Source organism: Oryzias latipes, chromosome 15 (assembly GCF_002234675.1).
Source record: "Oryzias latipes chromosome 15, ASM223467v1".
In the NCBI taxonomy this organism is placed as follows: domain Eukaryota; kingdom Metazoa; phylum Chordata; class Actinopteri; order Beloniformes; family Adrianichthyidae; genus Oryzias; species Oryzias latipes.
The window spans coordinates 10,856,350-10,995,663 of NC_019873.2; the positions used below are offsets into that span (position 1 = coordinate 10,856,350).

At 40.1% G+C, this 139,314-nt stretch overlaps 6 protein-coding genes across 21 annotated transcripts; 5 read left to right on the forward strand and 1 right to left on the reverse strand.

Annotated features, from left to right (window-relative positions):
* Nucleotides 1-3,029: 3,029 nt before the first annotated feature.
* sult6b1 (sulfotransferase family 6B member 1) lies at nt 3,030-11,029 on the forward strand. The gene is made up of 7 exons (XM_023963416.1): nt 3,030-3,365; nt 6,255-6,367; nt 7,299-7,388; nt 7,658-7,781; nt 9,207-9,301; nt 10,187-10,343; nt 10,523-11,029. Exons 1-7 carry the CDS (start codon nt 3,170-3,172, stop codon nt 10,648-10,650), a joined length of 903 nt encoding a protein of 300 aa, XP_023819184.1. The 5' UTR covers nt 3,030-3,169; the 3' UTR covers nt 10,651-11,029.
* Nucleotides 11,030-15,053: 4,024 nt separating this feature from the next.
* thumpd2 (THUMP domain containing 2) lies at nt 15,054-22,384 on the forward strand. Of its 2 annotated transcripts, none has more exons than XM_004077223.4 (11): nt 15,054-15,269; nt 15,617-15,755; nt 16,775-17,122; nt 17,194-17,252; nt 17,339-17,416; nt 17,529-17,581; nt 18,700-18,787; nt 18,962-19,033; nt 20,287-20,401; nt 21,566-21,686; nt 21,763-22,384. In XM_004077223.4, the coding sequence occupies exons 1-11, from the start codon at nt 15,159-15,161 to the stop codon at nt 22,070-22,072; spliced, it is 1,494 nt and encodes a 497-aa protein (XP_004077271.1). In that variant the 5' UTR covers nt 15,054-15,158; the 3' UTR covers nt 22,073-22,384. The 2 variants fall into 2 exon arrangements, with proteins under 2 accessions (XP_004077271.1, XP_011482470.1); XM_011484168.3 differs by having other exon boundaries at nt 16,778-17,122.
* Nucleotides 22,385-24,519: 2,135 nt separating this feature from the next.
* Nucleotides 24,520-79,600, forward strand: map4k3 (mitogen-activated protein kinase kinase kinase kinase 3). Of its 11 annotated transcripts, none has more exons than XM_023962944.1 (36): nt 24,520-24,775; nt 43,512-43,569; nt 43,737-43,827; nt 43,980-44,044; nt 44,124-44,179; nt 46,827-46,874; nt 47,054-47,096; nt 47,185-47,257; nt 47,527-47,658; nt 47,800-47,862; nt 47,981-48,062; nt 49,024-49,140; nt 49,407-49,481; nt 51,249-51,327; nt 51,406-51,464; nt 53,159-53,221; nt 59,762-59,814; nt 60,407-60,445; nt 65,809-65,880; nt 68,452-68,503; nt 68,580-68,940; nt 70,213-70,319; nt 70,628-70,669; nt 71,411-71,495; nt 71,572-71,651; nt 71,745-71,805; nt 72,743-72,860; nt 72,988-73,046; nt 73,598-73,701; nt 74,001-74,172; nt 74,259-74,327; nt 74,429-74,521; nt 74,618-74,688; nt 75,286-75,341; nt 75,491-75,544; nt 76,457-79,600. In XM_023962944.1, exons 1-36 carry the CDS (start codon nt 24,677-24,679, stop codon nt 76,542-76,544), a joined length of 3,039 nt encoding a protein of 1,012 aa, XP_023818712.1. In that variant the 5' UTR covers nt 24,520-24,676; the 3' UTR covers nt 76,545-79,600. The 11 variants fall into 11 exon arrangements, with proteins under 11 accessions (XP_023818712.1, XP_023818713.1, XP_023818715.1 ...); XM_023962945.1 differs by having other exon boundaries at nt 70,631-70,669; XM_023962952.1 differs by having other exon boundaries at nt 24,521-24,775; nt 68,580-68,775.
* Nucleotides 79,601-83,021: 3,421 nt separating this feature from the next.
* On the reverse strand, nt 83,022-105,432 carry arhgef33 (Rho guanine nucleotide exchange factor 33). 4 transcript variants are annotated; one of them, XM_011484172.3, is made up of 17 exons: nt 105,007-105,429; nt 98,316-98,359; nt 93,408-93,539; nt 92,633-92,745; nt 92,416-92,558; nt 92,231-92,347; nt 91,038-91,164; nt 90,301-90,433; nt 89,626-89,733; nt 89,410-89,502; nt 88,468-88,616; nt 88,302-88,391; nt 88,050-88,225; nt 86,955-87,406; nt 86,678-86,872; nt 86,472-86,602; nt 83,022-83,699 (listed from the first exon to the last, which is right to left on the reverse strand). In XM_011484172.3, the coding sequence occupies exons 1-17, from the start codon at nt 105,056-105,058 to the stop codon at nt 83,573-83,575; spliced, it is 2,382 nt and encodes a 793-aa protein (XP_011482474.1). In that variant the 5' UTR covers nt 105,059-105,429; the 3' UTR covers nt 83,022-83,572. The 4 variants fall into 4 exon arrangements, with proteins under 4 accessions (XP_011482474.1, XP_011482472.1, XP_011482473.1 ...); XM_011484170.3 differs by having other exon boundaries at nt 92,416-92,561; nt 105,007-105,426; XM_011484171.3 differs by having other exon boundaries at nt 83,022-83,696; nt 92,416-92,561; nt 105,007-105,423.
* A 5,340-nt stretch (nt 105,433-110,772) lies between these two features.
* Nucleotides 110,773-123,770, forward strand: slc17a5 (solute carrier family 17 member 5). Its single transcript, XM_004076987.4, has 11 exons — nt 110,773-110,943; nt 113,359-113,549; nt 113,787-114,020; nt 115,133-115,220; nt 116,759-116,845; nt 117,089-117,207; nt 119,846-120,007; nt 120,085-120,217; nt 120,291-120,438; nt 120,520-120,610; nt 122,959-123,770. Exons 1-11 carry the CDS (start codon nt 110,856-110,858, stop codon nt 123,094-123,096), a joined length of 1,479 nt encoding a protein of 492 aa, XP_004077035.1. The 5' UTR covers nt 110,773-110,855; the 3' UTR covers nt 123,097-123,770.
* A 2,414-nt stretch (nt 123,771-126,184) lies between these two features.
* LOC101166076 (elongation factor 1-alpha 1) lies at nt 126,185-138,647 on the forward strand. 2 transcript variants are annotated; one of them, XM_004076988.3, is made up of 8 exons: nt 126,185-126,317; nt 127,102-127,279; nt 127,394-127,573; nt 128,442-128,738; nt 136,334-136,484; nt 136,577-136,833; nt 137,584-137,818; nt 137,891-138,647. In XM_004076988.3, exons 2-8 carry the CDS (start codon nt 127,136-127,138, stop codon nt 138,013-138,015), a joined length of 1,389 nt encoding a protein of 462 aa, XP_004077036.1. In that variant the 5' UTR covers nt 126,185-126,317; nt 127,102-127,135; the 3' UTR covers nt 138,016-138,647. The 2 variants fall into 2 exon arrangements, with proteins under 2 accessions (XP_004077036.1, XP_011482477.1); XM_011484175.3 differs by lacking the exon at nt 126,185-126,317 and adding an exon at nt 126,481-126,644.
* The last annotated feature ends 667 nt before the right edge of the window (nt 138,648-139,314 follow it).

Below are 139,314 nucleotides of genomic sequence, written 5' to 3' on the forward strand. Positions count from 1 at the left end.
GTTGCAGGTCATCATAAATAAATTAGACTTTGCTGCAATACTTTCTCACAGCAATCAATGCTGGCAATTGCTTTTAGGCAGTTAACTACAGATATGGTTGACTTATAATATTAAAACAGAAAAAGTTGGATATAAGTTAAATACTAAATTATAATCACTGCACGGTGACGCTTTTACCTCACAATAAGAAGGCCCCTGGTTCAAGTGCCGGCTGGGGGACCCGAAACAGAACACCAATGGGTGACCTTTCTGTGTGGAGTTTGCATGTTCTTCCCGTGTTTGCCTGGGTTTTCTCTGGGAATTCCGGCTTCCTCCCCCCATCCAAAAACATTCTTCATGAATGAATGAATGAATAATTTAAATAAATGCATTGAAAACACTCAATCCAATTGTTTAGAAGCTGTTTCAAGATGGTAAAGGTTAATATATAACCACCATGACATAATTTATTATGGTAGCCCATATCTCAGAATAGGAAAATTAATAAGAACACAATCAATCAAAAATATAAAATAAAGGTTTAAAATTTCCTAATAACATCTAAAATCAGAAAATTTGCTGTTTCTTTTTGTCTCTTGAGTAATTCATTATTCTATGCTGAAGAAGCTAAGAGGTTTAGATGTTTCACATGTTTTGTGAATACTTAACACGATACTTTCCTGTCTTCTTTTTTTATTTTTACTACGGTATATAGAAAATAGAGTTGTTCTAATCCTGAAGCACAACACGATTACCTAACAACAAAAAAGTCCAAACGAATGAGCTTTTAGAGGTGACCCAATGATGTAATCAAAAGGCAGAAAAAATGTGTTAAATGTGCAGAACTCACATTTTTATTTTCCATTGTCATTTTTTCTTATGGAGACTAAATGTGACCTTCCAGAATTCTATCCACCATCATCAAAGTTAGTAAGATCCTCGGCGTGTGTAAAGGGGCTATGTCTGTGGACATGTCGTGAGCTGAATGGAGAGCACCCTTCACCCCCACCCTTTTCTGAGCTGAATGGGGCCCTGGGTAACTGTCATTAAAATGTGCAGGGATGGAGGGAGTGAGGCCACGTCAAAACAGGAGAGGAGGAAAAAAAGGTTCTGATCCTGATAATCGTTCCAATCCCAAAAAAGAGTTGATAGCTGAATCCAGGAGTGTACTCACACCTGGAAATTCTGGTTCTTCTCTGCTCAGATGGAGTTAGGGATGTAAATGACACAGATATGTTTCGAAAAATCCAGACACCATGGTAATAGCAGAATTGGCTGCCAGCCACAGACACAAACAAGATTAGTAAAAAGGCATCAAAGGCAAATCAATAGGGAACTGAATCGTCTTTTGGTCAACTTTGTTGGTTTCTCTTCCTGTTGTGTCTCTACCGTCTTTGCCTTTTTATGTACACGTGATGCAAACAACAAGACGTCCAATCACAAACTCGCATCTACCAAATCGATTCAATTCCAAAAGGCTGAAGGTGAACCAAAGGGAGGAATGTGTGTTTTGTTCACTAAACGTTCAAAACCTGCAAACAAAACTTGATTTTTTTTACCACAAAAAACAAAACAGTCTAAAAGACCCAAGATGAAGGTTTCATGTTTGAAGCTGTATGTTTTAATTAATGTAAATAAAAAGTGCTGGTAAGGAAATAAAATGTTTAAAGGCATTTTTAGTTATATTTTTAAATGCCAAATCATTAAAAGATATTGTACATATTGTATCCATTTAGGTAAAAGAATTTAACTCAAGCTTATTCCCACAAAGTTAGATTAATCTTTCATGAATGGATTCTTGTACCACTAATTGAGGTGCGCATGAAATCATGTGAGAGGAAAAGACAATAACCCTAGTGTGGACTTTGGTCTTTCTATGCGTGAATGAATCAAATTTACCACCCTGGGGTTGTTTTTTGTGAGGAATGAACATTATAATACGCTTAAAAGGTCAAAAAATTGATTTTGCAAATTTGTAAATAACGAGTATATGTAACAATTGCTGCACCCACTGCCCAGGAACAACAAGGGAAAAGCTGCACTAGTTTCAGGAATAATAACTATTGTCTAGTTACAGTTTCAAGTTTCTGATAATAATATTGAATTTCAAGAAGGGTTGCTTTTAAAATCTGCTTTAAAAGGCTCTGCGTGCTGTTTTTAACAGCCAAGGTGAGCTGCTAGACAGTCTCAGGTGATGAGGCGTGCTCTGTGCACACCAACTCCCACTAACACTCCTTAATGCCTGGCTGTGGAGGATTCTCAGCTCCAAAAGGGAGGATGACATTCAGAGTTTTTAGGCTTAAACGTTGCTTTGTTTCATTCACATTTACACCTTAAGCAAACTGTAGTGAAGTCCATTTGCAAGACCAAGCCCACTTTTTCAGACGAGTCCCCATCTGCAGTATAGCAGCCTCTGTGGCTTCAAAGGAAAGTCTTTGAAATTCTGAAATGAAATCTTGTTGTTTTTTGTTTTTTTTACCAGCCCTCGTTTTTGTCATGAGGTGGAAAAATATGGAGTTTTCTTGAAAACATTTAGGAGACATTTAACTTTTTGATGCATATTGACGCAAATATGCATCAAACCACTTCACCCTCCAAATTTTCTCAATTTAGAACGTGCATGAAGCAAAAACAAAACAGTTTGAACGATATCCGATCAGGTTCTCTTCCATCTGTGATGCACAAACCAAAATACGATTTTGAATAAGTCCCTTAGTTGCATTCATGTCTCTGATAATCATATGTAAATTTTTTTTAGTTATATTAAAATCCTTATATTATACTTTTATATAATTTATTTGTTATGAACAAATTAGAGATCACATTCCAGGTTGCATTTTGACCAAGGATGGGAGTTGTGTTTCATAACAGAGTTGGAGGAATCATGTAGAAGACAATGAAAGTTTTTTTCTCTTAACTGCCTTTTGAGGAAGTCTAGATTTGGAGTTTCCTGTGAGGTTTTCCGGAGTCCATACTGCATGTGTTTGCGTGCCGAGAGGAGGGGCCCTCCCCGCCTCCTCCTCTTGCTCCTCCTCTTCCTTCTCCCCCTAAACTTTGTCTGTCTTTCCAGGCACTCCCTGTTTGCTCTCAGTCCAGCTACAGTTCTGCACCTCTTACTCCAACAACTTTCTCCAAAGCCGTTCTTGACCTTTTGCCATTCTTTTGTGTGCAGCTTCACTCCCTCATCAGGATGAGCACCGATCCAGTCTTCAACAAGATGCAAGGCAAAATCCAGATGGCAAAGGAAATGAGTGAAGACAAAAAGTTGTACCGATACAAGGGGGTGCTATACCCGACCCTTATGTGTCCTGAGGAGCACATGACGGCTCTGGACAACCTGAAGGCCAGGGAGGATGACTTAATGCTGGTGGCTTATCCCAAGTGTGGTGAGTAACAGAGATCTGCAATCAAACTGGAAAGACTTTTTGAATCCAAATAGTTTTGTTTTTAAATCCCACAAAACATTCATATTCAGATATATTCAGACATCCCATTAGTCACCACATTTCCTAATTAGAAAGCTGCAAACACAGACAATTCTTTCAAGATTCTTGTGAGATTCTGCAGCTGAGATTATTGGATGGGTTCAGCTGGAAATGCAGTTGTATTATGTCACAATGATCCGCTACTGTGATTCTGCATCCTTCGTGACAGCAGAATTAGGGCTGAAGTTAAATGATGGATATCTTTCGCCCGGAACCTGCACCTCTGGTTCTGCGTGTTTGTTGAAGGTGAGGGTATGCACTTTCTCCTACTTGATGCTTGGCAGACCTCAGTCTTCAATTGCATTTTAACAAAGAACATTGTGAGGACAAAAAAACTGTTTTCCCTGCACCTTCACACCTGTGTCTACAAACACAGAGCGACACCCTTCATCCATCAGCTGCTGATGAAAGAAGAATCGACCAGCCGTTTACTCAGAACAAAAGGTGACAGAAAAAACACAAAAAAAAATGTTCACAACCAGCTTAGTCAGCTCACACAGCTCCCTTTGTTCCAGTAACACCCAAGAGAGGCAGATTCGTTCGTGTACTTTGTTTATTTGAGTAAATTCCACACAACTGAACCAAGAAAGACAGCTGTTCCTAATTAACTTGAGTGCTTTTATGTCACATATTCCCAACACTGGCTTTATAGGTTCAGGTCGTAGTTGTCAATGAAGACTTGATTCCTAGTTGACATAACTTGAAATAGAGATAAATATTATATAACACTTTATTACCAGCCTTTGCCCATCAGTGGCTGGGTAAGGCTTCGACAACCCCGTGACCCTAATGGATAAAACAGGTTCAGACCATGGACGACTGCACTTTATTACCATTAAACTGCTGAAAATTTTGTTTTTGTATGTTTTTAACATTTTTAATGTGATATTTTTCTGATGATGGAGGACATGTATAGAAAAATTACCTCAAAAAAGCATTTCTGAGTAGTTATTCATTCAAATTGTTGTGAATCAAGAGGAGACAAAAAAAGCCATTTAAAAAAAATTGTAATTTGTGACGTAGAAAACACGCTGGGCAGGGCACAAGCTCCCTGCTCTGCTCCATTCTGATACATACCTCCAATGTTGTTCGCCATTTTTGTTGCACCGGTTATGTTAGCTTGAGAGTGTGAGGGGTGAAGGGACGGGGGGGGGGGGGGGGGGGGGGGGGACGGGGGGGGGGATTGCTCCACACCAACAGTCCCACCCCCACAACTCAGAGGCAAATTTCTACATACGATCTGCAGAAACTATGTCCAATATTAAGACTTTCATGATTTTTGATTTGGGCTAAAAACAATATAATCAAAAATTAAAAAATCACTAGCAACGCGTTCACAAGAGATCAAAAGAAATGGGTCTTTAAACTGTTTTTTTTATGTACTGACCCATAAAAAGATGTTACAACAAATTTGATGCAAAGTTTGTGGCTGTTGTTATAGTCCTTTACAGAAATGTAACAATTTTCTGTGAGAAATGTTTACTTTTGAAAACTCCTTCAAGCACAGAGGTTCATTCACATCAAGATGAGACAAATTCCATTGAGGGGGTTATTTTCTTTTACATTCACTAATGTCATCTCTATCTCATCTCTATGAAATCTGCATTAGTGTGCTGGCAAACACATGTAATCTGTGAGTTTATGAATGTTCATACTTGCAGTTTTGTTGGCGAAGTGACCTGTTTGCAGTATGGGATCGATTACAGGAGGCTAGTATGCCTTAGTAATAATGGCAATAGATTAAAAGGCCCTGCTGCTGTGGTAGTGTATGAAGGAGATAAAGAATCAACCCGACCTTTGCCCTAGTATTGCCAGAGAACATTCTGTGATGTTTACTGATGCAGGAAACAAGATAGAAATGACAACTGAGGAAATAATCAAGATGCATAAAACCAGATACAAGAACAAGAATTCTAACCAAATATGCACAAAGAAAACCTCAGATTTTAAAGCATCAATGATAAAATAAAATGCAGCAGCTGGATGGTGTACAAATGGCGCATGGGCAAACAGGTTTTGATTCCCAGGGGAAGCGATAAGCTTTATCCACTGTGGGTCTTTGGTTAACTACTGCCTAACTATGTAGTTAAAGTTAATGTACCATTATCTGTCACACACCTAGGTGTGTGAAATTTGTTCTCTGCATTTGACCCATTCCCTGGGGGAGCTGCAGGCACAGCCATTAACCCCCCCAATACAAACCCCTTAATGCTGAGTGTCTAGCAGGTGGGTCCCATTATTGGAGTCTTTTGTATGACTCGGCCTAGATTTGAACTCACAATACTCCAGTCACAGGGCGTACACTCTTCCACAACAACACTAAATAAATAAAATGGAAAGTAATTAGCAAAATCTTAAAAAGACAATAAATGTTTTCTATGAAAAAATGACTCAAACCCCTGAGCTTTGACCTGCTCTCAGGAGATCTGCAAAGTCACCAATAAAAAGTTTTTGTAGGTCTGAAGCCTTTTTAGTGAGGTGTGCACACATGCTTAAGGGAAGCAAAATGATCAGAGACCTCTAAATGACCTGAAGTGATTTTTCATTTTCCACTGAGGGTCTCATAATTTAACAAACAAACCTGAAAGACCACAATAATGCTTGTGACGCTAAAAAGCAACAAAAATGTGTTAAATTAAAGAAAAACTGAGAAATAGAGAGAATGTAGGGCATCAACACAACTTTGCATTCCCCTTTGGGCTCAGTGTTGTACATTTTACACTGTTTGACACACTCTTGCTTTAAAATATTTTTACGTATTTGTGGTGTTTGTGTGTGGTTTTTGTGCAGGTTTCAACTGGATGGTCGGAGTTTTAAAAAAGATTATTGCTGAGGCCACAGGGGAGAAAAATGAAAGGAAAACACCACCACTCATTGAGTTTTTTGGACCTGAAGTTGTAAAGGTACTGAATGTGCGTGTGTGTGTGTGTAGGTGTGTGTGTGTGTGTGTGTGTGTGACAAACTGCACGTCAAAATGCAAAACCAACTAACGCCTTCGGATTCTTATCGCAGACCCTCAAATTGCCCCTCAAACCTGAGCCGTTAACTGCCTTGTTTGGGGTCATCCCCAATATGACAAACTGGCCAACACTACAATCTGATTTTGGGGCACTTCTCACTTTTTTGGCAAGACGCAGGATTTTGTTGTGTTGGAAGTCTCCCTGTCCTCCTACGCTAGAAATCTGGATCAAGGAAGTTTTGCACTATAGTAAACTTGAAAAGATTAAGTTTACTCTACGTGGCGCCACGGGCAAGTTCTTTAAAATTTGGCAACCCTTTTTTGGACATGTTAACACCTTACAATCACGTAACATTCCCACCTAGCTAGCTCTTATTTTCCTAAAAAATATACTTTTAGGTATTTCGATTATTTCGTTTGCGCTCACTCATTGTTACTTTAAAATATCACTGACCTGAACTATTTGTTCTCTATTTATGAAGACCTTTTTTATGTTTTGTCTTTGTTTTTTTTTTGTTTTTTTGTGTGTGTTCTAATGCTTTACACATCTCCTATTCGTGATCCCTGGAGAGTTTCTTTTGATATGTCACATATGTTGTGCTGCCATTTTATTTTCTTAATTTTAATGATTCATTACTATTATTGTAAGTTTTTGGTGTATATTAGGCTTAGTGATGGGATGTGTATCGCCTTTCTGTTAAGGTTTTGTTTTTTGTTTTTTTGTTTTTTTGTTCTAGGTTTCAATGGGGGGGAGGAAAAAAAAGTGTAATCATTGTTGTTATCATGTGTTTACTATTGCTCCTCTAAAATCCAATAAAAACAATTTTGAAAAAAAAAATGCAAAACCAAAATGTCTCTGTATTGTTTGCACTCAGGTGATGGAGGAGTCGCCCTCTCCGAGGTTTTTAGGGACTCACCTTTACCCCGACAACATCCCCCCCTCCTTCTATGAAAAGAAAACAAAGGTAAGTTTAAATGTTCAGGTCTACAACTCAACTATCAAACGACAGGATTTCATCATGTACATCATTTCATATAATTGCATGATAACTCATTGTAATTTAAGTACTCGAGCTTTAATTTGTAAGAAAAAAACAACAAATGTTTCAAAAACAGTTCACTGAAGGAGAAATCATTTACCTTACAGATTCAGAATAAAACCTGTCTAATTAGCTTCTAATTATTAACAGGTTTTCTTCACTTTTTCTTGATTTGTCTTTTCTTCAATGCAAAGATAATGGTGATCTTTAGAAACCCCAAGGACACCCTTGTTTCCTATTATCATTTCTGCAACAACAACCCAGTCCTTCCAACTGTGTCCTGGGATTCTTTCTTCTCCCAGTTCATGAAGGGAGAAGGTGAGTGAAGATTACAAATTTAAGATTCTTTTTTTTTTCCAGAACATTTTGACAAAACATTTGAACAACCGTTTCTGCTAACATTTAAAAGAAAAATAGACATGACATAAAATGATAACGACTTTAAATAAAGTATTTTTCAATGAAAAGTTAATATTTTTGGACTTTTATTATTATGGAGGTTTCAGGAAAGAGATGCCTAATTGAAATTAAATAGACGATTATTTTATTAAACCAGTCACAAACAATATTTGATTTTTTCAAATGTTCTTTTCCTATAAGAATAAAAAAAACAAATTATGTTCTGAACCTTTTTAAGGTATATGAAGAATTGTAATCAAATTTCCGGTCGAGTTTAGCTACTCGGGTTGTTGCTCCATTATTGCTTAAGTAATTTTATCATCTTAATCCTGAGGAATAACATTCAATTTGTCTGTGTGCTTGTTAAACTTCCTAGCTTTTGTTCTTCGTTCCTGCATTCTGAGGTTAATAAAGTTGAGCTTTGCAGTGTTTATGGTCTAATAGCCACTAATAAACACTTAATAGCTGACTAGGGAGAGTAAAAAAATCTGGCTCTACTACCGGTATATGAAAAGTTAAAGATAAAAACAACATTGAGGTTAAACTGGAGTTTTTTCTGGTTGACTCACGAATCAACAATTTAAGAATAATGCATGGAATTTTAGAAAGAATCCACAACACTAGCAGTTGAATTTAGACCCACTCCAATGAACAGGGTGTTTTTTGATGTTTTTAACATGTTCTTATGGCATTTTTCTCATGATGAAGAACATATATAAGGAAAATTCAGCCTACAAGGTCATTTCTTATTATTTCTTTATTTAAATTGTTGTGAATCAAGGTTAGCTGAAAAAAAATGCTGTTTTTAAAAAGTTTTGAGTTGTTGCATAGAAACTACAAGCTGGCAGGACAAAGAAGACAGGACAAAGGCATGATGGGAAATAAGTGCAGACTTACTTCCTGCCACAGTCCCACCAACAACTGAGAGATGAAATTCTAATGAACTCCTGCCGCTCTGAAGAAATTATGTCCTAGAAATAGACACAAGAACTCTTTTACAGTAGATCAAAACATAATTGGAGTGGGACTTTAGGTTAAATAAAGAAAACAAATAAAGCAAGGAGTACTTTTTTGATCCTCAAAGTTTTTAGATTTTTTTTTCTCGGATTACCCACCAAACCTACACCCCCTAAATACAGATTAAGACTCGCAAACAGCATGTTTAGACATTTCTGCAAGTATTTATGTCGTTTTTTAAGGCGTGGTCCTTTGTGCTGACTATCACTAAATACTGTAAAAACATTTTGACAGTTCTACTCACATTTGCTATTTAGCTGACCAGTGCTTTCAGCTTGTTGTTTCAGTTTGGACTCTGAGGATTGTTGGTTCTGTGCATTTCTGCAGTTGCCTGGGGGTCATACTTCGATCACGCTTTGGCCTGGGACAAAAAAATTGACGATCCTAATGTAATGATTGTCACCTATGAAGACTTAAAACAGGTAAAAAGCTTTTTTTTTTTTAACATTTGTCATGTTTTAGCACATTCCCTTTCTTAAAAAAAGGGAAAACTAATTTTCCATATTAGTATGGGGCTTTTTTATTTCTTCATCAACCAAACAAGTTCATCTCAGCAGAGATGCTGTTTTCCCACAGGCATGGTGGGTAAATTCTTGAGTTTGGGGGCCCACTTCAAACCACAATAAATGAATATACTTTGTTACTGTGTGTGTTTTTTTGTATAGTTTCAAATCAATTGGTATTTTTACTCAACTTTTTTTGTAATTTTGACACCTTTGGACAAATGTCTGTTATGCTTAGGGAAGCACTACAATTTATGGAGCCGATAACGATTTTGGTTGTTTTTTGATTTGTTCTTTTTAGTTCTTTTATTTAAACTTCCGAATGGTCATCTCTCTTTGAACGGTTCGAATTTTTAGCTTTAAAAATGTTGTTCTACTTTTTTTTAGTGTCAAGGTACTTTTCAAGAATAATTAATGTTGATTTAAAGGGGGGGGGGGGTCATTTTTCCCAAATCTCCAAAGAATTTTGCAGCAGCCCTGCATCCCACTATATTTGTGCTTGTGTCAATTATTTACAGTTAAAGTCAGTCGCTTTGTTTGAAAGTAAAAAGACCCCTTTTCAAGAAAATATGTCTTATTTTCTGTCTTGTAAGAAAAATAAGTTTTTAAATGGCAAAATGATCTTAGTTTGAGAAAACATGTCTTAGTGACTAGACCTTTTTCCTTAAAATCAGTGTTTTTCTTACTTCATTGGCAGATTTTTTGCTTATTTAAAGGAAATTTAAAAAAAAATTTGACTGATTTTCAAGAGATCTGTTTCTGCACTGTGCAGGCTGAACTTGTTGGTTTTTACTTGTCCTGCAGGATCTGAAGGCAGGTGTCCATCAAATCTCAAACTTCTTTGGCTTCACCCTGACAGAGGCTCAGGTCCAACAAATCGCAGAGAAGAGCACTTTCAACGCCATGAAAGAAAACTCCGGCCAATCTCATGGCAACATAGGAAACGTCTTCTTTAGAAAAGGTGATTACACACTGAATCTGATGCTTTTTGATAAGAAATTTGTATCTTCCAGGTTAAATGACATTTGGAACTGATTATTTCAGGTTTAAATTAACCAACCTAAAACCCCTATGGACTCTCCGGAACACAGCCAAAGTTTAGATTCAGTTATTGTTAATCATTTTTCCATGTCTGTGCAGGTGAGGTTGGGGACTGGAAAAACCATTTTACCCCAGAACAGAGCCGAGAAATGGATGAGGCCTTCAACAAACATGTGGCAGGAACCAAGTTGGGAGCCAAACTGGACTACCAGAAGCACTGCCTGTAGAGAAACAGAAGATGTTCCTCTCAGAGATGAGTCTGCCAGGCGTCCCCGCCGATCCTGTTAGATTTAGAAATCATTTGAATAATAACTAGAAAGCGTTTTAATCTGAGGTTTGTTAAGATGGTTGTTTAAGAAAGATTGCTGCACAGATGCTTCAGTTCTGCTTTGGGAAAGGATGACATGGGGGGAAACAAAATAAAATAACTTCTTAATGTTCCACAGGAAAAAAATGTCCGAACGTTCTTTAAACTGTTAAAGTGCTCTTCTTATGGAGCATACATGCTTCCATATTTGCTTTGACTTTAAAGCCGGTTTTTGTGCTGTTTACAAAGTCTTGTGACAGAAACAGAAGCAACGACATCAGACACCAGAAAAAAAAAAATTCTTCACAATCAGTCTCCAAGTAAATAATGGAAAGTTTTTTTTTTAACTCAGCTTGTTTCAAATTTGTTCTACTTTCTACGCTGGCCCTGAAGTCTAAATCACATCACATTATTATAAGGTACACTGTCAATCAAATGTATGTCATATTTAAGGCGCACTGAACTATGTAGTGCATTAAGTGAGACAAAAGAGTCAGAGATAAGTCAGTCAGTCAGACTTTATTAACTGCATTCCAAGTAACTCTAGAACCTGTTTGTAACACGTTAGCAACGTTAGCATTTTTCCAATACCTGTAACTCCCAACGTTGTTAGTGACACCACAGCCACAGCAAACGTTTGGTGATTGCTCCATCAATCCTTTACTACAGTTCTGTCAAAATATCCTTCTGCTTTCCCTCTTTTTCCAACCTCAAACATCATCCAATCAATGATGTCCCATAACACCTATACCTTTTCTGGTTTCTTATTTTGTTTCATTTTTTGCTTTTGCTTTTTTTTTTAACATTTAATTTGGATTTCTGGATATGCCTTTTTTTTCCAAAAAGTTTTTTTTTTCTGTTTTGGTTTACGGAATTTTTTTAATGTAACTAGTGTTTCTTCCTTTTTTCTTTTTTAATTGTCATTGTGATCTCTAACGTGTCTTTGCGTTGAGTGATTTGTTGATGTGTTTTGGACTTCAGGGCCACCGTCTCACTTGGCAGCTACATAAAACACTTATCTGGAAACTTCACTCGAGTTTATAATGGGAGCCATAAAATACTGTCACAGACAAAGGTGGTTAGTAATGACTTACTCAGTTACATTTACTTAAGTAACTTTTAGTTAAATGTACTTTTCAAAGTTCTGCACCATACTTTTTACTTTTACTTGAGTAGATTCATGATGATAAAGCAGTACTCTTATTTGGTTATAAATGGTTGTAACTGTTGAGTTTCTTTTGTTTGAAACTTTTGTACCATTTGTTTTAGGGATACACAATAAAATCAAAATGCGTCTTTGACAGAACATTTCATTATCACTCATCACATCTGAAAGTACCAATGGAAAAGGAAAACCACTTTAACTTTACAAACACGCTGAACACAACAGTACAACTTGAACTTTGTAGGAACGGGGAGAATGTTGAAATCTCCAAAAAACAAGTGTTGTAGTAAAGCAGCAGTGATGTGATGAGGTTTTGCTTCAAGAGCAGAAAACAAAGGCTTTCTTTTTCAACATCAGTAATAATCCAAGATTTGTTTTTAGTACGTTAAAAAATGTCAATAAGACTGTAAGGGAGAGGAAGTTCCTTTTCATTCAGCTACTTCACATCTTTTTTCATCAACATCTGCAAACAAAGTTCAAGATGATCAACAATTCCTTTTGTCCTCTTACTCTTACTATTTGGATGCCCACTTTTAGACTCTTATACTAGAGTGAAATTTTTTTAAGTAACATTACTTTTACTTGAGTATCATTCTTGGATCCTCTACCTGCCTCTGCTCACAGATACATTAAAATGCCCATTTCCTGTATGAACCGAAAAATATATGACTGCACTTTACTGTGATAAATAAAGCTATCTCTTCACGTTAGTTGATGCTAAAATTCTTTAAATCACATCGACGGATTGGATCCCCGTGCTTGTGTGTGTCTGAGTTTGACATCTTTATCCTCACTTTGACTGATAGAATGCAAACAATAGATTTGAGTCTTATTCAATCCCCACCAGATTGCTTTGAAAGCTGTTAAAACTCACCTGAACACTAGTTCACAATGGATTGGATTTATCTGCGCTTTTCCAGACACTCAAAGCACTTACAGAGTGTCCATTATTCATTCATGGTTGGTGATGGTAGCTACTGTTGTATCCACAGCTGCCCTGGGGCAGACTGACAGAGGCGTGGCTGCCAGTTCGTGCCTATGGACCCTCTGACCATCACTGGGACATTCATGCACATTCAAACACTAGTGGAGCCACACTGGAGGAAAGGAGGGTCAAGTGTCTTGCCCAAGGACACAATGACAGTTGGCTGGGTGGAGCGGGATCGAACCGCCGTCCCTTCGATCACTGGACGACCTGATGAACCGCCTGAGCCACTGCGGCCCTTTATACCAAACAAGAGAACTCTGGTCCAGTTGGCGGTTTTGGTGCCCTAGGTGAACGGCGACACATATTTGTGTTGTATTGATCATTTTAAAAAATACTTACTTGGTTAAAACGTCCATCAAATAACTTCTTCACTGGTCTGCTTTTAGACAACATTAATGTCAGAAATCCAAAGGTTTTGAAAAGCATTTCAAAACTTAAATCACATTTAAATTTAAAGGAGTATATTATGTTTGTTTTTGTTTTTTTATGGAAAAATATTGAGCATGCGCTACTTTGTTACCCACTCACTTTTAAATAGCAGCAAATGACTCTCTACCTTTTCCTTAATTTGTCATTTTTTCTAAAGAACTCAAAACAAGACACAAACATACTTAAAAGATGGAACAAGACATTACTGCATGAAGTGGTGTAAAAATAAAAGAAAAAGTTGTCAAAATGACTATTTGCTGCTCCTCCCTTGCTTCACCTCTTCTTTCTCGTTCTTGTTTCTCCTTATATTCTTTAGAAAATTCATTCAAATATGTTCCTTTTTTTCCTGTTGTCACACTTCCTGCACTGTTGTAAGTGTGTCAACAAAGTTCTTGCTTTATTTTTGCCCCTTTTCCCTTTTTTCACACATGCTTGGATAACTACGCTATATCTAACCACTTTATTTTCTTTTTAAATCTCTTTGAAGAGTTGACAGACTAGTCCATTGCTACATAGAGATGGGGAGAACAAAAACATTTCAGATGAGCATTCTTTTGCCATTTCAGTGGTTGTGGTTTAACAAATACTGGATGTGTCAATCATTTTAGACATTTTATTACGTTTTCTAATGGTAAGTCTGCCCCTGCTATAAAGATCAAGCTTTTTTTTGCTGACTTGCAGATGAATCCAGGTGTGGTTCACTTCAGTGCAAATGCACACAGACTTTCTGCAAACCAATATGAGTTGATGACAAAACCTCTGTGTGAGGAGGAGGAAATAACACTATAAGTCTGAAGATGAGTAGATAATGAAAACATCTAGAAATAGCTTTAAACCAAAAGGTTTCTAATTATGGTTTTCATAGGACTAACATGAGATGGTTTTTTTCCTAGCGTTTTTTTTTTTAAACTGCTTGATTCAGGCATCAGTATCTAAAATGTAGGAACTGCCTGATTCTTCCAGGCAGTTCAATCGGCTTTGGTATGTGGCTCTCTCCTGAGAACGCCTCATGATGGCCTTAATGGGAAGAACACATTTTACCCACTCAAGAGTGTGACCACTTTCAGCCAATATCCTTTATCAAAAAATGAAGTAGAAAAAGGGCAAAGCAGCTTTGTTTGAACAGAAGTGATTCCAAATGCTTTACAGACACAAATAGCTTTGGCAGCCTTGAGAACTATTAAAGACAGACACACTAAGAAAAAATAAGCAGCAATTATATAATTAAGAGTCCAGGAATCACAGCAAGTTAAAAAAAAAAGGTAGTGGAAAAGAGTAGTTCTCATTTAAGCTTAAAAGCAGATAAAACGCCTAAAAAGGCTGGGTTTGTGTAAACTTCTCATTCTCACAATCGTTTTTCTTACTTTATTAAAAATATTGCACATACAAAATACCAATGACAAAACTCCACACTATGTGCAAAATACAGTGTTCACGTTCGCCAGAGATTGAACAAAAATTCCAAAAAAAACACAATAATGACAATCATTAGGCCACAATCGTTCCAACAATTTTTAATTCTTAAGGTTTTTGAACGAGAGAGCCCCCTGCTGAAAACTGAGGAGATGACAACCTGAATATTTGGAGACATGCCCTCCCTCCCAAAAATAAAATATTTATTTTTTAAAACAAAAATTTTATAATTGGCTTAGATGGAACACTATACTTTTGTTTTTTGTTTGTGTTTTAGATTTACCGGAAACTGTTCGTGCATAAAGCGGAAGTAAAAACACCATATCCGGTGTCAAGAGAAAAATCAAATATGGCGCCATTGATAGTCTATTAACAGTCAAGGTTTTACTTTATTTTTTTAAATTGACAGAATATTTTTAAGACTAAAATTATCATGGTGGAACCGGGCTGCAGTGGAAGTTCTGTTCGGTTCTTCTGCACCGCCGGGAATGGAATGGAGACTTTTCTGACGGAGGAAGTGAAGAAGAAGCTCTTAGCTGAAGACGTGAGTTTGTTTGTTTTGAAAGAAAAAGAAATCTAAAAAAAGAATTAGAAGGGAAAAAAGTACAAGTGTATTCCAAGCAAATGTTTTTAGTAGCTTAATTTAACAGCGGAAGCAGTCCCAGGTAAAATGTCAAAGAGAAAAGACTTTTATAGAAAATCTTAACATTCGTTTTTGTTTTTTAGGTTCATTATAATCATGTCAGTCATCATTTCAATATAGAAACAGGATTCTAAGGATCTTTACTTGGATCCCCTATTATGAGAAGAACGCCTGGTTATTTAAAAAATAAAGGAAAATAACTGCTTTTATGGAAAATAAGGTACAGAATTTCCCTTTTTTTAATCCAGGTGTGTCAGATTCCTGGAAAAGTGTTGTTCAGCTCTTCTGCAGCGATCCACAGAGTAACAAGCCTGAAAGCAGCAGAACGGCTCTTCCTTTTGTTAAAGAAGGACTCGCCTCTCAGGATGCCAACCCGCTGCAGCCGAGGTACCGGCCCGACTCACATGCTAACATACAGAAACTCCAAAGATTTAGTACGGATGTACGGCATTCAGCTGAAGCACACAATGGATACGTAGGAATAGGTAGCAATAACTAGAATAACAAAGAATAACTAGGATAACTAGGAATAACTAGGATAACTGGGAATGCAACGACACTCGGTTTGAAACCGAACCCCTTGTTACACCCATTGAATGAGATTGTGGAAAAAGGGAATTGCTGCATTCCTTCTGCAGTATGTTTACGTTGGAAGTGTAAAACATGTGTGTTAAATTTAAAGACCCCTTCCCATGAAAATTGTGTTTTTGGTGTTTTTCAAGAAATTTTAACATGTTTTTGAGACATTTTCAAAATGACCCTTGTGTCATGTTTTTAATAATAGAGGACAAATAAAAAGTAAACTAAGAATAAATTGCATTTTGGAGTATTTTTGTCATTTGAAATTTTGTGAATCAGGAGCAGACAAAATGTCTTTTGAAAAACATTGTATTTGTCACATCGAAAATAAACTGGACGGACCACAAGCTCCATTCTGCTCCATTCTGATGGATCCATTTATAAACGTTGTTTTTCTCGTCCGAGCTGGAATCTGCTCCAACATTGCTCGCCATTTTTGTTGCATAGGTAATGTTAGGGTGGGGATGTGGGGGGCTGTAAGCTAGCAGGAGAGAGTGAAAACAGAGAGCTCTCAGCAACAAGGACGGGTAGGGGGGTAGGGTTGTTCTGCACCTACAGTCCCACTAATAAACTTCTGTTGCTCTGCTAAATCTGCTAAAGATAGATTTATAACTTATTGTTTTACTACATTATACAAGGCTTGGTGTAGGCCAGCTAAAATATTTTTTGTTACTTTATTACTACTTTGTACATTTTTTAGTTTTTTGTTGTTGTTTTTTGAAACACAAATCATATATAGAACCAAAACCAAACCGTGACCCAAAACTTGAGGTAGGAACAGAATCATGGCGAAAGTGAATTGTTGGATTTCTGTGTAATGTTCCCAGCAGAGGCCGCCTCTTTGCTGCAGTCCAGGCTGTTGGCAAACCGGGATCAGTGGATCGGCGCTGCAGTGACATGGAGCCGCCTGCAGAGGGAGCTTTTAGCCAGCAAAGGCCTGGGAGGAACAGCACGGAGTCAGAGGGGGGGAGGGACTGAAGACTTTGCAGCGTCAAAAAAACACAGATCTGAGCTCAGAGAGCCACAGAGGGAAGAACAACATGTAGAAAAGCCACCAGAGAAGAAAAGGATGAAGGAGGATGGTGCAGAAGCGGAGATAAAGATGGAGTCCAACAGCTTCTGCAGCAAAATCTGTCTCACAGGAGATGATGAGGCTTCAGAGAGTGTGGAAAATGGTGAAGAACGTCTCGTTCTGTACACAGATTTTCTAAAGTAGCAAATCCTAATCTGAATTTTTATCTCGCAGTATCCTTTAGGATCAGCTGCAAATGCAGCGGATCTGTCTCCAGGAGCTTCAGCTCACAGGTGCTGAACTCTGCCACCTGACAGTAGTGTGTGGTCCCAGCTTTGGACTTTCAAAACAGGTCATATTTGTCTTGTTTGTGGTGCAGGAGGTGAGCAGAATGATGGGAGCTGCTGTGAGCAGACTGCTGGGCTGGAAGGCTGACCTGAAGAATCCTCTGCTGGAGGTCACTCCATCTTTTCTGACACATTATTTACGTTTTCAACGTGCGGTTGGTTCTGCTTTTCCCTCATCCTGTCAGACCACATGTCATCGTGGGCTTTGGTTTCTCTCTGCAGGTCAGTCTCCACCTGAGCGACGATTACTGTCTGCTTGGAATTCCACTGACCAGGTTTCATCTGCATTTCAGACTTTGGGGAGCAATATTTAGATTTTGAATTGTGAGAACCATGTTTGAAGTATATTGTCTACATTTTATTTGGGACAAACACAGATTTTATACAAATGAAGAAATACTTTCAAATATGACAAACAAAAGAGAATTCCTATAAAAAAACATCTTAATATAATAGGTGCAGCTAAATAAATAAAAGTCATACATACATTCATGTGCCAGAAATCTGTTACTAAATAATTCCATTCATCATCTTCTATAATCTTTGTTTGTTTTCCTATCAATGTTTGACTTAATATCTATAATGGGTCTGTGTTTCGTAATTTTGTATTAAATTGTTCTATTATTTTTTAAAAAAATTCTTTATTCAAATGTTTAATGAAATAAACCAATCAATCAATCAAAATTCATGTTTGAGAGCTGACTGTTGAAATTTGCTCAACCACTAAAGACAATATTTAGCTGCTGAAATATAATTTAGCATGGTTTTAAAAAGTTGAAAAGCGTCAAAAATCTGATGTAAAAGTACAAAAACCTGAACCTAGTGCTTTAATAAATTCTGAGTATGCTTAAAAAATCAGCTTAGTTAGTTGAAAGAAGCAGACAAATGGTTTAAAAGGACCAAATACCTTAGTTACTGGGGTTAAAAGCCCAAAATCTGGTTGGAATGATCTTCTAAGAGGAAAGTTTTTGAAGAATTTGAAGCTTTTCCCATGTGAAAATGATCCGTTTATGAATGAAAATACCATAATTGTAAGAAAAATCTAAAGTTTAAGCGGTTTTATCTTCAAAGAACTGAAAGTTTTGATACCAGAATTGTTGAAAAAGTGAGAACATTTTTAAAGACTTGGTGGAAAACACACAGAAGTATCTAGAACCGAAGCTTGACTTTTCTACATTTGCATTTACTCAAGAAGGGATCTTTTTAATATGTTAACAAGCTGATTGCTGCCCAAATCTTAACTGGAAGACAAGCTAAACTAGTCGGTTCCTAGAAAAGAAAACTGGTTCTTTGGAGGCAAAAAAAGGAATGAACTGGTGCCGTACACTTTTTCACAGAACTGCAAACTCATAAATGCTAAAAAGTGATGGGTGCTGTGTCCCCTCCCATGCAGGTTACCTTTGGCGAACCGCAGCTACATCAAAACAACCGGACTGAGGTCCACTGTGGCCTGGGCCATGGCATCACTGGCTGACATACAGGTAGAACACAGCCAGAGGCCCGGAGGATGGAGTGAAGGTTGTTGGTGTGCGTGAGGACAATGCAGAGGAGAGACTTAGACTGATGCGGATGATTTGTTGTGGAGATCCCCTAAAGGGGGCAGCTGAAAGACAAAGAAGAGCTGAGCGTGACGTGTAGCACCTTCTGTTTTACAGCCGGGGTTCTCTGTGGTTGATCCGATGTGCGGTGTGGGAACCATCCTGATTGAAGCAGCGCAGGAACATCAGGTCAGAGTCCAGATCTGCTTCCTTAACCCTTGTGCTATCTTGTGGGGTCAAAATGACCCCACCCTTACATTGATGTGTTATTCCTACCATGATAAAGGTGAAGAGGATTTCATGTAATCCATGGACACCAGTGAAGATCACAAATCATTGAAGAAAAACGGTTCAGAGCACTGTCTAGTGGGTCTAGATGACCCAACTCCCAATGTTAAAGTGCCTAGGATAGCACAAGGGTTAAAGTTTAGTAGAGTTCACTTTGCCCTGTGATAATTTGAATTTGAATAATGTAAGGCCTGCAAAATAAATCCCAAATTTATCGTTATTGCGAAATCAAACGGTGCAAAATGCATATCCCAAAAGACGGCAAAAATCACGATTAATGGTTACCTTAAATGTGTAAAAACAATCTTATGGCAGCTTAAAGTATTTAACAAATCAAATAAATTCATTTATTTATTTGACCAATCAGATGGAGCCCTTCATGTTGTTGACCAATCGGATGGAGCTCTTTTATTTATTTTGGAGCTCTTTTATGTTCGATATTTGCCTCCTGTGTAAACGAGGGTCATTTGGAGTCTAATTTAAGTTATGTTGACTCTTATTTAAATGAAATGAGCTAATTTAGCATGAGACGGTTAATTGAACAAGCTTGCATTTCAGTGTAGACTTTAGCAGCGATCACTGTTTGTTTGCTCTCTAATCCATCCGTAGAAGAAAGGAAAGTCTTCAGGCCTAAAATATTCTAGATTTTACGTTTTAAAACATATAAAAAGGGATTCTGTTTGAGAAATGTGTTTGATATGTGAACATGCAGGACTGTCAGCATGACGGACTCTGTAGTTGTGTCCGAATCCCTCACTACTCACTAACTATTTAGTACATTATATAAACTATTTCTCCAAAATCAAGAGTCCTGGAAATTTCCCCAAAGTCTCTGCGAAAAACTAGAGTACATCGATGCTCACTCATTTAGCAAATATAGACCACAATGCATTACGTTTCAACAATTTGTGATTTTAACATTATTTTTTCTGTTAATTATCCAAGTTTCATTTTCAGAACATCGATATTCTTTGTAAAATGTTCAGATTTCTAAGGTTTTTACTTCAGCAAATAGTTTGTCATATTCTGCCTTTAAAAAACGAAATTGTTTCCGAATTGCGTTAAAATCCAGAGCACTGGATATTCCTGCACTATAAAGTCTTTTAGAAGTTCAGAAATCATCTGTGAATTCAGACAAAGCCTGTGATCTTCAGGATGCCTGTTTTGTGGGTGTGGACATCGATGACGGACAGCTGCAGAGGGCCAATCACAACGTATTATTTGCACATCTGGGGAAGAGTATACAGCTGCTGAAAGCCTCATCTATGGGTAAGAAACTGTTTTTCAAAATAACCAACAGGGGATCCCCTTTCACTAGAAAACATTTGACTCTAAACCTTTACTCTGCAGACAAAAACAGATTTGGATTTGCCGTTTGGGAATATCTGAAATGTTTTAAGTCTTGTTAGATATTAGATTGTTTTGTAGGAAGCCATTTATCTGAACCTCATGTCCAGCAAGTTCTTAACAAAAAGACCATGCCTTTGCTTTGTTATCCTTAGAGTCTAGAGTAGTTGTTCATTCAGACCTGAGCCTCTAGAATTAAGGCAAATAACCAAATTGTGACAGTAAGACAATTTCTCTTCTATATATGGCATTTCATCTATATTTCTCCAAAAACCTTTTGCAACTCGTTTGTCCCATATGGTAAATTAGAGCTTTAGACATGAATCTAAAAATAAAACGTCTATTCTTGGAGATGATAAAACATCAAGTTGAATCAGTGGCTGACATGCTTCAGTTGTCGTCATGGTGACTGCTTTTAGTTTGAACAAATCAAATGTTAGGTTTTTTTTATCATAACAAGAATTACCTAACTTTTTTACTTTATGAAAACTTGGAAAAACGGTTCTTCCGTATAAAGTTTTGTGGATTTGAAGAGCGCCATCATCAGTCAAATGTTGAAGTCACACAGGAGGCAATGGAAACCTTTGGAAACTCACCACACTCGCCTTTCTCTACAAATGTGTCCAAATTCTCAAGCCAGGCCCCATTAAAGTAAATAAAATAAAAAACTCCCTTTTCTATAATTACTTCCTATTTTCTGGAAACAATTTTTTTTAAACTGGAAACCAGAAAACCTAAAAATCAAAACCTGCGATTCTGCACTCGCTTTAATTTTTATGGAAAGAGCTGCAGACTAGGAAGGGCCGTCCCAAATGTTTTAGTCTCCATGGAGATCACCATTTTGAATCAAAGTGTCCCTTCAGAACATCAGACAGAGGGATAAGGACTTAGTCACATGCACCTGTGCGGGTTTTTGGGTTTAAGACACGTGACAGGAGAGACTTTTTAAGCTGTCCATCAAAAGGTTTCACTGGTTTTCCTTCAAGGATTGGATGGTAGGATGGACGGATGGCGCTTTTATTATTGCATAATACAATGAGAAAAGCATAGAAGAATGAATGTTGCTTAGCCCGTGTGTTTGCTTAGGGCTGCCTCTGCTCAGCGGCACTGTGGACGCCGTGGTCTGTGATCTGCCGTTTGGGAGGAAGTTTGGCAGCAACACCAATATGGCTGCTGACCTGCCGCTCATCCTTTGGGAAATGGAAAGGTACAAGAAAATCCTCACATTTCTCATTTGTGACCCAAAACAAATTTAAAAGGAATGCTTGTTCTTTGTTTTTTAGAATCCTTTGTCCTGGAGGGACTCTCGTTGTCCTCCTGAGTCCTCAGTTGTCGTGTCTCCTAAAGAAGCTCCTGACACAAGAACCCGCTGAGCCAGCATTGGAGCAGAAAGCAGAGCCTCAAGCCGTGGCAGCGAGCTGCCTGTCGTCCAGCTCTCCGCCCGACCAGCAGCTCCACAGTCAAGACAGACGTCCAGCTGCTGGTCTTCAGCAACGCCAGCCCCCCCGCCGGTCTTCTCTGAAGCACCAGGCCACGTTCAGGGTCAGCTTAGGGGCCATCGACGGACTGATTCAGAAATATGTCAAAACGTGATCGCTGTTGGTAAACGTGCTCATCATGATGATCATGAGCATGTTTGCTGTGTGGAGAAAACTGACTGAATCAACACATTACAGCCCAAAACGGAGAAGAGGAGCTTTTGAATTAAATTACATTTGTTGTCTACAAATCTGGTAGAAGTTCAGATGTGTTGTATAATGCAGTGAGAAACTATATATTTTTTTTAGTTTTTTTCCACCACTAATAAAAAGTAGATGGAGCTTCACCTCACACTAGAGACTGCAATGTTTAGCTTTTTTTTGATACTGGTAAAGAATTTAAATACATTTTTACTGTATATGTGAATCCTGAGATGCCTTCTTCTGCCTCTTTCTTTTGTTTTTAATACTTTTAAACTCTGTGTTTTTCTTTTAATGTTGTGATTTAAATAATGATTGATTTTGAAATTTTTGGCTGCTTTATGCCAGTTAAAAAAATTAATAAGGAAAAAAAAATGGGCCTCTGCTTTATCAGCTAGACTCAGGGTCTGCAACCTGAGGGCTTGGAGCCACATGTGACTCTTTTACCCTCCTTTATGGCTCTCTGGTTAAAGAAACATTAAAATATTTTTCATTTTAACCCCGTAAAGCTCACTACATCAAATAATTGACAGAAAATTGAATTTGAGGGGAATTGAGATCATTTTTAAACCCATCAGGAAAAGCTCTTCTGCTGCCTCTAGTGGAATTATAATGAACTACAAGGAAAAAAACATGGACAGTTGGATACAATGGGTTCTACGGAAAGTTTGGACCATGCTAATGACTAAAAGCCTCAAATATCCTGTGGAAAGTTGAAAAAGTGAAAAATGAAAAGCAAATGATTAAAATATTAAAGCTTAAAAAAATACAATGTAAAGTAAAACTAAGCATGAAAATACAAAGGAAAATAAACAGTAGCTTAAAAAGTAGCTTAAAAATACTACATAAAGTAAAAAATCGCATAATCCATCCAAAGTAAAAATCTAATTACTTAAAAATGCTATGTAAAGTAAAAAATGTATGTTTAACTGACAGAAATCTTTAAACTAGTAAGTAAAGTTAAAAAAATCTACAAACCCTATGTAAAGTAATAAAAAACACTAAGTAAAGTAAAAAAGCAAACAACTTAATAATTCAATGTAAAAAGAATAAACTACAATGTTAAGTAAAAAAATCTAAGAATAATATGTAAAGTAAAACATGACCTAAAAATACTATGTGAACTAAAAAAAACTTAAAAATTGTATGTTTACTTGACAAAAACTTTAAATAATTATTAAGTAGTAGTAAGTAAAAAAAAAGATAAATCTAAAACCCTTTGTAAAGGAATAAAAAGCAACATCACAAAGTAAAGTAAAAAGCAAAACAACTAAAAATATATATAAAGTTTGGAAAAAGAGAAATGTTATGTAAAGTTTAAAAAAATTAAAAAATACTTTCTGAAGTAAAAAAAAATCTTGATGCTGTGGTTTAGCAATGAATGCTTAAACTTTGGCTCAGACTAATTTGATTTTGTTCTTAAAAACAAACGTTTGAAATATTTTATTGTTATTTCCTACTTCATCCCATCAGAATATCGTGCACTGCTGCAATTTTTAATCTCAAATTCTGGAAATTTCTTGTCCTTTAAAGCTTTGAGTTTAGTAACCATAAAGAAGATAAAATAATCATGAAATCATACGATAAAATGTTACAGTTGAGTTATTCTTGTATAAACTGCATTTGCAGTCTCAAGGCCTGTTCACACCGGGACGAATTTCGCCGGCGATTTTCGCCGACGTTTAACGCCTCGTGACTAAACAAAGGGCACCAACGAGAGTGTGCACACCGACGCGAAAAAACGCCACGCGTTAAAGCGTCAAAAAAAAAAAACGCCTCGGGTTCGTTTTTTTTTTCGACGCGTCGCGTCGAAATCTACTCGACCAATGAGAATGGCGCTTTTGCTCACGTGTCTGGAGCTTCTGAAGTTAGAGTAAAACACAACTTGGGGGCGCTCAAACACAAAACTGCCTTGCTGAGCACACATACCAGCGAAGAAGATAGACGCCAAGTAGCGTCTACACTGCCGCGAAGCAATAATGACGTACATTCTAAAATATCCCCGAACCAAGCACCAGTTGGAGCTACTGGTGCTTGAAATATTCATGTTTTCTTTGTTTGATTCTGACAAGCGTGTAAATACTTGCTCTCTTCTTCTGAGTGAAAAGCGACTTTAAGAAGCGTAAAGTTGCGCAGCGCCACCTTGTGTACAGGAGTATTTCTGTTTTACATTAAGCGCCATCTAATGTCAGGGAATGAAATTGCATGTTCACTCCACTCATCGTCAGCGAAAATCGCCTGGGTGTGAACACAAAAAACGTGGCGAAAAACGCTGGCGAATAACGCCTGGCGAATATTCGTCCCGGTGTGTACGGGCCTTCAAACGCACCATCCCTGGAAAACAACTTTTATCCCCCGCGCATGCTCAGTGAGTCCGCGCAGGAAGCCATGTTGGATCTTCACACTGGATTCAGGCAGAGATTTTTTGACACCGTATGTTTTTCCTAAAATATCCGTTCACCGTCTTCGTCGGGGGTGCATCCACCGCGCGCGATCGGTGCCGTAGTTGGCAGAGGACATGATGAACTCCAGCATGGACCTGTCCCGGCGGAACCCGCAGGAGGATTTCGAGCTGATCCAGAGGATAGGAAGTGGGACCTACGGAGATGTGTACAAGGTAACGCTGCAGAGAGAGGGGAGCTTCCAAGGGGTTCCATTTTCGGACACCTAGCTCAAAACAGTAATTCATAGTATTCCGTTCTTAATTTTTGGGGAAACATTAAATATTTTAAAAATATTTAAATTTTCCTTTTTTGTTGTAGCACAACTTTGAACTTATTTAATGGCTAACTGATGTTTTCGTGGATAACTCCGATGTGCGTTGCATTGACAGAGCTGAATTGTGCTTATGGCTGCTCCACTTTATGCTGCTCCATTCGCATTATTCCCGCAACCCTTCCTGTTGATATGTTTTTATTAAGTTGATACAGTATACGTGAATGTTATAGCTGCAAATATAAGGGCTCATCGGGAAACTAAAACCATCAATGTTTTTGTGTTTTGGCTAACTTCAAGCTGTCCGAAAATGGGTACAGGGGTCCTAGCATAAAACAGCTAGCTTCTCAGATTCTTGTGAATTTTAGTACCATCAGGCAGGGATTTGCTTAATGGAAGACACTGAAAACGGTCAATATTTTCTCTGAAAAGGCAAATATTACACCAGTTTAATCAAATATACCAGTAGTATGTCCTCTCTGCCCTGTCTGGGCTGACAGCTGATTCGGCTAAGGCGTTAAGCCACAACAACAACAACAATAACGACAACAGCGGTCAGATGATCGCCTCCAGTCGGTGTTTAACGTCTTCTGCTGTCCGCAGTGACTTTTAGAAGTTCCTAAGAGCCCTGATTCGGCCCTGCCGTGTCTGTGGTGAAGTTTGGAGGCTCCTGCTGTCAGTTTAGCAAGGCCCCACGGCTTCAGGTCAGACCTCAGACTGCAGAAAAGAGTGGGACAATCAGTTTAGAGGAAAAACGTGCAGAAACATGGCGAGATTTGACCCATTTTACCTCAGGCAAAAGTTTTACCCATCAGGCAAAGGTTTTACCCATCAGGCAACAGGTTTACCCATCATGGCAATGGTGTAACCATCATGCAAATGTTTAACCCATAAGGCAAAGGTTTTAGAAGAAAGAGAAGTAGAAGCCCCTCCTTGCTTTTCCAGTGTGAACACTATGGGCTAAATGTGTTTAAGATAGGGGTGTGTATTGACCAGAGTCTGGCGATATGATTGATTGTGATATTTTACCTGAACATATTTTATTTATTTAAAAAAAAATATGACTTTGAAAAAACTCTACCTGAATTTTAATGTCTTCCACTGTTATAAAATGGTCAAATTCAGTTTAGTTAATGATCACAATGTTAAGCACTGCAACTCAGTGACGTGCGGTGAGGTTAATGGCTGGTAAGGCACTGACGTCAGTCAGATTTACAAACATATGAACCATACTGAGTAACTTATTCACCATTTGATTGACAACAGTTAACGTGTTTTGTTTAAAATATCATTTCAACATGTTTTTTTTTTCATATGCAAACTGCAGCATAGAAAAAAACACAAACGTTATTATCGTCTTACCTTTACTTGTAAATAAAGTCCATACGCCGCTCCTTCTGAAGAAAATGACTTGCCGCTTGGTATCACTTCTTCTATTGTTTTTTAGCGTCATAATCTCAGGGCTCACCGGCGCCCCCTAACATGAGGCACGAGAATGTCTGGCCTCACCCAGCGGCTTTTTTGCCGGCGTTTAGCGCTCAGCACAAGAAACACGTCCCTCACATACAGTTATTTATAAAAACAAACACTGTACATCATATACATCTGCTAAATTATGTAAACTCAGCTCATATAGTACAAGTGATTGAACCGACATACAGAGACAGCAGTTCCGTCTGACTGCATAGGTATTGCGCAATCCAAGGTGAGGCTCAGCGGGCTGGTGCCTCATCGCACGTCACTTCTTATTATCTGAACGGCAAATGCGGAAATTCAGCGATTTTGAAAAGAAAAAAAACCCAAAAATGGTCCATTTAAATGGAAAATGACTGCAAAGCACAAATTACTGATTAAATATAATAATTGAATTTATTTTTTCTCTTTTCTTCCCATAATGACAGGTGAGGCACAGCCTCACCTGCCTCTCCTGACTGCACGTCACTGCTGCAACTGTATCTCATATACAAGTTGCGTTTACCAAAGCAAATTCATAGTGCTTTTATTTTGGTAAGTTGAAAGTATAGAAAGGAAACGGTCAACATTGTCTGATTTCCACAACAAAATATTTTTCAGTATAAGAAAAAACAAAGAATGAGAAAATAAAATGCGGTTCATTTTCAACATGTAGCTTCTCCAGTACTTTTAAACAGTTCAGGAGCCTGAATGGTGCTTTAAAAATAAAAGGGGGGGCACACACGGATTCTTTCCAGAAACAATAAAGTGATGATGATGAGTCAGCATAACAGAACGAAGGTAAATTGCTTTAATGTGACAAAGGTGCTTTGTTACATATCAGTCTGCTCTGCTGAACCTTTGCAGACACGCTTCTCACACGCGCAACACTCCTCCCCACGATGTCGGCCTTTTTTTCAGAGCGTTGTACACATCCCTCTGATCCATCAGGTCGTTAAACTAGAATCTATTGATGGGAGGTTCTGCAGAACTTTAGCCCGCTTTGCCAATAGCATTTTAGCCGATGCTAAGCCTATTAGCTGCTGCACTGCTTATTTATTGAGCGGCTAAAAAGCACAGCAATCCACGTTTTTATATGTTACTAGCAGCAACATGGAACAGAGTTTCTGTTTGGTATCCATCCTAAGTAAAAACAAAGTAGTTCATGTCTCAGAACAACAGAACAAGCTGCCTCTAGCTGAAGTCTTCCTGTTGTCTTGTGTGGTGTGGTGCTGCTCAAAGAGGCTCTGTGTGCTCTGCTGCCAACTAGCGGTCGGAGGGTGAAGTGGAAACAAAGTCAGACACTAAAGCTCAGAAATAAGTAAAACAAATATCGTCCTGGCAGCATTTTGAATCAATAGAAGTTTCGCCAAGTGAATTATCGCGATTTTTTTAACGAATCGATTTTTTTCTTACACCCCTAGTTTAAGAACGGTTCAAATGAGCGTCACATGGCCCATGTGTCAGACTCCATAGCTGTTGGCAAAGATTTTACCCACCTGGATAAAACAAAAAAATAGATAACAAGAATCATGGCTGCAGAATCAGACAAAGGATGTTAACTTCCAGCTTTGTTCTAGACCACATGTGTCAAACTCAAGGCCCGTGGGCCAAATGTGGCCCGCCATGTCATTTTATGTGGCCCGCGAGAGCATAAAAGTTTTTCATTTCTTAAAAGAAAAATGGTGTGTATTTCTTCATATCTAGGGGGAATTGGACTTGAAATATCGAATTGGGCAGCTATACATTAGGACTTTAACACTGTCCATATAACCTAACCTGAAAGGAATCAAATTTAAAAGGATTTATGTAAGGGTTAATGGCCGACGAAGTGTGCGGTTACTACTTTTTAACGCACGCCGTGGAAGCCTGAACCGTCCGACGCGAAGCGGAGGACGGTTGCTTCCGCGAAGTGCGTTAAAAAGTAGTAACCGCACACTTCGAAGGCCATTAACCCGCTTATACCATGGTCACTTACAAAAGCAATACATATTAACCAGGTTTTAGTCCTTAATTCTTGTTTTTTTCCCCGATTTGGATCACTTTTCTCATAAACAGCGTACTATGTTACGTGATGCGGCGCATCGCGCCGCATCACGTAACATATAGTCCGCGTCGCGTAGCACCACCGCTGCAGTCAAGATTCGGCGATATATATAGGCTCATCGTCCCGATGGGTTGAATAAAGCATCAATTCAGAGGGAAAGTTAATCGCTTACCGCTTGTTTTTGCCCAGATGATGAAGCAAAAGGTTGTTTTACAGAAGCCGGCGCAGTGATACAAATCATTTAAGCTAGCCGACCGGAACTTCTTTTTTCACCGTGCGGTTATCAGGTTTTAACGCATACCCAGCAGCCAATCAGAATCGAGTATTCAACCGGACCATGGTATAAGCTAGAATAACAAGCAAACATATGTTTTCTATGCAACTGTTATTGTCACTTTAAAAAGTTAGAATAAATAAATAAATTAGTTATTTAACATTAAGGAGTAGTTGCATTTATCTGTCAGTACATTTAGTTGCATGTATAAGTTATATCTGGCCCTTTGAGGACAGCCACTATGCTGATGTGGCCCTCAGTGAAAGTGAGTTTGACACCCCTGATCTAGGCCTTGAATATGGCTGCTGTGGAGGTTAGTCACAAAGTACCGGTACTTTCTTTCATATCTTTACCAACATTTTTAAAGATTATCTCTGTTAAAGTCATGTTCAAGCTGGAGTGAGCATAAGACGAAAAAATCTCATTCTGGTCATTAAAAACCTGCTACAGAAGCTCAGAAGCCCTCTATAAACCTTCGATCAGTTTCCTGACTCCTTCCATAAACTGATGGTCTCTAAGTGTCTCTGTTCTGAGGATTTTAACTCTGTAAACTTATCCAAACTTTGCTGGAAGACCTGGAAGTGAGTCTGGATCAATACGATTCATTTCTTCACCAAAACATCCTTTTCGTCTTTAAAATTGTTAGAACGTTGTGTAATTACCTTTGCCAATGGTGCTTTTCAGGCTGAGAGGAACACTTTTTTCAAATATCTTTATTAGCGACATACGTTTCTGACGGCGCCGCTGCTTAAAAACATAATGGATCGTTGACAGAGTTGGAATTTTCCTGTTTAGATATCCTTTGGATTTTCAGAATAAAGTTTCACTTGTGTAGTGGGTAACACTTCGACCTCAAAGCGAGAAGGCGCTGGTTCAAATCTCAGCAGGGTCCCTTTCGTGTGCAGTTTGCATGTTCTCCTCATGCATCCGTGTTTTTTTTCTTGTTTCCTCCCACAGTCCAAAAACGTGTTTCATAGATTCAAATTAAATATTCTAAATTGCCTCTAGGTGCGCATTTGTGTCTTTGGGTGATTGTGTGGCCCCACAACCGACTGGCAACTTGTTCAGGGTGCACCCCACCTTCACCAAACAGGGGGTGGGATAGGCTCCAGCAACCTCGTGACTCTGAAGGTGATTCAGCAAGTTCAGAAGACTGATTTAGAGAATCATCATAGGCAGGATTGACCAATTTCCCATCTGAACTTTTTTTTTCTTTAAAGTAGTGTTTCTTAATTTTACTGGAAGGCAAGCACTTGTCCTCATTACACCAGTTCTTTTTTTTACACCTTAGTTTCTATTTCAATTCATTTTTGTCAGTCTGACAAAGCTTTCAGCATGCTTGCTTCTATTTGAGTTTGCAAAGCGCTTCACATTTGGTTTAAAATAAAAATAAAAACTGGATGGAGATGGAAACAATAAGCAACATTTCTCACATTCTAGTTTGTTTTGGAATCAAAGTGTAACGACAGGTCTGTATTTTGCTGATCTGTTGTGAACAACCAAGCCAAAAGGTGATCAGAGTGGGTCTTTAATGTGCTGTTGATAGAACTAGAAATGATGATGTTTTTGTGTGAATCTGGGCTTCATGACGGCTGTGAAAAGATGCTGAAAAAAACGTTAAAATCAACATTAACGTCCACAGTTGAGTCTAAAAAAATGAACTGAATCCTAGTTCATGAAATTCATCGATCTTTTCTGAAATTTGGGGTTTGGTGCACAAATGTACCAGAAATCTGCTTTGCTGTTTGTGTCTAATCAAAGGGTCAACAGTTTTAAAAAAAAATTATTGTAACAACAGTTTCTCGTTACAAGTTAAGGTAAATAAAAACGAAATGGCACAATTTTTTTATTTAAGATTGATTTATTATTGAATTGTGAATGAAATTGAATCTAAAATCTGAATTGAAGTGATTCACAAATGTGTTCTTTATTCCTCTGAAGTGGAATAATAAATTCACCAGAAATGATCATTTATTTCTACTCTAAAGGTGATTTTCTTTGGTGAGCCATCATGAACATCCACACTCTCCTGCACTCTTGCTTTCCCTCTGTGATGGAATTTCATTTAAGTCTCGGGGGAGAGGGAGGGTGGCGAGACCCGTGGGAGGTACTGAATGTTGTTTGGTTAAACTCCCGGCTCGCTGAGGTTGCTGGCATGAAGCATCAAAGTCCCACTCGGATCATCTTTGGAGCTAATTTAAACTCGTTTCCAGCGGTCTTTTAATTAACATTGTGCCGCTTTTAGCTAAAATAAAAAAAAAACTGAGTCGTTTTCTAGGACATAGTTACTGCAGAGCATCAGGAGTTCATTAGAAATTTTTCTCTGAGTTGTGGGTGTGTTGTAGCAACCCCACCTTCCCCTCCCCTTTGCTGAGAGCTCTCTGTTTACACGCTCAGGATTTTTTCGTCTTCTCCTCATTCACAGCGAAATACGGAAGTGCATTTTTAAGCTTCATTTTATTAATATATGTCCTCCATCATCAGAAAAAAGTTACAAGAAAATGTTAAAAAAAACCCTGCTCTCATCAGAGTGGCTTTTTAAAACTCCACTCAGGAGTTGTTTCTATCAGCTTAGTCTGTGTTTTCTTGGATGGCGGTGCCGTTTGCCTCTCTGGCTGCTGCAGCCGATGTGTTTCTAATTCGGGCTCAGCCCGTATCGCTCCTCGCCGTAAAGCCCCGTCGGGTTATCTTCAGCGGCTGATGGTCCTTCAGCTGGAACCACGCTCCAGCCCTTCGCCACAGGAACGACATTTGTGCTCTCGGATGTGGTCGGTTGAGGAGAACGTGTGGGGCGCACGCTCCCACTCATCTCCCCAACAACGGGGTTTGCAGAAATCTCAGGATTAAAAGGACGTGCTGAAAAATCACCGGGGGATGCCTATATTTGGTGCTACCGCCGTGTGAAAAAGTGTGGCTTAGAGAGGAATGTTGGCGGAGGAAACCGAGCATGAACTGTGCGTCTGAGGAGCCTAAGACGAGGGGGGCGGGGAGTGACTGGCTGACGTGGGGACGGGCCCTTCAACCGCCATGGAAGCAGTCGCCTGTAGGGTAGCTATTCAGTCTCTGAGCTGGCTCTGTAAATGTCAGTCGGGAAAACTGCAGGAAAATCCTGCAAACTGCAGCATTGAGGGTCCATCGGTGCAAGTTCCTGTCCACCCCCCCCAACCCCCCCATTCAGAATTCCTGCCTTTTGGCTCCATCCGCGTGCTTCTGTGCGAAGGCGGCCTGAATGTCTGACACTTTAGGAGCAGAGGAAAGCAGTTTGAGCCGCTGTGACGTCTCCGCTTCACACACAGATGTCTTTTCTTTGTGCATCCGAACATTTGCCCCACGCTATAAGACTGGCTGCGTTTCTGGGGGTGTGCTCAGACGAAGGCAGCTGAGGATGAGGAGGGCCGGGTTATTCAGATCCTCTGCTGTCAAACATTGCTGCTTAACCTGCAGCTCGTGAAGGACGGCGTCTTCATGTGATTTGAACTAAAGAAAGATTTCAAGAACTCAAGAACACATTCAGATTTAATTGGAAGTCCTTTGATTTGTTTTTTCCTAATTTTCAAAAAAGCAGTTTTTTTCTCCACTTATTCTATTTTTATTAACAGCATTTTTACCTTTTTTAACTTTAACTTCTCAATGTTTTTTCTCAGCTAATTTAGCCTTTTTTTGCTTCATTTGGCCTACTTTAGACACATTTATATACTTATTAACTGTCAGTTATGTATCATTTTTACTTTGCACGTTGTTATTTTATTGCAACTTGGTGAAATTGGTTGTTGTTTTTTTACCTCTGTGGACATTTTGACGTTTGGGTGCTTTCATGGAGAAACAAAAGAGTTTTACAAATTGGACTGAAGTGGGGTTTTTTAAAAATCTTTTTAAAAAAAATAATTTTTTTTAGAGTTTATTTTTAAGCTGCAGACAAGATGGCGACCGACATCATCGCCCAGAAGTGTAAACTATACAATTACCCTAACTCAAAAGTGTTCAGAATTCTAAAACTTTTTCTTTTATTAAAGCTTAAAATGAGAAAAAAATGTAACCGTTGTTGCCAGTTAAAATAAAGTTGTTTTTTTTTCGAGTAGAAGAAGGGGAACTTCCAGTTCTGGCCTTTGATGTCTGTGACCAGGTGCTCTTGTTAGTTTAGCTGTCTTAGGCTATGCCCACACCGGGCATTTGACGTGCGATTAGGAATGCACTAAACACGCGTTCTTGACCGAGCGTTTAGCCTGTGGTGTTTGCGCTGGACAAACAGGGAGGAGCTTCTCCTTAATTTTCTACTGTTCACTAGCAAATGTGCGCCACCTACAGTTGGAAGAGGCTTGCTGTGAAATGTCAAAGATGGAAATTTGGTGAATCTTGCTCCAAACTTTTTCTTTTACATCTCTATTCCGATATATGAAAGAGTTGGTCTCATAGAATTCCGGCTGGATGGAAACTGTTAGCATTTTCATGAATTCAAATAGAGGCCATCCATACATTACTACCAAATCTGAGTCCCTGATTGGTCAAAGTTCAACCTGCTTTAGCTTTCAAGGCGCGTTTAAAGGCCATAGTTTTGTACGCAAAGCCTGAAAACGGCCGTTGAAACTTGCATAGCTACACGAGAACGCCAGAAGTTTGAAGCCCAAAAGCGTGCATGTACGTGCGCTTTCATAGACTTTTCATTACAATTGGTCACTTGAGCACGCGTTGCGCATTACACTTCTTTCAGCCCATAAAATGTTTTACTGCTACTAACTTTCCTGATCTTTCATCTTGTACAGTGTAAATGTTTTCTTTATTCCAAACAATTTTCCTGATTGAAAAGTTCCATCTGTGTTGATTTTCTTCGTATTTGCAGCAGATTCGCTTTTCGATGAGCAGCTTCATTGTTTCCGAAGCAGTGAAGCCATCATGAGGCTGTTGTTTTCAAATAAATCCTTTCTTCTGCAAATGTCCGTTTTTTCTGACGGTCCTCCCAGACGGTCCTGTTCGGCCACTGCTGCTCCTCCTGTTTGCTCTGGGAGGTGGAGGAGCAGACATGGGGCTGCTGGGAACAAAAGCAGCAAAGGTTCCTCAGGACCTGTTTGGCTTCGGTTTAGTCTACGTCCTGGCAGCAGTGTGTCTGTCGGAAACACAACCATTCCAGAAAGCCAGGAGGATGCACGACAGTTCAGGCTTAAGCCTCATGATGTTAAAGTTTTTTTTTTAAAGAGGCAGACAATGATTCTGGAAAAAAAAAAAACCCAAGAGGTTGAAATGTTATTTCTAACCCTTGAAGAATAGATGCTCTTGCATTTTAGCTTGAGTTCAAATTTCCTCCAGACTTTTTACCATTTTTAGCTCCTTCAGGACAGGAGTTCCTATTTCTTTTTTTGACTGATGTTACTTTGCTGCTGCTATTGGGCTCATTGAAAATCCTGAGTAAGTTTCAAACCAACCACTCCGACTCCCACTCTGTCCCACTCCCACTCATTTTGTAGTTTTATGTAAAAGCGTTCCCAGTCATCTTTTATTTATGATTAAACCCTTGTGTCGTTTTCCAGGACATAGTTTCTGCAGAGCTGCAGGAGTTCAGTAGAAATTCACCTCTGAGTTGTGGGCGAGAGCGTTGGCACAGAGCAACCCCGCCCCCTTTCCTCTCCCCATTGCTGAGAGCTCTCTGTTCATGTGAAGCAGAGAGCTAAATGTATTCTCTACGTCACAAAAACAGTATTTTCTCATCTGCTTCTGATTCCCAATCATTTAAATAGAGAAATACTCAGAAGATAAATTTTAAGTTTAATTATCTTTCTGTATGTCCTCCACCATGCGTAGAAATGCCACAAGAACATGTTTAAAACACCATTTTCATTGGAGTGGGTTTGCAAAAATGTGAGATTTTCTTTTCTTTATCCACATGCCACCAGATGCTTTGCTAAAACATCTGCAAGTCTTGGAGAATGTGTTATTATATCCAAAAATAAACCAAAACTTGGATAAATGTTTTACCTTGTAACATTTGAAACGAGTCTGCTTTTTTCTGACACTTGATTACTTTCATAGTTGCTGTAATTTGGGGTAAAGTTGAGCTAATGAGCAGCACTGTAGGCCTTTTGCAGGGCTGTTCTAAATACCTGAGTGGCTTATAAAGCAGTTTGTCATATTTTGACATAAATGTGTTGGATTTTGTAGACTGTTGTTCACTGTTTGCTCAAAGTAGCCTCACAGGTTTTTGATCCTTCTGCTGTTTCTGTCTGTGGGAGCTGAGATGAAGGACAGATTTGCTGAGTTAACACACTTTACTGATTGGTCCGTGCTAGTTTCTTTACATCATCATAAGGCATTTACACAGGTTATATCAGTTGCTGGTTTTGTTTAAGCTCAAAGGATAACATTTTTCAAATCCCTTAAGTTATGCGAATGAAATGATAAAATGTTGATTTTTCTTTTGGGAGGTCTTGTTTGAATTTTTTTTTAAATCAATGTTAGGATTTAGGCTTTTTATAGTAAATAGGAGCTCAAGTTTTGGATTTAGGTTTTGATTTCAATATTCCTTCATTGGATTTTGTTCCTCCAGGTTTTCCAAATTAAACTAACTTTTCTGCAGTTTAAAAAAAATATTTTATTGATGCCAATGGGAATGTAAGAATCTGCTTTTTGGAGTCCAGTTTTAAAAAAAAAAACATTTGTGTGCTGCCCCCCCCCCCCCTTTTGTTGTTGTTGTTGTTGTTGTAGTTGTTTTTGTTGTTGTTGTTGTTGTTGTGGGGGGGTTGAAGAGATTTGTGCCATGAACAATCCCCCACTTTTAGTTCTCAAATTTGACCCAGGAAGTACTAACGGTTGCAGTTCCTCAAATGACCACAGGAGGCTGGTGGTAGAAGGGAGCAACTTCTCACTAACTTAGTTGTTAAAAAGTTTAATTTTTCACCAAACTAAATTATTGAAAACATTGTGTGTGTGTGTGTGTGTGTGTGTGTGTGTGTGTGTGTGTGTGTGTGTGTGTGTGTGTGTGTGTGTGTGTGTGTGTGTGTGTGTGTGTGTGTGTGTGTGTGTGTGTGTGTGTGTGTGTGTGTGTGTGTGTGTGTGTGTGTGTGTGTGTGTGTGTGTGTGTGTGTGTGTGTGTGTGTGTGTGTGTGTGTGTGTGTGTGTGTGTGTGTGTGTTTTATCAGAGCTGAAATGTTACAAGTAGAATAGTTTTTTGATTGACAGATACACAAATTAAATACATTTCTCACTTTGTCCCTTAAAACTCCCTATTTTTGGAAAATTGTTAAGGTGGGTGGACTAAACTCTTGTCATTCAGTCACTCTGACTTCAGGTTACATTGTCATCATTCAGAATACTATGGGTAATGACAAATATCCATCCTATGTTCAAAATTTGCATTCTGGAGACATTTTGATTAGTAAATGAAGTGTCTGATTAGTAGGTCTTAGTGTTTTAGATTGTTTATACAGGAATCTGTACAGAACAGCAGACCTAAATCATTAGTTGATTGAGTGAAATTTTGCCATAATTGAAATATTTTTGTTAACTCTGTTCCAGACAAAGTGGAATAAAACTAGAGTGGTTTTTCTGTTGATTCTGTATTTGCCGTCATTTGCTGCAGAGAGTTTCAACCCATCATCACATCAGCGCTCTGGAGAACGTCTACGAAAAGTCCTGACTGCAGTGAACAGAAAACCTAATGTGACCTTCTACCCTGTTTAAGTTGCAGTCCTGCCTGCCAGGCGTCAACCTCTCCAGACTTCTGTCTCAGGATTAACTGTAAATAGTCATGTCACGTTTGGTCAGAGCTGTTAAAGAAACACGTAACTTTCATTTGCTCAGGTGATGGGAGTGTCTGCTCTTGGGGTTAAGCAACTGTAGTCAGGAGAATGAAACGTGACTCACGTTTTGAGCTTTCCTTTTGCCTGTTTAAAATTCTCTTGGTTCAATCAATGATTCAAATGATGGATGATTTGGCTCATTCAAAGTCTAGAGTTTGAAGTTTTGCTGCTTTAGGATCTTTATGCTGCTTTGACGAATTAACTTTTTTCTTTCTGATTGTGACATCTTCTACAACTTCCAGTCTGGCTTTTAGTAAATAGCCCATCTGCAGTGACATCAAAGTATTTAATGGATTCTATGTAATCTGTTTGCAATAGGCAATATTAATCTGTCCAAAGCCTTTTTTCCTGTTGAGTTCTATTGTTCTGAAACACCAGCTAACTAGCAGGTTTTTACCCAGTGTCTGCACCGAGTATGTGATGCTGTCATGCATTGGCTTGTTTGAGGTAGAACTGAAACCAGTGTTTTCTGGTTTGTAGTTGTCTTGAAAGGATAATGCGTCACTGAACTTTCTTGGATGGACAAACGGGCTGGTCAAGCAAATTTGAAACTCATCGTAACCCACCCAATGAGAGAGCTGGTTCCACTGTTGGATACGGATAAATTGATGACTGACCAATACAATTTTTTGGGAAGAAGATCATAATTGATCACCATTTGATGCAATTCATGTTTGGATTAGACCGAATATAGGATTTGATCCAACAAAACATTTTAGTTGATTCTAAAAACTCTTTTTGTAATTTTATTGAACAAAGCTGTAGCGCTTGTTGATAAAATAACAAGTTCATGCATGTACGGTAACTCTAACACTGAGTTGTCGTTGGTCACACCTAAATAACACACTCTCTTTGATCAGCAGTAACCCATTTATGTGATTAACATAAGTCCAACAGATTCTGTTAGAATCAACTAATCGACGCAGGCCAAGGCGCTCTTCTCGGTCATGTGATAGGTTACCGCTACAATAAAACCCATGAGCTAGCAAAATAAGTAATAAAACAAACGTCTTTGGAAAGCTTCTTTGCCAATGGGAAAACGCCCAGCCAGGAGACAGAAGAAGAGCCTTCGACTTCGAAAAAAAGAAAGCTACATTTAAGATTACTTCTTTTTTGCACCATGAGTGTGGGAAGGGGAGAGGATAATGACACCTGTGCAATGTCTAATGTTATGCATGTCAAAATAAAAGCTCAAGGTTCGTTTTGTCACGTCTTTGTTCCTACTTCATCGTAGTATTGCTACAATAATCATCCGCCAATATTTGAAAGACCGGTCCGTGGAAGTCTTGTGTGACGTGATACCAGTCTGTGGCGTTAAAAAGGTTGGAGACCACTGGGCTAGAGCACACTTATAACTAACCCAAATTCTTCCTTTTCAGTTCTCACATTCCCCATAATGATCTCAGCGTGGATGCCAATGTTTTAAACCCAAACAGTGAGCAGCAGTGTGGAATCTTGTTGTTTACTATGCACTAAAAATGTAAAGAAGAAAGGCTTTCAGTCACACTAAAGAAAGAACTCATATAAAACTGAAGCTGTGTTTTATATTTTCTACCATTGTTTATATTGTAAAGCACACTGTTCTTTGTGGTTTGATTAAAATTGTGGTTGTAGATCAAGCTATATTTCATTGACTTACAGGAGGTGTATGTAATTGGCATCATAGCTTTGAATCGTCCTGTAGTGCATTAAGCTTTCACACCTGATCTGAACTGTGCTATGCCAGTCATAACATAGCAGCAAAAAAAACGGACATTAGGGTCAAACTTATTCTAAATATGTATTGCTTTGTCATAGCATTGTGTCCCTTTATATTTATATTATACAATGTGAATTTTCACTATCTGTATTGTTAAACTTTAAAGTTCGGATGTTCGTTTTTATGCAGATGACAGTGTTGTTTTATGGCTTATGCAGTTGTATCCAGCTTGGATCTCTTGCTGTTTTTAGTCCAAGGCTATTTCTTATTAGATGATACTAATTTTAGGGATACATCCCTTCTGTTATAGCCTCTACAGGAGTGTCTTACAGCCACTTCCTTGATTGGATTTCACTCCATAAATGCATCGTTGCTGACTTTACATACTACGGGCTTGAAGCTTTGAAACTGATTACAAACCTGGACTCACACACAGATTTCTAACATTCTGTGGTGTCCACAGACTAAAACACTGATAACTGGTTTATCTTTGGGCTGTTTCCGACTTTTTTTTATAAGAAAAAAATCAAAGCAGGTAGCTATAGACTTTTCTTTCAGTAATGTGTTTTCCTGTCTGCACCAAACTAAACTGTGAAAATTAGGGCGCCTTCGTGAGCTTTGAGTAGATCACAGACTAAGCAGTCATTTTGAGCCGCTCTGTTTGAAGGTTTTTATGTCCTCTTGCAGGAGCACAGGCAGAGACTTTCAGCTGCTAATGCTTTGGGTTTCTGCTGAGGCAGAGTTTTCTTGTCTGACTGTGCATTCTTTATCAGTATGTGTGTATGTCAGTGTAAGAACTGAAACACACACTTCATACAATCAATAAATATTTAAAAACACATTCAGTCATAATTGTTTTAAGATTTGAACTTGAATCTGAACGAATTTTGAAGCATTTATGCTGGCGTTAGGATATCCCTGTGGTCACATGACTCATCGTTGTGCTTTGGTATTGGTATACTACGTCATTTATTTTTTGTTGAGGAAATGTGACCTTTTTAGAGTAAAGCAGACAACTAGACTGCCTCCTCTCAGGTCAAACCTACATTTGTACATTTTATATTTAAACACCCACTTCAATTATGTTTTTGACTTGTTCTGGTGGCATTTTCCTTTTTAAAACTGTCACTTGAAGCAGATGGGATTTTTCGTTGGTGAGATGAAAACAACAGAAGACAGTCAGTCATGCAGGAACCGAGGACTGACTGGTATTAGTCATCTTTGCTGTGTCTGCTGACTGAAGGCGCTCTGTCTCTGCTCTTCCATGGGTTTTTTCTCCTCTGCATTTCTTTGTCTCCGGCCCCCTCCCACCTCTTTGTTTTGGTGTGGGTCAGCCCCCCCCTTCTTTCCGTTCTGACATGATTTTTAGGCATGATTTTAATGAAGAGACGGTTTGTCGTTTTTCTTGATTCAATCAAATAATCTTTTTTTCATGTGTGACAGAAGAAACCGCTGATGTCCAATACGCTAATAAGTGTGTTTTACTGGCATTTCTGATGCAGATATATCAGATTGCAAATTCATTTTGATAGATTTTGAAGGCTCGAACAAAAAAGGGTACAACGTGTGATTTTAGGATCTCTCTTGCAAAGCTGGAAAAACCAGAGCGCCGAATGTCTTTTTACCGTGTTAAACGTTGGAAAATATGCATGCAAGGATACAGCCAGGAGCATGCTGGGTGGGTGTGTCTGAGAGGGGACAGCAGAAGCTGTTGAGGCATGACACCAAACTGCTTTGCTGCTCGCTTGAGCAGCTGTACTTCTCTGGAGTTGAACGTCCCGTTTTCTTTCTTCCATTTTAATACAGATACTCATCATGAGTCATCTTTTATTTATTAAGGTCATTTAAAATTCATCCCTTGCCCCACAAACACTGCTGCTAAATATAACTGTACAAAAGTTGACTATTTATAGAAAGAATCTGCTTCTGTTCTTCTGGACTCCTGTTTTCTGACAAATTTCATGTTTGCAAGAAAACATTTATTCAGACTGTAATTTATGTATCATTTGTGACAGACTGGTATTTGAAATGTCAGAATAATTCTTGATTGGTTGAAATTCCACCTTGAAAACAGAATCCATATTTTCTCATAAATACGAGGTAATTCTCAAGGCTTGGAGTTCCCCAGGGTTTGATTTTAGGACCCCTGAGATTCAACTTCTGTCGACTCTTTTAGAGGCCAAGTCAAGCACATTTTTTACCTTCATTATGGCTACACTGAAAAGAGGTTTGGAGTGACAAAAAAACTTTTTTACTTCTTAAATTATAGCCAAATTTGTTCTAGGTTATCCTGTAAACTAGGGTGATTTTTTTCAGACTTGGATATTTACTGGTATTTTATCATTATTTTTATCAGCGCTGATAATTTGAAGCTTTTTATTAAAGATAAATACTAGGTAAAAATGGATGGCGACATTTTATCGTCGCATCAAAATCCAGGACTGGTTTTAGCAGGAGGCACACAAAAACAGTTTGGTAAAGACATTCACAGATTCAGACTTCCAGGCTAACATAACTGCCATGTGCAGACAGTAGAGAATCATGACAAAAAATCGCCTAAAGGAGCGGAATATTTCTCAAAATGAACAGATTATTTGCTACGATGGACTAAAGGAAACTTTTGTTCATCATCTAAAAGTGAGCGGCAACTACTTCAAGCCTGGGAATTTCAACAGAACACCTTTTTTTTTTTTTGAAGCATGATGTTTCCACCTTCATGCTTCTTGGGATAAAACACGCCATTCTTCCCCCTCCAAACCCGGCGAGTGGCGTTTATCTCAAAGACTTCCATTTTGGTCTCATCTGACCACATGACTTTCTCCTAAATTTGCATAACAACCTATGAACATGAATTTTAAACTCGGAAGCCCAACCACACATACTTTATATGCGCATAGACTTTCAATTGGAAGTAATTAGTTGTCAAGGCCGCTGTAAAAATGTGTTACTTTGTTAAACTGTTATTTTTTTGTTCTATATACTTACACTTTTGTAATTGACCTTTATTTTGAAAGTACTATTTACCAATAATGCATTAAAATCCAAAAGTTCACAAATGTATACATTTCAGCTCCAAATTTGTTGTTTCCAGTCCACATTAGACATATAAGTGACTCCAAATGCTGCTTTGCCTTCAGCCTAACAGGCTTTTGACGCATTTGCAAAACCATACCTGTAAACCATTTTATCTCATCCAAAATCTTCCCTGGTGTTCAAAAGACCTAAGTGCATTAATCCTGATCATGCATGTTCATTCACAGAGACAAGCAGTTACACATTAACAAGGGGAGCTGCATTTTTGAAATTCTGGTTTTCCACAGCTCTCTGAGCTTCCAGAACCGCTGAGCTGAAGGTCAGCGTTTAGCATGTCAACAAGAAGAATCGCAGCAACAGACTGCTTTCTTCTGCTGCTCTCCTGCTTCGGGCTTCTAACGCTGCTCCACGCCTGCCTGCTTGTCCTGGACAACAAATCCTGCTTTCTTTCAAAGTTTCAAACACAAATTCATTTATGTTTTAAGGGGAGGAGAAGTAACATCCACAATCCACAAATAATCATGAAAATCGTAACCACAGATAAAGGGTAATAGGGTCAAACACACAAGTAGTTCTATAAATACTTTAAAATGTGAGTATAAATACTAGGAGTGTAGGAAAAAATGGATTCTGTGAAATATTGCGATGTTTGATTTGGCAATACAGATTTCAAATGCTGCTGAAGCAATTTCTAACTAATTATTTACAAGCAAACATTTAGTTCATCGTCTTACCTTTGTGTTCCATGCTTTGTGTTGGCAGCAGACAACACCGAGCCTCCTTCAGGAGCTCTGCACCAAGAGAACCATCTTACAGGGGATGTTGACTCATTAGTCTTGTGGTTGTTGTTACACAGCTCAGTGACACCTATACAACTCATTTAGAACCCATTTTTTTTATTAATATTTTAATTTATTTTATGAATTTAACCTCAGTTTTATTCTTGTAGCTGTGTTTTATGATTGTTTAGTACCAGTAAAGCAACCTTGGGCGCCCAGAAGGAAAGACGCCATAAAAAAATTAAATTATATTATTATTATTATTATTATTGTTAGAACAAATTGATTACTGTGTTGGAGATTGTATATTTTGTCTTTGATCGTTTAATCCAGTAGCCATTTGTTACCACATAAAGTATAATTAAGCCTTAGATAGCATTTTATTTTCTTGACCATATTTAACCGTCTTCGACTGTCTTCGTAACTCTTCAATTGTTTACACAAAAGTTGTATTTTCAGTAGATTCTGAAGTGGAGAAAAGGAAATTTGCGTTCGTAGGCAACACTTTACAGTAGTGAGTTACCGCAATCAGTCCGCTGATTCACGTTGATCGCATAAGCAGTCCAAGAGTTACAGTATCTCTAAGAGCGTGTTCTTTAGGTGTTGGCGGTGTTAAAGAACCTTAATGCTTAAGGCACATTTAAGTGTTTTTGTTGTTGTTTTTTTACATTGACAAATATTTTGTTGTCAACATAAGACGATGTTAAGTATTGAAAAATCCTTTCTCAATTTATCGAAAAAATAATTACTTGGAATTATCTTGGCGAAAAAACAACTGGTACATGCAATAAAGTTGCAGTGTTTTGCAGGTGTTTTGGTATTCAGACAGTTTTTCAGAGCCCTACATAAAAAAATGTGATGTATTGTCTGTGTTACAGTCTTGGTTAAGGTATTGATGTGTATCATATTGTGACGTGTATCACGAGTAGAGTCCTGCCAAAACAAATACATGTACAAATATGTTTATAGTACAAAACTTAACACATTTAAATGTAACACAATTCTTGAAATAGACCAAGTAACACAAAAACCGGTTTTGATAAATTGGTAGAGCATCAAAATCGAGATACTTGACATCAATGCTGGCTGTCTTAATTTTCATTATGGGGTGTTTGGTTTTGTGTCCATCAGTGGAAACCCCAAAAAAAGTTGGTTTTCATTTCTCCTCTGTCAGTTTTAGGACCTTTCCTGGAAGGGTTGGTTGCATCAGATCTGATCTGGGTGTAGAGTTATCAGGAGTTTACAGTGTGTGTGTATTGTTGGCAGCCTCCGTGCGACCCCCGCATCACAAAGGAACCCAGCCGGAAGCTGCACTTCTGCTGCTTTGATGTTCTGGAGAGTTTTTGTTTCGTTCCGCAGCAGAACCTTCATCCTGAAGGATGGTTTAAACTCTGTTCTGGGATGATTTTTTATTTTTTTCGTCGCGCTGTTTGGAACAGTTGCTCTATCTAACTAGAGATGTGTTTACATCAACAGGTTCTGACGCGTTCTGCTGCTCTCACTTCATTTTCAGCTGATATGTGAGCATGTAAAGCTTCTGATAACTCGCTTTCTTCTTCATCTTCAGGCTCGAAATGTCAACACAGGAGAGCTTGCTGCTATCAAAGTCATCAAACTAGAACCAGGTAAGTTACCTCACCCCCCTATTATCCTCAGTTCTCCTCCTTTTCTTTAAAAGCTTTAGTCTCAGCATGTTTGTTGGTTGAATTTTGTCCTGCAATAGCTTGTTTGGTCCTAACTGAGAAGACGCTATTAAATTAGTCGCTTCTTCCTCTGTTTCTGTTGACTTTAGGAGAAGACTTTGCTGTTGTTCAGCAGGAGATCATCATGATGAAAGACTGTAAACACTCCAACATCGTGGCATACTTTGGCAGTTATCTCCGGTAAGAATGAACGTATTGTCCTCAAAAGGCTTTTTTTTTATGTCAAAGTTTGATGTTTGTTGTGTGAGACCAAAGAAGAAGAAATGACCAGAAACTAGAAGAAGGGAGATGTTTCAGTGACTCCTGAACTTAGACGTCCTCTTGTTTGTTAGGAGAGATAAGTTATGGATCAGTATGGAGTACTGCGGCGGAGGTTCTCTGCAGGACATCTATCACGGTAAGAGCAACCTGACAAAAAACGCTTTTAGGGGTATTTTTTGGACTTTTTAAATCAAACATGTGATTCTTTTCTCCAGTAACCGGGCCGCTGTCAGAGTCACAAATAGCCTACATGTCACGAGAGACCCTACAGGTAATTAGTGCTGTTTTGTGGTCTAAGCAGACCAATGATAAATATTTCTTAAGTTGGTTCTCTAGAAGCTTTCAATAGACTTTTATGTGGAATTCAACACCACCACCTTAAATAAGCTATCTCAATTATTAGCTCATCTCAAAAACTAACAGAAAATGCTTTTTGAAAGGTTATTACACAATCATTTTTATAATTTACTGACCACTCAGTGATTAGCTATGACAAAGTAAAGTCCATTCATCTGCCAATCAAAAAAAGGAATAATTATACACAAAATATGCACAAATTTGAAATCTTACTTAATATTTTTGTATTATTATTACAGTGTTTATGTAGTTAACTGCAAGTTTGTTTGTTTTTTAATGTTTTTAAATCAAGGATTGGAAGGCAGGGGCTTGTTGTGAACAGATGGGGGTCATTAAGTCATTATGGTATTCCCAAAGTTTGGCAGTCGGCTCTGCGTTTATTAGAGACAGGTGTTTATCAGAAACCGGCGTTCATTCCATCACAGACAGAACGGTGGCGCCTAATGGGTTCATTTTGCTGTGGAATTCGGTCACAAAATGCAGACGACACCAGATGAACATTTCAAATTCAACTTTATTTATATAGCGCTTTTCATGCTACGAAGAATCTCAAATTGCCTCCCAGAGAAAGAATAAAAAATAAAAATAAGATAAAAAATATAGTAGTTAAAATAATAAACATAGTAAAATAATAAAAATAAATAAAAATAAATGAATTAATAAAACACACAAAAACCCAACACATACACATCCCACCATTAAAATCAAAACTAATAAAATTAGTTGTTAAAACTTAATAAAATCAAATAAAAACATGTGGACAAGTAAAAATTATTTCAGGATCTATTGAAACGATGAGAATATTGTATTATGTTCTGATTAGCATCGGCTGTGAACGTTTCTTTTCTCTTTGAAGCATCAATCTCTGTAACAAAAATCCTCTTCACTTTCATGCGGATCATTTTCCTGGAGACACGCGCACCCCTCCATCTTTGCTCAATAATCCATGTTCACACCAGTTTTTCTAATTCATCGCTCGCTTTCTTTGCACCTCCACCAGGAAATCCTTTGCTCCTTTTCCTGGTGATGTCTTCCTAATATCACCCATCTGCTTGCACCATTCTCTGATTCGTTTAGGATCCACCCCAAAATGTGGTGCAGATTCCTCACCAGAATGTTCCTTGGCACACGAAATTTAAACGCTAAATAGAATGAGCGTTTCTTGGCCATCGCTACACTGGCTCACAACACAGATCCCACAGACAGCCGGCGTCTGCACGTCCATGCATGACCCGGGGAGGGGGGGTGTCTTAAAGGAACTCGGCCATGTCTAAAGTAACGAACAGGAACACCTGTTACACCCAACGTTTATTGGAGACAGGACACTGTTGGAATATAAATGCTATTGTGCCTTTGAAATGAAATTGTTTTGTCAAACACCGCTATCTCCTAGGGCTGGGTATTAGCAATAATTTCCAGAATCGATTCTATTCGATTCACCAGAGCCTGGATCGAGTCGATTCTTTCAATCCACTTGATCAATTTTGAATTTACACGGTTTACACATTTAGACATGTTTGTATAAAATACAATAATAATCTATGTATGTTTTGAATATATTCATATTAATCTGGTACAGTTACATACTGTAAATATAAGAAGTGAAAAAAATAAACCAATGAGATTAACACCATACAGTGTTACAAGATTTCTCAAAAGGACAAGCTCCAACAAAAATGTGCAGATTAATAACATTGTAAAGACTCTAAACTGGCTGATATTCCAGAAGATTTGTTTTTAAAACGGTGCTTTAGACCAGTGTTTTTCAACCTTTTTTTAAGCCAAGGCACACTTTATCCTTGACAAATATCCCGCGGCACACCAGCATCCAAAAATTATACAAGGTGAAACTCGCACTAGTGTGCCGCGGCACATCGGTTGAAAAACACTGTTTTAGACCACTCAAATGGTTACTTTAAAAGCATGTTGTCTTAAGAGATTTTGGAAAATTAATGCCTGTGAGTCTATAAAGCTGTTCATTTAGTCAGCGATATATGTTTAGGTCAAACGAGCATCAGCATTAGCATTAACCGTCCTTTGGGAAATTGCATTATATGTTAGCATCAAGCTAGCAGACTTTGGTTTTACTGCTGCTATGCGTTAGGTAAAAAGACCGGAAAAAGAAAGGCATAAAAGATTGATCTCTACTTTCATGGATAGATTATTGATTAATTAAACATGGATAGATTCAGAACGATTAATTGATTGTATCAGCCCAGCCCTAGACAGTGTGTGTGTGTTAGCCTGGGGGCGGTGCTGGAAGTGCAGGTTTTTAGAGGACTACTGAAAAATAAGAGCATGAATGGATTAAATTACCACTTTAAGGTTTCTTTTCGTGAGGAATAAACATTATAATATATTTAAAACACACAAAAAAAGATTTTTTTATGGTTTTGGCCCTTTAAACTATTTATGAAAATAAAAAGAAATAACAGGTTTATAAATATTGCATCATGAAAAGGCTTTGAAGAGAAGGTTAAAACAATATTGGTGTTTTTTTTATTTGTTTTAAATGCAAGAAATTCTCAAAGCAATAAGCTCCTGTTTGTTTTTGCTTTAAGGGTCTGTATTACCTGCACAATAAGGGAAAAATGCACAGAGACATTAAGGTGAGTTGTGTATTTTCTTCTTTTTTTAATATAATCTGGTTAATGAGTATCTTCACTGGGCTGAAGCTTGTGTGTGTGTGTGTGGGGGAGGGGGGGGGGGGTGCTTTCATTGGCATTTGTCTTTCTGCTGAGCTCGGATTGAAGTTTCTCTGCTTTTGTGGTGTTTTCGTCTCCGTCAGGGAGCCAACATCCTGCTGACAGACAACGGTTACGTCAAACTGGGTAAGAGTGACGACCCCTCTCCCCCTCCTCCCTCGTGTCTTCAGCCTCCCCCCTCGCTGATTCGTCTGTTTTTTTTTTGCTCCCCCAGCTGACTTCGGCGTGTCCGCTCAAATCACAGCAACTCTGGCGAAAAGAAAGTCCTTCATCGGAACGCCGTACTGGTGAGGTTGTTTTTCCCTGCATCGCATCCCTAAATACCTCATAGAGCGATGCATGCTGGTGCAATGACGGTGTGAAATACAACACTTTACTGCAGGGGGGGGGGCACTCTGATAAAGGTTTGCTGGAATGTTCTGTCTTGTCTTGTTTATTTACCTCTTCTTAAACTGAGATGTGCAGATGCTGCAATTGTTTTAGCAGACATTTCCAGGAAAACTGCGTATTATTCATTAATTTTTTTCACGACCATCTGCTGGTGTTCCTCCTGCAGGATGGCTCCAGAAGTGGCAGCGGTGGAGAGGAAAGGAGGCTACAACCAGCTATGTGACATCTGGGCGGTGGGCATCACTGCCATCGAGCTGGCCGAGCTGCAGCCGCCCATGTTTGAGCTGCATCCAATGAGGTAGCTCGTCTGCATGCGCCGCTTTTGTTCTTTCCCTCCTCAGTAGAAGAGGAACTGACGCTCTAGCTTTCAGTCACTCTGAAAGCATCGGGGCGGAACTGGATTACATCTGGGGTCTAAGTTTGAGTCTTCTCCTTTCAGGGCGCTCTTCTTAATGAGCAAAAGCAGCTTCCAGCCTCCGAAGTTGAAAGACAAATTGAAGTGGTGAGATTCCTCTTTTCTGTTTCCCAATGATCCAGCAGCAGCCTGTAGAGATGACGGATGACCTGCAGGATCAAACCGGTAACACTCTCCTCCCTTTTGTGTGTTGTTTGTCAAACAGGACGAATAACTTTCATCATTTTGTCAAGTTAGCTCTGACCAAGAACCCGAAGAAGAGGCCCACAGCAGAGAAGCTCCTGCAGGTGAAACTCTGACCTAAAGCACCACTGATTTGATTCTTGGTTTTATTTTTACCCTTTCTGGTTAATTTGGGACAACAAGCCTCCAAACTCGGTCAGAGAGAGACGGACAGATCACGGAAGCAGCCGTCTTTCAGACACAGCAGAGGGGAGAATGTTTGAATGTTCTCATGAACACAGACATGGAGACGTGATCACCAGTGTTTTTTTCTTAAAACAAATGATCAATGAATATCATCCATGTCTCCCATGAATTGTTAATTAGATGAACACAGACACCGCTCCATGTAGCTTTAAGGCTACAAATATTAGCTGGTAGCTCCTCCCAAACACGCCAGAGGCATCAAGTGGCTAGGTTGTTAAGGAACACGTTTTTGTCCGCGTGGCGAAAAAGAGGACAGTCGACACAACCGCGTTCGGTATGAACCCAGCTTTTCGGATGCTGTAGGTTTTTTGGGTTGTCCGGGGCCGTGGAGGGAGCCAGGTGTGTCCTGCACTTCCCTTGAGGCTTGTGCGGCCACGATTAAGAGACCTCATAAAATTGGGACTAACAGTTGTCAAGCGTGTGGTAAGTGTGTTGTGAAGTCTTTGTAAGAATATTGTAAGTTACATGCCCGCATACAAAATATGCGTGAACCTTTTTGCTGTACAGGCTCACGGAGCGGTCTACAACATTTATATTTTGGGTGGGCCACCCGCGTCCCATATAGGTTTAACCATTTTTCACCCACAGACCGCTTGATCCACCCGTGAGGGCATTTGTGTCTAACACGTTTTTCTGCATAATTTTGAATTAATTGCACTCATTACATTAAAATCTAAGGCACAGGACTTAGCAGGTAACACTTCACTGAGACAGTGTTGTCTTTTAATAAAAGAAATGTTGCAAATACAGAGCTTTTTTTTACTGTACCGTCATTAAGAAGATCTGCTGCCTTTGCTCAGCTTGTGGTTTCCCCTCCAGCACCCGTTTGTGACGCAGCCTCTCAGCCGGACGCTCGCCATTGAGCTGCTGGACAAAGCCAACAACCCCGACCACACCACGTTCAACGACTTCGATGACGACGAACCGGAGCCCGAGGTAACCTTTGACCTTCTCAGTTCATTTTCAGTCCAGTAGGTCAGCAGAGAAGTGATGATTTGCTGCAGGGATTTTGCTTTTTCCCTCCCCCCTCATTGATTTTGTTTTTTCTTATCACCTTTCCTCCTAACCCACCCCTTCAGCCACATTTTTCCTCCCTTTTACCCCCATTTTTTCATTGCTTTTAATTTTTCCCCCCACTTGCTTCACTTCTCTTTTTTTTTCTAGTCTTCTAACCCCCCCGCCTTTGTTCCCCTCCTCTTCAGTTTAAATACAAAGGTCATTTTCTTCCCATAAGCCCCGGCGCTCGGCGTGCACCGCGTTTCGCCGCGCGCAGGAAGGTACCACTGCTAGCTGCATTGATGTGCTTTCAACAAGAAGTCTTCTGTTTTTTGGGATTTTCTTTCAAGCCAAACTGCAAAACTGACTGAGCCCAGACCAGGCCTGCCTTTTGGGTCTAGAATGATGGAGATGAGGGGGTCCTTTCAGTTCTGCAGCTAAGGCGTGGATGAAGATGGTTTCCACAGCGTCACAATGTCAAAGTCCACACAGAACGTCTTCCAAGAGTTAAATAAAAGAAAAAAAGGCGTGGACTTTTACGTTTTGACGTTAACGGAAGCCCTCTTCATCTTACCTTTTCCTTGACGTGCACTAACTGTGGTTTGAGCCACGATGGCGGCATCTGGAGCTTTGAGCAGCATGGTGTGACACGGTTTCATTTCTTAACAGTAAATTGGGTTTGAGTTTTGAGATTTGAGGGAAGCTGAACTGCTGTGATGTCTGCTGTGCAAACTTGACAACATCCATGACTTCTGTTTTTGTAAATAAAAACTTTTACTATTGTTATCTCATTTTGAGGATGTTAAAACTCCTTTAGTTTGGGGAACTTTCCATTTCACTTGCAGTTGCTTCTCTCCTATATTGTAAGTGGAGCGCCCCCTGGAGGGCACAGAGCTGCAGTTGCCTACCCCCCTTATAGGTTAAGATCCTCTTTTTTTTTCCATGGGATTCTCTGCCCTGCTTTTTAAACTAGAAAACCACCTACACTGAGACATCAACAGAGATGTAAAAAGACTGTCAGTTAGATCTTAAACTGCAGATTGACTAAAGCCTGGGTCACATGCACCCTTGTACAGGTGCTGCTGGTTTTTGGGACTTTCTAGGCCCTTAGAGGGTCGTAGACAAGTGTGGGCGCATCCTAAAGGGAACCCAGGTGTGTCTCTTAATCATAGACCATATATAGAGATGGGAACACTGTAACATCACCCACAGAAAAAGCCATACCTCTGGCTCCAGCAAAATGAAGCCAATTCAGTCGACATTTGTCTGTCTCATTTGGAGCCAGTCAACAGTGATTGGTCCGAGTCGTTATTGTAATGCACTGGTACTGATGATGACGTTGTACGCCACACTCGAGTCGTTAGTGAGGATTGCGTACTGGCTCCTTACTGATGGCGAACGCCATGTTTAAGCTTATGGCTTAAACAGCACAGATGGGCCCTTTGTGCACAGGGTTGGGTTAAATAAGAAATGATGTGCCTGCGTCTGACCTACTTTACCTTTACTTTACCTTTGTGTTTTGTCAAAGTGTTCGCTACGACCTGTCAGCTGGAGCATGCCCGTAGAAAAAATGCGCATAAACATCCCTGAGCAGTCCACCAGTACAGGTTTGCCTATTTTTAAGGGCCATTGAGGCTACGACATAACCAGACCTGGAGGAGAAATTCCTTCTTGTGGTTTGAGCTTGGACAGAATGATATGACACCAAGTATAAAGCCGGGAAAGGAAAAACCTGGAGCTTGAGATTTGCACCGCTTCAACATTTCGCACCATGCCTCTTCCAAGTGAGGGTGGTAACAACAGTGTTAATACTATGCTAAATGCGCATTTAAGAATGTGCATTTACCACATTCTTGATCCCGCGTCACTTGTCCGGTGTGTCTGCGTAGCTCAAGGGAGATGACTTGTTTTGAAATTAAAGTTAGTGGGTTTAGTATCGTCTCTGCCTGTTTGCACCCTTAAAAGCTGCCTAAACAGGAAACATCTGTGGATGTGTCTCTGATACAAGAGTCCTGCATCATACCCATGAAGTTTGTCTTTCCCGCCAGTCTCCAGTCTCGGTTCCCCACCGGATTCGCTCCACCAGCAGGAGCGTGAGGGAAGGGAAGACGCTGTCCGAGATCAACTGTGAGTCTGCAGTTTTGGGTGGAGCCTCCGCGGTCTGTCCTCCCCGCTCCTCACGACTCTTCTGTCTCTTCTTTTCAGTCGACCAGGTGAAGTTTAACCCGCTGTTGGAGAAAGAGACGCAGCCGCACCACAAACCGGTAAGTGAGCGAGGAGCACGCCGCCAGCGGGTGTCAGCTTTGTTCCTAGCTGAATGTCCACACTGCACACATGCTCGCTTTGGTGTTCAAACGCGTATTTGGGGAGGGTTTGCATTATGTCCGAATTTTCCTAATACGTGGCTGCTATTAGCACGGATCAACTGTCTTACCAAAACCCTTTATCCCAGTTTTGACGTGCGTCCAACCAGAACTGGGTTTGTTGTAAACATTTCTGTCCACACGTCACGCCAGGTTCAGACTTAGACTCTCCACAATGACAGCAGTGTTTGGATTTTAAATAGAACTATAAACAGAATAAAAACAGCCTAATGTCATTTTTAAGACCTGAAATCTCCACTAAAATGTGATGTTCTGGTGCTATTATTGTTAGGTTTTGGGTTTACTTCCTGGAATGAAGGGGACAGGTCATTCTCATGATCCACTTGGATCGCCACTCTTCAAACTGAAGTTGCCGTTGGATCCGCAGATTGAGACGGAGCCTGAGAACTTTCATGCCCTCTCCCTGTTTCTTGTGGATTTCCTTCACTTCTCTCCATCATCTGGATTTTCAAAGAGAACCCATCAAATCCTTCTGTCCTCCATTTCTTCTTTGGGTCAATTCCCTTCAGATTATTCTGGCCGGCAGTGGTCCGGGTCAACAAGGACCACATTGTTTCCACAATTCTTCTTTCTTACTGCGCTACATACTTAAAAACACACCCAAAATGTGCAGTCACATAGTCCCCAGTCAAAGTGAATTTTGATCACAGTGAACGACAACGATCTTCATGAAATTTCACACACATGCCACCAGGTATACAGGACCCAACCGAAGGTTTGTTGACCTTTGACCTTTAATAAATCTGCAAATTTAAACTTCTAGGGATCTTCATCTTTCTTCTCCTGACTCCTTGAGCATCACTGGAAAGCTGCTTGGGGAAAAATGTTGTCAGAAGTTGTAGACTTTGATTAGCGTTAGAGTGGCAAACTCATAAAAGTGGCGTTCCCCTCTTGCTCACACATTTTTGTGTTGTGAAAAAATAACTCATAAATCCCTGGCTCAAGCTGAACGAAACGATACGACACATAATAAGAACAAACTAGGAATATGGGCGTGGTTAACAAAAGACCTTCGTTTCCAAGAAAATCCAAAAGTTTACTTTTGCTGAGTCTTCTAAAAATTATAGACATGTTCGTCATCCCCAGGTGACCAAATCATAAAATGGTTGCTATGGAGATAAAACCAACAGAAAAGCCACCATTTTGGAAAAAACATTTTTTCCCATGAATTTGTCACATGCAGCTCTGTGGCTGGCGGGGGCAGAAGGGGAAATTAAGGCGCAGATAGCAGCTGTTCAGCCAGTGAAGATGGGTCAAAGGGGGGCAGCGGGGGCAGATAGTGCTTTATATATTGCTAAAAACAGGAATAGGAGAAAATCCTCCACATTTAAGGAACACTACAGTTTATTTTGTGAGATATCTCTTTAAACATCATCCCTTAGGTTTGATCGTTTTTCTTTTCTATTTTCGTGGTTTTTCTCTGCCCAACTCTAATATTTTGGTATCTTCCCTTCTGTCTTTCATGTTTTTTGCTCTAACGGGTTGATTTTCACCCTCCCCCACTCCCCTGCTGCCCCCTTCAGTCCAGGTTCGTGTATTAACTGCGGTTTCTCTCGCTCTGTCTTGCTGACCAGTGTGATTCTGAGCCCTATCTGGACTGTGTTGAGGAGCTCTACTATACAGCGAGATCTAATCTGGTAGTAGCCTCTCTGTTCTTCAGTCTCTCCAAGTCAAACCCGCATTTTTTTCTTTTCCGATCACCTTTCATCTCTTTCATGTCAATTTTTTTGTTTTCTTTTTTCATCTGTGGCTCTCGTCTTGTTCCTTCTCGTCGTCTTTCGCCTCTTCTGTCTTTGTTTTAGCCGTTAGAGGGCCGATTCCCGTCGTTTGTTCAGTTCTGGTTCTGCTCTCCTGGTTCTTCTTCTTCACTAACTGGTGTTTAATGCAGACACGCACAGGACGGTCAGATTATACCACAGAACCACTGACTGTATGTGAGATCTGGACCGAGTGAGTGTAATATCATTTATAGTGAATGGTTTACTTCTGGCTCCAACCAAATGAAGTCATTCTAGTCACCATTTTTTGTGATATGAACTTCGCCATGATGCCAGTAAGCAGTGATTGGTCTGAATCAGTCAGTCATTGTTTCTATGGCAACCACTCTTGCCAATCAGGAGAGGGCTTGTTGGAAGGCCACACCCCTTCCACTAGAAAGCGGGCTACACAAAATCTGTCAATCAAACGTTTTGAACGTTAAACGTCAAACCACCTACTTTTATTAAGGCATCTGATTGGTCAGTTTATTACTTGAATAACTTGGACTGCAGGAATAATTTAAAAAAATTGGGACTATCAAAAACATGTTAAAAAGGGTATCAGAGCAAGAATGATTATTCTGACAAATAGAATGATTGAGTAACAGCTGTTTATTTTTCTATAGAAATCAATGGGATTTTGGCTTCTTGGAGCTAGCGGGTACTTCCTGTTTGGACTGCCAAGGGGGGGAGGGGTCACTCATTCCAGTTCTCCTATTCAGTCAATGGACAGAGCCAGCAGTTGCTCTGGGCAAACTTCCGTAACTCCAACACTGAAGCATTTGATGTTTCTTTCACATGAACGCTTTATTTCTGTCTGTTCTTCCTCAGCTTTTAGAATATTTCTGATGTGTATTTCTTGTATTTCCTGGTTGCATGCTCTTTTGCTCTGTCTTCATCTGACTCAGTGTTTCTCTGATCCAGTACTGTGGTTTGTTGTCAACAGATGCTTTAGACTGAACCGAGTTGAACATGAAGCTCTATGTTTGAGTCTTTCAGAATATTCTGCAGAATAATAATAATAAAATAAAAATAATTAATTGCAGAGATTCCTTAAAGAAGCCCCTTTCACACATGCCATTTGACATGTCACTTTTTCTGATAACTGATGCAAATATAACAGGAAAAATAGTCCATGGAGGGTTTTTAAGGCAGTTTAAAAATAAGTCTTACCCCATTAGTAGATTTTCTTTCAATAAGCACAAAAGAAATCTACCAATGGGATCAGAAAAATGGTCTTATGAATAACTTTTATTTTAAGAAAAAAATCTCCATTCACTATGACTCTTAAACAAGATTATTTTTTTATTGAAAAACCTTTTAAAATACCAAAACATTTTATGGTTGAGAAATATTTATAAGATATTTAAAGATCTTCAAAAAATTATATAAATAAAGATCAAAAACATGAAAAATAAAACACTTTTAAGAATTTCACAGCATTGAGACAAGAATGCAGGATAACATGAACACATCATCGGTATCAGCAGATGATTGCATGAAAGATGTGAACATTTGTGCAGACGAGCCTCTAAGATAGACCATGTTTTGACTATAATGCTGTGATGATCCTGGAGGCATCAGTGCAAACGACAAACTCTCTGTTTCTAATGTTTTCAAAGCAGCAATTGTTAAACTGCATCACTTCAACATTAATATCAAGTTAAAGGCTCTTGTGTTAATGCCGACCGCACAAATTTATCGTGGAAATTACATTTTTCATTTAAAAAAAAATCATATTTTAGAGACTAAAACAGAAGATCTGAAGGTGCAGAAGCTCTAAATCAGCCACAATTCAAAGCTTCTTTATTTTTAGGGAGTAAAAAAATAAAACCAAGATGCTTTCAATTTCAACAATGTTAAGTGTCAAACGTGACGCAACATTTGATCTTTATGTGACACCTTAATGTGAAATTCCAAATTTGTATCTAAATATTTGTTCCTAAATTTAAACCATAGTTGAAAATGATCTCAAAATGTATCATATAGTAACACGACATTTAATGTGTGAAAGGGACTTCAATTAATTCAATTCAATATGTTTATCCACATCCTGTCCCACTTTAAATACTTGTTGAGACAAATGAGTCTTTACATGTTTTGTGTTTTCCTTCTGTTTTCATTTTATTCATGAGGCACTTTAGAAGTTCACCTCATGAGCTGTGATGGTTTCTGATGCGAAGCTGACTCCAGTCTGAGGTTGTGTCCGAATTCCTACCCTAACCCCTTAATACCAAAAAGCTATACAGTGCGGGACTATGGACTGCCCTGAATTTTAAAAGCAATTCGGAAACCACGCTCACTACTTTAAAAAAAACTAACATGTTTTTACAGCAGATATTATTTTAAATTTAAAATCTCTTCGATATGAGTCTTTTGGGACAATTATTTATGAGTCCACTGTCTTCTGAAGATAAAAATGTTGATGGTTTATTGAAAAAATACATTTGAATAATTTTTTTTTTTTGGTAAAAAAAAGGTTCCGACGCAATGCGTTGTGGTCTATATTCGCCAATCTGGTGAGCATTGATGCACACTGGTTTTTTGCAGAGACTTCTGGGAAATTTCTAGGGCACTTGATTTTGGAATTGTAGATTTGGACAGGACTACATAATGGGGAACGCACTAAGTAGTGCTCTATGTAGTGGTTAGGGTGGGAATTCGGACATAGCCTGAGTCCTCACAGAGCTGCTAACAGCTCATGAGTCTGTGTTCATGCTGCAACATTTCAATAATAATAATAATAATAATAATCCATTTTATTTAAAGCGCCTTTCAAGAAACCCAAGGACACTTTACAAAACAGAGGTTAAAAATAGACATTAAAAGCACAATAAAAATAGTAGAAAAAATAAAAAGTGAATCAGGATGGGAAGGCAGAAATGAACAGATGGGTTTTGAGTTTAGACCTGAAAGTAGGCAGAGAGTCTATGTTACGGAGATCAGGAGGGAGGGAATTCCAGAGTTTGGGAGCAGAGCAGCTGAAGGCTCTGCTTCCCATGGTGACGAGGCGGGCTGGAGGGACAGAGAGCTGAACAGAGGAGGAGGATCGAAGATAACGAGAGGGGGTTTTGAGATGAAGGAGGTCGGAGAGATAAGGAGGAGCCAGGTTATGGAGGGCCTTAAAGGTGAACAGGAGGAGTTTGAATTGGATCCTGGAGGTTATGGGGAGCCAGTGCAGCTGGTGGAGAATTGGAGTGATGTGACTGAAGGAGGGGGTTCTGGAAATGATGCGGGCAGCTGAGTTCTGGACCAGTTGAAGGTTATTGAGGGTTTTTTGTGGGAGACCAAAGAGGAGAGAATTACAATAATCTAAACGGGAAGTGACCAGACTGTGAACCAGGATAGAAGCAGAGGGGACAGTGAGGGAGGGGCGTAGACGATTAATGTTGCGTAGATGGAAATGGGCTGACCGAGTAATGTTATTGATGTGGGACTGAAAAGATAAGGTGCTATCTAGGATGACACCCAGACTCTTTACCTGAGGGGAGGGGGAGACAGAGGATGAATCAATGGAAAGAGTTAGACTTGTGGCTTTGGAGAGGGTGGATTTGGAACCTACTAGAAGTAGCTCAGTTTTATCGCTATTGAGTTTGAGAAGGTTTAAGGTGAACCAGTTTTTTATTTCAGATAGACAGGAGTGGAGAGAGGAGGGTGGAAGAGAGGAGTCAGGTTTACTGGATACATAGAGCTGGGTGTCATCCGCAAAACAGTGAAAATTAACATTAAATTTACGGAAGATATTGCCAAGGGGAAGAAGATAAGTAATGAAAAGAAGAGGACCAAGGACAGAACCTTGGGGGACACCAGAAGAGACAGAGGAAGGCTGAGATTTAAATGATTTAAGATGAATGAATTGGGTGCGGTCAGCGAGGTAGGATTGAAACCAACGGAGGGGGATGGACGTGATACCAAGGGAGGAGAGCCTTTGGAGGAGGATGGAATGTGAAATGGTATCAAAGGCTGCACTCAGGTCAAGGAGGATGAGGACGGTGAGGAGGCCAGAATCAGCTGCAATGAGAAGATCATTGGTGATCTTGAGCAGAGCAGTCTCAGTGCTGTGGGAGGGGCGGAAGCCAGACTGAAAAGGTTCCAGAAGATTATTATGTTTCAGATGATCATAGAGTTGAGAGGCGACTATTTTCTCTAGAATTTTGGAAATGAAGGGAAGGTTGGAAATTGGACGGAGATTATTGAATACGTTGGGATCTGAACCGGGTTTTTTCAGGATGGGTTTAACAGCTGCCGTTTTAAAAAGTGATGGGACAGTACCAGATGAGAGTGAGGAGTGAATAATGGCAGCAATGAGCGGAAGGAGAGTGGGGAGGCAGGCTATAACTAAAGATGTTGGGAGGGGATCAAGAGAACAGGTGGTCGGTTTGGATTTAAGGATGAGAGAGGAAATTTCCTCGTGGTCAGGCAGTTGAAAGGAGGAAAACATGTGATTGAGAGAGAAAGAGTCAGGGATGGGAGGGAGGAGAGAAGAGCTAAGCTGTTGATGGATGACTTGAATTTTCTTGTTAAAGAACGACATGAGGGAGTTACAGGTTTCAATGGAAAAGAAATGGGGAGGGAGAGAGTCAGGGGGGTTGAAAATAGTGTTCATCAGAGAGAAGAGAGTTTTTGAGTTGCCTTTGTTTGTGGAGATGAGTTCAGAAAAATAGTTTGTTTTTGTGGTAGAAACCAGGTCCTTATACCTAGTGATATGTGATGTATAGGTTTCTTTGTGAACGGTTAAGCCAGTTCTTTTATAGAGTCGCTCAAGCTGGCGACCTTTGGCTTTCATGTAACGGAGCTCTGGGGTGAACCAGGGAGCAGATTTGGAAAAGGAGACAGGGCGAGTTTTGACAGGAGCGAGATGGTTGAGAGAGTCCGAAAGAAGGTTGTTGTAGGAGGAGACGAGTTGATCAGGGTTTGATGTGTTAGGGATCGGAATATCACGTATGAGTGAGGAAAGTGCGTTCACATTGATATTTTTAACATTACGAAAAGACATGAGACGGGAGGGTTTAGTGACAGATAGAGTGATGGAGATGTTAAATGACACAAGAAAATGATCGGTTACAAGAATTTCATCAGCAGAGCAGTTAGTTGGGGTTAATCCAGAGCAGCAAACTAAATCTAAGATATGTCCTTTAGAGTGGGTAGGAGAACTGACGTGCTGGGTGAAGTTAAGGCTGTCTAAACATGAGCTGAAGTCTCTGGTGAAAGGAAGAAGGCTATTGTCAAAGTGAACATTAAAATCACCCATCATTATGACATTGGGTGAGAGGGATGAGAGGTGGGAGAGAAGAGTTCCAAGTTCATTTAAAAAGTCAGAGTTTGCCTTGGGAGGGCGATAAACCACAGCCACTAGTGCTCTGTCAGGCAGCAGGAGTCAGAGAAGGTAGCATTTTAGACTTAAAAGGAATTGCAAGGTTTTATCTCACCTTTTTTTAAACAAATCTGGTTTTCTGGCCATTTAACAATGTCTTAATTTTTTCAAAGAGACCCACTCCAATCAAAAAATAAATAAACTGTACGTATCTGACTCATAACTGTACGACTTGATGGCTCCAAAATCGCTCGTCATTTTTGTTGCAACAGTAATGTTAGGTTGGGGGAGTGAGGGGCTGTAAGCTAGCAGGAGAAACTGAGAGCTCTCAGCAACAGGAATGGGAATGGGGGCGGGGTTGCTCTGCGCCAACAGTCCCGCTAACAACTCAGAGGAGAATTTCTAATGAACTACTGTTGCTCTGCAGAAACGATGTCAGAGAAAACGACTGGTTTTTGGATTGTAGCCAAAAACAGCATAATCATCATGAAAAGACCACTGGGAACGCTTTTACAGCAGATCAAAAGATGATCGGAGTGGGACTTTTCCTGAAAAGACCACAGATTTAAAGCCCTTTAAAATCATCTTTTAGATTGAATACTAAAGAACAACATGCATGTGAAGATCTATCCTAAAACCCAGAACTGTAGAAGTTTGCCAGATTCCCAGAGGTCACCAGAAGTGGTTGTGCCCTTCCTGACACAACCCTGTATTTTTCCTGGCTGGGGACCTGCACAGGAGGGACCCAGACTTGGGCCCCCTTGAGGCTACATAGTTAAGCTGTAGCATGAAGGGTTTCGCCCAAGGTGCCCACACTAGATGAAGCTCATCCTGTCTCCCCTGGGAATCAAACTCCTATTTTCCATTTCCCAGTCCTACACTTACACAAATGAGCTATCCAGCCACATAAACATGGCTCTGAGTAAACTCAGTTTCTGAATAATTAAACCGCACAAATCATAAAACCTTATAATTCCAACAAAATTATCAGCTGCTGACTAAAGAAAAGCCTCACTTGTTGCCTTTAGTGTTAAAAAAGTAAAAAAAAAATGTAAGGAATTGCAGAAAAAGTCTCACAGCGCTGATTTGATCGGTTTCTGTCGCAGGATTTGCAGTTGGAGTACGGCAGTGATTCACCGAATCTGCTAGGAGGAAATAAGTGAGTTTTATTCTTTGTTTGCACTTTTTTATTATTTTTCATGTGTCTTTTGTCAGACTTTTGTGGTTTAGAGTTGATGTTACAAGAAGTTCTGTGTGGTTTTGTTCAGATTTTACGATGTAGTGTTCCCTAATTTATCGTGAGAGTTACGTTCTAAAAATAGTGAAAGTAGGATTACAGATGTTTGGAGGCAGCAAAACGTCTTACTACACACTTTCTAAAAAAACCTTTCTGTCTTGTTTAAACTTTCAAAGTTCAAATTTTGATAGAAAAATAAGTCCAGTTTCACAGAATGAAAGCAAAGATCTGATCAGAATCGAAGATGTATTTAAATTTGGCAAATTAAAAGCATTTTATAGAGGAGACATGGCAATGAGAAATGACAATGCAAACAGCTAATCAGGACATGCAGACCAGTGCACTGTTAAAAAAAACTGCAAAATTGCACTGGAAAAAATCCACAAAACAGCTAAACTGCAAAAGGTGAACTGCAATGTAGCCAGGGACCACTACGTAGCCTCCTGGTTCAAAACAGGAAGCTGACACAGAAACTTTACTCCTCTAATCTCTTTTTCTGCTCTCTAACAAACAGGAGTCTTCTCAAATCTGTTGAGGAAGAGCTCCAGCAGAGGTGAGTCCATTTACCCTGATGTGTTTATATACCCTGATCTAACCGCACTCACCCATCAGCCAATCAGATCCTAACAGCCGGACTAATCGACAAATCGCAGGCGTTTCTTCCTGCTGTGGCGACCCGCGCTGACTCGGGGCTCTGCTGGGTTTCGTCTGTGCTTCTTGCTTGCTGCACGCTTTGGTGTCGCCGGGGAAAAGCTGCGGAGAGATTGACTCACACAAACACACGGCTTTCCTGCACATTCACAAATGTTCACACTAACTGAGGAAAAAGAATCCAATTTGTTAAAATCCCAAATGAATATTTGGGTTTTTCTCTAGTAAATCGTTCTGGAAGGTTAGGAAATCACCTGCAATTCCAGAACAAATTTAGTGTAGAGAATGAGAATTTTTTTAAATGTATGCTAGCTTGTATTTTACAATATTAAAAACTTAAAAATAAATACAAACTACAACAGCACATTATTTAGAACATTAGATTTTGTAACAATGTGAGCTGCTGAAAAGTATTTCATTTTCATTTCATTGTTTTTCTTTAACACCATCAGTTTAGTGTTTTATAGTAAAATTTCACAATAAAATAGTTTGGGCATTTAACCAATAAACAAGCATTTAAGGAAGAATTTTTGTTTAAAACGATTTTTACTTTCACTTACAAAACAACATTCAGAAATATTACCTATAGAGGGATATTAGAATAAATCTTTGGAGTTTGGGTGAAATGATTCACAAGTTTGAGTTTAAATAAAATCCCAAATAAATATAAAATATCCACAGAATGGATTGTACCTGGATTACAAAGGTTTTTTGTGTAAAATCCGTCTTTATTAACGCGGGAGTTGATGTAGGTTTGCTCCCTTTTGCCCCCTTTTATAGTGTTCTTTTGTGGAACCGCATCAACAGAAGGTGGAGTCTTAATCCGAGCTCTGGTCTTTTGGCAGAGCTTGATTGTTCACAGGTTTATCTGAAGTAGTCCACACAGAGTGAATTTTTTAGTAGATGGAGCTTATAATAGTCTCTCTGGGTCTGTGCAGGAAACTGTCTCTTTGCTTCAGTGACTTCCCGTCTGCTTCTTCATATTGATTCTATGGAACTGAGCAGCTGCAATGCGGCCAAAAAGACTCTGTCTGTGTTTGGGGGACTCACAAACAGCAGTGGGACCAGATTAGAACGAGTCTTTGACCACTCTGTGATTGTAAATAGAAGCCCAGTGCATCTAAGACCATGTCAAATACCAGCCCTCAATGTGTGATATGGAAAGTCATTCCCCGCCCCTCCAAACCACGCCTACAAGACTCTCAGAGATTACAAATGCCGTCACTTTTGCTCAAAGGTCAAATTTTCTTTGGCTGTATATGAGAAATGGACAGAGTGAAGTCACCCAAAGTTTACTTGATGTTGGGGCCAGGGGATGTCAGTAAGCAGTTATTGGTCAAAATTAGTCAGAGTCAACATTTCTATAGCAACCACTCTCCAATCAGGAGGGACCTTGTTGAATTGATAGCGGGCCTGGTAGAATCTGTCAAACATTTTGAACATTAATCTTGAGATCACATCCTTTTATTAAGACATCTGATTGGCCAGTTTAGAACTTGAATAATTTGAACGACAGAATTTTTTAAATAATGGCGCAGTGGTTAGCGCTCTTGCCTCACAGCAAGAAGGCCCCTGGTTCAAGTCCCGGCTGGGGGACATGAAAAAACATCAACGGGGGACCTTTCTGTGTGGAGTTTGCATGTTCTCCCCGTGCATGCGTGTGTTCTCTCCGGGGTCTCCGGCTTCCTCCCACCATCCAAAAACATGCTTCATAGGTTAATTGGCAACTCTAAATTGTCCATAGGTGTGAGTGTGAGAGTGAATGGGTGTGTGTTTGTGGACATTCTACCCTGCGACAGACTGGCGACCTGTCCAGGTTGTCCCCTGCCTTCGCCCACAAGTGGCCGGGATAGGCTCCGGCAGCCCTGTGACCCCGAAAGGGAAAAACGGTTAAGAAAAAAAATGAATGAATGCTAAAATGTTATCAGAACAAGAATGGTTATTCTGACAAATAGAATGACTGAGTGATAGCTGTTTATGTTACGATAGAAGTCTGTGGGATTTTAGCTTCTTGAAACCAGAAGGTACTTCCTGTTTGGAGTGCCAGGGGGGAGGGGTCACTCAGTCCAGTTCTCTTATACAGTCTATAAATGTCACCTAGAAGCAGCTGTGTTTGCATTTTATCAGTGGATGTGATGTCATAGAATTTCTATTGACTTAATAATGTCTTATCGATTTTTTTGTTTTTTTGTCATGACACATCATCATTGCCGACCTGTCTAGGAGCAATCAATCCTTAAAAAATGTGCCTCTGCAGTTGTGTCCAAATCCCTTCACTACTCACTTCATAGTGCACTATAGTACGTTCACTATTTTGTCGGGCTGTCTGTAGCTACAACGCCAAAATCCCTGGAAATAGCCCAGAAGTTTCTGTGAAAGATCAATGCTAACTGGATTGGCGATCATTGACCACAATGCATTGCGTTCGACTGATTTTTCATTTGGAAAAAAAATAACATTTAGATTTTATAAATCATCTATACTTTTATCATCAGAACAAGTATTCTTTGTAAAATGTTCATATTTATTAGGTTTTTTACTTCGGAAAATGGATGACATCATATTTGCAATTTAAATAACTAAAAAGTAGTGAGCATGTGTCCGAATGGAGTTCAAATCCAGAGCATCACATAGTCTTTTAGAGTCTGTTAGAGAGTATTGAGGGAATTTGGACATCACCTGAGGTGGGTATGAGGTTTCTATGGTAAACTTTAAGGTCAGACTTAAGGTAGTGCGTCTGCTTGAATCTCCTCCAACATCAAAATAAGACGCCTCTAAACCAAACAGCAGTAACTGTAAAAACCAACAGGAACACAGCTTTAACCGTGAGCAGAGGTGAAGGAACAGTTATTGTAGGGGATCTTCGTTTATGGAAGATCAAACATGTCTGCTGTGTTTCCCACATCGTGAGCATCAACCGCCGACAGAATGTTTCACCTGTCCTTCCTTACAACCAACAGTCAAGAAGTAACAGCAGTCGTTGCATGGAACTGGGTGACGGGCACTAATTTTAGCAGGTCTTTCCAGTAACTTTTAAAAGTCTGAGTCTCATTTCTTTTACTTTTTTTTTATTTTTTAATGATCCAGACGTTCTTGCAAGCTTTTAGAAAGATCTCTGTCAGAAATTCTCCAGGTTTTCTGAAGGACTTTAAAACAATTTTTCCATCCAATCATGATCAATTCTCAGATAAAAGATTTTTAAAAGGTTAAAAGAAGTTCAAAAAATTCCTGACTTAAGACTCTTTTGGAAGATTACCTGAGAGTTTGGATCCTAAAAGAAATGGGCAGTGACTCAGACTTTCATATCCTATCATATAAGTGATCATATCATAGGATATTTCCTCTCTGATTCTCTCACAGACATTAACCCAATGGACTGTTTTATCCTTGAAAAGCCTGATTTTATCCAGCTCAAACTGTTTCCATGTACCGTAGAAGCTTTTTCACCTACATAAATCTCAGTTTGATCTGAATGTTTTTAACAAAATTCCAGGTTTGAGGGCAGACTTGGACTAACGTTAAAGAGCTGGACAGATGCATTTTGTTTTTCCTAAAGGCCTGTTCACACCAGGACGAATTTCGCCGGCGATTTTCGCCGACGTTTAACGCCTCGTGACTAAACAAAGGGCACCAATGTGAGTGTGCACACCGACGCGAAAAAACGCCACTCGCCAAAGCGTCAAAAAAAAACAAAACGCCTCGGGTTCGTTTTTTTTTTTCGACGCGTCGCGTTGAAATCTATTCGACCAATGAGAATGGCGCTTTTGCACACGTGTCTGGAGCTTCTGAAGTTACAGTAAAACACAACTTGGGGGCGCTCAAACACAAAACTGCCTTGCTGAGCACACATACCAGCGAAGAAGATAGACGGCAAGTAGCGTCTACACTGCCGCGAAGAAATAATGACGGACATTCTTAAATATCCCCTTACCAAGTACCAGTTGGAGCTACTGATGCTTGAAATATTCATGTTTTCTTCCCAGCTCTCTGCAAGTCAGTCACTAGATCCCCCGTGGTTCTGGGATTTTGGCTCACCATTTTTGTGATCGAACCCCAAATGGAGGGAGATTATCAGTGGTCTTGTATGTCTTCTATTTCCTAATAATTGCTCCCACAGTTGATTTCTACACACTGAGCTGCTAACCTATTGCAGATTCAGTCTTCCCAGCCTGGTGCAAGTCAACAATTTGGTCTCTGGTGTCCTTAGACAGCTCTTAGGACTCTGCCATAGTGGAGTTTGGAGTGTGACTGTTTGAGGTTGTGAACAGGTGTCTTTTTTATAGATAACCAGTTCAAACAGGAGCCATTAATACAGGTAACAAGTGGAGGACAGAGGATCCTCTTACAGAAGACGTTACAGGTCTGTGAGAGCCAGAAACCTTGCTTGTTTTTATAGGTGACTAAATACTTATTATCCACCATAATTTACAAATCTTTAAAAATCAGACGATGTGATTTTCTGGATTTTTTCCCCCTCATTTTTTCTGTCATAGTTGTGGTTTACCTATGATAGAAATTACAGGCCTCTCTCATCTTTTAGAGTGGCAGAACTTGCACAATTGGTGACTGACTAAATATTTTTTTGCCCCACTGTATGTACTCACAGTTGAAAAAGGCGTGGTGTGAAATAACTCGGTGTCAGTCCGAGCACGAACCACAGTTATGATCAATTTTCAAGCAGTTTGGAATTTTGTGAATTAAGAGGGACGCCTTTCATGCTTCTCTACCAAATCCAGTCCCTGATTGGTCAAAGTCCAACTGGTTTCACTTTCATCGACCGCACATTTTGTACATAGGGCCAGAAAATGGACTTAAAAACTTGCAGGATGAGTGAACGCAAAAGTTTTGAACACAGAAGCCCAATTTGTGCTCTTATGTTTTACATGGAATTCATTGGAATTAGTCACTAAAACTGCCGAACCCCGTGTGAACGTAGCATCAGGAGTTTTTTTTCCTCCTCCGTACATTTTTTGGTTTGATGCAACAAATTCTTGAAATGTGGGAAATATTTCAGGTTTTTTTTTCATTTAAAAGTGTTTTTATTTTTTCTTCTTCTGTGGAAGTGGATCAGTTCTCTCAAATCTGTTGGATTAGGCATTGGAGGTAGTTGTTGACCTCACTCAGCTCTCCCTTCCCTTCTATCTCTTCCTGTCATCTCTCTTCTTTGCTTGCTCCTCTCCTCCCAAACCTCTTCTCCTTCTTGAACCAAATCAACCTTCTCCCCTCCTCTCTTGCTCCCCCTCATGTCTTCACCTCCTCTCCCAGGGGCCATGTGGCACACTTAGGGGATGATGAGGATGATGATGGTGCAGATGATGATGATGAAACTCACACTCAGTAAGTTCCCTCTCAGACTCCAGAGGCTTCGTCCTCCTCGTGCCCGTAGACGGGAGGACGAGGAGGACGAAGGCTCTCCCTGTCTTTTTGTCACGGTTTCATCTCAGTGCACCACACGCTGCCATCACGCCGCCATCACGCAGCACACGCTGCCATCACGCCGCATAAGCCACCCATGTTTGTGTGTTTTCATGCTGCTCCCGTGTTTCATGTAGAAAACATGTCTGCTGTGTGGAAAGGTCAGAAAGCGAGTTCTCTTCCTGAGTTCCTCCCCGCTGCTGGTTTGTGTTTGTGCTCGTGCTGCTCGTTTCCTCCGCTGCTTTGCAGGGAAAGCATGCAGGCTCCACCCCCCTACTCCACCTCCACCAGCTCACATCACAGCCAAATATCTGAAGAGCAACACGGACATGCAAACAAATAAAAGGAGCCACTGTATTACAAATGCTACACAATTTATAGTTTTTTTTTGCTGTGAAATATGTTTTTTCTTTCAAAGTTGTTAAAAAACAAAAATTTATCAGTGTTAAAATAAAAATACCTGCAATCTAAGTAAAACTGTTAAAAAGGGTGGTCAAATTTAGAGATATGAGTCAAATTTCCTTTTCTTTGTAAGTGAAAAAACATATAATGCTGCATGATACATAAATATATAAGACACTGATTAAAAACTGAGTTCAAATACCAAAGTAAATTAAAAAAAACTGTTGGTGAAATCATAAAATAAATAAACCAGACTGCTGTTTCTAATTAAAGATGCAATTTCAAACTCTTTCAAACAGTTAAAAAAAAACCTGCTAAAGCTAGCCTTAAGCTAACACATTAACATGTGAAAACCATTTAAGTCACCTGTTTGAACATTGACCTGATAACCCAAAATGTGATGTTTTTTCAGTCTCTTTGTACATTTTTACTTTTGTATGGAAGTTAGGGGGGGTCACTGCATGTTTTTCTGCCTGTAACATCACCCATTTGTCTTCACAGACGCTCCCTTCTCTCCAGTTCACGTCCCCCGTCATTCACCATCACATCACTTTTTTTCCATTCTGAAACTGCAGCCTGGTTCTCCAGAGAGATGTGGAGTTTATTATGAAAGCTGTGTCAGTCATTTATGATGAGAGAATGTAGAACTGCGGCTGAAAAAGCTCACAATGCGAGCTTTAGCACTTTCTCAGAAATATCTGGCTGGGCTGCAGCAGTAAGCAACATCTGAGACACACTTTCCAAAACATCTGTTCAAAATCTCTCATTTTTACATCAATTTTTTTAATATAAAAAATAGTAGGATAACCAAATAATCTGTGTCAAACTCAAACATTCAACCAGCATTAAAACATATACTTCTATTTAGTTGCGGATTTTGGAGGTTCTGCAAGCTGCCACAGCCCAGTGAGATCAGACTTTCTGGCCGACTTTATGGCTCTGCACCTGAATGTCAACATAGTTTCTCAAAAAAAACAACACAAGAATGTGTTCATAATCATCTGTGTATCATAACAAAACAAAACGACATTAACGAACAATAACTTCGTTTGGTTTATTTGTTAAGCACCGATTCACATGTACGGTCATTTCAAGGCAAAAATAAACAAAGAAATGACCTTTATTCTACAGTAGTCTTTGTATAATCAAATTCACGAATATTTTTCTCTAGATCTGTTTAAAAAGATCAAATTATTTAATTCTGTTTTAACCCTAAATAGCCACTGGTATCATATTTGATAAATGCAAAGAAAGTTCATCCTCCTTCCACTAGGGGCAGTAGAAGGGCTTTTCCTGGTCTTTTCAAAATGGCTGCCTCCGTGAAATCTCAAAACTGCTTTTGGCGGGAAAAGTATTCCTGATTTTTCTAAACATTATGGTGAGAATGACTCATCCACAGTTTTTAAACGACTACTTGCTGTGTTGAGCGAAAGCAACGTTTGAATTCTTTATAACACAGTTTCATTATGTTCAAAATGTGGATCAAATTTGAGACAATGGATAAATAAGGTGCTTTTTTCCTAAACCCTAACATTATTGTGAGCGAAAACTTACCAAATCAACCAATGGATAATAATTGGTACTTTTTAAATCTTGTATAAAATGTTTACGGTATTGCAAGTTTTCTTTGTAAATTTCATCAAAGGGCTTAAAAAATATCTTAATGCCCCCAAACATAGTATTTTGTCAATTATTTGATGAAATGGGCTTTACAGGGTTAAACATGTACAGTTTACCAAAATATTACATAGAGACCTGTTTGTTGTACTGAGCATACAGTGTCGTAACATTAAAATAAAAAACCCCAAAGAACAAAAAAAGGAACCATCTAGTGGTCAATTGTGTTATTACAGACTCTAAACAATTGGATCTGTTGGGAGAATCTTCCAACACAGAGCCATAAGTCGCGCTAACTGCTTTCCCCTTCAGCGTTTTAGGTGTCGACGGGTACAGGGAAATACCTTTCCCTCGTACTGTGTTGTTGGAATTCTTTTATCATTAGCATAAATACTTGGATTTAAAAACATTCTCACATAACCTCTCAAAATACAAAAACGTTATTGCAATCCTAATTTGTTTTTTAATCTACAGTAAATCCAGCACTATCATCAGGCCCAAGGTCCCGCCCCCACTTCCTCCTAAGGTACCAGTGTTTGTCACATGATGGAAATTATTTATTTTTATTTTAACAAAACGACTAAATTCTGGTTATTTTACAGCCCAAGCCTGTCTCCTCGTCCCCGCACCCTCAACACAAACTAGAAGATAGCCACTCCCACAGCGAGGACGACAGTGGAGGAGGCACCATCAAGCGCTGCCCCGCCCCAGAGTCACCGAGCCCCGCCAAGGCGGCCTCCAACGTCCCCCCCAGGCCTCCACCCCCAAAGCTGCCACCCCATCGCCGCAGTAGCCTAGGTAACAACAGCCCAAAGCACAAAGACGTGGAGAAGCCTACCCCAGACGATGATGGGAGCTTTAGACATTTCTGGGAGTGGCTCCATGCGCCTCACACAGAGGAGGAGCTGGAGGAGGCGTGGGAGGTGCTGAAGGAGGTGAAAGAGGAGCAGGAGGAGGAAGAGAGTAAGAGCAGCTGATTGGTAGCCGGATAGTGTCTGCAGACCCTCTGTGTCCTCCCCCCCGCCTCTCAGTTGTCTGGTCTCCATCAGTCAGTCTAATCACCTCCTCATGAGTCCATTAACAAAAGTGCTTCTGTTTTGTTTGAGTTGCTCCTGTTCATCTGCTCCGGCTGATTGGTTATTAATCAAATCAATTAAGACACACCCCCCACACTTTGTCACTGGAAGACGAAAGATCAGAAAACTGAGCATTAGATCTCAGCTTCCTGATACGTGTCAGTTTCCAACCTCAGGAGAAGACGCTGCAGAAGGCGCCCATGCAGCAGGCGGCGCTGCAGGAGTTGCCGCTGCAGGAGTTGCAGTTGATTTGTCTGGATGACCTGAAATCAACGATCAGGAGCTTGGCTTCACATGGATCCGCGACCTGGAACACACCAGCCGTGTTTCATCACTGACAGCATCCCAGCATATTAAAAACGAATCGAGACTAAAACTCAGGAATATACCAACATGAGGATTTCAGTGGTTCTGTACCAGTAGATCAGTCTTTAGATGACGGCTCAAATATCCTTTAACCTTATTTAACATATAAAGATGTAGTTTATTTTAGATTCAAGTGAGATGACATTTATTTATGAAATCCATGAATTCACTTCTTTAGTCTTTCCCAGAATGGCTCTAATCCAAAAGACTGAGATTACAAACAATTATATAAATCCTCATTGGAAGATTTTAACCCTTTAACTTTAGCTTCAGTGTTCACGTTCTACTACTGGAACTCTTCGACTGCTTATGCAATTAACACCATTCTGGCAGATACGGTCTCTGGGGAAAAAAAGCGGCTTTGTGCCGACGCTTTACGTTCCTAAGTTGTTGCATATTGGTGCAAAGTTGAAACAAAAGTCTGCTGATTCCCCTTACGATCTGCTGGGGTACGATCTTCAACGTACCGTAACTGGGGTACGCTGAAGATCGTGTGTTATTTAGGTGTCAGTGGCGACATGTCCAATGTTTTAGGGTTCAAGACACTAAAAACACTCTGAAATGTGCAGGACAGTGATGGGGAAATGTCAAAACTTGAATAAAAGCATCAGTGAGGCAAAAAAAGAAAAATTCCTCAATCTGCCGCTTCCCTCCTCCCCCCTCCTTCCCGCTCCGCTCCCGCCAGTTTTCCACCTGCCTCCTGCTTTTGTCCAGAGTTGCTTTATCAGTGGTGTTGGTGAGCTCACAGTCGGCCGAGCCGGTTGTTCAAAAGCTGCGGCTTGTGTGATTTCAGGTAACGGCCTGAACGCCCCTCACAACGGCGACAGGGAGGGGGCAGTGGAGAAGCAGTCCACAATGCCCCCTAGTGTCCCTGTGCGGAAAGACAAGAAGGATGTTGCGGTGAGGCTGAGCTTTAGATTTTACATTCTGATCCATTTTCCTTCAGATTATCTTTAAATAAATGTAAATATGCAAATAAAGGGTTAAGTTATGATTCTCCACATACTCTATAGATTTATGTAAATATCAATTTTATCGATAAAAAAGTTTAAAAAAAAAGTATGATTGACTGTGGCAATTCCTAAAGGCAGCAGTCAAGAGACAAGGAGGAAGGAAAAAAGTTATATTAAAATATATCAAATATTGCTTTTGTTGTCTTATCTGACACAGTATCAGAGTTTTTAATGTGTGCGTCTTCTTTGCCATAGAAGCCCGTCAGTAACGGTCTCCCCCCAACACCAAAAGTTCATGTAAGTATTCCTCTGCGTTTGTTCTGAAGATCTGTTTAGTTGAGTTTTCAAAGTCACTTCGATTTAGGAGAATTTTGCTCGGATTTTTGTTCTCATTAAATGAAGAGGCGCTTCTCACTTCAATGAAAATCATGTTTTGGTGTTTTTAACATGTTCCTGAACTATTTTCCTCACAGTGGAGGACATAAATTAAGAAAATTAGGCTATAAATTCCATTCCTGAGTATTTCTTGATTTAAATCATTGGGAATCAGGTACAGATGAATAAATGCTGTTTAAAAAGAGCATAATTGTTGCACAGAAAATAAGTTGGGCGAGCCACAAGCTTCCTGCTCCGCTCCAGTCTGATTCATCTGCATGTACGTCTTTGTTTTCCTCGTCTGAGCTGCAATCCGGCTCTAAACGCTACGGCTGGATAACCAAAATAATAATAATTTTTGCTGCATTGGTAATGTTTGGTTAGGGTTGTGAGGGGCTGTAAGAGAGTGGGAGAGCATGGAAACAATGAGCTTTAAGAAACGGGGAGAAGCTGCCAGTTGTCTCGCCTGCAACTCAGAGGTGAATATCTATAGAACTATTAAGAATCTATGTCCTGGAAAAACGACATAGGTTTTTAAATTTTGACTAAAAACGGCATAATTGCCATCAAAAGACCACTGGGAACACTTTGAAAATGAATAAAAAGATGATCAGACTGAATAATCTTCAGCAGACTGAGGGTTTTCTTGTTGTTCCTCTACAGATGGGTGCATGTTTCTCCAAGGTGTTTAACGGCTGTCCTCTGAAGATCCACTGCGCCACCTCCTGGATCAACCCTGACACCAGAGGTGGGCATCAGGAGTGGGGGGGGGGCAACTGAGTGTGAGCTGGCAGGGACACAAACATCTGCTGTGTGTGTTTCAGATCAGTATCTGATCTTTGGAGCTGAAGAAGGAATCTACACGCTGAACCTAAATGAGTTACACGAGACGACCATGGAGCAGGTGAGGCTGCAGCGTTTGGCTCTGCTAAGTTAGCGCTGCGGTGGCGCTCGTGTTGTTTGCAAGCGGGCTCAGACTGTGCATGTCTGCTTGCAGCTGTTCCCCCGCCGGTGCACGTGGCTGTACGTCATGAACAACTGTCTGCTTTCCATATCCGGTGAGTGACAAGCCTTCTGTTCATCCCATTGACGGCATCAGAGAACTGGACTTTAGTGAGCGTGATGTCATCCATAAAAAATGGCTGAAGTCAATTCAGTCGCCATTTTTGTACAATGCGGGCACCGCCATGTTGGAGCCAGATGACGTCAGTTAGGAGGGATTGGTCCAAGTCGGTCTGAGTCAACATTTCTATGGCAACTGCTCTTGTCAATCAGGAGTGAGCTTGTTGGAAGGCCACACCCCTTTCACTTTGATTTGATTTGATTTATTGATTTATTTCAAGCATTGTAGTCAAAGCAATAAAAAAAATTCTCAGATTTATCAAACTCATAAGGGAAATGATAAAATGCATAGATTAAAAAAACAGAAAATAAAACCAAAAACAGACACTTAAATCACATATTCTTAATTAAAAACAGTGATAATTAACTAAAGTCAAGTAGAGCTTGATTTAATGCTTGAAAAGGAGTGGGAAGAGTTTAAAGCGGGCTGGGGAGAATCTGCCAAACATTCAGAACCTTCGATGACCACATGCTTTAATTGAGGCGTCGAATTGGTCAGTTCGTACCTTAAATAACTGCAAGATGAAAAATGGAATATAAAAAAACCTGGATTACCAGGAACATCTTAAAAAAGGTATCGGAGCCAGAACGGTTATTCTGACAAATAGAATGACTAATAGCTGTTCATTTCTCTATAGAAGTCTATGAGATTTTGGCTACTTGGAGCCAGCGGGTACTTCCTGTTTGGAACGCAGGGAGGCAGGGTCACTCAGTCCAGCTCTCATATACAGTCAATGGTTTATCCTCTGTCCACTCCCACAGTGCATACTAAACCAACCTGAACACCTGCAGGCGTGTCAGCTGTCAGGATTGTGAATCACAGAATGAAAGATTTTTTGTCTGTTTGATTGACCTGATGTCATCTGGCCGCAGGAAAAGCCTCCCAGCTGTACTCCCATAACCTGAGCGGCCTCTTCGAACAGGCTCGGCAGTTACAGAAGTTACCCGTCGCCATTCCCACACACAAACTGCCCGATAAGATCATTCCAAGGTAAGGCAGCAGCAGGAGGTCAAACTGGAGGTCACAGCTGGAACTTATTGACCAACCTTCCCTCTTTCTTCTCGACTTCTCCGAGGTTTATTACTGATTTTTTTCTTTTTTTTTCTGCTGATTGCAGGAAGTTTGCTGTGTCTAATAAAATTCCAGACACTAAAGGATGCCAGAAGTGCTGCGTCGGTACGTTTTTGGTTATAATTTTAATTTTACAGCCTTGCAGGCTTAGTAGGAAATCAAACCATCAATTTAAACCAGAAACATGTTAAAACAAAGATATCTATTTTGGAATTTTTGGATATTTTTTGTATTGCTATTCATTCATAGAATGGGTTTCATTTAATGCTTTTCTTTAAGACTGTCTCTGATAAAAATAAACAAGGTGGGCCACAGGCTCCCTGCATTGATCTCAGCTACGGGAAGGGGCAGAAACTATGTCCTAGAAAATGACAATTTTTTAAAATAATAATAATGAAAAGACCACTGGGATGCTTTCACAAAAGATGATTGGATGGGAACTTTAAATATCTAAAATGCGTAGAGAAATAAATTCTTCCCGTAAAGCCGATTGAAGGTGTAATCAACTTTGCTGCAGCCACAAAAAGTCGTCCAGGAGCCTGGAGGGACTCCTTGAATGTTTTTCACCCCTAAATCTCAGAGAAGCCTCTTTGTTGGCGGGTGCTGCCTGGTCAGTGTTGCTCGGGTAACGCTCTTCTTTGTGGCTTCCCCTGCAGTGCGTAACCCGTACACGGGCCATAAATACCTGTGCGGAGCCTTCCAGTCCAGCGTCATGCTGTTGGAGTGGGTGGAGTCTATGCAGAGGTTCATGCTCATTAAGGTTGGTCCAAATTCTTCTTGTGTTGCTTCCTTTTAAGGGATTTTAACCCCATTAAACTGGGCGGCAGTCTAGTTCAGGCGGTAGAGCAGGTCGTCCAACAACCGAAGGGTTGGCGGATCGATCCCCGCTCTCCCCAGCCAGCTGTCGCCCCCCCGAGCATGGCCAGCCTGTAGCCCACCGCTCCCCCCAGGGGAGGGGCCAAAATGCAGAGAAGAATTTCCCCATTGTGGGATAAATAAAGTATCAATTATTATTATTATTAATTGTTTGAGCTGGCGTTGATAACTATGACCCTGCAGACCATGGACTTCCCGCTGCCGTGTCCCCTGGAGATTTTTGAGATGCTGGTGGTCCCGGAGCAGACCTACCCCCTGATCTGCGTGGCGGTCAGCAAAGGAAACGAGCTGAATCAGGTGGTCCGGTTTGGCACCGTAAACCCAAACGCTACCTCCTCCTGGTTCCCAGAATCAGGTGAGAAACCCCCCCGAAGCTGGTTTTTGTGCCAAAAATGTGACGTCCAGAGGTCCCGGTAACAGTTTTGGACTTCCTGTATGCAGATACGCTGCAGACCTGTGTGATCCACGTCACGCAGCTGGAGAGAGACACCATCCTGGTCTGCCTGGACAGTCAGTCTCCTTGTTTACTAGCTTTGCTTCATTTGATGACAAACTATAGAATTTGTGTTCCTCATTTGCTGAAGCTTCTCCTTTCTCCTCTCATCACACAGGATGTATAAAGATAGTGAACCTTCAGGGCCGGTTGAAATCCAGCCGGAAGTTATCAGCTGAGCTCACCTTTAACTTCCAGATTGAATCCATAGGTGAATTGAAAACAACGTTATTGACCAGGCAGTTTCCTGCAATCAAGAATTGAATCTTTAACTAAAAGATTTGACTTTTTTTACCATTATTTGCAGTTTGCCTGCAAGACAGTGTCCTGGCCTTCTGGAGACACGGCATGCAGGGGCGGAGCTTCAAGACCAATGAGGTTAGCGGACGTCAGCTTGTGCCTGTTTTGTTTTTTACCTTGTCTACAAAAGTGATGCTTAAACTCTGTAGGAAACCTTCAGAATAAACTGTTTTATGAGGCTTTTTTCTGCAGAAATACTTTGTTTCCGTCCATGAACCAAATTTAGACTGACCCTAAACCATCTTCCTGCTGTGGGATTGGCTCTGGGCAAAGGCTCATACTGCCCTCTGCTGGGCACCTTTTTCTTATATGAAGAAATTTCCTGCAGGAAATGATGCATTGCTGTAAAAAGCTCCTCCCACAGAGTGTCATGTTTCTGAACATAGTTTTGGACACGCGTCAGGCGGTGAAATTGCTTTGTGTCAAAAGAAAGGCGGCGTACACAAATATGACACTCGCATCGCAGATTAAGAAACACCAGATTTGAATAAATGTAAGGTCGGGGTCCCACAATGACCTTAATTGACCTGTAGGGGCTGGTTGCACAGCTAAAGCACATACTGGCACTGTTTAAATGTTTCAAAGGGTTTTTCTTTAAATGCTACTTGATCCAAAGCATCTTGAAGGAAAAAAATGCTCCAGAATTTGACTTTGTGTTTTTGTCGTTGTCTGCAGATCACTCAGGAGATCTCTGACAGTACCCGCATCTTCAGACTACTGGGATCAGACAGGTGAGAGACACACACACCCGCATGCACACACACAAATGCACATACCCACATTAACACACACACCCACACACACCCACACACACTTACATGTACACAGGTACACACACACACACAGTGTTAACGCCCTGTCTGATGTCTTCTCACTGAAGACGAGCTGACGGTAGAGATCCAGACACTGAGGAGAAAGGCGTCACTCACCGCAGGTACACTTTCTGCTCTCCCCCCTCAAACGGGCTTAAGCTCCGCCTCTCACTGTCGGGACTCTTGATCTTCTTTGTTCCGGATTGTAACTCATTAAAATCTGTTTTCCTCTGAGTGAATACAGCCCAGATCACTTATTTCTTTTATGTTTGACATTTGACACGTCTGTGTGATTGTCTTGTCAACTTAAACGCTGATTCACCTCCTTCATGAAATAAATGACGTTTGCCTCAGACAGCTGATCCTGGTGACGGCTGCCTTTTTAATTATGGACGACTGAAACTGCCGAAATCTGAACACAAAAACTAGTAATGAAATATTTTGCCACAAAAAGTGATGAGTAAGACGTCCCACTGCTATTGAAAGCTTCTTGTGTTTAGTTGATTGACTGCTTTTATAAAAACGTAAAGGAAACTAAACAGTGTAGTTTGTAGAAAAAAAATTTAAAATATCAAAGAAAATTGTAAAAAAAAAGAATAAATCCAAAAAGAGAAAAATGTGACCAAGTGAAAATGTGGCCTGAAACCAGCTAAACACATGGATCAGCTGCTGCTGCTGGAGCCAACACCTTCACAGAGGCAGTAGTTTTTTTAGTTTGAAAGGTTTCTGGGGGATTTGGGCAGTTTCAGTCCTGTAATCCTTAATCAGAGGAATTGTGGACCTTTGGGGATTTTACAGCTTCTCTGCAGGTTTAACAGAGTTTCCCTCCCTCGTTGGTGTTTTCTAATAACGGGTTCACAGGTGGGACCAAATCCTCTGTGGCTGATGATTGGCCGAGTGTGTTTCTACAGACAGCGCACCTCTTTGTGCCAGAAAAGTCTTCAAATCCGGCTGGTTTTTGGATTATTGAACTGAACTCCGTCTACGTGTGTGTTGTGTGTGTGTGTGTGTGTGTGTGCTCTTTTTGCCTGCAGGGTGGTGGTGCTGGAGAGTCGACCCACAGACAACCCCACAGCCCACAGCAACCTCTACATCCTGGCCGGCCACGAAAACAGCTACTGAGACTCCCCGCGCTCCCTGAACGCCTCGCAAGGGGAGCAGCCGGTACCCCTCCCACACACACTCAGACCGCCTCCACCCGCTCTGACCGGGAGGTGAACCGTCCGCATGTTTCCATCTCCAGCTCGGCTCACGTGAAAGTGGAGACGGTTCTCATCCGGCAAAGGCCGCCTTTGTCGACAGACTGCATTATGGGGAAAAAACCGGAGATCTCGTCAACACTAAATCTGCTCTGAGCTGAAACTGTGCTAAAGCCTCACAGCAGACACCCCCCCCCCTTCCTCTTTCCATTGTTTATTATTTTTTTAGCGGTCCCTTTATTTATTGTGGCATGACGTAAACCAACAACCAGAACGGCGTTCCTCCTTTAGTTCCTGGTTATTATTTTTTAGAAGAAACAGAAAAAGCGCTTCACCCCCCCCCTTCACTACTCCAGTACCCATCACCACACAAGTGCTTAACCAACCTCTATTTAATTGTTGTAAATAAATGTAATATTAATAATGTAGTATTTTTGGATGAACACTAAGAGTCTGTGTCGACGGCGTGGAGACCAGCGGGTTTGGCCATGTGGAACCCCGCTGCTCGCTTTCATCACTTCCTGCTCGTTTGCACCATAGCGACCGTTGTCGGGGCAGCAGAGCTCTGTCCCTTTAAAACTCTTTTCTTTTCCTTCTTTTTTTAAATACTGTTTTAATCATCAGTCATTTTTCTTCCTAAAGGCTTCATTTTTTTTTATTTCGCATTAAACCACTGGTGTTGAAATTTTGCACAGAATGTATTTCATGAACAAATGTGATGTCATTAAAACATATGACCTTGTGTGAGCGCGTGGACACGGAGCGCCGTGTGCGTTTCTGGATGAAGAGGCTTTGGCGAGGCGCCAGCAGGGAAAAGAAAAGGCTGCGTTTACACAGAAAGGCTTCTTGAGGCTCGCCCGCGCTTTACGTTAAAAAATAAAAAAGAGTGTTTCTGTTTGGAGCTAAAAAGAAAAAAAAAAAAATCTGTATCATTAGAGTCCAATCAAAAGTCAGTGTCACCTTAAACCTGTTTCCTAAATTTGACAAAACTTTGTCAACACTGGAGCAGTTTTACTCTGAAAGGAACATTGAGATTTTCCTACATGTGTTAATTTTAGGTTTCGATTATAACATAACATAAACATACTGATTCAAATGGTCATACACATAAAATACAAATATATTTTTTTATAAATACGTGTGTAAATTCAAACGTATTTTTCAAATCTGAGCTGTGACATTTGTTTTTTTACATTAAACATATTATTGTTGAGTTTTTATTCATTTCATCACAAAAGTTAATCCACACTACAATACATTGTTTTTTAGAAAACAGCCTCTTTTAGGCATTTATAAATCTGTTACCTTTTTTTACGTTTTGTGTCATTTCTTTCATTGTTTTAAATAAGAAATAAATATTTTCCTTTTTTAAATAATAGAAAACACAGCTAGGATGTAAGAAATTACATTTACACCGTAAAGAAAATCCTAAATTTACCTTTATTTTATTGATGGTCTCACTCACTTTCTGCCCAAACTGATGCATTTCAGATTCAAATGTCAACATTTTATTGTGTTTAAGCCTTTTGTCCACATTGAAAGAGCTACAAGTTTAGGGTTGACTTTATTAAATGTTCTAAAATAAATCTGATGCATAAAAAATCATCACAGATGAACCATCACTCCCCCTTTAAAGCATTGTTAATGACTTGTTCCTTATTTTGAAAAAATCTGTGCTGTAGAAAATAGTTTTTTTGTGAATCTTTTTCTAAGTTGTTCTGAAGCCACACCCACAAGTGTTTTGATTTGTTAAAAGCAAAAATTTCAGGTTTTTAGTATATGTCAACTCTAAAATTATTATTTTTTTAAACGACTCCTTAAAAAATAATCATTTAGAAAACGGGAAACTCTGTTATGGATGGAAGAATCACACATGAAGGCTATATACTATACTGAGTTTTAGTGGTCCTCCTGTGTGTGCTTTTACTCTGAAAGTGCCTGAGGGGTTTTCTTGTGTGGTGTGAACAAAGATCTTTCCAAAAACATCATTGTGGACGTCAGCAGAAAACGGCAGCAGCCTCCTGAGTTTCTGTGTAAACCGCAGCATTTTAACCACCTTTTCTTTTTAACTGTGGCGTGTTTGGACTTCAGCCTTCACTGCAGTGGCTTTTGTTAAAAAAAAAATAAATAAATTCAAGTGAACGCTTGTACATTTTCCGTCTGCAGCAGGAAGCCAGCGCGGTCTTTGGCTGTGATGAGCTAACTTCATGACTGTCCACATGGAAGCTAAAGCTGTCGGTCCATTTTGAGGGTTTTTTTGGCTTTGAAAGAAGGGAAAACTGTGGGAGAATCCCGACAGCGTTCCTCACAGACGGGAGGACGGCTGACTTGTTTTTGTTTGGACTGTTGTCTCTCCTGCAACATGTGACCCAGTCTTTCATTGACCTGATCACTTCCTGTCCACCGCCCAACAAATGATCTGTTTGTTCCAAATTTTGGAAGGTTTTAGACTTTGAAGACAAACAAAAAAAACTTCAGAAGTTGAAGATGTTTCACTGATCACACATCAAAGTAAAATGTGTTCAATAAAATATGAAAAATGTCTTCAGTTCACCGTTCAAAGTAGCAAAAAAAACCATCAGAAATGTTTAATGAAATGAGTAATACTTTCCAACTGCTGAGATACATCTAAAAGAATATGCATCATTTCTTAAATCAATCTGATTGATCCCTTAATTCAGAATCACTTTTTTGGCAAAGATCAAGACCAAAATGCCTCCATAATATCAACAACAAAAAATTGTCAATAATGTAGTTTCAAACCTTGTTTTCACTGTGTTTCGTCCTCAGAGCCTCAGTTGTCTTCATTCTTTTGCCTTTTGTGTTTTATTTTTCCCGATGCAATATGTGTTATGGCATGTAAATATTGTAAAATAAAATGGGTTTGTTTTACATACTGTATAATTGCCTATATTTTGTTGCAGAAGTGTAACAGATTTATGAAATGCCAGGTTAACACATTAAAAGGAAGGAGCTAAAGAATTGGTCTTGTGCTCATTTAATTCTGATTTTTATTTTATTTTCACTCAATTCATGTTTTTTAAGTATTTAAATAAAGAGTTTGATGAAGCCTGAATCTTCTGCAGAACTTCAACTGTTTCAATCGACTCCTTTATGCTTCTGGTTTAAATTTTTCTTTAACTTGAACAGAGCAATTTAACATCAGTTCTTACAGTTTATTAGTTTTTTTATTTCAAAATGTGTCAACAGTTTCTGAAATATGAACCTTTTAGAATTGAAATTAGAATTTTTTTGTTACTATGAAAGCCCAGACATGCCATTTCACTGAAAATAAATTCACCTTATGGCCTTTGAGATCATTTTTTGGCTACATCAACATAACATTTATTTTCAAAGGGCTTTATTGACGTATTTTCCCTTGTGCTATCCTAGTTACTTTAACATTGGGAGTTGGGTCATCTAGACCCACTAGACAGTACTGTGAACCTTTTTTCTTCAATGATTTGTGTTCTTCACTGGTGTCCATGGATTACATGAAATCTTTCCACCTTTGTCATGGTAGGGAGAACACGTCAATGTAAGGGTGGGGTCATCTAAGATAGCACAAACACATTTTAAATATTCGACCTTTAAACATCAAAGAAATACGTTTTATGATCTTAGCTGTCATAATTGGGAATAAAATATGTCAAAGTCTGTCATGTCAGAGATGGATGTTTTTCTGAGAGTTACAGCTGCTGCCAGCATGCTTTAGCAAGGTTTGTTGTAGCATCTTGTGACTTGTTTTTTCCCAGATCAGTTTTTAGAGACACATTTATGAGAAATGTGGATTTTTTTTCAGACATTATCAATTTTGAAACCGTTTGTAAGAGAATATCGACAAGCTAAAAAAAACTTTTTCAAAAAAGAAAAAAGTTAGTAATTCTGCAGGTTGCCCCCCCATAAAGACATGGATTGGTCTGTAATATTCATCATGAACTCATGAACTGTGAGAGGCAGAATGTAAAATGAAAGAATCCCGGAAATCTTATTGTTTGATTTTTCAAGAATTTATTTGTATAATGGTGTATAAAATAAATATTTGGTCAATAACTAAAGTTTCTTTCAATACTTTAACCCTGGTTGTCAATGACAGAGGTCAAATGTGTCCTGTAGGTCTTTAGCAGGTTTGCACTGTAGCTGCTATTTTGGTCCATTCTTCCCTGCAGATCTTCTCTAGAGCTGGGATGTTTTGGGGCTGTTGCTAGGCAACACAGACTTTTCAGCTCCCTCTACAGATTCTCTATTGGATAGAGGTCCAAAAACTGGCTATACCACTCCAGAACCCAATTCCTCTTTACGTAGCCACTCCTTCACAACTTGGCCGACGTGTTTAGGATCATTGTCATGCTGGAAGATCCAGCCATGTCTCATCCTCGATGACGGAATGTGGTTTTTGCCCAAAATCTCTCCATACAGGTCTCCATTCATAGTTTCCTTTATCCCTTGTGCTATCTTAGATGACCCCACCCTTACTTTGACGTGTTATTCCTACCATGATAAAGGTGGAAAGATTTCATGTAATCCATGGACACCAGTCCGGATCACAAATCATTGAAGAAAAAAGGTTCAGAGCACTGTCTAGTGGGTCTAGATGACCCAACTCCCAATGTTAAAGTGCCTAGGATAGCACAAGGGTTACACGAATCAGTCGTCCTGTCCCCCAAATCAGGATGTTTCCACCTCCATGCTTCTAGTGGGCATGGTGTTCTTGATATACAACACAGTAATCTTCCTCCTCCTCTTAACACGGTAAATGGTGTTTACATCAAAGAGTTCTCTTTTGGACTCTTATGACATCATGACCTTCTCCCAGTCCTCTTCTGGATCCTCCATGTGGTCTGGAGAACATTAAACATGGCTGGACATGTGCTGGCTTAATCAGGGGGACTTTGAAGCACTGCAGGATGTGAATCCAGAGTGTTATTACAGTGAGCTTTGTTACGAAGGTTCCAGCTGTCTTCAGATCATTGAAGACAATGAGTTAGTTACCTCACTGTTCTCCAGATCATTTGTTCCCCACCAGGTGGAGGAATATTCTCAGTAATTTCTCAGTGATTCCTTCCATTTTGTAGTAATTGCTCCAACAGCTGACCTCTTCTCATCAACCTGTTTGCTTATTGTAAAATGGTTCATTCCAGCCTGGTTCAGCTGAAGACTCCTGTTCCTGGTGTCCTTTGACAGCTCTCTGGTCTTGGCCATGGTGCAGAGGTTACAGTCTGTTTACGGGTGTGGACAGGTGTCTTTCATACAGATAACCAGTTCAAACAGATGACATTAATAAAGGTAACAAGTAGGGATGGGTATCGTTAAGGTTTTAACGGTACTACTACTATTATCGATACTGCTTATCGATCCGGTATTTTAACTGTACTCTTATCGATACTTTTTGAGAACGAAAAATAAATAAATAAATAAATAACAAATTAAGAACAAAGTGTTTTAGTTCCTCACTATGCAACAACATTATTTTTTTAACAAAACATTTTACTTTATGCATGAGAATGTTCCAGACAGGATATTCATTTAATTATTTAATCTAATTATTTTTATTATTTATGAGCGGGATGTTTCCTTTGATTTTTTGTCCATTTTCCACAACCTTGAATAGACTTTTCTGTCTGTCAAACACCAGAGTTAAGTTAAGTTAAGTTAAGTTAAGTTAAGTTAAATGATGGAAACAAATTCACTTTGATGCAGACTCCTTTCTATTTTGCCAACTCTATTTATTTTTCTTTAAATCCAGTAAACCCAATAAATGATATTAATTTTACGGATGACAACTATCATTAGTTATTAATTATTATTAAGTATTAGGAAGCAGCTGATAGTTTGTCACGGGTCTGGAATCATAAGCGGTGAATCTAAGCCCCGCCTCTCTACCTGTTTGTTGTTTCCCGCCCCCCCCCCGTGCACACAAATAGACAGACAGAGCTCTCCTCTTCAACGAGAATACCGAAATTAAAATAATCATTAATTAACGGAACATTGACTGACTTGATGAGTTAAATATGGCAGATAACGTTTATATTTTGTGGAACACAAAAAAAAGAAAAAGTGACTTCTCCAGTACCGATAGCAGAACCGTTCAGGTCAGATCTTAACGATACTGCGGTCTTGAAGAATGTGGCCCCGGGGCTGGTTCAATACCGGGGCACGGTACCCATCCCTAGTAACAAGTGGAGGATAGAAGAGCTTCTTAAAGAAGTAACGGCTCTGAGAAACAGAATTTGTGTTGTTTGTAGGAGATAGATCCTTTCTTTACATTCTGTCTCTATAATGAACATTACAGACCATCCTCATCTTTGAGGGGGACAACTCGCAGAATCATGACTGACACACTTTTTTTTGACAAAAAAAGGCAGAAGTTCATACATGAATGTAATAATAAAGACATGAATTTGTTTCTGCATTTATTTTTATCAAGTCCTTTTCAGTATTTTATACATGTGAATCAGGAAAGAAGCTGGTAAAAACTATAAACATCGTAAGTAGAGAGAAGTTTTGAAGGTTACTATAAAATTGTAAAGGTTTTTTTTGACAGGAAAACAAAAACATGAGTTCAGGCGTCTAATTTCCTGTTTCATTAACACAAAGGAGAAGTTTATGCATCTTTTGCTTTAGTCCTTTTTTCAAACTCTAAATCCAGAATACATTTTCATCGGCATTTCCTTAACTTAAGTGTTGTGTATCAGTAACAGGAATTCAAGTAGAAACCTTGTGTTTCCTGAGATCTTGCAGACAAAGTCCAGTTTGAAGAGCAGAGACTGGGAAATGTGTTAGTTGTGAAGAAAACGCAAGTATAAATGTATAAATAAAGGAAAATCATTGCTTTTTTTGGTTACATCTTAAGTGCTTTCTCTCAGTTTGAAGGCTGCAAACATTTTTTACATGCTTGGAGGAAACCTGGAGTGACTCAGCGTTTTAGCTGCTCCGTGGCGCAGGAGGACGTCAGACCGCCGTGCCGCGGTTGATCTCAAGGTGGATCAGTTTGGGATTTTTCCCCGGTGTGTCGTGTTCACCGCTGCTTTGATGTTCCGGTGTTTTTTCTCCCACTTTCTTCTCGTCACCTGACCTGCTTGGAAGAGGAAAGAAGGTGAAATATATCACATATTGAATGAACTGAGAACATTTCTAAAGAATACAACCATAAAAGTCGACTAACAGTGTTTAATTCATGCTTATTAAAATGTTTTTAGTCTTTTTGATGGGGGAAAGTCTTTATTTATCCACAGACACAAGAGTCACTGTAACTTTATTTGTGTTATCACTCTGTGCTAACATCTTTACCTAAAGAAGTTTGTGTTAATAAAAGTACATTTGGAGGTAGAGGGTTTAGCCACCAAGCCCCTGTTTTATGGAATAAGCTCCCAGCTCATGTTAGAGAGGCCGACTCAGTTTCTACATTCAAAGTTAGACTGAAAACATTCCTCTTTGGACTGGCTTATTATCAGACTAGTTAGTATTCAGAGATTATTTAACTTAATGTTAATGTGTTAAATTGAAATTAATAACAATAACAAATTGTTTTTAGTAGGCTGCTAGAAGTTGAAGCTGGGGTAACTATGGTGCACTGGGGTTCTGTCCTCTTTTCTCATCTACTTCTATCCTCCTTCTCTTCTCTATTCTTGATTATTATTCATAATTTAGTTCCCTCTGTTTGGTGCAGTGCGATTCATGTACTGTCCCTCTTTCCCTCTCCCCTCCTGGAGGGATGGGTACTGCTTCTACACCTGGCTGTGTGCCTCCTGCCTCTGGCTCATCTCTGGCTCGTCTCTGCTCTGTACCTGACCGAGTACCTCATCTCTGCTCCTGCTCCTACACCTGGCTGTGGATCCTGTCTCCGGCCCGACTCGCGCCCCTGACTGTCCCCCCAACTCCGGCTGGATGAAGCTCGTCTGCTGGACTTTAAATATGTAGTTGTAGAGTTAGATAAGTTAGTTCTTCTCTAAGAGTTCAGGTAAATCGCCTGTCCGTCCTGGGGGAGGATCCCTCCTTCATGTGGGCACCCCTTAGGGTTCCTTCGTATTTTCAGGAATCCGTTTTTTTTAGGAGTTTTTCCGAAGGGGGTCTAAGGGCAGGGATGTCCAGTTTAGCTTAGTCAGTTTGTTAGTTCATTTTAGTATTTTCCTATTGAATTCTATGTATTCATGATCCTTTTGATTTCATGTTTCACTTTTTCAATTACCGATACGAAGCCCATCGAGACAACTGTTATTGTGAATTTGGGCTATACAAATAAGACTGAATTGAATTGAATTGAATTGTTTTTAGTCTGCAGAAAGCACTTTCTTTCAGCAGCTTTAAAGGATTTATTTGTACAATAGTGAGAAAATATGTATTTCCCCCCAAGAATCTGTCCTGTTATTTCTTCTTTAAGCTTGGAAGAAGGTCATGTAATCAAATGAGACCAACATGAAACTTTGCGATATAAACGCCACGAAAAATACTGAGTTGGATTCCTGAAACACCATAGCAACTGTGAAGCATGGTGGTGGAAACATAATGGTTGGGGCTGCTTTTCTGCAAAGAGGACAGGAGGACTGATCTGTATTACGGAACAGATAAATGGAGCCATTTTGGGAAAAAACCTTCCATCAGCGAGAGCACTGAGGAGGAAACATGGCCGATATTCCAGCAGGAATGATCCCAAACACATCACCATGGCAACGAAGGAGCATCTCTGTAGAAAAGCATTTCAAGGTTCCGGAGTGGTCTAACTAGTCTGCTCTGCTCTGTTGATGGAGTTTAAAGTCCATTTTGCCTAGCAACAGCCCCAAAACATCACTGCCCTAGAGAAGATCTGCAGGAAAGAATGGACCAAAATAGACCTACAGGAAACCTTTGACCTCTGTCATTAATAACCAGGGTTAAAGTATTGAAGTAAACTTTAGTTATTGACCAAATATTTATTTTACACACCATTATACAAATAAATTCTTGAAAAATCAAACAATGTGACTGATGGATTCCTTGTTTATATTTGGTCTTTTACAGTTCATGTGTTTCTATGTTACACATTGCAGACCAGTGTCTGAATGTGTGTGTGACTGGGTGAATGAGTCTGTGACTGTAAAGCGCTTTGTCCTTGTAGGAAGAAAGGCGCTATATAAGTATACGCCATTTACCATTTGCCATCTTTTTAAAAGGGACAATTTGCAGAATCGCTGACAAACAAACACTCTTTTGTGTGCTTTTCTCACAAATTGTTTGTAACCCGGCTCATAAGCGGCATCATCGTCAGGATAACTGCTGCCTGACTGATCACAGTTCTGAAGGAGTGAAAAAGCAGCAGAGCTCGATAGCTGAAAGGCTGAAATACTGGTGTTTAATGAATAAATCATTCAATCAACTGCAAAGGAAAGCATCTTGTATTTTTCTGTCATTATTCTTCATGTTGGTTCACATAGTGCTTGCAGTCTGTAATGTAATCCTCAGCAGGATGATGTCAGCTTTTGGCCTGCCTCAGCTTCAGTCTTTGGTTCTGCCATGATTGTGCCGTCCAGAGAAAAGTGTGAGCTTAACATTTAATTGAGGCCTCTGATTGGCCAGTTAATAACTTGAATAAGTTTCACTACAGAAAAAACATCATGAAACAAAAGAAGATTATCAAGAAAAACAGGTATCAGAGCAAGAACGGTTATTCTGACTAATGTAATGACTGAGTTACAGCTGTTTATTTCTCTGTGGAAGTCTGTGGGATTTTGGCTTCTTTGAACCAGCGGGTACTTCCTGGTCAATGGTTCAAGTGCAATGTTCTAGAAGAAGTTACCCAGGAACCTGACGTGAGCTCATTTCTGACCCTCACTGCTTTACTCTGTTTTTCTCCAGCTTCCTCTGATGTTCTTACTTTTTCTTGAAGAGTTTCTTGAAAGAGCTCCTGAAGCCTCCCTTGTCCTTGCGACTCCTCTCACTGAAGGAGGTGTGGTTCTCCTCCATCCTCCACTTGGATTCATCCCCCCATGACTGAAGACTGGAGTCCTGGTGGGATTCAGCACAGCTCCGCTTACATTTTTTTAACGGTTTGCAAATCCCAGAATGCTCTCATGAACTCACAATGCTGAGCAGTCCGTGAAGGTCGGCGCTCTGTTTATCGGCGTTACTGAGCGGAGTGTGGATTTTGTGTGATGGAGTGGAGCATCCTTTGCTGCCCTTACTGCCCTGACGCTCCAGCTTGGCGTGGCTGCCTATTGCCACAGACAGTCCAGTGTCCAGACTCACCGTGTTCTCCATCTGCAGGCCATTCAGTGACTGGACCACAGAGAAGAAACCAAAACAAGTGAATGTTTCTGCACTGAAACTTTATCTAAGGAGTTCCAATAAACAGGCTTACCTTGCTCTTGCGCTGGCTGGCCTGAAGGGGGCGGTGCAGATTGCGACGCGTCATCACAGCTTCATCAGGGGAAACGCAGCCCCTGCTGGCTGGTTTGCTGACACCGTTACCTTGTTTTCCGCCGTTGCCGAAGACGTTGCGGTTTGTGGGAGCGTTTGTTGCGATGGTGTGATGCAACGCCGAAGGGCCTTTGGGGCATTTCACAAATGCAATGTCGATGGAGGAGTCGGAGGAGGCGGAGGAGCAGCGGTCAAACAGAGGAGCATCCTGAAGGGACCCTCCGTCCTCATCGTAGAGATTTTCCATCCCTGGGGGGTCTGGAGGGAGGAGGAACTCCCCGAGCGCATCGGCCAGAGCCGAGCCGGGCTGAACCTGACGCAACTCTGCAGTTCTGGATGGAAGGTGGTGCTGGCCTGATGCAGACATTTCAGCCTCTGGGATGCTGCCGAGGCCTGGAGGTCAAAGGTTAACGTTTGCAAAAATCATTCCCTTAAATCACTTTTTTGTGACATCTGATTTTTTTTAATGGATAAAAAATATAAAATTCCAAATATAAATCGGTCCAATTTTTTATTAGAACTTGTAAACAAAAGTTAGTTAAAAAAAAACAAGCTCTCCACATGTTTAATTTTTGTAATTCGTCTTTTTTATTATTAAATAAAGCTTTCAGTTAATTTATTTAGTTTTTTTAATAAATAAACAAATTGCACAGAAATTTTCATTAAAAATTACTTTATGCACTCAAATGTATAAACAAATTATGAATTTGATAATTCAATTTATAATTTTACAATTACTGAGATTTTAACTTAGGTGGCAAATTCTGCAAGTCTGTCTTTTATTTTGAAATCCTCTGGCCTCTATATGTGTGTCTTGTTTTTTGTTATTGTTTATTTCAGGATGAGCATGAATTTACTCAAAGATGCAGATCATGGCCATGTCGGCCTCCACCGGGGATTTTGTGGGGACTTTGGTCAAACTTGAATCTCCTGATGGGCCAAACTTTACAATATTTTCCGCACGTGTGTGGGTGTGTGCGTGTGTGTATTAATGTGGAGTATATGTGTCCTGCTTGTGTCTCCATCCCTTTTTGACCTGTCTGTTTCTGGTTCCGGGAATCTGGATCGGAGCCGAAGAAAGGCAGCTGGGCCGGCCACTCTGTGTCGTAGCGGTTTTCCGAATCCTGGTCGCAGTCCCAGTTCTGGAAAGTGTGGGCCTGGATCTGCTCCAGCAGACACTGCTTCCTGCGCCGGACCATGTTGGCGTGCTCTCTGTGGGGAGCGCATCTGGTTTGAGCAGATCTGGAAGCAGACATCATCCAGTTGGAAGAGCGGAATTAACACTCACAACATTGCACCGCTGCCTGGGTACGGGGAGCAGATGTTGTTGGTTTGGATCCCGCTCTCCACTGTCTTTAACAGCTGTTTCATGGTAGACCTGTTGGTGGCGCACAGCTCAATTCAGACTCCTCATAGTCTCCTTCTGGGAGAAAGCGTTGTGTATGTCTCCTGACCTCTTCACCTCCTTCCGGTTGAGCAGCAGCAGCTCCTGGTTGTGCTGCAGCAGGTGATGATACTGCGCCGTGAAGGCCCGGAACTGCTGGATGCAAACCACCAGCAGGTAGTAGTCTGGATGCTCGGCGTCCGTCTGTCTCAGCAGGCCCTGCATCCAAAGAAAAAGTCATAGAAAAATCCAGAAATCAGGGAGATGAATATGGTTAAGGCAAATAAAAAGGGCCAGAATATTTTCCGAACATTTTCCTAAATTATGTATCAAAACAAAACAATTAACCATCCACCTCAACTTTTCAATGAGTTAATCATTTATTTTGAGTTTGTTGCTGCTCTGGAACATAAATGGATCAAAACTTGACAAGAACCAAACATTTCACCACATCTGGAAATAAAAAAAACTACCAAGAAAACAAACCATTTGGAATCCTGAATGGACTGATTACCACTAACAAATGGAGCACCCCACGGCTTTAATATAGGACCACTAATTTTTCATCTGTGCAAGTATAAAATTGATATGTTTCATGTGATATTTATAACCTCTGTGGTTCGATTGAAAATTTATAGAATATCCTAATTTGTTTAACCCTTGTGCTATCTTAGATGACCCCACCCTTCCATTGACGTGTTCTCCCTACCATGACAAAGGTGGATAAAGGTGGAAAGATTTCATGTAATCCATGGACACCAGTGAAGATCACAAATCATTGAAGAAAAAAGGTTCAGCGCACTGTCTAGTGGGTCTAGATGACCCAACTCCCAATGTTAAAGTGCCTAGGATAGCACAAGGGTTACATGAATTCCAATAGCAGTTTGGTCTTTTGAGCTAAAGGTGGCAGTTTAACCCTCAGCTCCAGAAAGGCTTCACATGAGGAGAATATAAAGACGGATGCGACTCCAACGTTTTTTTTTGGCAAAATTGTTTTGAAAACCAGTGTCACCTGGAGCAGCAGCAGGTATTCTGGGATCCTCTGGACAGGCTGAAGGAGCAACGTGTGAAGGGAGGGTTTGGACTCGTCTCCTATGATGTCACTCTAGTGGTGGCCAATTGGAGTGTAGGTGGAGAACATGAACAGATGAGAGCAGCAGATGGAGGCTTCCAGGTAGCAGCATCTTACAATTATTGTGTTTGGGGTTCTCTGCAAAGTTGGAATCACCTCCAAAAAAGCCGAAGACTTGGAGGAGCTGGAGGCCAGCATGGTGACGACGGACAGACAGTCTGGAAGTTCCTTCAGGTACGACACGTAGAAGTCCAGGAAATCACTCTGAAACAGAGAAAACCTTCATTTTTTTGGATCAAATCATGTTCAAGTCCCATTTTATGTCAGAGATGGTCCATGTGTCCCCACATCTTTGTGTTCTAGAGTCTGTCGTGAAGCTTAAATTGTTATTATTACCCGGAGGGAAGTTCTGTTGTTAATTTTTTTTCGTATTTTCTGTTTTTTGGAAACTTGAATGAACTTATCTTTTTACCGCGGTCCTGAAGATGGATGGAGATGATGCAATACAACACCCATTTAAAGTTGGAAATGATTTCTAATCATATGTTGCATCAAATAAAATGTAAAAATCTGCAGTTTGGAATAAAACTGCACAATAGTTTTGATAAATGTTGTACCCTAGTTTAAAAAAACAGCGACAACACGAGAAAAATGCTTGAAAAAGCAGGAGGCCTGTTGAATCCATGAAGCTCTGAGTTTGCATGATTCAGGGTAAAGAGTCCAAACTGGACTTCAGGACCTGTATGAGGTCAAAGGTCGGATCCCAACCAAAGCAGGAGGCCGCCGTGACCAGGAAGCAGAAGCACAAGACTAAAACTTTCCACGTCTTACCTCCTTGCTGGTGAGTCTCATAAATACATCTCCCATGATGCCTTTCCACTGACACTTGAGCACTCGCTCCTGGAGTGTGTGGAGGAGCTCAAGGTGCTGCTGGATCAGGAATCTTAAGGAGCTGGGAAACGGACTGAGGAGGGGGCAGATGAGAAACACAACAAACAAAACAAGGAATTATCAGCCTCATGGGGGGGACAAGTGTTCCGAGTCCCTTAGTCTCGGACGCCATGACCACGTTAACTGGCCGGTCAGAGTTCAGCTCGGTTGTTTCAGTGAGATCATTTGTAGCACGTGCGAGAAAGCCCAGCACTGATTGAGTTAACAAGCAGAGTCCCGTTTAAAAGAGCATTTTTCTGTCCAGTGTTAATAGTCTGCTTATTTGATTTATCCATTTCCTGTTGTCCTTGACTGAAATCTCCTAAATTAGATAAGAAGCCCCATGTGGAATCTGGAGGTTTGTAGCATGGATGTTCTTCAGGATTCAGGCTGACGAGTTCACTCTGGACTCACTGAGAGTCCACCTTAAATGTGAGCGACAGTAAAAATACAAACGTTGTGTTTTAGAACGTCTTCCCCTCAGCGCTGTATTATGGGGAAACAGTTTTAAATCCAGTATTTCCCGACTGATCTTCAGCAGCTGGTCTCTGAACAAACACCTGAACACTTCAACAGAAATCTGCAAACTGGTGATGAAGATGACGGCTGTTTTTCTCATTTGTGACACGACGCCTCACCGTTTGTCCTTGGAGGCCAGAGCCTCGGAGCCGTTGAAGGAGATGTTAGCTTTCAGCAGGAGTGACAGATGAGAGACGTAGAATCGCTCAGACTCCAGCAGCTCCAGAGCCGCCCTCTGCCTCTTACCTGCACACAACCCGAAATGTAGTAGGTGGTTTGATGACAGCACTTTTTAGAGAAAATACACAGTTCATCTACTGTTGTTGGTGCATCACAGCTATGCGTTTGTAAACCTAAGTTGGTGCACCTTGTGTTTGACTTCTGGTCGTGCTGACTCACCTCAAACCAAAGTTCTCTCAAAAATCTGTCAAGATGTTTTAGTAGTATGACTTTGGTAAACTGGGAAGCTGAACCTCTTGATGGACTGTTGGAGTCAATAGCCTGGCGGAGTGATACATTCTATACTGCATGCTTTAACTGTTGCAAACGGGTTGAATACATTAGGACTTGTGTTTTGCTTTGCTTGATTCACCCAGAAGTGCGAAAAAAGTTTTACTTTTAAAAATAAAGAACTTTTATATTCTATAGCCCAGAGCCATAATGGAGGGGTAAAAGGACCACATGTGTCGCCGAGCAACAGGCTGCTGACCCCTGATTTAGATAAAGACAAGGGGATGAAGATAAATAAACAAAAAAAATAAACCCCTGCTCATTGCAAAAACCGGAAGGAGAAAATACATCTCCCTAAACAAAATAAGACTAGGATAATGAAACATTGAAAAAAGAATCTCTGAATGAGGAATTATTTTCAAAAGACAAGTTTAGAACAGCGGAAAATAAAATCAATAATAGTGAACAATGACAGTGTAAAAGGAAATTAAATGTATTGTTCTGAGCGTAAACAAATTAAATTTACAGCAAATTTAAAATAAAGGGGAAAAAAATAAGAAATAATGAACTTAAAAACACCCTAAATTTAAGAGAATTTGGGGGAAATTAGCTGAAGAAGGAGCATTAAATGTGTAAAAAAAAAGGTTTAAAAAAACAATGGTGTAATGTGCTCTTTGGTAAAAGCAATACTTTAGAAAAAATGTTTGGTGTAAATGTTGTTTTTGTCAAATAGATGGTTGCAGGACTGATTTTGTCAGTCCGGGCCTCCGTACATTTACTCATACTGTAAGTTTGAACCTCAGAGCTTTTCTTTGGGTTTAAAGCAGCTGTTGTTTCGATGCTGTGTGTGGGAATCTCTCACTGTTCTCAGGCGGACTCTCCTGGACGTCCGTCTCATCCCTGCTGCTCCTCTCTTCCCACACAGGAGACCTAGAGGAGCAGCTCCTCTGGTGCTGCGCCTCCTGTTCAGAGGTGGAGGCTGCAGCAGAAACACCAGGTTAACCGGCAGCTCCATCACTTCTTCGGACAGTGGATGCCGACACTCACTCTGTGTGGAGCTTGTGCTCCTCTGTGGAGACTCGCTGAGCGGCAGAGTGGGGAACGAGTGCTGGAACACGCTGAGCTCTGATTGGCCGGGCGTACAGATGTGCTGGTCAGCTGCGGTCAGCACATCCGCCCTGGAGCTCTTCCTGCTGCATTTGGGAAAGTGTTTGTCTCTGGCCTCTAAGCTTTAGGTGGGTCATACCTGTGGCATCAGCCGTACCTGTGAGGAAGAGCGATGACGTGCTCTGACTGCAGAACTTCCACCTGCCTCTGCGTGTCCCTCTGTCTGCTGGAGACTTCCTTAATGTGGAACAGCGCCACACCCAGCTCCTCCTGTCAGGTACAGTCAAACATAGATAAGACCACCTCTTCCTCTTCAGAACAGCCAGAGACTCTGTTCTATAAAACCAAACTAAAGACCCACACCCATCATCTTTTGATCTATTACCTTTAATTATGATTATGACATTCAAGCCCAAATCTTTTAAAAAAATGTCGTTTTCTAGGACATAGTTTCGGCAGAGCAACAGGAATTCATTAGAAAGTCACGTCACAGTTGTGGCCGGGACGATTTTCACAAAGAAATCCCACACCCCCCCCCCTTCTTTGTTGCTGAGAGCTCTGTGTTTACACTCTCTCCCACTAGATAACAGCCCCTCATTTTTTCCATCTGCTCCTGATTAAAAACTATTTGAATAAAGAAATACTTAGAAAGGAAATTTTAGGCTTTTTTTTCTCCATAATCAGAAAAACAAGAACATGTTAAACACACACACACACACACAATTTTCATTTGGAGCAGGTCTTTAAAGCATCAGAAAATGGAGACCACGAAAAAAAGAACTTCTTTCTGGGTCAGAAAATTTGATTAGTTTGGTTCCAGTCAGATGCTCTAAATTGTGTTGCAGAGGCTGCTGCTCTCCTCCAGGAATAGAATGCGTGTGCGGTGGGTTTTTTATGGGAGTCTCGTGTGTGTCGGCACGACTCGGCAGCACCTTGAAAGTGTTGAGGGAGTTCTTCAGGCTCATTATCTTATCGTCAGCGTCTGTCTGATGGGCCTGCAGCTTCTCCTCCAAATCGTGGTCCCTCCTGCGCAGCTCGCGCAGCTCCAACAGCAGGCCCTGCAGCTGTTGCACAGGAAGCAAGTGTAAGTTTTGAAAAGGCAAACAAAAAAAAAGCTTTGTTGCAAACATAAAGCGTGCCATTCTCAGTGTCCAAGTGTTTATGTCCCACAGCAGTCCTTGTCTGGAAGGACCAGACTGGTCTCGCAATTCTTCTTTCTTTCTTTGGGCAAAAATGTCAACCCCACCACATACTCAAAAATTCACCTAGTACCTTGTGAAAATGAATTTCAGGCATAGTGAAAGACACCCCCCTCCTCAAAAAATGATGACATCACAGCACAAGAAAAAAACAACAAAAACAAATGGGGAAAAATCTCCTATGGGGCTCCAAAAAGACATACGTGTCAGGGATAACCAAAAGAAATCTGGAAATTATTCTGGGATGGCCACGGGATCTATGGCTTGGCGGCTATTTTGTTGCAAAATATGAAATTTGGCGATTTTCAGTTGTTCCTATGAAATGGGAAAAAAAAACTTTTGTTGGAGTCATCTTCACATAATTTCTCACACTTGCTGCCAGCTTAAGTCTACAATCACAACCCAAGTTTTGTTGACCTTTGGGAAGAGTCCGCCATCTTAAATTTTACAATACAAATTTAAACTCTTCCCAGGGATACCAAATCTGTCGCCTCCAATCTCCACAAACATCATTGAGAAGCTACTTGGGGAAAAAATGTTGGACATAGAAGTAGTAGATTTTTAAAGGCGTTCGCACAGCGAGCTCGCAAAAGTAGCGTTTCCATCTTGAAAATTGAATACACAAATCATTGCCTCAAGCTGATCAAAACAATATGACATACAATATGAAGACATTAGGAATGTGGGCATAATTAACAAAAAATTTCGCTTGCCGAGGAAATCCAAAAGTTTACTTTGCCAATTTTTCTAAAAATGAAACGGATCTGTTTAAAATAAAATAGTTCTACGGAGCTAAAACCAACAGAAAAGTGTTATTTCATGAACTTGTCTCTGACAAAGGTGGCTGGAGCAGAGGGAGGGCATAAGGCTCATGTAACAGCAGCTTACCCAGTGAGATCAGATCAAAGGTGGGTGACGAGGGCGGGCAGCCCCTCCAGATCACAAAACGCCGCTCGCTGCCTTAATTTTTATTTTTGGGGATGATGAAATGTATTTTTGCGACATTTCCGTAAAGTTCTTGTTTCAGTTCTTTTCCAGTTATTTTTCATGTTCTTTAATATGGAGTCATTAAGGTAAATGAACCACTCACTACACTCACATCTCTGTTTATCTGAGGACATGTTTACCCGTGTCTGCATGTTGTCTGACCATCAGATATATTCTGATGATTTATTCTGATAATTTATTCCCAACTGAGTTCACTTTACCCTCCTTTTCCTTTCTTGTACCTATGCCCCCCCCCCCCCCCCCCCGATCGTCCGATCCAAGAAGAAATTCAAACACAAAAAATTAACATAAACAAGTTTAGCTTCAAATACAAAAGGGGTTTATGCAAATATACTCCTCCTGTGTCCAAAGCTCCACAAGCCCAAGCCCCTATTGTAACAGTAGCATCTGTCCAACACAAGAGGCCTATGATCTGTTTGCTCAGCTGCGGTATAGGAAAGGTGAAAACAAAACAAATTAAAATGAATAAATAAACTAATAAATAAAGGGATGTCTTAAAGTTGAGGCATTGTTGACTGAAACACCTGTGAAATTATTTTATTTGATCCCGGAGGTGAAAAAAAAAAGTTCACGTTCTTGTATTGATTCCCTGCATTCCTTTTTTTTAAATGTATTTTTAAAATAATATTACTTGGATAGCTGTCTTAAGTTGAAGGGGTGGGTTGGGGGTGGGGGGTTGGCATCTTTTTGCTACTTGATGTTTAAATTGTTAAAATGTTTTTGTGTTCAAATTGTTCAAATTTTGAAAACAATAAAAAAAAGTTGAAGCATTGGCATCTGGACTCATTGTCTTTTTTCTTACAACAATTAACCACATTTGTAAGCATCTTCATGATGAATTTAGACCATATAGACCCCGATGATGTATTTCAGATTCCATGTCTTTACTTTAAGACAACACCACATGGAGGAATGAGAATTTTCAGAAACTCAACAGGGAATTGTTGTATGGAGAACAACCATTAAGCAGTTTTGCGTCTGGAAAATCGATTTAATAACGCAAACCTTTGAGATGCATTTGAAGAACTGTGTCTCTAGATGTCTCTAAGAGAAACTGACTTGATGTCACATTTTGGATGGACTCTTCACACACATGTGCAAGTTTGATTGAAGTTGTTGTGTCTTGTGTCAAATTTTTAATGTTTAATTAAGTGAGACACAAGGGGCTATCTGATCAACCCTTGACATTTTTTATTTCAAAAGGAGTTGGTTTTCAAATGCTATGGAGTAAATACATTTTGTAGGGAATAAATTGTCAAAAATAAACCATTTGATGTACAAGGAAGGGCAGAATAAAAACCCAAATGTTCCAAAAAACAAATATGACTTTGATGAATTTAGTTAGATTTCTGTTTTCTGGATTGCTGTTCGATGTGTTTCCACTCTTTATTTGTTCCTGGTTGTTGAAATGTTTATTTTTCGTGGAGCTGGATCATTTCACATGACTTCACCTCATGGGTCAGATGTCATGGTTTCAGCACATTTGCTTCCTTGGAGTTTTGTGTTTTTGCTGTTCAAGTTTCCTCTCACACACCTCTGTGTTTGCTGCCTTTGCCTTCTTCCTCTCTGCTCTTACATTCTCAATGTTCTCATGTTTTGCTGATTGAATTTATGGAAGATAACTGGATCAGTTCATGGGAACGTGGCTGAGCATTTCTCTCTCCTCTTATCTCTCCATCTCCTGCTGTTCCTCTCAGTCATGTGAAAAGCATCAGGCTGCTGCCTCAAAGGCGCGTCTGTCTTGTTTGCCTTTGGTTCTTGGTCTACTCTGAAGGTTAGCAGGGCTGCGGCCCATCTGAACACCTGGAGGCTGCAGTTTCGAACAGTCTGAGAGACCTAAGTCACATGTGTGATCCTCCAAAGCAAGCAGCTGGACTTTCATCGTTTCAGACACGGCGACATTAGAAAAGCCTGGATGTTTGTTAGGGAGTGAAGAATCTGTCACTTTGGTTGGTTTGACAAGTCCTAAAAATATTCTTTTTCATAAAAATATTTGCTAATAGTTTTAACTAAACGGATTAAAGGCAAACTTTATAGCATGTGGCTCGCACACTGGTAAAAAGTGAAGAAGAGGATTTCTCATCAAATTAATCCAGAAGGATGGATTTTTTAAATTAAACAATATAATTCTTGAGTTCAAAACGTGACATCAGCAGCTTTTATGTAACTAGAAATATTTGAACAAGGCAAAATTTGGGGAACAAGCGGAGCACAAAGAACATTAAACTGCAAAACACTGCTGAACAAAGCCATTAAAGTAGGAAGAGTATCTGTGTCTAATTGATGGCTCAGTTGGCTGAATGTAGGACTAGCTCATAGGAAACCAGGGTTAGTCAAAAAAAAAAAAAGAGTTTCTACTTGGAGAAAAAGAACAGACAAAGTAAACGCACGAGTTTCTATCTCATTTCCATTTTCATGTGACGCATATATGTATAACTTATCCAACTTAAATTAATTACTTCAATTGGTAACAAGTAATTGAGTTAAATTTATTCAACCTAATTCCTTATGTCTATCCAACTCAATAATTGTTTATACATCTCAAATTTACATATTAATCTAACTAAATGTCATATTACTCCAATTCAATTAAATGTTTTTCCATATTAATTTATTATAATTCTTGAACTCTTATATGTCTAAGTTTGAGCCTGAAGATATACTCGTTTTTATAACAATAAACGAATGAAACAATAGGGATATATGATCATACATTCAATTATTATCAGGGGCCGCCTGAGACATAATTCAAACTTATCATGGTTCTGACATTAATTTCAGTTCTTGTCACATAACCAAGCAGAATTGGTGCTAAATAAACTCATCATCCTCTCCCTCCCTCTAACTCGTGGTGCAGAAAGAATTAAACACTGGACAAAATAACTCGGCAAAACACAGTAAAACAACTAAACACATTTGGTCAAAAACCCACACTTAAACCCGAATCCGTCCAGACAGGCAAAGGGAATGGTATCCCACAATTCCTCGCGCTGCCAATCTAACAGCAACACCAAAGTGACACCTACTTGATTGAATTAATTTGAATGAAAGAAAACCAACTGATAACTACATGTTATTTTTAAGATGACTGAACTAAAAAAAAGATTTATCTTAACTAAAGCAAATAATTAAGTTAGATCAAAGTAAAAAGGTTTATCCTTCTAACATCCATATGTGGTCTTATCACCCTCTCATGGTGGAAAAAGTATTATCTGAGCTTATTTATCCACTAAATCATGTTCAAATGGACACGTCATGCTGCTTATCCTCTCTGAAAACAAACTTACCTTCAACTAAACCTGCTCCAGACCAGGTTGTGTTCAGAGCATGAATTGCTATGGCAACTTGACATCCCTTGAAACATACCTCCTTTTTGGGAACTGAAAGCTGTGGTTATCCGCTTCCTTTCCCTCAAACTTACCGTGGTAAATAGCATAACCTGCTTTTTGGAATACCCCCCTGAATTCAGTCAGCAATTGTTCCAGGTTTAACCATAAACGTCTGTATCTGGACAGATAATCTTTGATAATGTTCCTTAACTTCTACCTGGTGAAGCCTGAAGTAGGAGATGCACTGAAAGAGCAGAGTTTGTTGTGTTTCTATGGTTACAGGGTGAACCAGGCTGTGATTTACCTGACTGGGCTCCAGAGTTGGTCCTTCCACAGTTTGGTTTATTTCTAGAAAAGAAAAAACGTTTGAGAAAAGTATGTTTATTCAAACAGCAATTAAATTAAATCAGAAAGAGAAGCAATAAAATCATCTGACATGAACAAGTTATAATTTTAGAAGTTTCCACATTTACTAATTAAGTGGCGACACATGAAATAAAGACGATCTTCAGTTAGAGGAGGATTAACCCTTGTGCTATCCTAAAGGGTCCAGGGGCCTCATTTATAAACGTTGCGTACGCACAAAAGAAGGCGTACGCCACTCTCTACGCAATAGTTGAGATTTATAAAAAGCAAACTTGACGGGAAAATGTGCGGTCCTTCACGCAAGCACTGACCCAGGCGTACGCACAAAAACGGGTGAAATGAGAAACGGCGACACCGTCGGCAGATGGAAGAAACACGTGAAAGTGAAAGTGACAATCCTGCCTCTCAGAAATAACATGAAGACTTCACAAAGCAAGTCTTACAATTAACAGCCTACACGAACACCCGTTTGATCGATCAGCAGTGAAACAAACAAAAAACATCAAACGAAAATTACAATGAAATTCAAATGAACACTTATTTGGAAAAAGAAAAGTGAAATATGTTCTGCAATATTGGCATGTTGTGCAATTCATCCTCATAAATAATATAGTTAACAGAACGAAATAATGTACAAAACTGATATTCTCGTCAGTGTGTCCGTCTGGCGGAGCAGACAAAGGTGTGGGCGTGCGGACGGACAGACGGACGGACGTACTAATTATCCACTGGGGAAAGTTGTTTTCATATTAAAACATTTCTTCATAAGCTATGGAATTATGGTATTCATGCATATGCCTTTAGTTTGTTTTATTTTTGATAAAACAATGTATGGCGTATGTCTCAACCATTCAGAAAGCAACAAGAAATTACATTTGCGCAGATCAATTTCCCATTTCCACGTGGATTATTACCGACATCTGTAGCTTGTCAGATGCAATTAAATGGATGGAAATAAAATGCCCCATCACAATGCGTAATGACGCACAATGGCTGATCTTACGCTCTTAGAAGATGTGGCAAATGGAAGAATTCGGAGTGAACGCATCTTTAGACAGCAAGAAGACTTGCTGGCAAATGAGGACGACTGGCTTATGAGCCGGTTCTGACTTCCTCCAGCCGTCCTGTTGGACCTCTGCGGGCTTTTGGGCCCGGCGTTACAGAGGAGCACTCGGAGGAACCACGCGTGTCACCCGGTGCATCTGGCGCTCCGGTCCCCCCGGCGCATGCATCTGGCGCTCCGGTGTCCCCCCCGCCCCCCCATGGAGCGCTGTAGCCTCACAACCTCGAATGGTTGTGAGGCTACAGCATTTACAGCGTCCGCCACAGTTTGCCGCTCACGTGCCTTTTTGGCATTAGTAATGCCCACACTGTGCCCTCCAAACAACACTTTTCTCATTTTTTCCACCTCGCCAACGATAACTTTTACTTCACATTGAGTGAAGTTACGTTTTTTTGATTTCCTCTCGGTGTTCGCCATGGTTCCGCAATCAATGAATATTCATTTGTGGGCGTTTCACGGACTATTTATGGGCAACTATGGGCGTGTCATGAAGCCGCAAAAAGCTGCGCTGCATTTAGAATTGATTGTGATTTATTAAGAGAAAGATGCGTAGGATGTGCATGCGCACGGTTTTATAAATCCGAATATTTCTTTGCGTACGCACGTCCCATGTTTCATCCGTACGCCATTTCTGACGCAAATCCTACGCAAAGCTTTATAAATGAGGCCCCTGATCTTTATATTGACCTGTTCTCCCTACCATGACAAAGGTGGATAAAGATGAAAAGGATTTCACCAGTGAAGATCACAAATCATTGAAGAAAAAAGGTTTAGCTCACTGTCTAGTGGGTCTAGATGACCCAACTCCCAATGTTAAAGTGCCTAGGATAGCACAAGGGTTAACAGCAGAGGAAGTGGGTCAGAGATGATTAGAGCTTGTTTGAAGCCGTTTAAACTTTTTAGTAAAAGAACTACACCAGTATTTGGATGAGAATTGGGCTTAAGTTTTTCAGGCAGAATCAGCAGTACGATAGAATTGTACTAATTGGTTCCAATATTTGGGTCATCGTAAAGTTCCTAACTGAGTCATGAACCATGAAGGAGGAATGCAAACTGGATCAAAACGATTTTCCACACTTTCTCCAGAAGAGTAAAACTGACTGCCAACCATCACACTTTAAAACATGAAAGCTTCCTTTTGCAGAAGGAAAAAACCAAGAGGGAGAAGAACTGATTTGACCTCTGAGGAGTCATGGAAATGAAAGATTTTTTATTCAAAAAAACTCTTGACTTTTGCTTTGAACTTTTTGCCTAACCATTTTTTAATTCTATCTTATGTATTCATTGTTTATTCATATTATTCTTTTCTAACTTTTGAAAATACTGAATTCCCAATGAAGATCTTCAGGGTTGCATGATGTCATTAAACAGAGAAACAATGCAGATGGATCTGTGGTCATCACACAAAGTACCTGAACTCCACAGACCAAAGTCACATTAAATGATCGATGGCCTATCAGGCTTTACAAACAAAATAAATAAAAAAATAATTCAAAAACTTGAATAATATCCTTTTTAGGAAAGAAGTAAAGGGATTTTGGAACCCTTTATACACAAAAACTGGCATGTCTGGGCTGCCGCAGGTTGCACAAGGTTTTGGAATATTATCAAGAAACTTCACTTGAAATAAAGCTACATTTTGTGAATGTTACGGTGCAAACTTCTACAGAGATTTTAGCACAAGTTTATCTCTGCAAATCCATCCATCCATCCATCCATCCATCCATCCATCCATCCATCCATTCATCAATCTTTTTAACCTGCTGTGCCCCTTTTGGAGTCATGGGGCTGCTGCCTATCCTGGCTACTGTTGGGGGAAGGCAGTATACACCCCGGACAAGTCATCAGCCTATCACACACTACATCACACACATCAAGTGGCACTTTGGAGTCATCAAGTACCTATGAACCATGTTTTTGAACAATAGGAGGAACCCAGAGTACCGAGAGAAAACTGAGACGTCCAATTGGACAACTGAAGGCCATTTCCTGACCCAAATGAATACTGCACCTGTTTGATCTGATTGTACCTTGATGACTTAGACTACAATAAATACGATTGGCCGACTTGGTATAAATCTTTTCCTGCTATCCATTTCTAAACAACTTCATTTTCTACTAACCTCTGAGCAAATTTAGAAAATCAAATAAAAGATGTATCCATGTAGAGCAGATCATGAGTGGTGTAGTTTCTGTGTGCAGGAATGATAGAGAATCAGGAAAGGTCTGGATGGACCTTTAAAGGAAACTCCTGATCCTCCTGGGGCAGCATTTTCCATCCCTCTACCTTGGTTGATTTCCCGCCATCCATGTCCCACTTATGGTCGACTATCCAGGTCTCAAAATTCCAGGCTCTGAACGGCTGAACACACGATGCAGGATAAGCATCAGGTGGAATGCTGAGAAAGCTGATAAACTGGTAAGGAGGTAGGTAAGATGGGTTCCTTCGGGGGACCATCATGATGAGACTTCTCCATGGACACAAAACACATGAAAACTTGTTAGGTCCATCAAAACCTGCTGCAGCATCATCAGCATAGAAGAACTGTATGTGTGACGGTTTCGTCCAGAGTCGAGTCTTTTTGCTTGATTGGATGTAAAATCTAGAGCTGCACCAGGTCTCAGCAATGAAAGTAGGAACAGATAAACTGATAGATGCTCTTCCTGTGGAGATCAATCCGCAAGGCTCATAACAGAGTTTCATGCTTCACAAGTCAAATTCAGGACAGCGGTCATGTGAAAGTTCAACATGTGCTGAAGCACAGGGACAGAACTGGTTTTATGACATTGTGATGGAGCCAGAGCCTCATTTGAAGACATTTCAGATCTCTTGAGTTTCTGTTTGTGGTGTTTTGTGGGGTCTTTGTTCAAAAGTGGTGCAGCTTGGGGGACCGCGATGAGGTTTCAATCCAGAACAAGGCTTCTGTTTGTGGTGGAAATGTCACAGCACGTCAAGGCTGCTGTCAAAACTGCAGAGGGTCAAGTCAGATACGCATCGGACACAAATTATTTTGCATAATGTTGCAGAACTGCTGGCAGAAAAAAGAACAAAGGGAGAATTTGAGTCCAAAGGAACCAACAGTGTCAACTTTCCTTTAACCCTTGTGCTATCCTAGGCACTGTAGCATTGAGAGTTGGGTCATCTAGACCCACTAGACAGTGCTCTGAACCTTTTTTCTTCAATGGTTTGTGATCTTCACTGGTGTCCATGGATTACATGAAATCTTTCCACCTTTATCCACCTTTGTCATGGTAGGGAGAACACGTCAAAGTAAGGGTGGGGTCATCTAAAATAGCACAAGGGTTAATAGACAGATTGTGTGTTTTTCTACAGCAAAGACGACCCCATGTCACGATGTATGCTTTGCACTTCTTCCTCCATGTTTCAAAGGCAGTTTTAAAAAATATTGTATTTGTGACATAGAACATATGCTGGGTAGGCCACAAGCTTCCTGCTTCGAATCCACTGTGATCCAGCCACTTACACACAATTGTTTTCTTCATCTCAGCTGGTATTTTACTCAAAACTGTACGCTGGATAGCTCCAATATTGCTAGCCATTTTTGTTACATTGCTAAAGTTAGGATTGGCTGTAATCTAGCAGGAGAACACGTAAACAGATGGATGATGGGAAGTGGATGCGGGCTCCTCGCCAACAGTCACACTCCCAACCCAAGAGCAGTTAGAGGAGGATTTTTTCAAGCAATATTTGTTTTCGTATTTGTTTTTTGTCTTCCTTCATCTCAGCATTGATGTTGTTGTCATTGACAGACATACCGTGATTGTTTGTTAAATGTTTGCTTCAATTAAAAAAAAACTCCCAACTCAAGAGTCGAATTTCTCATGAACTACTGCAGAAGCTGTCCTGAAACAATGCAGTTTTTTTTTTGTTTTGGCTAAAACCAGCCTAATCATAATTTAAAAAGACGACTGGGAACACTTTGACAGTAGATCAAAAGATGATCAGAGTGGGACTTGAACAGATTGCGTGAAGGAAACCCACCAGGAACTTCAGATAAATGAATGCCATAGATAAATGAATACAAGCACAAGGGATCAAACCAAACTAATTTAAAGCTATGAAGGCAAACCGTTAACATAAAAGGTCAAAGTATAAACAGAAAATGTAAAATCCACAATCCAACCATGTCCTTGCCTGGAGTTTAGCATTCAAACCAGCTAATACATTTTTCACATCGACTGTAGATGAGGACTGGACTGAGTGAGTGAGTGGGTGATATCACCCATAAAACAAGCTCTGACAAAATTAAGTCTGTTCAGTCGTCATTTTTCGCGATACAGATGCCGTCGTCATGTTGGAGCCAGATCAGTAAGTAGTGATTGGTCCAAGTTGGTCTGCGTCGATGTTTCTATGGCAACCACTCCCACCAGTCAGGAGTGAGCTTGTCAGAAGGCCACATCCTTACCACTTGAAATCTGTCTACACAAAATCTGTCAATCAAACGCTTCGAACGTTTGACTAGAAACCACCTACTTCTAGAGAGGCATCTGATTGGTCAGTTTATAACTTGAATAGGTTGCAATATGGAAAAAAAATTAAAAAATAGGCTCATCAAGATGTTACAAAAAGAATATCAGAGCAAAGAACAATTATTCTGACAAATAGAAAGACTGAGTAATAGCCGTTAATTTCTCTCTAAAAGTCTATTCCTGTTCTCATACAAAATCTATGGTTTCTCATATAAAGGTTAGGCAACCCCCTCCTCAAGTAAACAGCTGTGAGACACAAATAACTGCTGCAGACAAATTCTCAATCTGCTCCTGTTAGCTTAACTTTCAAAGCTTAATTCTCCTTGTATAAGTCCTCCATCATCGGAAAAATGCCACCAGAATATGTTTAAAACACCAAAAACGTTTCATTGGAGTGGGTCTTTAGATCTCATAAATCAAAACATTCAGCAAAGGTTCACAGAACAACAGGTTTGATCCAGCCTCAACAATGCAGTATGAACTTTCATCAGGAGGAAGAGACAAAAGTAGTGCTTGACCTCCAGGTAAATTAACAAAAGAGGATTAATCAAATTGAAACTTTACTTAATCTTTTTTTATGACTTATTCCCCTCAGCAGCCCTTTATCGTTTTTTAACGGCACAAAGGAATTCTTGTCCAAACAGCCGCTCAGATGCAGAATAAGAAAGACATCGTTTGAACTGCTACGGGCAAAATAATGGCAAACAAACAAGACTAAACATACGGTTACATTTATTTATTTATTTAAAAAGATATAGTACTTAAAACATTTCTAAACACAGAATTATGTATTTATCTGAATATTTTTAAAGCTTTTATATTATAAATTGATTTAAAACATCTTGATTTGTGTTGTTTTAACAAACTAAAATAGAGTTTTAGACACTTTTTTAATTAAAAATGATAAATCCAAGAATTTTCAAAAAATAAGTGAAGTTATGCTTGATAAAGGAGTTTGAACTCTTTTATTTGGAAATAATTATCCCCTACACCACACGAGACTTTGTTTTCCTTCTTTTCTACAAAGTGAGAAGCTAAAGATGTGAACAACACCTCCTCCTGCAGCAGTTTTTACCTTCCAGCATCTCCTCCGTCTTCTCTGCCGATTCCATCTGACCATTCTCCATTTTTCTCGTAGTCCCTCCACACACTTCTGAGCTTCTTCTCCAGTCTGCTCTTCAGCTGAGCCCCTCTGATCTGAGGGAGTCTATCTTCTGCCGGGATCACTCACTTTCTCGCATCCAAAGCATGTGAGTCCTGTGATTTTCCCCTGTGTACAAAAAGCTCCTTGTCTTCTCAGGAGTGGAAGGACAGAGGCTGAAGATCAGAAGTGGGGAGAGAGAGACATTTGTTCTTCATGCAGCCACAAACTGCAGTAGAGTCATTACATTTAAGCAGGCGTGACGGCTTCTTGATGAGGGGGACTCGCTCTGCCGCGCACAACTGGAAGCTAAGATGGAGTTCTCCAGAATTCAGAACTTTTCTGGGGTTTTTTTGTCCTCTTTTGTTCTCTTGCTTCATTCAACCCTCAGCCTCTCTGGGCCTCTCGTCAACGGGGCTCAACCAATTCTTCTGTACTGAGAACAACTAAGGAGAAAGTTCTTTTCGCTTCACAGTTGCCTTTATCTTGGCCAAATGGAATGTAAGCTAAGATGTAACATGAGCTTGTCATCAAAAACAAACACTCTCATTTGTGTGCTATTTCGTTTTTGAAGACCCACTCGGATGAAGGTGTTTTTAACATGTTCTTGTAGCATTTATAAAGAAAAATTGCAATTCTCAGCATTTCTTAATTTAAATCCTTGTAAATTAGAAGCCGACAAAAATTGCTGTTTGCAAAAAAACTTGTATGTGACGTAGAATATATACTGGGCGAGCCACAACCTTCACACTTCGCTCCATTCTGATGCATCCGCTTACTGTTCATATAATGACCACCACAGACAGAACCAGAGTTATGACAACTGATTGTGTATGAGAACCGGTGTAGTTACCATAACCATTCGGCCTGTAACTTCCATTTGGGGTCCTTCGGAGTCCTCGGACTAATGCTGACGTCACATTATGTGATTGGCTGTACGTTGGTTTGATGACGTGTCAGACAATGATTGGCCTGGACAAATAACAATACTTCCATTGAAGAAAATATTATGAAGTCTGTTGTATACAAACAGAGCTCCGACATAAAGCGAGATTGTCTTCTAAACGTGCCTTTATTATTGTTATGATTAGTATTGAATGCATGTTCGCTTATAGTTTTTTTAATCTGTGCACCAGTGCTTTATTATTGTCAGAACGGACTCGGAAGAGCAACATTTAGCCGTGCTAACAACATTTTCAGCCACGGCTGAACTTAAACTGGAATAACAAGCGGATTGTGGCAAAATCTCTTTATAAAAATTACAAATAATGTTGTCAGACACAACTTATGAGGGAATATAACTTTGGGTTCCAAAAGGGAATGTGAAATGAAAATATGTAGAGCCCGAGCAGATCTCGAAGCCACGTAGTTTGTCCAATTTGGGTTACCGTAGTGTGACGTTACCTTCAGTCGAAAGGACCCCGAACGGAAGTTCCAGGCTGAACGACACCAGACATAATGAGTTTGGCATCACCCATACAAAATTATTTACTTCTGGCTTCATTGAAATCAAGCCAATTCAGTAGCCATTTTTCTGCGATAAGAACGTCACCATGGTGGAGCCAGATGACGTCAGTAAACAGTGATTGGTCCGAGCCTGTCTGAGGTATAGATTCTATGGCAACCACTCTCGCCAATGAGGAGTAAGCTTGTTGGAAGTCCACAACCCTACCACTTGACAGCGGGCTCTGGAGAATCTGTCAATCAGACGTTTCAAACGTTCATTGTGAGACCTCAGGTTGTTATTTAGGAATCTGATTGGTTAGTTTATAACTTATAAGTTAAAATATAATGAAAAAAAAGAAGATTATCTAGAACATGTTAAAAACGGTATCAGAGCAAGAATAGGTTTACTTAATAATAGAATGACTAATAGATGTTTATTTCTCATTAGAATTTAATGGGATTTTGGCTTTTTTGGACCCAGCGGATACTTCCTGTTTGGTTCTTGAGGCGGGGATGGGTCACTAAGTCCATTTCTCCTATACATTCTATGGTTATGATTTAAGTTCTGAGTTCAGAAAAGCTGCAGTCGTACCAACCGTTGATCACAAACATCTTCTATCGTTTATTTTTCATCTCATTTCCTCGGTTTATCTTCACAGAACCTCACAAACATCCCAGAAAAGTCTTTTTCTGCTAAAGATGTGAAAGCGGGAAGCTAATCTTGCCTTCATTCCAACATTAATACTGGTCTGCATTTGTTTCTGCTCCGGACAGGAAAAAAGAAAGAAACATGTCCTCACTGTCTTCATGGAGGCAATGAAAACTGCTAATCCTATCTGAAATAAGTGATTCTGGTTTGTGTAGATGCTGTTTATGGTTACAGGCTGCAGAAGAGGACATTCAAATGTATCTACAGCTTTACTAGATTATGCAATCATGGTTTCATTGAAAACACAGCTGAACACCGAAGTCTCTTCAGGGCAAAACATTTCACAAGCAGAACAATAAGTTAATTATGACTGAAAGTTTGGAGAAATAATGTGACCAGAATCGCTGCCTGTGGAAATGAAACCAATTCCGATCCACCATTGGTTGTGATTGAATCAGTGCTCAGATGTGAGTCCACGTGTGGGGATCAGTGTGACGGTTTCTTGGGTTTCCTTCAGCGGCCGTCGCCGTGGCTTCTCTCTAGTCTCAGCCGCTCCCAGCGCTCAACAACAAACCTGCGTTTGAAGGTTATGCAAGTCCCACGCATCATCTGACGGCGTGGCTACATGTGAGCGTGTGGAGGGAGAATGTGCCACTTATTCCTCTCTGGACACAAACAAACACAACTTGTCTTGTTGGCAGATAAGTGAGTTCAGGGAAACTGCAGTCATGGGTGACGTGACTGCAAGAGCTGGAAGTTTCAAATCTTACAGTCAAATGTCAACTGTTATTCAAATTACAGGACGTTATAACTTCTAAAAGCATTTTACCCCAATTGTGAAATCTTGCACTTGCTTCCAGTCAGTTTTAGGATCGATTTAAAGGTTCTTTTATTAGTTTAGAAAAGTTTACATGGAATTGGACCCTCATTTTTATCAAATTTACTTTTAGTTTATGACCCTCCCAGAGCCCTCAAGCCCTGCTGGTGGTCTCAAAAGTCCAAACTGAAATGTTGGCCACATTTCAGCACCGTGGGCCCCCCTGTGGAACAGGCCGTGGGCTTCATCCACTGTGGAAGTTTTCAAGAAAAAATGGAGGACTCATCTGTTTCAGTAAAGCTTTTTTACACCGTTTTTACCTGTCCACCTGTTTTAATTGGATTTTAATTAATTTGTAAATAATAAAGATTGATTGTGGGATGTGTATGTTGGTTTTTTATTTTTTGTTATGAATGCTATTTTAACAACTTTTTATTTTATTTTACTATTTATTTTTATTATGTAGAGCACTTTTTTGCAGGAAAAGTGCTTTATAAGTTTGAATAACACTCAGTAACTAAAAGTAATATCATATTTTTATACTTTACTGTAATAAACTGTTGTGTTGAAAATGTTTATAAACCGTTTCTACATGTTTACTTAATATATTCTTGTTTCTCAGGTTGATTTTCTTTAAACAATATTTAATTTTCAGGGGGCCTTTTTTAAAATATTGAAATTAATGTTGTGATTTTGTTGTTGCAATAAGAATAAAACAGCAGGGGAAAAAATACTTTTTAAAACAAATTAACCCTGTAAACCCCGCTACATCAAGGAATTGACAGAAAATCATTTTTATTTTAGGAATGAATATGTTTATTTAAATCATTTTATAAAATCCATACAAAAATTGTACAATATAATTTCTTATGAGATATAATGTATTTTCCTTTTGTTTGCATTCTTTAATTATTTTATGTTTTTATTGATCGAAACAACAAAATCAAATCCAAATCTAAATGTTTGCGGACACTTGCCCAGACGTCCTGGAATCAAAGCTTCATAGCAAATGAACTCTAAAAATTTGAAATCATGCACCAAGAAGGGGTCTAACTGAGCTTCAACGTGTAAAAAGATCTCCTTTAAGGATGCATTGATGTCTCTGTCTCAAAGGTTATGGGACACGTTTCAAAGAAAGGAAATCTCACTGACATGGATGAGGTTTTGAAGACAATTCGTTGTAGCATCAGCTTCACCAGACCGGATCTGAACCTTCAGCCATGCCCAAAACACCAAAGGAGTTCTGAAGAAAAAAGAAAAGAAAAAAAAGAAAAATCCTCAGCCATAGAATAGAAAAAGAAGCTGAAAAGCTGCTAAATGAATCTGAAAAGTGTCCAGACAGCATTACAGCAACAGTGATGAACTTTGAAGCTTCACCAGCAATGAACACCAAAGGAAAAGAAAAGGAAGCAAATAGAAGAACAAGATCTTCAGCTTCTTGATAAACGTCTTTCTTCAGTTACGACCACCAGTGGCTACATCTTTATGGGACACTTTCTCCCCACTGCTTTCTTGCCCTTTGGCAGAGTTTTTTGGTAGTAAAATTGTTTTTTTGGTTTTTTTTTTAAACTATCTTTGCTTCAATCCATTGCTGAGAGTTAACTGAGTCCATCTAATGTTTCATCTCTATCAGTAATTTCAGTACAGATTTCTTTTTAAATAACCATGTTTTCTCCTCTACCCATAGGATTCTTCCTGCTGGAAGATTCATACCCTGTTAAAATTGACTCTTTTTGAAAATAGCGTTCTCCCGAGTGTTCTTTTGTTTAATTTTATCTCATATTTTTGACTCTTCAATCCTCTAATATATTTTATTTTCATGTGTGACTGTCAGATAAGCTGCATCACTCTGAGTCTTCATCATTTTTTCCTCCCTAACCTATCTGTGTCTTCATTTCCACATCGACTTGTCCAGAAATTCCATATTTTCTTGGTCATATTCGTATTCGTAATCAAGTTTGATCTCATCCTGTAAACACAAAACATAACATTTGACAATCTCTGCATACGAGTTCTGTGCCATAGTCAGATCTAAAACATAAAACTTCTCCAATAAGGCTCAAATTCTGCAGGAAAGGTCTCAGTTGCCTGCAGAGCATCATTTCCCAGCTTCAGAAAATAAACTATGGATGAATTCAGGTTCACAGCAGTAGTAAGTAGGGAATAGTATGACGCCACTCAGAGGTAGACTTGAGTAATAACGATAGAAAATGTCATTTCAGACAAAATGCTTCCATAGTAAAGAAGCATATCTTGAATTATGAGACAGACATAATTCTACAGATCCAGTCAGGGTGTCTAATTTTAAAAGGACTGAATATGACCCTTAGTCGAAAGGATATTTTCTGGGATTAAAAGAAATCGTAATATTTTTTTTTCATCCCAAAAAATAATAAGCCATATATATTTAGCATATAGGTAGAAATCACATAAAAACACAAAGCATTGTTGTGTTTTTCTAGAGGGAAGTAAAACTGCGGTTCCTTTTGATGAAGGACGCCTTTTGCGCATGTCCGCAGAAGCCGGGAGCGATCCTAAACCCGCCCCTGGCGCGTGCCGGGGGGAAGTGCATGCGTGGACCGAAAAGTCTCTGCTGGAGAAAAAACATAATTATTATTATATTATGTTATATTTAATCATATTTAAGAAAGTATCTTTATAGTTTGTTGTATAATTTTTGAAATTGAAAGAAGCTCGAAAACAACAACAATCAATGAGTTATATCGCGATATAACTCATGGACAACAATATTGGTCCTCCGACACGCGTCACGTGATGTGGCTGTGGGGGGATCAGCTGACAGTGACGTCAGCGAACAGCAGCGGCTGCTCTTCTGGTTGTGGTTCCACGGTGTTTGCTGTCCGCTGAAGCATGGCGGCGACACACGGCTCCGACACGGAGGGGGACGGCCTCGAGACCCCGCTGCTGGCGCGCGGGAAGGACGGACGAGTCCCGCGAGGTGAGGAAGGAGCCGCGCGGGCGGCTAACCGGCTAGCAACAACAACAATAGAGGCTCGCGCCAACAGCTGTTTACCAAATACATCTGTCTGGGAAGATTCAGGGGGACAAAGCAGCCACTTTCTAATGCAAACACTTCAACTACAAAGTTTAGACTTGGACAAAAATCCCAGCTCTTTGTTTGCTTCATAATCTGCATGTCCACCTGTCACTGTAGAGTCTGGAGATCTGCTGGAACATCTGGATCCAGCTGACAGGAGTTCGAATGTTTTGACACAAAAACCCAGAGATTTGACTGCCAGGACAATTACAGACCTAAAAACTGGCTTGGCTTCATTCAGTCTGTTTGCAGCACATATTTACAAACATTATGACAAGTGGACTATTTTACAGTCATAAAGAGTATTTTATGGTGGTGAAGGTTAATGACTTGAAGAAGCAGGTTATGTCTGTGTCTGCACACACAACAAAAACACAAAATGCACACTGGAATCTACCATGTAATTTCAACTCTTTGACTTGGACTCAGAGTAATCTAAGTTTAAAAAGATTCAATTCTTTCATCGTTTTAAAATGCTCTGGAAGAATATTTCAAGTTTTTAACCTTTAAATAATTTTAACACCTATTTGTTTTTCATATTTGGATAAACACTTTGCTCGATGCGTCTTGCCTTTTGCGTATTTTATTCAAAGATCCTGTTTTACATTAAAGTAAAAGAAAAAGCCACGTTCAAAAAAATGGATGCATTTGTCAAAAACGGTTAGAAAAAAAAAGATTAATTAATTCTATTGATTATTGTAAAAATGCCACATCTTAAACATATTTTCTTCTAATAACAGATTTTTCTTTGATATAAATATTTGAAATAGCCATTTTTTATGGAGATTTCATTCTGATTTCACTCAGTAATCTGTTTTTACTTAATTTTACAACTTTTGTTTGTTTGTTGAATCAGGACCATTTTTAACCATCGGAGCTCATATAGGCTACGTTCACACTGCAGGCTGAAACGACCCAATTCCGAATTTTTTGCCCCTAAGCGGCCCAATTCCGATCTTTTCATGACAGTCTGAATGACACAGATCCGATCTTTTCAAATGCGACCCAGGCCCCGTGGGTTTGCCGGCCTGATTCCGAATTGTAGCCGATCTTTTCAATTGCGACCGCCGTCTGACCGGCCAGGCGACTTGATTCCGAACTGTACGTCATCGACACGCAACAAACGTCATCATTTTGCGTTGAAGTAGGCGGGAACGAGAACGTAAACATCAACCATGGTGGACGATGCTGCTGAGATCAGTCAGTAGAAGGGAAGAGAGGTCACCGATTGGATTAATATTTGGGCTGATCGCTCTTTTCAGGCCAAACTCCAGGGCTCTGATCGCAACTGGGCGGTTTTTGAAAAAAATTCCAGATAAATGGCAGAGCGTGGTGTTGAACCTTTACCGCGATAACTTTTTTTTCTTTCTCCCCTTTGACCGTGCTCAGAAGCGCGGGGGACCCAGGCAATCCCCCTCCTCCTCCTCCCTGTTCTGATCCTTAGATTCTCCAGAACGGGTTAATAAAGAGTCCATAGCATTTATTCTGGGGGAAACCTTCTTTTATTACCGTCATCCGTAACACACAACATGAATGCGCGCCCACACTGCCCCCCCCTATTCTCTATCGCGGCACGCGCTTGCACACACGCGGGCGCGCGGCCCCAGCACATACACATTCCTCTTCCACTACAGTGGGTACAGACGATCCCGACTCCAATGCCTTCTTAAAATGAGAAGATTGTAATTGTGCTGCTCCTTTGTGAAAATAAATTTAATATTACAAAAAGAGCTCCGCTTTTGACAACACTGTTGTTGACATCCATTGTTAACGTTGGCTCCGCAAACGAGTGACGTCGTTCACCGTTGAGTATTCTTCTGGCTTCTGCGCATGCGGGTCTCGTTTGGGTCGTGTCACGGTCACACTGGAGATCACAAAAGTTCGGATTTACTTGGAAATGTGAACGGTCTAGCATTAAGCCCTGCAGTGTGAACGTAGCCATAGATTTCATTTTGATGAAATTATATATTTAAATTCCAGTGTATTAAAAACATAAATCTCTCTGATCTAAAGACTTTGGAATTTTTTGGAATTTTTTTCAGAAATTTATAACAGAATTGATCATCCTGATTGATCGGACTGATCAATAAAAAAAAGGTCATTTATCAGACTGTTTTATTGACTTTGTGCCGCAGTTTGTTAAAGCTTTTCTGCATAAACACCTTTATCAGCATCAAAATCAGTGTTTTTGACAGACCTGATGTTTACTTTTAAACCTAGATTTCTCCTCTTCTAAATTGATCTCATAAAAGGTCATCAGGGTTTTAGAATGAGTCTGTCTAAAGAAAGAAAGGACAAACTTTGGTCTTCCTGCAGCGCCGGCTTGCTGCTCGTCTCGTTACGGCCTGGCGCTGCTCTCCTGCTACGGCTTCTTCGTGGTCTACTCTCTGAGAGTGAACCTGAGTGTGGCCATGGTGGACATGCTCAACACCACGCATCAGACCAACCACAGCGCCTCCGTGTGTCCCGCGCACCCCAGCCCAGCACGGCCCAAAAACAACCACACGGTGAGCAGCAGTACGCACCCTCACCGCCACTTCAGCAACTTGTGGAACCACAAACTGGACAAATACGAATAGCAGCAGTTTAGGGAAAGGTTTGGCCAAACACACAGCCCTTCGGTACACCAACACCGATTCCAGTTTATTTTGTTGTTTTTATCAAACTTTTGATTAAGTGGTTTATTTAATATCTTGGGCTTTTAAAGAAAAAGTATCATAAAAAATGTTCAAACATTCCCACAGGCTAATGTCTACAACTGGGACTCTGAGACTCAGGGCTGGATCCTGGGCTCCTTCTTCTACGGCTACATTCTGACCCAGATCCCTGGCGGCTACATGGCCGGCCGCTTCGGAGCCAAGTGGCTGATGGGTTTTGGGATCCTAGGAACTGCAGTTTTCACACTTCTGACACCCTTGGCTGCTGATCTTGGGGCAAGCTACCTGATAGCTGTGCGGGTGCTGGAAGGGATCGGAGAGGTACAAACTCAGGCCATTTTGGGCGCGTTAAAGGGTCTTTACCATGCTAAATAAAACATTTTAAACTTTTAAGTGTATCATAATGTTCATTCCTCATGAAAAGAGACCCCAAAGCGGTATTTGGATCTGTTCATGCATTTCTGAGTATTCCTCTAAAAACACGAGCCCCTCCCTACCCATGTAAATAAACAACACATTGTAACGTAGATAAGTGAGAACAGGTCCTTCCAGGAAGAGTCTGCACTGCCAGCACCGCCCCCAGGTTAACACGCATACACACACACTTTCTCCACGGAGGTAGCGGTGATCGACAAAAACGCTTTCTTATCATAATCACAATATGCACAATATGCACATCCATCTCTGCAAAAGTTTAGATGTTGTTTGTTTTCGAGGGCGAAACTCAGACACGATGCCGACTCTAGTTTGATGTCATGAAAAATGGGCGGCACCCACAAGGAGAGAAAGGTGGAGTCTCGGAGATTGAGTCATCTTATCTCCGGGTTGCAAAAGAACAATAAAATAACGAATATTTAATTTAAAAATGTGTTCTTTTGTATACCATAGGTAATATTAGGGCTGCACGATATGAGGAAAACTCGCGATATGCGATATTGGTGATTAATATTGCGATAACGATATAATTCGCGGTATATAAACAAATAGCAAAACAACCAAAAACGTAATTTCCGTGTTCACTGCAACAGTTTAAAAATTATACTCCAAATGACCCTTGTCGACGTAGGAGGCAAACATCAAACATAAAAGGGCTCATCTGATTGATCAACAACGTAAACGGGTCCTTCCGATTGGTTAAATGCATAAAGGGATATATTTAATTTGTTCAATATTTCAAGCTGCCATGAGTTTGTTTTAGCACATTTAAGGTAACCATTTATTGCGATTTTCGCCGTCTTTTGCGGTATGCATATTGCACAGCTTAATGTCGCGATAACGATAAATTTGCGGTATATTGTGCAGGGCCTAGGTAATATATTATCAAATACATGGATATTTTTTACTCTAAAAGGCTTAAGAATAGCATGGTATCGGCCCTTTAAGTTAGTCAGACTGAACTTGTTCAGAACTTTTTCTGTTGGCCTCATCTTTAGGGTGTTTCCTTTCCTGCCATGTACACCATGTGGGCAGCGTGGGCCCCCCCGCTGGAGAGGAGCCGCCTGCTCACCATTTCATACCTCGGTAGGAAACATATGTTAACATAAACGCATTGAATCACTTCCCTCTATGAATGAAGAGGTTGCCACTTGTTATCTACAGTTAGTTAATTGTTAGCTAAAGTTACTTAATTATTAGCAATATTTAGCAAATTGCTAGCTACAGTTAATTGAGGGTGTGTCCAAATTCGAGGACTGTATCTTTCAATGGCTGCGACCTTCCCGTGCGACGTTGGCCGGGTCTTTAGTTGAGCAGGTAGGCCGCATGTTAATGGCTGTGAATTTAGACGAGTCTAGCCTTTAGATAATTCTAGCCGTTACATTGGCGAATGTCCTGTCGCCTAGCAACCGCGATACCTGATCAGAGAGGAGTAGTGAACCAGGCATGGAGCTCAATATTTTCCTGTCTTATTTCATCCAACTTTTAATCTTGGAAGGGTAATTATTAAAAGGTGTAATTATCTACAACCACGGGTCCCGCTTTACAGTCCGGCATTGTTGTCAGAAAATCTCCGGGTTCGGCCGCAAGGCATCATGGGATATGGACAGCATAGAAGACCAATCCTTAATATCGGGAAAAAGAAGACCGTATTCGTTGGCCTCATTTGATGGAGTCGTTGAATTTGGACAACACTGTGACACTACACTCGCTGTGATGTAAGCAGCCAACAAATGCAGCCCGGGTAGAACGCAGCTCTCCAATTTGGACACATCTGAATTGTTGGCTATATTTAGCTAATTGTTAGCCAGTGTTAGATAACATTTAGTTAGTTAGTTGTGGCTAAATGTTAGTTAACTATAGCTAAAGTGCAATTAGCTGCAGGTTGTTATCTTCAAACACCAGTCACATTGGTTTGGGGAAAAAAAACTGTTTGCCGCAAACATTTAGATTTGTGTGAACACTTAACTTTGCCGTGAATCAAATTCAGTTTATTTACAAGGTGAGAATTTACACTAGGTAAGGTGTTGAATCGATGAAGACAAAAATTACAATTGTCATCAAATTCATTCCTAACAATTTAAGTTTATTTTTGTTTATTCCGTCCAGATCATCAGTGCTGTCGAAATATCTTAACATTATTTTTTTGCTGTGGTTTTTATTGGGCAACGCTATAAATGACTAGACTAGAAGAAGATCCAGCAGTGAGTTGATGTGAACACAGAGATGCCTCATCTGCATTAAACCAGTTTTGGAGGGAAGAGGAGAAACTAAAAAGTATTTTTTTTAATGACAGCGAAACGTTACGTCATCTGCATAATGTTAGATATTTATATGATTAAATTAGTTTTTTGTCAAAATGAATAAATACGGAACGTAATTTGATTGTAGAAAAGTAAAGCTGATTTTTTTGTACCAAGAGTAGCTGGGATAGGCTCCAGTAACCTTTGACCCCAAAATGGAAAAAGCGGGTTCTGAAAATAGATGAATGGATCCCTTGCATTTGACTCATTTCTTGTGGTTTGGATATAACAGTTTGTTTAAAGCACTAATTCAGATCAGTGGGTTGTCTGTGAGGCTCACCGTCATGAGAGGCTCTAATGTCAGTTTCTATCCCATTCTAGGCGCTCAGCTGGGGACGGTGATCTCCCTCCCTGTATCGGGTCAGATCTGCTTCTACCTGGGCTGGACCTATGTCTTCTACATATTTGGTTTGGACAAAACAATTCCTGTATCCATCTTTATGTTCTTGCAGGTTTTCATTTATTCAGGTTAATGCTGTGCTGGTCCAACATCCTGCTAACAGGACAGTTTCAGTTCTTTGTTTGGTTTTACACCTTGATCTCTTTTACTTCCCGATGGGCTACTCTCGTTTTGTTCTTTTGTTCCACTTTGCTGGATGGAAAATAGTAGAGGGGCCTCCTCTGATGGTACATGCGTGCTCTTCTGTGCAGGTATCATTGGGCTGGTGTGGTTCGTCCTCTGGGCGTTTTTTGTCTTCGACAGTCCAAACACTCATCCGCGCATATCGGAGCGGGAGAGACTCTACATAACCAACTCGCTCAAGAACGAGGTATGAGCGCTCTTCGTGTTCTAAAGGGTGACGGCTATCTGCAAAGTCTGCTGTTGCATCGGTCGGCGCAACAGAGGTTTATTATCTGCTTGTTGTGACGCCCGGAATGAGTCTGCGGTTTACAAAAGTCGCTGCTGTCAGCGTTTCTTCACGTCGTCAGCAGCAGCAGCAGCAGCAGTAAAAGTACTCAAACTTTCTGTTCAAAAAGAGGAACCACATCAGGAGTGCTTGGATCAAAATAACAGCTCAAACTTAAAATTCAGTAATATTTAATACCAGCAGGGGGAGACAATGCTCAGGCAAAGAGAAGCCTAAAAGCAGCAGCTCAATGCAATGTATTTAAACAAGTGCAATATATGATCAAAGCAAGTAAAATTCACCAATACCGTCCATTTATGTATACATCATTCAGATAAAGACAATTTATCTTGGTTTTAAGGTTAGCAAGTCGATTTAGTTGTTATAAGTAATGAAGAAAACCTTTGACCTTACTGAGCATAAAATGAAGTTGCTGTAAAGAAGAGAACCTGTCATCGTTAGATGAATCAAGAAAAACCTTCAGCAGAACCAAACATTCAGACGTTCATTGGTGAGAAACAGAGCTGACAGAGGAGAGCTTACAGACCCACTCAGATGAAAATTGTGTGTTGGAGGATTTTAACATGATATGTCGTTCAACTCTGAGCTGAATTCTTAGATTTGGCCTTGAAAGAAGAAGATTGCATCATTTGAACTTTAAATAGCTTCAAGGCTTTTCATTAATCTGTCAGCTGATGCAGGGACATCCAGACATTTAACAAATTCATGTACTTCTGTATTTGTAAGCACAAATGAGGTTTTACTACATATTATTTTAAAGATAAAACTCTAAATTTACCAAAATTGTATGTTTAGATTCTAGTGAAACTATGTTTTAACATTTGACAAAAGACAGGATGACTTTAGGTGGCTTTTTATGAAGACGCAAACGTTTTTTTTTTTAAATAAATGTATCAAACACTCAGCAATGGTTAATTAAAATAAGCAAACAAAAAAAGTAAATAAATGTTTCCTGAGTGTAGTGCCCACAGTGTAGTGTAGTGTAGTGCAGTGTTTTCAACCATTTTTGAGCCACGGCACACTTTAACCTTGACAAAAATCCCGCGGCACACCAGCATCCAAGAAAAAAAAATAAAGCAGAAATTCATGGTCTGTATTGATCGACAGCCCCCCCCCCGCCCGCAATCTCACGTGCATTTTTGTGATAATTGTGGCCGGAAAAGCAGGAAGTTGCGGCTGTTTTTACTAAGAGATGAAATGAAAGTTAAATTATAAAATTTAGAAACTTTTTTTTTTGTTGTGGCTTCAAGATGTTTCACAAGGACAACTCATTGTGCGCTGGGACACTGGCCCTTTAAGCCAATGCATCATGGGAGATGTAGTGTGAAAACTGCCGAAAAATTGCAGAAAGACTCACGTCTCTGAGCTTCATTGTTTTGTTCACTTGTTCCACGGTCTGACACCGGACTCTGTGGAAAGCTACACCGCTAAAGACGAGCTTTAGCTGGTATTTTTGTTAGAACTGAGCGACTTTATCAGCAGAATTAAGAACAAGGAAGTGAAGACTTTAACCACTTTTGATTGGTCAGACTGATGACATGTGATTAAGCCTTCAAGAATGATTGGCGGAGACAGTTAAAGGGACGGGACTTTTCCGCAAACGTCATAGCTGCAGGTAAATCGCGGTACAGTCATTCTTATCAAAATGTCTTTAATAGAATTAAATAAACACAAAGAAAAAGTAATTTTAAGATCTTTTATATTCCTAATTTATCAGGGCCTGTTTGGATGAACTAAGAGCTGATTTCCTGGAGATGGAAAATATTTTTAGATCAGTTAATGAGGGAAATTTCTCACGGCACACTTGACCATCTCCCACGGCACACTAGTGTGCCGCGGCACACTGGTTGAAAAACACTGGTGTAGTGTACACTGTACACTGTAGTGTAGTGTAGAAGTGCCTGCAGTCCTTGTTTTTCGCAGTGTAATAAACTGCTAGAACTTTACAGCCTTTAAATGAAAGGAAAAAACCTTACTTCAGTCGTTCAGTCGCCATGTTGGAGCCACGCCAGTAAGCAGTGATTGGTCTGTGTCGGTCCGAGTCTACGTTTCTATGGCAACCACTCTCTCCAATCAGGAGCAAGCTAGATAGAAAACCACACCCCTTTCACTGAAAGCGGGCTCAGGAGAATCTGTCAATCAAACATTTTGAACATGAGACCGCCCACTTTTATTCAAGCATCTGATTGGTCAGTTTATACCTTGAATAACTTGAACTAAAGAAAAAAAATATCATGAAAAAAAATTAGGATGATCAAGAACATGTTGGAAAAAGGTATCAGAGTAAAAACTGTTATTCTGACAATAGAATGACTGAGTTACAGCTGTTTATTTCTCAGTAGAAGTCTATGGGATTTTGGCTTCATGGAACCAGCAGGTACTTCCTGCTTGGAACGCCAGGAGGGAGGAGTCACTCAGTCCGGTTTTATATATAGTCAAGGTTTTAACCCTCATTTGAGCTGATTTTTGTAAATCCCCATCATGCCTCTGTATGGAAGGAAAAATGAGGATGCTCAGACCTCCACCTTCTTTCTCTTAGCTGTCCCCCTCGGCGGGCTTCATCCCCTGGCGAGCCATTTTGACGTCGCGGCCGCTCCTGGCCATCGTTGTGGCTCACTTCTCCTACAACTGGACCTTCTACACGCTCCTCACTCTGCTGCCCACCTACATGAACGACATACTGGGATTCAGCATCCAGCAGGTGAGAATGCTAAAGCTGTCAGATGTTTGGAGCAGGCCTCACAGGTGAGCTGACCCCCCCTCTAACGTCCTCGCCAGAACGGGATGCTGTCGGCTCTGCCGTATGTCGGCTGTGCTTTGTTCGCCGTGGTGAGCGGGCAGATCGCCGACTACCTGCGTGAAACCTGCCTGTACCCGACCGTCACCGTCAGGAAGTGCTTTTCCCTCGTTGGTGAGGAAACCTCAAACATGGCCTCAGATCCTGGAGCAGTTCTGGTTCTGATCTCTCCTTTGCTCTCCTGCAGGCATGATCGGTCCGGCCCTGTTCCTGGTGGCAGCGGGTTTCATCGGCTGCGATTACACTTTAGCCGTCACTTTCCTCACCCTCTCCTCCTCTCTGGGTGGAGTGTCGGCCTCTGGCTTCAACATCAACCACCTCGACATCGCTCCTTCGTAAGAGCCGTTCAGATGCTCACGTTAATGTGTTCAGGAGCGCCGCAGCGCCTCACCGAATATCAACATCTCTCCTCGTAGGTACGCAGGAATTCTGCTGGGAATCACCAACACTTTTGCCACCATTCCTGGCATGGTGGGACCGGTCATTGCAAGAGCGCTCACTCAACACGTAAGAAAACACCGTCAGTGTCAGAGCGGAAAGACGTCAAAGTTCAGGATTTCAGCTCCAAACAATCACATCTGCATCTGAGAATGATGCAGAAGATTCCAGTTAGACCAGAATAATGTGATTTATTACTATTTAGGGGGCATCACAGTAAACCATCTGCTCCCATCTAATCCTCTCCTCTGCATCCTCCTCACTCACACCAACCATCCTCCTGCCCTCCTTCTCTACATCCATGAACCTCCTCTTTCCCAGTAGCTCCAACCTCGTCGTCCTTCTACCATCAACATGTCCAAACCATCTCCATCTGCTTCCCTGCATTCATCTCCAAAACATCCAACCTCTGATGGATTCATTCCTGATCCAATCCATCCTCATCACTCCCAAAGAGAACCTCAACGTCTTCATCTTCTACTCTGCTCTGCCTCCCGCCTCTTTCTCAGAATCTCTAGAGCAGCAACATGGCTGCTCTCACCACAGTCTTCCTTTCGTTCTTGCCGACACTCTTTCGTCAAACATCTCACCTGAAACCTTCCTCCACCTGCTCCAACCTGCTCCCACGCACCTCTTTCCTACACTCTCTGTTGTTCTGGACTGTTGCTCCCTCACTGAATCTTAACCCATGAGAACCCAGACTACCAGTCTATTTCTTTTTTTTCCTGAAAAATGAAATAATGTAGAATACACCACAAACCAAGTGGACCACTAAACACTGATGTCACCACAGGTTCTCACAGGTCAAAGTAAAAAGATTCTTGTTTCACGTAAAACAATCTTGCTTTCTGATTTTCCTTAAATAGCAAATTAATCTTTATAAGAGCTAAGTCTACAACTTGAGGCTACTGGGATGTGTGACGGTGGATTGATCTGGCTAACACGCTGATTGATCCAAGATGTCGTTTTGCTATACGACAAGCAAAAAGGAAAGTCTCTGCACTCTGATCATTTCTGATTTTATTAATTATATAATCAGAAATCATCTTCACTTTTATTTCTCCATTTCTTTGCACTCTTCAAGAACCTGTCTGAGCTCAGCTAATCAACATGTCTTTATGATTGACATGTAGAGACACTCACAATAATTACTCAATATGGCTCCTAAAATCTTAGTTTAAGAAACTCTGTCTTTGTGACTGGATTTTTTTCTTAAAAGAAGAATCCTTGGTGAGAACATTTTTTACCCCATTGGCAGATTTGTGGCTTTTTTTAAAGAACACTTTACAATTTTAAGAATTGTTGACTTATTTGTAAGAGGCCTGTTTTTGCAGTGTAAGGTCCTCCACCCTCCTCACTTGTGCTCACAGTAACATCAACTGGGTTCCTCTCATTTCCTCAGATACTCTCGTCTGGACAAATGTATAGATTTGTTACATTGAACTCAAAATTAGAATTATTTGTAGAAGAACTTGAATCAACACGACTTCTGACAGAGGCAGATGCTCTCCACCTGTTAAACTCAAGAGACAGTCATCGTGTTATACCTATATAAAAACAAAACAACTTCAGCTCAGATTCATAAATTCAGACAAGTTTACTGGAAAGACTTTTTACCTTGAGATGCATGATGCAATCTCTGGAAGAGAAACCACACAAAAACCTATAATCTACTGCTTTTTAAATATTCAGAAAGACAACATTGTAAGGAATCAAGAAAAAAATCAAAAATTTCACAAAATTAAAAATTGTAAACTTCCTTGTGATTAATGTTGCAGTCACTTCTACTCTAATATCCGGTCTAAACATGTAAAGATCTTTGCAAACTACAAATCACTCCCTGCTAAAGTCCCACTCCGATCATCTTTTGTTTTATTTTCAAAATGATCTTTTAATAAAGATGGTGCTGTTTTAGAAAAAAAAAACTGTGTTGTTTTCTAGGACTTAGTTTTTGCAGAGCAGCAGGAGTTCATCAGTAATTCACCTCAACTCCGCCCTGCATTCCCCTCTGCGTTGGTGAAAGCTCCCCGTGTAACCCTGGTGCTATCCTATGACCCCACCCTTCCATTGACGTGTTCTCCCTACCATGACAAAGGTGGATAAAGGTGGAAAGATTTCATGTAATCCATGGACACCAGTGAAGATCACAAATCATTGAAGAAAAAAGGTTCAGAGCACTGTCTAGTGAGAGACGGAGCAGACCAGGGATTTTGTGGCCCATCCAACAAATGTTACTATTCTGCAATTTTTCGATGATTCTTTTTGTATATGTCCTCCATCAGAAGAAAAATACCACAAGAACATGTTTAAAAACACGATTTTCATCGGAGTGGGTCTTTCAATTTGTTTGTAGCATTTGATTTGCCTTCCAGCTGTCTGAACTCTCACCTTCTCCTCTCATCTTTACTGGTGTGCAGAACACCATCGCAGAATGGCAGGTGGTCTTCTACATCGCTGCAGCCATCAACGTGGTCGGGGCGTTGTTCTACTCTGTGTTTGGCCGAGGGACGGTGCAGCCGTGGGCCGTCAGCGAGGTCTACCCCCACGGAGACTGAGCCAGGAACTCGTTTCCTTTCCACAGACGGCTGCAAACGTGCAGCAAACCCGAATTTTACACTCAAATGCTTCAATCTACTTTAAAGTTTTATGTTTTAATCAAACCCCACAGTTGAGCTCTTTTTTTATTATCTGTGGTAATCAAAATGAATTGAGTGAAGTTTTTTGGCACTTCTGTATATAAAGAGAACGCAAACTGTTTGCATCTTTTACCAAAAGTGCCGGAAAATGTTTTCCCTCAACACGCACAAATGATGGACACGCCTTAAAAGAAAACAGTTCTGATTTTTAAATTCCAGTTTTTATGTAAGGGAATTGATTTTGTCAAGTTTATTTTGTATTTCTAAACCTTCAGCTATTATTTTTTACCTCACTGATGGATAAAAAGGGAATCCTGCAGCAGGTTTTGCACTTTTTGTCTCAACTCAGGTGTTGAATCTGTACCATTTCTGTCGGCAAGTGTCGTGGTCACCGTGGATCGTGACGTAAACTTGTGCCTTAATTTTTAGATTTACAAGGGATCGGACATTCCAGCTCTGTAGCTTCATTCTGTTGAAAATACTTCAGTTACTGTTTACAACTTACAAGGGATTTGTGTCAGATAAGCTGAGTCATTTTTGTTTCCGTAAATGTTCTAAAACACAAAATGTAAATACATCTATAAGCAAATGAACTATTGTGTTGGGTCTTTATTTTAAATCAACCTTTGATTACTAACAGTAAAAGACAAAAAAAAGTCAAATTAACATCTTTGACTGGTTCATTTTATTATCTCAATGTTTATCAAACTCAACAAGTTGAGTTTTCGGATAATAAATTTATATTTACCACAGTAATCATTCAAGTTCCTTTCATGCCTTCTGAACAGGAGGAGTTCTTCATTAAACCCCGCCCTCTTAGAGGCTACATCTATTCTGATTGGTACTTAGTCTCACTTTGTGTTAGTGGTTTGGACATTGACATGGACAGAATGGACAGAGCAACCATGACCATCCACAGAAAATGACTTACTTTCACCTCCAACCAAGTGAAGTCAATTCAGTCGCCATTTTTAGGCGACACTGATTTTGCCACGTTGGAGCCAAACGTCGTCAGATTGGTCCGAGTTGGTCTGTCATTGTTTCATGGGCAACCACTCTCACCAATCACTTGAAAGCAGGCTACAAAACAACCTTTAAAACGTTAGATGTGAGACTTTCACTGAGGCATCTGATTTGTCAGTTTATTCCTTGAAAAACTTGCTCAAGAGAAGCAAATTATCATTTTAAATTATCATTGAAAAAAGGACGTGTGCTATCTTAGATGACCCCACCCTTCCATTGACGTGTTCTCCCTACCATGACAAAGGTGGATAAAGGTGGAAAGATTTCATGTAATCCATAGACACCAGTGAAGATCACAAATCATTGAAGAAAAAAGGTTCAGAGCACTGTCTAGTGGGTCTAGATGACCCAACTCCCAATGTTAAAGTGCCTAGGATAGCACAAGGGTTAAAATATCAAGAACATGTTATAAAAAGGTATCAGAGCAAGAATAGTTATTCTGACCAACAGAATGAATGAGAAACAGCTGCTTATTTCTCTATAGAAGTCTCTTGAATTTTGGCTTCTTCACTACAAATGTTTATTTTACTCTATTGTCTGAAATAAAATAATACTGTTTAAATGACGCACAGTTACCTTTCAAACCAAACTCATTAGAAACCCACTAGGCATGGACACATCTATTAGATCTAAAACTAAATCATTGCTATATCAAAGCTATAGACAAGCATCATGCATCTGATAGACATTAATTCATAGAGGTCTAGTAAACATCGTTGTTTAGAGCTCTAGTAGATGACATTCTCACTGCTAACTGCATCACAGTGTCCCAAAGGGGATTCAGCGGCTTCTAAAGATGAATTTAAAATGGCAGTCTCTATTTTTTTCAACTAGTATGTTTTTAACCCTTGTGCTATCTTAGATAACCCCACCCTTGCATTGACGTGTTCTCCACCATGACAAAGGTGGATAAAGGTGGAAAGATTTAATGTAATCCATGGACACCAGTGAAGATCACAAATCATTGAAGAAAAAAGGTTCAGCGCACTGTCTAGTGGGTCTAGATGACCCAACTCCCAATGCTAAAATGCCTAGGATAGCACAAGGGTTAAAAACGTTTTCTAATAGAAGTCAAAAATATACAAAGATTAGATGTCTTCAAGTAGGTGTAGTAGGCCTCTCCTCTTGTTACTAATTTCACCTGAGTGAATGCTATAGAAAACCCAACCTTGCTATAAATGTCATGTTTGGTTTAATACAAGCACTTCCTGGCATCTGGGATTTTGGAGATCTTATAGTAAAACTAAACAAAAACAGTTTCATTCATAATTGCAAACAGGACAATTTCTTGCCTTATTCAGTGTTGCACCTTTTTAAGCAAAATATTTTAGCTTAAAAAGCAGGAGCATTTTTCATAGAAATCGGCATCTTTTGTGATTTAAAATAAATGAAATTTAGTTAAAAGAATGACATCCATTCCATTCTCTGTGATTTAACTTTTAAAAAACAGATCCATTTGAATATTTAACACTTCATCGTTTTTAGAGGTTTTCTGGCTGCAGCAGAGTTGGAAATAGTTTCTCTGTGGCTCTTCAGTAATTGGCAGACAAACGGCTTAAAGAGCACGGAGGTTAAGTGAAATCCAGTTTTAGAGCGTCTGGAGGAGGAGGGAACACCCTCCTGACATAGAAAGCCTCTGACTCCTCCCCAAACTATCCATTCATCTTCATCTTTAATATAACCTGTCATTAGATTATAAAGACAAAATGAAATATATCTGTAAAATCTATAAAACTGAACAGTGATCTGTACAATATGGTATGAACTGGTTTATTATGTCTTTTTATTTTGGGATAGATTTTTTGTGCATCCTCTGGTTGTTGGTGCTTAAATAATATTATATAAAAGACCAAGTGCTTGTTGTGACTGACCCTCTTAGTTCAATTCTCGGACAACTTTCAGTCCGTCTCCTTGGCCGAGCACCGTTTTATGTCCGATAATGGGTGCCGCGCTGCGCTGTCACGCGCAGCCTCCACCGGTCCGTTACTGTGATGCTGCGCAGCGGCGGGGACGCGCAATTACGCAATTCCCCCCCGCCTGTCCCGAGACCATAAACGGATCAGCGTCTGCCAGCCTCTCCGGTCCTGAAGCCGACCTGACAGCCGCCAGCTCCCCAGGTACAACGCACTTCATCAGGTCACGCGTGGGGGTGGGGTGGGGTGGTGGTAGGGTGTGTTCGCGCTCTATTCAGAATCCTCGGCGGTGCGGAGTTTGTGGCGGGACCTGCGGTTGTTGTGACTGGGGTGCAGGGGACAGACGCTCAGTCGGTGGAGTTGACGCGCATCCAGGCGTCAGTGCGGCTCGAACATGGCGCAGGCTCCTAAATCCCTCAGTTTTAGTTGGACTGCAGAAGGTCGCGCGGCATTTACACGCAGTTTGGTCACGTTTGAGCACAGAGGCGCACTGCGGCAGCCGCGGTGACGTGACGCGGTTCACCTGAACAGGTCTGCCCGGGATCATGAATGACAATGTGTGTGTGGTGGTGGTGGTGGTGGTGGTGGGGGGGGGGGTTGGATTACAGCAGCAGCCCTCCCGCCTGCTCCAACCTGAAGGCAGATGATGACATGAATGTTTTAGAGCAGCAGCGGCCTCCGCAGTGCACGCGCGCGTCCTCGCGGTCAGCAGAACTCTGGACAGAGTTCTGGAGTCTGCACAAACCTGCAGCAGAGCACTGCAGAGGCAGAGAAATGGCTGCTTCACTGTCAAAATGGAGGAGAGCTGAGAGTCTGAAGCATCAGCCATGTTGTCTGGGTGTGTTGATGCTTGGGGGGTGGGGTGGGGGGATGAGAGCAGGGGCGTGGATGGTTTGAGGATTTCAGGACAGTGTTTACTTCAGGAGCATCTTTTCTGCGTGTGTCTGCAGCTGCTTGGCACCTAGTTAAAAACTGTCTGTCTTTGCAGACTCCCCATCAAGTCCAGTCCGAGTTCTGCCACCATGGGAAAGGAGAAACTCCACATCAACATAGTCGTGATCGGACACGTCGACTCTGGCAAATCGACCACCACAGGCCACCTCATCTACAAGTGTGGTGGCATCGATAAGAGAACTATTGAGAAGTTTGAGAAGGAAGCTGCCGAGGTAAGGGTTTGAAGGGTACACACACACACACACACACACACACACACACACACACACACACAGGACCACTACGACAAGAACGCTCACAAAACCGCCACACTTGTCACTCCTCAGATGGGGAAGGGGTCGTTCAAGTACGCTTGGGTGTTGGACAAGCTGAAGGCGGAGAGGGAGCGCGGCATCACCATCGACATCTCTCTGTGGAAGTTTGAGACCAGCAAGTATTATGTGACCATCATTGATGCGCCAGGCCACAGGGACTTCATCAAGAACATGATCACCGGGACCTCCCAGGTCTGTAGCGTACTCTGTCTCTGTCCTAGCACTGCATAGAGCAGGGATGGGGACTAGGGCCTTGGGCTTGAGTTGCACTGAAGTCCCACATCCAGAGGCTTTAGAACTGAACCCAAAGACTTTAGGCTTAAGGTCGGGGACTTGTGAGACTTTATTTAATTCTTATTTTCAGAATATCACTGCCACATGTAAAATAACAGCTCCCTTTAGCTTTGCATGGGGCACATGCAGAAACATAAACGACCCGTTTATGAGTCGACACAAGTCTTTAAAAGTAGTATAATAACCGATTTTAACCATGACTTCTCAGACGCAAGACTTGCACCTAAATTCAAGGACTTCAGAATTGACTTCCAAAAAAGACTTGTGTTCATTGACACAGATGTTTCAGCATTTCAATTCAGAGAGATATTAATGTGAGTTGAGATTTATTTGTGTTACAGAAAAATGAGCATGAATTTAGTCCATAATTTTAGGACTTTAGGCTTTGGGTCGATGATGTCTTGTGTAGTTGAGATGAACTCTGACCGTAGACTTACAAACTCTAGAGGCCAGACGCTGATAGTGGTTAGAGGCCAGACCAAAGTATTGTTCTAGGGGGAGAACGGGGTCGAGGAGGGATAGCAAACCATCTAGAATGCAGAGGAAGAACACCATTTATGAATTTAAAGGCAAAAACAATTGTGATTGGCTGTGAAGAAGATTGTATATTTAGCTATTGGTTCAAAGTGAACGCCTTATTGAAAGCAGTGTGCAGAGTGGTGTAACAACCCAGCGTACCTGTAAGCGAGGTAGATGTTTCTATATTTAAAATTGTGTCAAAGCTTTAATGCAGCAGGTAAAACTTGTACGACTGTGCTGTATTCAGGCCGATTGTGCCGTCTTAATCGTGGCGGCAGGCGTCGGCGAGTTCGAGGCTGGCATTTCCAAGAACGGACAGACCCGTGAGCATGCCCTCCTGGCTTACACTCTTGGGGTGAAGCAGCTCATTGTGGGCATCAACAAGATGGACTCCACAGAGCCAAACTACAGCCAGAAGCGCTACGAAGAGATTGTGAAGGAAGTGAGCACCTACATCAAGAAGATCGGCTACAATCCAGACACCGTAGCCTTTGTGCCCATTTCTGGCTGGAATGGAGACAACATGCTTGAGCCAAGTCCCAATGTAAGAGACACACACAGCACAACTACATTAATACCAGAGGTCATAATTTGTTAACATTAAACTGAATAAAGGACCAACAATAAAATTAACTCTAAGAACATTCACGAACTGTTTCACCAGTTTATTTATGGAAATTTAATAGCATCTGGATGGCTCAGTTGGCTGCGTGTTTGACTGGCCCGTGGGAAACCAGGGTTTGATTTTCAGGGAGCGTGATAATCTTCATCCAGTGTGGGTCCTTAGGCAAGTCTCTTTGTGCTACTGCCTAACTACAGTATATAGCCTCAAGGGGGCCAAAATCTGTCTCCCTGTGCCAGTCCCCAGCTGGGATAAAATACAAGGTTATGTCAGGCAGGGCATTCAGTGTAAAAATCTCTGCCAAATCACCTGTGTGAATCAGTAGCAGCCTTTACAAGAACAAAAGTAATCGGAATGAACGCCTAATCGGAAGAAAAATTAGTCATGTAAACAAGCCATTCGTAATAATCTGCCCTGATCAGACTCATTCGGATCAAAATTTCTTTCTGATCAAGATTGGTGGGTTATGCCAATCAACTAAATGTTGTTGATCTGATCATTGTGCATGTAAACAGTTAATTCCGATCGTGGGTCACTACTGCTCTGGTTTAGGTCATGCATAGATGGTGCGGCGCTCCAGAGGAGGCTTTGAAGCGCAATCAGGACCGGCCGGCCGCTCCGCGCGAGAAAACCCCGTCTCTGAGCAGATCAGCTTTGTGTTTGCGGGCAGGGGAAGGTGCATTGTTACGAGTGCGCTCCGGTTTGCAGTCCGTCCTGCCGCTCTGCATGAGAGAGCTGCCGAACTCAGGAGAACCGTGTCTCCTGGTAGAACGGTGTCCCCAAGCAGAGGAGAGGCTTTGGGGCGGTGTGTGAGCTAACGGAGGCAGGTTTTCAAAGCAGAAATGCTGCGCAGTCTTTAAAAACCGTGTAAACAATCATGTGGATTTGTGTTACCGGTCGTGTCCAGACAAAATAAAGGCTGATGTTATTTTCACATTTTGAGGTGCTGGCAAAATGCAGATTGCGGCATTGACTGCATGGATTTTATGTTCAAACAAGGCTAAATGTTGTTAGCACATGTTAGCCTACTCCCAACCCTTCTTCCAGCTCTGTTCCACCACAAAAAAGCACTGACCGCACTGATTAAAAATAAAATGATGAGCGACCAGCCGCTTCATAATAATCATAACAATAATAAAAGCATGTGTAGAAGATCGTCTCGCTCTATGTGGCAGCTCGGTTTGTTTACAACGGAACTCCAAATTATTTATTCCGACTGACAGTGTGGCGCATGTAAACATTTGTTATAATCGGATGAAGTTTTTCCGGGCCCATGTACACAGTTCAATTCTAACCCAATCTTTGATCCAATCAAAGACATTTTGCATATAATACCGCGGCTAGTGAAAGCCAATTCGCTGTGGCGACCCCTAAAGGGATATGCAAATGGTGAACAGCAGAATAAAGGTATTACATTGAATACTGCTAAAAATGCTAACACTAAAAAAATAAGTAAGACTTAATAAAAAGTAAACAAAAGGTCTAAATATTGTTGAAAATATAACAAAACTGAAAATCTTAATGGTAAATCTGAATTCTGAATTAAATGGAATTAATAAATGGTTTTAATTAATATCCAACTTAGTATAAAGAAAATAGTATCACAGCAGAAATGTGCAGAATATTGATTGCCAAATATTCCATGGCAAATTTATCACATTTAAAAGGAGCAAAGCAGAAAATAGGAGGTGAATAATGTGTAACATTGCCATGAACACCAAAGTAAATTGTTAAATGCTAAATCAATTGTTTAAGTGGCAGTAAAGAAAAAAAAACATGTAAATAATTCATATTTAGGAACAATGTTTAAGATATTGTCCAATTAAAAAAAATGTATAACTAAAGATTTAGCTGAAAACTTCTAGGATACGTTGACTCATCGTCAAAATTTTATATCAGCTTCTTCAAAGGGAGATTAGTAATTCAAATCAATGGAAAACCTGCCTCGTGGCGCATAAGTTAAAAGTAACTGATGTCTAAAATAACTCAATAATGCTAAGATTCATGCAAAAATGCTAACCAAATATTAAATGAGAAATACTTATACAACGAAAACAGCTGAGATGGAAATGCATGCAACAAGAGGTTCTGCGATCCCTATTGAGCATTAGGTGCAGTGTGACAGTCTAGCATTTCAAGAATCACATTCTTTGGGAAAGTATTCAAGTCGCATCAATCTATCTGGAACTCAGACTTGGCCTGTGACTTGCTGATGATGTGATCGGCAGGTGGAGTCCAAGACCAACATGCTGGAGAAGCTGATTGTTCACCTTCTAAGAAATTTTTCTTATTTTCATCAGGACAATGATAAAAAAAGGTCCTCTAATTTTATTAATTTTTCCCTCCACTTACTAATGAGGGACACCAAGTCATCAAACTGGGTCACAGACGGAAGTACCGCTGAAAGCTGCAGTCATTCAGCGGCAGCTCCTGCAGTAGATTGTGAACATCCCCGTACTGGGAGAATCTCTGAAGGATCTCGTGAGCCCAGACATGGAGACGTGATTACCAATGCTTTTGTGAAGCTTTTTAAAATAAACCACTCGCCACAAAGACAGCTTCTTCCCCTGAGCTGTCACTCTGATGAACTCCTGACCACTCAAAAACACTGAACAAAACCACAGAAACTAGCAAACCAGAACTACTGTTGCATTTTTACTTAGTTATTTTTTTATTTTGTTATTTTAATTTATTCCTATATCTAGACATAGACATATCTACCTTATATTACTTTCTTTTTTATTATTTATCCTTTTTTTTTGTCTTACTCCTTTACACTTTTTTTTTTTACACAAGACACTGAAGCCAAATTCCTTGTACATTCAATTCAATTCAATTTTATTTGTATAGCCCAAATTCACATATGTCGTCTTGATGGGCTTCGTACGGTGGCCCTGAAGTGCAAAGCATTCAACAAATCACTCGATACAAAAACATTTTTAAGATCACAACAACAATTAAAAAAAAAAAAAAAAATTTAAAAAGCAGCATTACATTTTAGAAAACAAAACAAAATTTCAGAAACCAAAACTTGAAAAACAAAAATGACAAAAAAAAAACATTTCAGAAAACAAAATTAATTTCCAGGAAAAAAAGAAATATTAAAAAATGAAAACATTTCAGAAAAAAAAAAAAAAAATTCCAGAAAAAAAATGAAATATTAAAAAATGAAAAACATTTCAGAACACAATGAATTTCCAGAAAACAAAACGAAATCTTCAAAAATGAAAAACATTTCCAAACCGGAAGAGGCAGGTACTATGGGACAACGCTGATTGGATGAGGATTTTTGTCAATCATTTGAACTGAAAAGTATTTTAAATGAAGCGATGACGGATTTTATCGTCCAAACAACAATGTACTATAATAATCCACGAATTTCCCATTTATATATCAAATAAAAAATGCAGCAAACTGTTAATGAACTTTAAAATTATTTTTTTAACATTTCGCCTGACACACGGTCACCCGGAAGTAGTTTGTGAGCACTTTTACTTTGAACGCTGTGCGCTAATGTCTACGGCTGCGAGGTTCATGCTGTCAATCATCTTTAGGTAAGAATCAATTCTGTGATCTTTTCTTTTGTCAGTCACATGTCTCTAAGGATGTTAATTTTAGGATGTTAAAGTGCTGCTTTGAAAAGATAATTTCTTTATCTTGCGCATGCGCAAAAGGAACCCGATGGAGACGAACCGTCTTCACACGATAGCCGTTCCCGTTTTCGGTGACAACATGAGAGAAAAAGCTCCGAGCCAGCCTGATTCTGTGATTTATACAGTAATTACAGTAATTATATGGCATCAGTGTTGCTAAAAATCGACTTTAAGACTGAAATCAGTAAACAAGTTCTTATGGGAAATAATATTTAAGTGCATTGTATATTTTAGAACCATGCATATACACATATACTGAAACTTAAAAATGAACTTTAAAGTTTATAAAATACTTAATTGAATTAACATGTGATATTTCTGCAGGTGAAGTTTCTCAAAGCGAAGTTCCAGAAAGGTTTGTGCTGCAGAAGAACAGATGGCAGCTGAATACAACAAGACTAAAGTCATTCATATCATTGTGCAGTGTACAGGCAAGTCACCAGGATTTATGTGAAATGTAATCAATAAATATTATTTAACCTTAATATCTATTTTTTTTTTTTAAATTGCAGGTCCTTTAAAAAAACGTCTTTAACCTGCTGCATAAGCCTGATTAGTTGTAAATGATGCAGTGGGGAGTGAAAAACGAAGCACAATTCCTGGCTTTAGCGTCGGGCTGATGATCTGGAAATCACATCTGAGGAATCGCATCAAACACTTGTTCAACTCCAAACAACTTAATAATCCTTTAAGCAAAACTCCAGTTTAAAATGTTCATATTAGACTTGCTTCATTTAGGAGCTTTTCCATGTTTACCATTTTAGGTTTTAAAGCTTTATTAACAATGTTGATGTTTGATTTTCAAAGCTGTTGTTTAGAAATGTTTCTTTGTCAATGAAAAAACTGAATGCTGACATGAGGATTGTAATAATGGATATGAAAATAAACAAATTTGTTTCATAGCAATGCAGTATATTTATTGAAAACTTAACATGAATACGTTATTCAAAAACAGAAACAAAGAAACAGTTGTGGATTTTCCTTTATGGGCTTCTTCATGCAGTCAATCAAATGTTGCGCTTACAATCAGCATTTACTCAGCGTACCTGTCAGTCACATTTATTAGAGGAAAAAATGCATCTGGGAAAAGTCTGTTTGTGCTTAACTATATCAAAAAGAGTCATGTCAGGGAAGTTTTGTCCACATTGCTGCTCAGCATCACATCCAGAGGAAGATGCACAAGTAAGGGGACCCCAGTTCCTGCTCGTACATGCTTGCAGCTTCCTCTGCACTGGACTCCAGCTCCATTGAAATCCCTGACAGAAATAAATTAATAAATTAAAAATCCCTGACAGAAAAACATCAGCTGCCGTTCATCTTTCATTCAGGAAAAAGTTGAGTTCATCAAAATGAGGAGAAAATGGGTTAAACCAGAAATTCATTAGGGAGGGGTCAAAACACCAAACTCAGAATAAAATACATTATTTCAGTCTTATAAAAAATACATTCTAAAACAATTTGGTATTCTTCCTCTGCCTGAAAGACTAAAACGTTTTTTTTAAAGATTTATTTTACACTACAGACTTTGCCACCGTTAGTTACACACCTGTACATGTCTGATGATGTGCACATCCAGTCATTTACTGTCATGTTTCTGTGCACTGACACACTCTAAAGTCACAGATCTTAATAGTGTGAATAAGAAGCATTCATAAATGTTATTCTGAGACACAAACTGCTGCAGTTTACCTGACAGCTTTGCTGATTTATGCGGCTGGTTCACCTGTCTGAGAATCCTGCCCACGTGACCCCCCCCCCCCCCTCTCCAGGTGATGAGGTAACCTGTCATTAACGTATGACTGAAGGATCTTGGATCTGTCTGTAAACACCCACCTAGAAATCACGTTTAACGCTACATTTATTAGATCAAACAAATGTGCCTCCATACCTTATCAGTGGATGGCGGGACTGCATTTCCTGATGTGCGCCGTCTTTAACACCCGTTTCTTCGCAGCTGCTGCTTCAGACAGAATCCTCTCACAGACATTTCGAAACAGTTGTAAACCTGGTTGGTGTTGATATTTCTGGGTGCGTTCTGTCATCACATCCGCTAAATATTCAAAGATTAAAGTTTATGTTAACGTTTTACCGTCCCTTTCTTTGTTTACCTGCAGAACGGACGTCATCCACACAAACTACTTCCGGGTGACCGTTCTGCTTCAGACGAAATATTCAAAAAATAATTTAAACCTTCATTATCTGTTTGCTGCATTTTTGATTTAATATGTAAATGGGAAATACGGGAATATCATGGTACATTGTTGTTTGGACGATAAAATCCGTCGTCGCTTCATTTAAAATACTTTTCAGTTCAAATGATTGACAAACATCATCATCCAATCAGCGTTGTCCCATAGTACCTGCTTCTTCCGGTTTGGAAATGTTTTTCATTTTTGAAGATTTCGTTTTGTTTTCTGGAAATTCATTCTGTGTTCTGAAATGTTTTTCATTTTTAATATTTCATTTTTTTTCTGAAATGTTTTTCATTTTTTAATATTTCATTTTGTTTTTCTGAAATGTTTTCATTTTTTTTATTTCATTTTGTTTTCTGGAAATTAATTTTTTTTCTGAAATGTTTTCATTTTGTAATATTTCTTTTTTTTTCTGGAAATTAATTTTGTTTTCTGAAATCTTTTTTTCTTTTTTTTCTTTTTTATGTTTTGGTTTCTGAAATTTTGTTTTGTTTTCTAAAATGTAATACGCTTTTTAAATTGTTGCTGTGATCTTAAAAATGTTTTGTATCGAGTGATTTGTTGAATGGTTTGCACTTCAGGGCCACCGTAGCTTCGTATCGGTAATTGACAAAGTTAAACATAAAATCAAAAGGATCATGAATACATAGAATTCAAGAGTAAAATACTAAATTGAACTAACAAACTGACTAAACTAAACTGGACATCCCTGCCCTTAGACCCCCCTTCGTGGTAAGGAAAAACTCCCAAAAAAACTGGATTCCGGAAAAAATGAAGAAACCTCAGGGGTGCCCACATGAAGGAGGGATCCTACCCCAGGACGGACAGGCGATTTACCAGAACTCATAGGGAAGAACTAACTTATCTATCTCTACAACTACATATTTAAAGTCCAGCAGACGAGCTTCCTCCATCCGGAGTTGGGGGGACAGTCGGGGGCACGAGTTGAGCCGGAGACAGGATCCACAGCCAGGTGTGGTACATGCACTGTACTTGGCCAATAAAGCTGATTCTGATAAATAAACCTGACCTCTCAGAATCATCTGTGTAAATCTGTATATACAAATTATTCAGACAATGCCTTCATGTAGCAATGGGGCTAAAAGGTTTTGAGAGTAAGTAGCTCCTCCTACATGGGTCTGTAACGTCAAGTTTATGAACACATTTCTGGACGTCAACCAGCTAATCTTGACGCGTGTCAAAAGTCAAGGCGGACACGATTCGCGCTTGGTGTGAACCCAATAATAAAAAGGGTCAAACTAATAGCTTGGCTGCCACATGTTTATAACATCTGTAGAAAAAAGTTGCAAACTCAAAAACACTTTAACTCTGTTTAACAAACATTGCACTTCGCAGTTCTAAAAATGGATAATTGAACAGATAGTGAATAACAACAGAGAGAAAAAGGAGCAATATGTGCTCAACACTCCTGCACAACCAAAGGGAGTCCTACAAATGCTGGTAAAGAATAAAGTTGCTGTGCCAACTGACAAAATAATTAACGCTTGGAACTGTAAACCTGTGTGAAGATCAGTTAAATTACGGAAATATCAGCTGACAGGAAGGATAACAATTTTTTTTATTGCATCAATCACCAGTTTAGGTAAAAACAAAACAAAAACCACTCATCTCAACAGTTTTCAGACACTCCTAAATGTTAAATGCCTTCCAGATGACCTGGTTTAAAGGATGGAAGATCAATAGGAAGGAAGGTAACGCATCGGGCACCACACTGCTGGAAGCTCTGGACGCCATCCAGCCCCCGACTCGTCCAACAGACAAACCTCTACGCCTTCCCTTGCAGGATGTCTACAAAATTGGAGGTGTGTCATGTACTTTGGTCTCTTCAGTGAAAACGCAGATTTTTCAGGAGAGGACTGCAATAACTGTCTCTGATGATACGTCCCATCCTCAGGTATTGGAACAGTCCCTGTAGGTCGCGTGGAAACTGGGGTACTAAAACCTGGCATGGTTGTGACCTTTGCCCCAGTCAACGTGACCACTGAAGTGAAGTCTGTGGAGATGCACCATGAGGCTCTAACCGAGGCTCTTCCTGGAGACAATGTGGGCTTTAATGTCAAGAATGTGTCAGTCAAAGATATACGCCGTGGGAATGTGGCTGGCGACAGCAAGAATGACCCCCCGCAGGAAGCTGCCAACTTCACTGCTCAGGTACACGTTACATCAAACCTAAATGATGGAAACTATGCTCCTCACAGAACAGAAGAGCTTCTCTGTCTTAGGTGAAAATGTTTCATAGTCAGACGTATTTTGGATTAACTTGCTGGAAGGAAATGTTCCTAAATGGGCCACTGCAGTAACTGCTGCTCCAGTTTAATAGGATGAGGAGTCAAATGCTACGTTTACGCGCATTTAAGAACATGTGTTTAGCACATGGTGTTCACACTGGACTGTTGCTGCCTCATAGTAGCTCATTTCCATCACCTACAATTGAAAGAGGCTTGGTACGTCACTCTAAACTCTGCGTGATACAATTCTTGTGGGGCACAAACCACAATTATTAATTTCTTCTTCATGATTGATTTACATATGGTTGGCACTTCCGGGATTTAAAAAGGGACACCATCCATACGTCAAAAATCCAAGTCCCTGAATGGTCCAAGTTTGACCTGGTTTAACTTAACCGTGCATTCAATGGTTTTCAGTACTTGGAGATCTTAAAAATGTGCATAGCTATGTGTAAACGAGATAGTTTTGAACGCAGAAGCCAGAAATGCGCAAAGATGTACGAAAGTTCGGACACACCTTCTCATTAAAATGAATGGGAAGGTGTGTCCAAACTTTTGGTTTGTACGGTACGTTTACATAGACTTTTCCTTGAAAGTGTCCACTTGAACGCACGTTGCAATGGCCGGTGTGAAGATAGCTAAACAGGAAGTCTGTTGTCTTTGTTTTTTGCAGGTGATCATTCTCAACCACCCGGGCCAGATTAGTGCAGGCTACGCTCCTGTGCTAGACTGTCACACTGCTCACATTGCCTGCAAGTTTGCAGAGCTGAAGGAAAAAATTGATCGTCGCTCAGGGAAGAAGCTAGAGGACAACCCCAAGTCTCTCAAGTCAGGAGATGCCGCCATCGTAGACATGATTCCTGGGAAGCCCATGTGTGTTGAGAGCTTCTCCGAGTACCCTCCACTGGGTAAGCCAGAACTAAAAAACTGAGCAATTTAAGACTGAAACTGACACCAAATTCTGCAAAATTTCCCCATAGGTCGTTTTGCGGTTCGCGACATGCGCCAGACCGTTGCCGTTGGTGTGATAAAGGGGGTGGAGAAGAAAGTCTCCACCACTGGTAAGGTCACCAAGTCTGCTCAGAAGGCCCAGAGGAACAAATGAATGTTGTGCTGCTCTGCCGACCACAAGGTCTCCCAAGGCAGGACATCCATTATCCAACTCCATCCAACCACTGGTCGCTTCAAGCTAATAATCAAAGACTGGTTAATCATCACAATGCATCGCAAAAGCATCCGAAGGAAAGAAATCATATAGGTCCTTAGATGTTGAGGAGAAACTCCTCACTCCACTGTTAGATCATCATTATGTACAATGTGATACAAGATAAAAGCTGCTTCCACTCATTGGTTTGGTTCAGTATAACCCTCTGTGATGTTGACAATCTCATTCTAGCTCTCTGGAGCAATGCTCCTGTTCTTGTTACATGTTGTCCTGCTGTGAATGTTTGCAGTAATTTAGTGCTCTGTAGGAGCCAGTGATGAAAAGACCAAACTGTACTCTTCAGAGCTGTGGATTAGTGTCGTGTTTAAGCTTTAAAAACCACTTGAAACAAAAGGTCAGACTTTGTCCTCCTTCAGGACTCAGAATAGACTACCTGATGATTCTTTGAGCACTTTGATTGGCATTTTGCTAACTTCGCACTTTCACCTGAGAACATTGAATTGGTATAAAGCTACTGCACCTTAAGAAATGGCATGAGCCTCTTTGCAACATTAAACATGTTTGAATCTTCACCCAGTTGTGGTTTCTTTCAGTAAATTACAAGAATTTCTCAGGTTTGATTCCTTTGTGTTTCATCCGTCTTCCATCACTTCAAACAAAAGCCAACAAGCTTTTGCTAACGTGAGTGTAAAATTTAAACGCCCTCCTTATCAAAAACAAACTGCAGTCTGGTTTTTCTGATGACTGTAGGTTCAAGGCGGGACTTTGACTAAATTACTAGACGTGCTGCTGTGCATTGAATCTTTGTCCTGAACTCAAGTACAATTTAATCTCTGGCCACGGCCAGATTGAGAACTCTCCCTTTAAGACATTTTGTAACAAACAGAATTCACATTTTTATTTAGTCCATCCAGCGAGTCTTCCAGGCCCACCAGCAGCAAAACAGCCCTGACCATAACACTGCCACCACTATTAATGACTTTTAGGATCTTTTTAATGCAGTGTCTGCAGATTAAAGTTAGTAAAATTTATGCTCCTTACACCATATGAAACTAATTTTAAATCAAGTTTCGGATCACATTTATAGAGGAACAACTTAACTTTAACTCTTTAAAATGTAAGAATGTAAAAATAAAAGTGGAAAGAGAACAACTGGCAAGATTCCTATTTAGGGAAAAAATGCAGTCCTACATAACAGATTTAAAAACTTCACTTTTTATATATTTCAAGTTATTCCTT

Bases quoted from the DNA above. Each gene is read 5' to 3' on its own strand.
- sult6b1 (XM_023963416.1), top strand. From the start codon at position 3,170: ATGAGCACCGATCCAGTCTTCAACAAGATGCAAGGCAAAATCCAGATG. The intron at 7,389-7,657 runs GTAAGTTTAAAT...TTCAATGCAAAG, and splicing joins TCTATGAAAAGAAAACAAAG to ATAATGGTGATCTTTAGAAA. The intron at 10,344-10,522 runs GTGATTACACAC...ATGTCTGTGCAG, and splicing joins AAACGTCTTCTTTAGAAAAG to GTGAGGTTGGGGACTGGAAA.
- thumpd2 (XM_004077223.4), top strand. From the start codon at position 15,159: ATGGTGGAACCGGGCTGCAGTGGAAGTTCTGTTCGGTTCTTCTGCACC. The intron at 17,582-18,699 runs GTTTCATCTGCA...CCTCCCATGCAG, and splicing joins CTTGGAATTCCACTGACCAG to GTTACCTTTGGCGAACCGCA. The intron at 20,402-21,565 runs GTAAGAAACTGT...GTGTTTGCTTAG, and splicing joins GCTGAAAGCCTCATCTATGG to GGCTGCCTCTGCTCAGCGGC.
- map4k3 (XM_023962944.1), top strand. From the start codon at position 24,677: ATGATGAACTCCAGCATGGACCTGTCCCGGCGGAACCCGCAGGAGGAT. The intron at 53,222-59,761 runs GTAGTAGCCTCT...TTTCTGTCGCAG, and splicing joins ATACAGCGAGATCTAATCTG to GATTTGCAGTTGGAGTACGG. The intron at 75,545-76,456 runs GTACACTTTCTG...TTTTGCCTGCAG, and splicing joins AAAGGCGTCACTCACCGCAG to GGTGGTGGTGCTGGAGAGTC.
- arhgef33 (XM_011484170.3), bottom strand. From the start codon at position 105,058: ATGGAGAATGGTCAGATGGAATCGGCAGAGAAGACGGAGGAGATGCTG. The intron at 92,562-92,632 runs GTACGGCTGATG...TCCCAAATGCAG, and splicing joins GTCATCGCTCTTCCTCACAG to CAGGAAGAGCTCCAGGGCGG. The intron at 89,734-90,300 runs GTAAGACGTGGA...TCTCTGTTTCAG, and splicing joins TGAGACTCACCAGCAAGGAG to AGTGATTTCCTGGACTTCTA.
- slc17a5 (XM_004076987.4), top strand. From the start codon at position 110,856: ATGGCGGCGACACACGGCTCCGACACGGAGGGGGACGGCCTCGAGACC. The intron at 116,846-117,088 runs GTTTGGACAAAA...TCTTCTGTGCAG, and splicing joins CTATGTCTTCTACATATTTG to GTATCATTGGGCTGGTGTGG. The intron at 120,008-120,084 runs GTGAGAATGCTA...CGTCCTCGCCAG, and splicing joins TGGGATTCAGCATCCAGCAG to AACGGGATGCTGTCGGCTCT.
- LOC101166076 (XM_004076988.3), top strand. From the start codon at position 127,136: ATGGGAAAGGAGAAACTCCACATCAACATAGTCGTGATCGGACACGTC. The intron at 136,485-136,576 runs GTGTGTCATGTA...TCCCATCCTCAG, and splicing joins GGATGTCTACAAAATTGGAG to GTATTGGAACAGTCCCTGTA. The intron at 136,834-137,583 runs GTACACGTTACA...TGTTTTTTGCAG, and splicing joins CTGCCAACTTCACTGCTCAG to GTGATCATTCTCAACCACCC.